Genomic DNA, 143,204 nt, shown 5'->3' with positions numbered 1-143,204 from the left:
AGCTGATACATTAGTTAGGGTAAGTAATGCTAGCTGCTGTAACAAAGAAACCCCAAATCACAATGACTTAGAGCAGTAAAATTCATATCTTGCTCATAAAATGTCTATTGTAGACATTCCCATTGGACTTCTTCGTGGCCATTCAAGCATGTAAGTCCCTTTTCTCTGGAGAGTTTGGAGACTCTACCAAGAGCTTTGGGCTTTGGAGTCTTTGATGGGCACTCAGCATCCGTGTGGAAGACAAGTGAAGAACAAATATGGTGGATCACATAGGGGCTTTTCATGAATTGGGCCTGGAAGTGGCACAATCATGGGCAGAACTCAGTCAGTACCTCACTTCCAGGGAGGCTGGGATATGTAGTCTAGCTATGTGCCCAGGAGCAAAAGGAAATGGGCTATCACGAAGACCCAGTATGCTCTACCTTGCTTGTCTTACACTGATCTAAACTCCCTCAGTGGAGCAAGATGCTCACACTTTGAGACACATGAGAGAGCCCAGACTAACCAAGGGAGCAGCAAATACTTGTGGCCTGCTGCTTGGTATATGCTCATCTGGTATAGTGTCAAGCCAAATCACCCAAATTATGTAACTTTCTTTTTTTTTCCTTATCTGAGCTTGCAGAGTGAATCCATGTAACATAAAGGTGCATCTGATGTGACTCAATTAGGTGCATCTTATCCGTTCTGCCTAGCACAGTGCCTGAGAGATAAAGGATGATGAAGAAGGTGTTTACTGAATAAAGGAATGGATGGAAGAGGAGGAGGAAGGCAGAAAGGCAGAAAGGAAGGCAGGAAGGCAGGAAGGCAGGAAGGCAGGAAGATCAGTGGTAATACACATCCGGTGAAGTTCCAGGTACCACACACCCATGTTAGAAAAGGATACCATTTGTCTGTGAACCAAGGTGACAAAGTAGAGGATAACACAGTCCCACCACCTGGAGAACGACTCAGGAAATAGAAACCACCCTCCTTCCCCAGCCCTGCATCCCAGTGCACACCCCACATCTTCCCGTTGGTTCCCGCCAGAGATCTATCAGGCCAACTTCTGTTTGAGTAAAGATAAAGCAACAATAAAAAAAAAAAGAGAAACATTCCTGTGAACTAATCAAAAGCTTTAATCACTTCTCCTTGTTTCCTTCTGTCCCCTGGAGAGAAAGAGGGAGGGCTCCCATTCAGAGAGCTCATTTTCCTGAGTGGGCTCTGGTAAAGGACAGAACATTAGGTTTTTTTCTTCAAAGGGAACATGGCGCTGCTTTTAGAATTCATTGGGACATTTTGGAACGCAAACAACAGCGGAAGGCACTCGTGTGGTGATAATTTAATGTAATTCCAATGTCGGTGACGCGCCATGATGGCCCAGTCAGCTTGCCTGGAGGCGGTTGCTTTTGTACCTTGCCCGGGAGAGTGGGTGCGTGTGCACGCATACTCCAGCCCAGCACCCTCACACGCACCCCCTCTCTTCCCACCCCTATCCCCACAGTGGTTTCCTGATTCCAATCCAAAGGACTCTTGAGGAAACAAAGGAAGTCTGATAGTTTTCTAAACTCCTAATCGGAAGAGAGAGTCCATAAGCCAAAACCAGCCCACGTGCATTTTGGGGCTTGGCCTGGATTATTTTACAACATTTTAAGTTGACTATTCCAACACCTAAACATGGATGATTTTTGCATGAAGATTCCCAAGTTCAGGCATCTCTAGAAAAATCCGAAGGGCTGACAACACAGAGCCCACATTCCCACACTCTTAGCATTTGGCTGGGGTGGAGTGACAGAGCGTGTCCTTTAGCCTGACCTGGATTTCCTGATAACGCCACGGCCCCGCCTGGTCTGCTTCATGCATTTCCATTTGCTGCCCGTTTCCATGGGCATCTGACCTTACCCATCCTGCCCTTAAGCCTTAGAATCCCCCAAGCCCTGGCCTCCCCCATAGACTTGCCTGGGTTTCTCCATTTCTTGCTGAAGACAACCACAGAAGCCAACCAGATCTGCACTCTTGTACTGGAAATTTCCATCCCATAAAAGGAGGGACTAGTTCAAGACTTTTTTTTTCATTCAAGAGGCTTTGCTCCCGTCAACTTGCAACCCTGCCAAGGCATTTAGTTGATGGAGTCTGTTGGAACGAGATTGGGCTCTTAGTGGCATTGGCCAAACTCTGCCATTTCACTGAAGAACAATGCCATCTGGAAACAAGGCTATGGACGAGAATGTCACCCAACCCCCTCCTGTCCTAGATCCTGGGCCCAGAGGATAAGGTCTAAAGGAAAGGAGACTGGCTCTGCCTACCTGGTGATACTGCTGGTAAGGGCCACATGGACTTCATTGTATATGTGCTGGAACCACAGCCCCACTTCTATAACACTTTAGATTCAGAAAAGTACCTTATGAGTGATTCGGTCCACAGGTTTTTCTCTCAGGATCTGATAGAAACTGGAAAAGTGGATGGTGAGGCCAGGGGGCGGTCTGAGCTTCCTGTTGTGTTCATCAAATATTTATCCAAAGCTATTTTGCGACAGGCAGAAAATGGTGAGCAGAAGCAGACACCATCCATGCCTTCACAAAGAAAGTCAGACCTAAGCGACGGAAGGGCATGGGGTCACGCCCTTGTGTAACAGAGATCCCAGCCTGGGCTTGATGGGCAGGAAGGCCTTCCCGGTGAAGTGATAAAATCTGAGGGGCAGACAAAACTGACGAGGTGAAAATCAGGTGGAACGTGTGTCAGAGGAAAACGACAGCAGATTTGAGAGCCCTGGGACAGGAGGGCACATGAGTAGCACATAGAATTAGAAGCAGGTCAGTGGGATGAGATAAAACAGGGGAATGGGGAGGTTTCCAGCCATGCAGGGCCCTTTGGATCATAGTATGGGGCCTGGTCTTCATCCTGAGAAAAATGTAAAGGTTTTATAGCCCCCGTGGAGTCAGACCAACATTGCGCAAGGCACAGAGGCAGCCGCAGGGGCTATGGAATGATGGTCTCTATCCACACTTTGCTTGGATCCAACTGTGCTCGCTGCAATATTACAGACCAAAAATGACCCTCTGAGAGAAAGTGATGTCTGTCAGGGTCAGTGACCAACGACAGCATTGAAGGCATGGTGGTTAAGAAAGAGGCTTTGGAGTAAGCTTTATTCAAAACCAAGCTGTGCATCCTTGGGCAGGTCACTTCACCTCTCTGAGCCTGCTTCCTTCATTTGCAAAATAAGAAACAGTGATAGTGACTGCCTCACAAAGATGTTCTGAGGATTATATGTGCTGATGTATGTGTGTGAAGTGCTTTAGTACAAGACCGCACAGGGACAAGCACCAATAAATGTGAGCTATTCTTAGCCATTCCCATCTAAACCCGTTTTCCCAGAAATGCTGCAGAACCCTGGATTCAAGGTTATGAACTCCCTGGTGGAAAGGAAGAGGGGGATTAAAACCTTACAGTCCTGGGAGGGCCAGAACTGTACAGAACAGGAATATCATGTGAAGTATTCTACGTGAGAATTCCCTGGCCGGGGCTCAGGAGGAATTTCAGGAAGGAAGCAGCTTGCCCAGAGGAAAGGCGTGACAGGGAGCAGTGCCTTATTTTCACAAGCCTGGGCCAAGAAACTCGGAACCAGTTGGCCCAGATTTGGAGGAGAAGGAGAGACACAGGTGGGCAGTATGTGGTTAGAAATTGACCCAAAAGAGAGAAAAAGTAGAACATAGAATCAGGTTTGGGGGACAGACAGGGTGTCCGGGAGGCGCATTAGAAGTGGAGCTTTTAACACTGATGAAAAAAATCATATGCCTGGAGGTCATGAGCCTGGGTCCTGGATCTGGTTCTTTTCTTCTCTTTTGCTGTGTGTCCTTTGGCCAGTATTTTCCTTTTCTGGGCCTCCGTTGGAAGAGGAAAGCTTTTAAGTAGGTCAGTTATAAGGCTATTTTGCTAGGTTTTCATGAATCTAGCCATCTAGACAGGACTAATTCTAACACTCTAGACAGGATCTAGACAGGTGTGCTGGCCTCAGTGTGCCAGGGATGGACACACAGTTGGGATATAATGCAGATAGAGGCTGAGGACCCAGGACTGTGCAGGAAAAGGACATGAGCTTGAATCCTGGCTCTGTCACCTGCTGGCTACGTGACTTTCCTATCTGAGCCTCAGTTTCCTCAACTGTAAAATATTTCATCAACTCTAAGATGGCCATTGACTATAAGATACCTAATATTTTATGGGCCAGAAAAAAAATGTCATCAGTAAGACTGACCTACTGTGCGTCCAGATTTCAGAAAAGGCAGCTCATTTCAGAGATTTAAAATGTATCTAGGGGTGCCTGGCTGGCTCAGTTGGTAGATGGTACCACTCTTGATCTCAGGGTTGTAAGTTCGAGCCCCACACTGGGGGTAGAGATTCCTTAACAATAAAATCTTCAGAATGTGTCTAAATGTAAATCAACTGGTACGTGAGAATCCCAGAAATGCCTGACGTGTAACTAGTGCTCAGTGTGAGTTCCTTGGTATTAATTAGGCAGGCATAAATAAGAGTTTATTGAACTGAAGACATGGTTAAAAGGTGATACATACTTTTTAAAGGAGGAGAGAGAAACACTCCAAGAAAAACGTTTCTCAGAACCCAACGTCCATCAATTTTTACATGGGGGGGGGGTACTTGGTTAGAAGGAAGAACTGAATTATGGATGTGTAAAGATCTGTCATAATTCTTTAACGTTTATTTTTAAAACTTATAATGTTGAATGAGATCTCTGTACGGTTCACTTTTGGCCTAAGATACAGTTTTGCATTCTCTTGGTGAGGCCCTGGTTTTCTTTCCCTTGTTGGGGAACTCCCTCGATGGACAACTCCCGCCATCTTGGAATGGCAGACCAGAACGGCAGAGGCCATCCTGCCTGTTCTCAAAAGAAAACTGGCCCCTAATGGACACGTAGGAAGAGGTGAAAGAAAGGAAGAGAAAAAGAGACTCGATCCAAAAGGAAATTGGTGAGCAAAGCTGTGAGAGAGGTGGGGAGGAAAAACGGGAGCCAAAAAGAAACCCTGTAAAGAAGTCAATGAGTGAATAAAAAGAATTCCTCAGGCCTTCATTTCTCAGCCTGAAGGTGATGCCCCAGCAGCTTGTATTGGGCTTTGGATCAAATTTTCAATTCCAGTGCCTTGTCAGGGATCATTTCAAATGTGTTCACCTCTGGGAAGAAGGGCCATTCGGTGAGCAGGGATCTGAGGAAAGGTGGAGGGCATCTTGTCTGATTAGCTGGGTCTTATCTGCAGAGCTGAGTGAACAGTCTAATGCGATAAGCGAGCTTTGCGAGGCGCTGAACCAGCCCGACTTCTCCCTGGTAGAAGCAAAGCTGAGGTCCAGGCTGCTCCTTATCAAGTGACAGGAGCACTTGGTGAAGCCACGGAAATTGGATTTGAGTGATTCCCATTCTCCTTTCTCCCCCGCCCCCCCAACCTAGAGCATCTGATCATCCAGTGAGTTAAAGGGACAGCTCTGGTAGGGGACAACACACAGAGAGGAGAAAACAACGACCTGGAGAGAGCAGGGGCATTGTCAAGGACACACGGTTGGTCAGTTGGTGCAGGGGCTGGAAGCAGACCCCGTTCTTTTGGCTGTGTCGGTCTTTCCACTGGAGAATTTTGCCTTGAATTTTTCCAGTGAAGTCACTCTACCGCCAAGGCTACAGCTGACCCATCCCCAAGGTGCTGGGTGTTTAGTTCATTGTCCTAACACATGATCAGGCAGGTGGTGGCATTGTCCTTCGGGCAAATAAAACCCAAGTTGACCAGAGTATTGAGAGCCTTAACTTACTGGGCCCTATGCTATTAATTTTCATTGAATTCATACAACCACCCCACAAGGTACTTCCCACTACAGTTTGCATTTGGGAAAACTGAGGCTCAGAGAGGGAAGGTCACTGGCTCAAGGCCACACAGCCAGCAGGTGCGTGGTCGTATTTGGCCTGCACCCCAGGTATCTGGTGTCAAAGCCAGAGCCCTTGACCACTGGGCTTTCCTGTCCGCCCAGAAGGCTGAATGGGCAGAACAGGGATTTGAATCCAGCACTCTTTTTTTTTTTTTAACATTTATTCACCTTTGAGAGACAGACAGAGACAGAGCACGAGCAGGGGAGGGGCAGAGAGAGAGAGAGACACAGAGTCTGAAGCAGGCTCCAGCCTCTCAGCTGTCAGCACAGAGCCTCAGGCGGGGCTCAAACCCACTTGGCTCATATGGCCCGTTACTCTTTTAACTAATGATGATAATATGGTGTTAGTAGCTCTGTAATTATGATCTCATTTACCCTGCTCATCAGCCCCTCAAACTGGTATGACAGCCACACTCACCCAGGGTCACCCTGCTAGTAAGGACCAGAGCTTGGACTCCAAACCTGCCCCTCCCCCGTTGTCAGCCTCCACAGTGCTATTTCGGACTCCAACCTTGATTATGCCAGCCCACTGCTCACAACCCTCTCACCCTTAAAACCAAACCCACACTCCCCCTCGGGACTCACAGGACGCTTGCCACACACAGCCCATTTGCATTGCCGACAGTCTCCCTTCCCTCTCTGCTTGGGCCACCCTGGCCTTCTTGCCACTCCTACAACAGGGCCTTTGCACATGCTCCTCCCCCTTCCTGAACATGCTCCTTCCTGCCTTTCCACTGCTTCTGCAGATACCAGTTTAAATGTCACTTCCACACGGAGCGCTCTCTCTCTTCCTCTGGGGTGAGCATCCACTTGTGATTCCACACAAAGGAGGTGATTATATAGCTAACTATGTCCCCGTGCCTCTGAGTCCTAAGTGTGTGGCCACGGGCCAGCTTTCTTCCCAGCCTGGGCCTCACTCTCCTAAACTGTAAAATGGATGACAAGACCGAGGCTCGTCCAAAATGGGGTCCTGGGGCGCAAAGTGGGCCCACAGTCTGTGGGCTTCTGCGGGAATTCTCCTCCCTAAGGGATATGCACTCAGGCCTGCCGTGGAAAAGCTTCTCAAATCCCCTTGCCTCCTCCTGTGATGGAAAGCAAGGCACCTGGCTCTTCTCACAAGAGGTGAACTGCATCTGAATTTGGAAGGCAAGTTCTAATGCCAATGCCAACGAGAAATGAACACAGTCATTCACTCCTTCTACAAACAGTTCCTGGAGACCATTCCCTGTCCAGCCAGTCTCCTGGGTGCTGGGGAGAAGAGGTAAATTAGACACGCTCCCCGCCTCTTGTGAATGCACCTTTGAGGCAGGAGGAAAAAGACGCATCCTGTCGACAGAGAGAGAAACCACGTCTCCTGTTTACCGACGGCATGTTATGTTTCGGGCCTGTGCAAAGCATTTTATAAGTGACATTTCATTATCCCTTTTCAGTCCCAACCAAAGCCCCCTGAAGTGCTGGTAACATCCCCATGTCACAGATGCAGCAGCTGTGGCTAGAGGGGGGAAGTGTCCCCACAAAGAGCAGTGGAGGTTCTTTGCAAAGACTCTCCCCTGGCCGCCGCAGGAACTCTCGCGGGCTTTGAGGGTGGCGACTGTAATATTAGAAAGTCCCAGGTCGAGTCCTCATTCTGGCACCGATTCACACATGACGTCTCTAAGCCTCTGTTCCCTGAGCTGGTGAATCAGGGATGGCATCACCTCCCTCACAGGGTGGTTTTCACATTTAAGTGAAACAAAGGGTGTGGCTAGTCCCAGTTCCTCTCCGTAGAAGATGCAGGGGGGGGAGAAAAGCACGTGTTCCTTGCTCCTCGCAAACATCAGTAGGGAAGCAGGTGGGCTGCAGATACGCCCACCGTGGGAACATAAACAAGATCGATGGAGCCCTGTGTGCCTTTTTGACAAAATCTGTTCTATATACGGACTGTTTGAAAGAATTAAGAAAATTAGAACTTGTCACTGAGCAGATGACTTGCTACTTCCTTTTCCATATGGACTGCTGTCTCAGACGCGGAGAACCTTCCTTCTGTGAACCCGTCATCTGAGCCCAGGGAACCTGCGTAAGCCAGTAAATTTGCTACTTTCTAAATACGTTTTTTCTTAATCTCATGCCATGAGAAAAAGCAATAAAAACAGCCACGCAGAAGCCCAAGGAGGACTCGTTGAAGCTGGTGGCTAGGTGAATAGGGCAGACTTGGCCTCAGCAACAAAGAAGGACTGCAGGATCCAGTGACAGCAATTATAACAGTAAAGAGAACAGTGTCTGTCAACCAGGGCACCAGGGAGGTGGTGAGGCAGCTGGGGGGAGGGGTTGGTGATAACCAGTGAGCTTTGATGATGGAAGTAAGCCCACCGGAAGTGGAAAGCTCACGGATGCTGGAGGCTGGCAGCTCAACTTAGAAACCCTGGGGGCGTGCGCCACCTTCTTGCTGTGGGACCAGGGGCAAGTGGCTCCCCCTGTCTGGGCCAGACATGCCATAGCTGCAAAATGGAAATCATGATCCATTTATTCCTTCATTCAACAAATAGTTTCTGAGCACCTGTTACAGGCCCTCTTTTAGGCACTGGGGCCACAGTGGTGAATAAGACTGGTAAACTCTTGCCAGTGGAGCTGAAATTTGCTTAGAATAGTAAGTGGGAAATAGTAATCATGATGAACCCATCAGTGACCCTATCTTCCTCGATCCCCCCCCCCCACATCTCTTTGAGGGATGAGGAAACTGAGGCCCAGGAGCCCACCCAGCAGCAGGTCACAGGCCTTCTGGCTCTTCCCACTCTACCACCTGCCTTAGGTGAGCCAGATCTTACTGCCAAGGGAGATCATGAGACAGGTACAGCACAGGCTTCTTCCTCAGTCTGGAATTCATCCTTATGATGCCACCATTTGCAGCATCTGGAGAAGTGCCATGGGAGTTGCCATGCAATCCCATAATCCTCTGCCTACCTCTCCCCCATCAGGTTGTGAGTTTTTCCAAGGCAGTGGCCATATATCCCCAGGACTTAGCATGGAGTCTAGCACTGGGTAAGTGCTCAGGGAATGCATGTTGAATGAAAGAATGGACGAGTGCATAAGGGAAGAGAGGGAGAGAGAAGGAGAGAAAGAGGAGAAAAGAAGAAGAGGAGTGGGGAAAGCGAATGTCTGGCTTGTACAATAGAAATAGGATGGGTGGGTAGGTGGATGGGTGCATCAATGGATGGTGAATGAATGGATGAGTGGATGGATGGATAGATGGATGGACAGACAGGTGGATTGATGGATGGATGGATGGATGGATGGATAGAGGAAGGAAGGATGAGACAGTAAATGAGTGGAAAGATGGATGGGTGAATAGGTGAGTAGATGAGTGAATGGGTGGCAGGTGGATGGAAGAATGGATGGATAAACAGGTGAATGGTTGAATAAAAAAGAAGAGGGAGAGAAAAATGAAAGGAGTAGAATGGAGGGAGGAACAGGCAGACTTCCTTTAGAAGTGTCGGTCAATGTTGAGCAAATAAAGAATGAAATGCCACTTAAATATCTTTTCCACTCCCACAGCTTACCCCTGCCTGCCCTTCCCCATCCAACTCTCCCCATGGCCTTCAAGGCCTGATTAAATCTTGCCTCTGCTGTCTGTTCCAACCCACAGGGACTGGTCTTTCCTTCTAACCTTGCAATGTTCCCATTATCTAATTGCCAATTAGCATCTTGGTTACAAACCCTCACTTCCCCTACTGAAAATAACCATAGCACTCACTAGCATGGGGCATGTGGTCAAATCACAGCTCTGTAGGAAGGCAAGCTGCGGGGATTCTGGCTCCGCCACTTTCTAATAAAGCGCAAATCCTCCAGGCTCCGCTGCCCCATGTGTGAAACAGAGACACTTTCATTGCCTCATAGAGGTGTTGTTAGTTAGACTCCCTTTGAGAAAGTGTGCAAGGAGCTTCGTGCAGGGACCCAATGCATACCAAGCATTCGCGTGGGGTGGTTGCTACCATTATTGTTGTTGTAGTTTGATCTGCAGATGTCTGTTTCACCCAGCAACACGCGGAGGCCGTAAGAGACACCTACCACCTCTCTTCCTCAGAACACACACACGCACGCACGCACGCGCACACACACACACCCACACGCACACACCCACACGCACGCCTAGCACTGGACTAAGTATCCAGAATGCTTCTTGGTTGGTGCCTGCTTGGACCCCAGTGCAGGGAGCTTCATTTCTACACCTCTGTGTTCAGTGAGATTTGATTTGCTAGCAACTTTTCCCAGGCCCGCTTTTCAGAAATCTGTTTTCAGTTTTCAATTTTCAGAGTGTATTGCAGAAACCTGAAAAGAATGAAAGATTAGCAAGATCAGCCCCTGCTCTTCTTAGGCTATTAATAGTGAAGACAGTGCTTCTCAGAACGGGGGTCCAGGACCCCTTCCAAAGGAACCATCTGGGGGTGGAACTGGGACTTGGTCAAAAATCAAGATCCTTATGGTCCAGCCCAGACTTATTAAATCAGAAACTCTTAGGCTTGGGGCCTGGGAATCTGTGTTAAATTTCCTTAGATGATTTTTTTCTTTTTTTTAATTTTTTTAATGTTTATTTATTTTAGAAAGAGAGAGAGAGAGAGACAGAGCATGAGTGGGGAGGGGCAGAGAGACAGGGAAACACAGAATCTGAAGCAGGCTTCAGGCTCTGAGCTGTCAGCACGGAGCCCGACGCAGGCTGAAACTCACAAACTGTGAGATCATGGCCTGAGCTGAAGTCGGACACCCAACTGACTGAGCCACCCAGGCGCCATCCCCCCAGATTATTCTAGTGCATGTTTACGAAACGACTACCACATGCAGCCTTGCAAGAAACCTACAGTGCAGTGCTTGGGGGCCCTTGAGAGCTTCTAGCCCAACTTCCTCACTTACTTCTTCCTCTGGAAGGAGTCTTTGCTGGCTCTAGAAGGGGAAGAAGGAAAGTAACATTTATGGAGTCCTTACTACATACCACACACTTCGCATTGGACCCCCCAGCAATTCTAAGGGCTAGGTATTAACATGCCCATCATTCTAGTGAAAGAAACTGAGAATTGGAGAGAGAAACCATATTTGCTGAGAATCAAAATCTTCTGTTGTATGAGACAAATCCCAATATCAGAGGGGAAGACTGGGGGGAGCCCTTTCATCACACATGTGATGAAAATTATTTTAAAATGGCTTAATATGAAAAGTGTATCTTCTTCCATTCATGTAAACAGAATATATGCGCTAGAACCTAGTAGAAAACCCTAACGACACTGGCCATGGCGTGTTGCTGCTGCGAGAATTTTATCCAGAGCAGTGATTCTCAACTGGGTGTGATTCTGACCCCCAGGTAACATCTGGCAATGTCTGGAGACATTTGGAGTTGTCACACCTGGGAGCTAGCACTGGTGTCCAGTGGGTAGAGGCTAAGCATGCTGCTAAAAGTCCTAAAATGCACCACAAAGAATTGTCAGTCCCAACGTGTCACTAGAGCCAAAGCTGAGAAATCCTGATCTGTGAGAGGTGAAGGGCTGACTTTTGGGATGTCTTTTGTGGCCATTTCCACCACTAGGAGGCAGTATGAGTGCTGGTTCTGGCCGCTCGCCCAGCCGTCACAGCCACATGACTCTCCCTTTGGATGTTCCATCACCCATCCGCAAAATGGGTACACTGGGGTGGTGTGACATGAGGTGGGTGGGGAAAAAGAGAACAGGTTACAGGTGAGTGAGGTCTCCTGTCTGAGATCAAGCGACTGCTAAGACGTTAGACTTCAACTTTAGCTTCCAAAGTTAATGGCATTTCAAGAGCTATGTCTTGCCCCAGAAATGAAAGCCCCCGTGAACCAAGATGTTGCACCATAAGCCATTCAGTTCCTCTGGCACCGAACACAATCTGTTTTGAATTACACTGTAGAGTAAGTCGGGTTTCCTGGGTTTATTTTCGAGTATAACCCATGACTTACAATACCTGCTCCTCCGCCACCATCTCCCCTTCAGAGGGATGACATAGTTGCTTAGGGATTAAACATGCTGATTTTATGGGCAACCTGAGTTTGATTCATGCCCCTGCTGGTTATTAGCTGTGCGACCTTGGAGGAAATGCCTTCTTTTCTCTGGGACTCTGTTTCCTCACCTGTGACATGGGGATAATAATAGATCCTACCTGAAAAGATTGACTTTTAACTCAAATCATGCACTTAAAGTGCTCAGTATAGTGTCTGGTACATGGAAAACACTCAATAAATGTTGACAGTAATAATTATTATTATTGTCATCATCGCCATCGTAATTAAGGCCCCAGGATAGGGAGAAGATAGGAAATTGAGAGTCTGGGGGATACTTGGCATTTCTAAAGCAGAACTGGTACGGTCTGAGTCTGATAATTCATAATTTACTAAATCTGACCTGTCATTTCTGCTTTTAATGAAAATATATTCAATATTGGAATTAATTACTATCCAAGTGGCCTTGTTATTAAGCATCGAGGGATCAGTGGTAGACCCAGTGGGTTATTAACATTGAGTAAAATGTCTCAAGGAAAAAAAAAGCTGAATTAATGCACCATCCTGAATCCAGTTGGAAAATCCCTAATAACACTGGCTGTCGTTGACAATTAATCTAAGGAGGCTGTAAATCGTGAGAGAGCTTTAGAGGCAGAAACTAAGGTAGGGGTGGAAACAAGGAAGAATTCAACTTTTCCTGGATCTTTTGTGTGTTTCTAAATCAGCGATTCTGTAACCAGGGAGGAGTCCGGGAGATTTGAGGACACTAGTTACCCCAATGGGGGCATCACTCTATGGAGCGGGAGAATTGGACTAGGAGTGAGGATGGCAAGTCCTGGCCCAGCATCTGTTCTCCATAACCAGATGTGGTGGCAGAGAGAGAGAGAAAAATAGGTGATATCAGAGAGACAGTTTGGGACAGATCATCTAGTGCCTTTAAAGCCACGACAAAGAGATTAGGTTATTTCTAAGTAATACGAGAGGTCTTTGTTGAGTTTAGAGCAGGGAGGAACTTAATTTGATGGTTTAAAACTCACTCTGGCCACTGGCTAGAGAGCAACCTGAGGAAGTTGCTGCAGTCATCTGGATAAAGTTTATAGAGGCTTCACATAGAGTTGTTGGCAGTGTGATGGAGAGATCACGTAGATACAAGGTATGTTTGGAAGGTCACGTTGGGAAGAGGTGCCCATGGATTGGACATTGAGAGTAAAGCGGAAAAGAGTCACCCAAAGATGCCTAGGGTTAGAGCTTAAGTAAGCTAACTGGCTGTCAATACCTGTATGAGTCAGCTCTTGCCGTGATAATGCTGCATAACAAATCACCCCCCAACTCAGTGAGTTAGAACTGCAAACGCATGGGTCTGTAGTCATCTGCAAATAAGCTGGGCTCAAATTAAGAAATCTGTTTTATATCTGCCATTAGTTATTATTACAAAAGTTCTACAACTATTTACCATTGAATCTAAAAAAAAAGTTTCAAAACAAAATCAAGTTACTCCGAGCAAATGGACAAATCCGTTGTGTAAAGCATTTGTGGTGGTATGAACCTAAAGCCACTTGAAAAATTTGTCCCAGCCATCCCACAACTCAGGGCATTGAGAGGGAGAGGGGTACACTCCAATTTATCCCCGGCTCAAGCAATTTTCGTTTTCCGATTAGCTTTGCGCAGGAACTTTGTCAAGCAGATAGCTTGTCACGCCAAACACAGGACGAGCCTGTCACTGCTCAGGAAGCTGACTCAGTCAGAGTGATTGGCTTGCCTCCCCCTAATCAATGCCATCCACATAACACTAAGAATCACAACCACTATGGGATCACTCAGCCTGTCAGAAGCCATTAGACTCTGGGGTTGGCTGATTTTGAGAAGGACGGGAGGGGGGTGGGGGGTCTCTTCAAGGACAAGATAAACATGCAGAAGGGAAAACAGACAGTCTCCCTGGGCCAGCATCCATGGCTGAAGAATTGGGTGGCTCCAAGAACCAACAAGACAATGGTTTTAGCCACGTTGGAGCAATGCATTGTGTCCTCAAGGAAAAAAGAGTGATTGGGGACGTGCCCAAAGTAAATCGTTGCCATCCCAAATGGCCATTTGCAACATGGACAGGAAATAAGCAAATGGGACTCAAGCAGAAGCCTGAAGCGGCTGCATTTAGGGACAGACACAGCTGACTGTAGCTGTCTAAGACGTGAAGGACAGACTTTGCGAAGAAAGGATGCCTTCTAACCCCACCCAGCGGCCAACCCTCCCTTGGCTAGCACTTCTCGCCTCCAGACTCCCACCATGCCGCAGACCTGGTCCTCTCTCTCTGCCGTCTCTTTTGGCTTGGTGAACTGTGAGGCCATATGCGTGCTTGAGCAAGACAAACCCTTGGAAATCGTCCATTCTTCCTCACTCTCCCTCATTCCTTTTATCCAGTTCTCTCCCAGTCCTGCTAATTTTTCCTCCTAAACATCTCTCCAAGCAGCTCGTCCCCGATCCCCGGTGCCATCAGCTTAGTCTCAGGCACCACCAGCCTTCACGTGGCCGACAGCAGCAGCCCCCCCACCAGCCTCCTGGCTTCCAGCTCTTCCTCCCTCGGTCCATCCTGTCAACACATGCATCTGCCAACGCCACCTCCCCGTTTGAAGACCCTTCTGGTGGCTCCCCATTGCTTTTGGAATAAAGACCAAAATGACGGGCGTGATATGGCTGGGTCCCTGCCCACCCCTCACCACTGTGCAAGCTGTCGACCCGCCCGAGAGACACTTCCCTCCAACTTCCACCAAGTTCACCCAGTCGTTCTTCCAGTTCCGGCTCCAGCATCAGCCCTGCAAAGCAGCTGTCCTTCGCCCACGGCCTCCTTTGCACCCGAGAGCAGCAACCTAAATATACCCAGAGACTGAGATTCCGTTCCCTCAGACTCCTCATCCCAGCTAGTGACTGTGCCTTCATCCCTGTGACCACTCGGCTAAAACCTGTCCCCCAGGGAGCTCTATGGCTGAACTGCAGGTGAGTTTACTGAACGCCCAACCCGCTCTCCTCCTCCTTAGGCTCCCTCTACTCAGGGTGAATTCCCAGCCTCCCCGGGAAGCAGCTGGGAGTGGCCATGTGACACTGTCCAGCCAATGAGATAAAGGCAGAAGGTGCTGATTGACACACGTGGGAAAGAGTCTCGCAAGAGGGCAGATGGGACTTGGGTGCCCCTTGTTATTTTCGTCTCTTTGCTCCTCTCTGGAAGACAAAGGTTGCGAAGAATAGTGCTGTGGGCATCTCTCAATGAGGGCAAGCCACACAGGGATGGGACAGCAGAAAGACAAGGAGCTGACCTCTTTGATGCCACCGTTGGGCGGCGGATGCGTCTGCGGTCTACCTGCCACTGGCATCTTACAGCCATTGGACTGGGGGTCCTGCTGCTGGCAGCCGCTGAGTTAACTGATACAGCTCCAACTGATACATTAATTGCATCTGATTCCATAAGAGTCTAACAAGGCAAGCTCCATAAGGACACAACCCGTGTTTATTTTTGCTCTACACACATCCCCTGCATGGTGCCTGGTACAGTGTATATGTTCAGTGAAAACCCTTTCAATGAGTGGATGGAAAGAGCACTGTCTTTGGAGTCCAAGGGGCCTGGGCTCTGACCCCTGCTCTGTTGGTGAGGGCTGCGTGTCCACTTAACCTCTCTGAGCCCAGGTTTCCTCAAATGTAAAACCAGGCCAATAACATCAACAGCAGCAGGTCATTCTGAGGGTGTCATGAGGTGACCAATAGAAAGTGCCCGATCTTGACTAGGAGCTTAATAAAAGGTAGCTGGCTGTCGGTATTATGATTATGAGTGATGGGCCCTGTCGCCTCCAGCTGCCGCTCTGAGCGCTGTGTACTCAGCTCTGTGATAGGCTCTCAGGGGTGAAGGTCTGCCTCTGCCCTCCAAGATTTAGCAGCACAGTTGGTGACTACAGATTTGCACAAACGCATGGAGAACCTGCAGTCCCCCTGCAAAAATGTGTTCATGACCACAGGGGGAGCACAGACCCCGGACTTAGCAGCAGCGGAGAACAGGGAGAAGTCATACGCACCCATAAAGTTGTCCGTGGGAACAGCGCAGGGACCGAAAGCCTGTTTCCTCTCCGCTTGCTTAGTTAACAAGCACTTATCAACGCCCTGCCACGGAGCTAAGCGCTGGGCTAAGACAGGCACGCCCCAACAGAGGTGCCAAAATGATTGCATGAAGACTCCTGCCTGCCTGAACAATGGACTAAATGAGCAAGCGCGCGAGCAAATAAACTTCTGGAGAGACACGAATGAGCGAGAAAATGAATGTAGGTGTTCCCGAGGAAATAGCTCTGCTCTGAAAAATGACAGTCTGCGAAGAAGGAGGGCCAGACTGCAGGCATGTGGCCCCAATCAGAGGCAGGAAATGTGGTCGGGAGAGAAGACGAAGGAAAGTGGGGGCGGAGTCAGCGGGAGGGGGCAGAGATGAGGCTCTGCAATACGCCACCCCCAGCCAATGTCCCGTATGTGTTGGCTGGACAGTCGCCATTTGTCACTACACCCATTCTTCTCGAAAGCCGAGTGCACGCCAGCATGGTATTAGGCAGTGGGTACCCAAAGATCAAGACCAAAGATCAAGAAGACAAGACCCTCCCCCTCCCCAAGCATCCCTCTCCTTCCCTGTCCACTGCCTTCCCCAGGCCTGCCTTGAGGATCGGGAAGATGATGGCAGATCTCATATTGACAGTCATTGCCTCTGATGGGGGGGGGGGGAGCCACTTTTAGCAAGGTGCTCTCCAGACACCTCCTTGGACACTCTATAATATTATGGGTTTGGGACCATCACAGGGAAGTAACTGAGGCTCAGAGAGGTGAAGCCACCGCCCTGGAGTCCCACAGCTAGCACAGAGAAGCACCAGAACGGGGATCCGACTCTGCCTGAAGCCAAACTCTGGCCTCTCAATTACTGTGCTCACCTGCTCCGGCTTGTATCGTAATCCAGTCAAGTTCACGTTGAAAGTGTTTAGGAGGAAGCCCTCAGGGGTGATGGGTAAATCCACTGTCTTGACTGCAGTGATGGTTTCGTTGGTGTGCATATGTCAAAACGTATCGGGCTGTACTCTTTAGATATGCAGCGTATCGAACATCGGTTATACCTCAAAAAAGCTCTTTTTCATACAGCAATCAAAATAATTATCGTGTGGAACAATCACCCAGGCTGTTGGTTAGAAGATGGAGACCGTTGGACTCCCCCGCCCCGCACTGCCCGCAGAGATTTTGATGCAGCTGGCCTGTGATTTACCAGTCATGTTCCTGGTGATCCTGACTCGGCTGCCCCAATTTATGTGACCAGAGTCCCTTGACCACAGCTGTACCTCTGTATCACTTGGGGGAGCTTTTAGAAAACCTCAAGACCTGGGTCTCACCCCTGATCGGTTGAGACAGAGTCTCTGGGCATGGAGAATGGGAGGTCCCACACATGACTCAAATGTACAGCCAGAGTTGGGAACCACTGTGCTGAGAAGCCCTTTCTTTCACAGGCACCAGCCTGGGGCTGCACAAAGCCAGGTGCAGGTGATAATGCCAGGAAAGGCAAGTCAGGCCCTGCAGATGTTCCGGAAGAAGGCCGGTCTCTGCCGTGGAATTGTTCTTAATGTACACAGCGCCGTGGGATGCAGTCCCTGACAAGCCGCGCACAAAGCCCTCGATGGCCGTGAAGACTTCAGCCGTGTTAAGATGAGGCTGAGCCGTGGCCCTGGCATTGGCGTCCCTGGAGCAGGCAGTCCTCCAGCTCCAGCTCACAGACTGCAGGCCATGGATGACTGAGACAAGAAGAACCCGGAATTTCATAGAATCCACAGTTGGAGCTGGTGCAGCCATGAGAATATTCTCATCAACCCCCTGCTTACAGCTGGGGAAACTGAGGGAAAGAAAGGTAGCCCCCTGAGGGTTATTCCTTGGTCCTAAAAGTAGAAGAATCAGAAATGGGTTTCTCCTCCATGCAGCCTGCCCTGATTGCACCCTCTTCCATGTGCTCTGGGACCTTAGGTCGTTCATTCATTCAACAAACGTTTTATTTTAATGTTTACTTATTTATTTTGAGAGAGAGAGAGAGCGAGAGAGCAAGAGAGGGGCAGAGAGAGAAAGAGAGAATTGCCAGCTGGCTCCACACTGTCAGTGCGCAGAGCCCGATGTGGGGCTCGAACTCACAAACTGTGAGGTCATGACACTTAACTGCCTGAGCCACCCAGGTGCCCCATTCAACAAACACTTAATGAGCACCAGCTCTGGGCCAGGCACAGGGCTGAGTGCTGGGATCATGTGGTGAGCAAGACAGGTTAAGATATCTTTGCATCGTACAAGAAACTTTTTCTCTTCTGAGGGGATAAACCAGATGTTAAAACATGAAACACGCAGCTAGGATACAAAATGCGGCAGGAACAAGGACTTGGAAGAAAGTCCTTCAGGGAAATGAAATGGAGACTGACTGCCAGTGACCAGTGTGACCCGAATGGGCAGATGAGGCTTCAGAGAGCAGAGGCCTGAGGAAAGGGAGGGAGGGAGCCCGGGAAGAACTGGGGAGAATGTTCCAGGGATGGGAGCCGGAAACGCAAAGGTCCTAAGGAGGGGAGCAGTTTGAGGTGTTCCAGGAAGCAAAAGAAGGCCGGTGCAGGGAAGGCGGAGTGAGCGATAGAGAGCAGGGCTGTGGACAAGGCCAGCGAGGTGACGTTAGAGGCCGATGGCCCACAGGCCAGCCTGGGAGCTATTTTGATCCCCAGCGCGCTGGGAGGACTGTGAGGGGTTTCTGCCGCAAGGGACCCCTCTGTCCGACCAGTAGGCATGGTCCAGCGGGAGCTTGCACAAGAAACGGCAGTTTCCTCTCTACTGAAGAAGGTCCTAGAAGTAAGGGCGTTGCCCAGTTGGTTCTGTTCACCCCTCGGTGCGGCCTTGAAGCTGGTGGCTCAGTGTCGAGGCTCATTACCCACCCTGACTTCATCTCGCTCAGTACCTTGGTGGTGACAGGGGCCATTCTGCGCCCGCTCCCCCGGCCCCACAGTGCACAAGCCCCTGGTCCTGTGGCTATGCAAGTGACCACCGGTCAAAATCCATTTCGACCCCGGCTTTGGGCCTTTGCGCTCACCTGAGCAGAGGCTGGGGAGACAGATGGCCCTGGTGAGCCAGTTTGATGTCCTGTGATGGGGGGGGGGGGCGGGGACATAGGTAGGTACAGAGCGGGGATCCCCAAACAACACTCCACAAGGCATTGAGAGAGACCTCGCTTGGAACACCCGCTTGCCCCATTACCCTGAGCAGTGACTTAGCCTCTCTGAGCCTCAGTTTCCTCAGCTGTAAAATGGGCTCACAGTGCCTTCCTCCTTGGGGGGTGGATGAAGAGACAATGTGAAGGCTTAGCATTGTGCCCGGCCCCTCATGAGTGCCCATTCAGTCAGAATTGCCGACGTCCTCATAGCTTCGGTTGGGCAGGTCCCCGGGAAAATGCCTTGCCCCAGCTGAGCCTCCGTTCCCCATCTGTGAAAGGAAGTCGTCATAGGAGCTGAGTTTTGAGCTCCCTCTTGCCCTAAAACTCATTAGGTCATGCACACGTGGTGCACTCATGCACGTATGCCAAGAGCTCAGACTCTGAACACAGGGAGATGGGAGTTCAACTCCCAGCCGTATCTTGCCCAGCTGTGTGTCTTGTACAAGCCGCTTACCCTCTCTGAACCTCATCCCCTCCTCTGTAAAATGGAGAGGACTGTGTCCGAGAGTGGCCTTGGACTCTGAGGGACTCTGAGAGTTAGCACTCCGCACGGGCTGGGTGGTGGGGGGAGGGTTTAAGGAGCGCTGTGCAGATGACAGCTAGGAGACTCTCTCTCCCGCCCCCTGCCCACAACCCTGCCTACCCGGCGGTGCCCTGCCATGGGTTAATCTGATCTGGGAGCAGGAACACAAATTTTCCATTCAAAACCCACAGACCATTTTTGTTCGGTAATAGATTTAAACAAGGTTTTCTCTCACAGCAATCTTCCCTAATCTCCGATTGTTCCCTTTTTAGAGATGCAGTGTCCTTTTGCATCGCTGGGAGAATACCAATTAGATATTGTCTGAAACCTCCCCTTGTCTCGCCAGGAAGAGCTCTGCTGGTTGTTCACAGGAGGCGGCTGCTTGGAGCGGCCTCCTCCTGTCCTGTGTCAGCTGATTTTCTTCCCGACACATCCCTGCCCACGGTCTGGGCTGGGGTGGTGGAGAAGGGCCCTGTAGCAGCTTCCCCAACTTCAAGTGGAATCCTTCTCACCCAAGGAGGAAAGAGTAATAATAGTAAAGAGGACTGTTAGGTGTTCCTGGCGCTCCTAATGCGGGGCCCCTTGCCTTCCAACACCACCGTGCATAAGGGAAGCTTCCAGTGCCCATTCTACAGATGGGGAAGCTGGGGCTCAGAGAAATTAAGCACTTGGACCAGAGCACGAGGCTCTGATCTAAACACGAGGTACACCCAATGATTATAGCAGCGCTTTCAACAATGGCCAAATTATGGAAAGAGCCTAAATGTCCATCAACTGACGAATGGATAAAGAAGCTGTGGTTTATATATACAATGGAACGCTACTTGGCAACGAGAAAGAATGAAATCCTGCCATTTGCAGCTACGTGGCTGGAACAGGAAGGTATCACGCTGAGTGAAATAAGTCAGTCAGAGAAGGACAGATACCATATGTTTTCACTCATATGTGGATTTTGAAAAACTTAACAGAAGACCATGGGGGAGGGGAAGGGGAAAAATAGTTACAAACAGAGAGGGAGGGAGGCAAACCATAAGAGACTCTTAAATACAGAGAACAATCTGAGGGTGGATGGGGGGGTGGGGGAGAGGGGAAAGTGGGTGATGGGCAGGGAGGAGGGCACCTGTTGGGATGAGCACTGGGTGTTGTATGGAAAGCATTTTGACGATAAATTATATTTTAAAAAAATAACTAAATGCGGGGTACAGATGGCAAGTAAACCCATAACTTAGCAAGGGGATTTCAGATTGTGTCCACTACCATACAAGGAGCGTAATTGTGAGTGTCAGGGGCTGGGGATAAATGTGCTTTCTCACAAGGGCGGCCAGGAGCCCCTCTTAGAAAGTGACATTTGAGTGGAGACCTAGGCGGGGAGGAGGAGCCGGCTGCTGCAGGATGTGGGAGAAGAGGGTTCCGGGAAGGAGGACGAGGCTTGAGGATGCAGACAGGTGTGCGGGAGGCGAGTCTGGGCAGTGAGGAGGAACCAGTCCCCACGGGGCTCTACAGCCAGGGTGGGAGTTTGATCGGATTCTCAGCGCGATGGGAGGAAATGTGGGCCCACCACTGGACACGTTAGGGCCCTCTCTGACCGCCGTGGAGGCTGGAGTGTCGGGACCCAAGAGCAGGAGCAGGGAAGCCCTTCCAGAAGCATCAGGCTGCTTCACCTCTGCAGCTTGGGAGGAAAGACAGTTTGGCCATAGTGGAGTCTGGGAGGGGAGGTGGAGAGATGTGAGACAGGACCAGAGGAGCAAGTCGCCCCAGTGAGGCACGGGATTCTCAGTGCCATGGGAACCTTGAAGGGGTCAGCTTTGACACTGGAGAGCAGAGCCCGTGGTCACTGTGGCTGTGAGTTCGAGCCCCACGTTGGGTGTAGAGATTACTTAATGAAATCCTCAGGGGCGCATGGGTGGCTCGGTCAGTTAAGCGTCCGACTTCGGCTCAGGTCATGATCTCACGGTCCGTGAGTTCGGTCCATGAGTTCGAGCCCCACATCGGGCTCTGCTGACAGCTCAGAGCCTGGAGCCTGCTTCGGATTCTGTGTCTCCCTCTCTCTCTGCCCCTCCCCCATTCGCTCTCTCTCTCTCTCTCTCTCTCAAAAATAAAATAAGCATTAAAAAAAATTTTAATAAAATCCTTAAAAAGAAATCTGAGTCCCAGATCCATCACTTACTGGCTGGGTGACCCTGGGCAAGTGACCTAACTTCTCTGAGCCTCAGTTTCTCCTTCTATAAAATAGCAGTAACACAACATCTATCTGTTTTCTCAGGTTTTACCATGAGGGTTTTTTTTTTTATCAGCTTCAGTAATTGGCATTCAGTAAACTGCACATGTTTAAGATGTACACGTTGAGAAATTTCGAGATGCCTATGCACCCATGAAACCCTCCCCACCATCAAGATAACAAACACATGCATTCCCCTAACGTGTTTTCACGCCTTTCGGTAAAAAGTCCTTCCCCTCACCCCTTCCCACTCCCACCACCTCCCCTAGGCTACCACTGTCACAATACATTAGCTTGAATTTTCTAGAACGTTCTATAACCATGTAGTACAAACTCTATTTTTTTTTAATCTGCCTTTTTCCACTCGGTGTAATGTTGCTTGAGACTCGTCCATGTTGATGTGGGCATCTGTGGCTCATCCCTCCTCCCGGCTGAGTGGCTGGTAGTCGTCCTCTGCATGTACCACAATTTGCTCATCTGTGCATCTGTAGACGGGCTGTCTCTAGTTGGGGGCTATTCTGAATAAATCCGCTGTGGACATGTGGACATGTCTTTATATGGACACATGTTCTCATTCCTCATAGGTAAACAGCCAGGAGGGAAATGGCTGGATCATATGGTAGTTCTTGGTTTAATTTTTTTTGAGAGACAGAGCGAGAGAGCGGTTCCCAAGCAGACTCCATGGTCAGCGTGGAGTTTGATGTGGGGCTCGATCCCACGACCCTGGAATCATGACCTGAGCGGAAATCAAGAGTCGGACGCTCAACCGACGGAGCCACCCAGGCGCCCCGCTGCTGGCTGTCATTTGAAATGTGGCCATTCTAATGGTTGTGTCAGGGAATCGCACTGTGATTTCGATTTGCATTTCCCTAATGACTAACGTGTTGAGCATCATGTCCTGGACTTATTTGACATCCATCGACCTTTTGGGCACTGCGATGCCTCTCCAAATATGTTGCCCACTTTGGGGGGTTGCTTATTTCATTACTATAGAGTTTCGAGAATTGTTTCTATATTCTGGGTACGATTCTTTATCTGATAAGAGATTTACAAATAGTTTCTCTCCATCTGTGGCTTGTCTTCCTTTTCTTAACATTGTCTTTCAACGAGCAGACATTCTTGATTTTAATGAGGTTCGATTTAGCGAATCTTCCTTTTATGGGTATTTTTTTTTTCCTCATAGGGTGTTAAGATAATTCAGCGCCTGGTACATTAGTAAGCGCTTAATAAATGGAAGATGTCACTGTTATTACTATGCAGGAGGAAATGTCCCAGTGAGTGAGGTCTGGAGGCCCAGGGTCTCTCTACACCCTACTCTGTGCAGCCCGGCTAAGCTGTCTTCTGCTCTCTGGGCCTCGGTTTCTCCATGTGTGCAATGGGGACTTGCATGGCTAAGTGATATTTGGGGGCCCTTTATCTTGGACGGGTCAGAGCTGGGATTGGGAAGGCTCCTTTCCAAGGACCAGAAACCCTGCCTCCCTTTTTGAAAAAAAAAAAATTAATGTTTACTTATTTTTTTTTTTTAGTGTTTATTTGTTATTGACAAAGACAGAAACAGAGCGTGAGTGGGGTAGGGACAGAGAGAGGGAGACACAGGATCTGAAGAAGTCTCCAGACTCTGAGCCATCAGCACAGAGCCCGATGTGGGGCTCGAACCCATGAACCATGAGATCAGGGCCTGAGCCAAAGTCGGACGCTTAACAACCGAGCCACCCAGGCACCCTGACCCTGCCTCCCTATTGAACTAAGCATCCTGCAGGGGGTTTCCAGTCTTCTGGGGGACACTGGAGAATCTCTCACCCCAGAGGCCTAGATGCTTCCCAGAATGCTCAGGAGCTGAGATTCTGCAGGTGAAGAAACCAGGGTTCAGAGAGAGACACGGATAAGAAGAGGCCAAGCCAGAATGTGCACCCAAGTCCATGTGACCCCAAGGCCCAGGCTCCCTGGGCTCTAACCAGGCAGGGACCCTGGAGGAGGGAAATGACAGGGCAGGCAGAGAGAGGGGAGCTTAGCCAAAGAAATGTTCCATCTGAAAGGCACAGTGCATTCCCTCCCAAGCAGCTGTGAGCAAAAAATAGAGTGGGTTGGAATTAGCAGACCTTTTTTTTTTTCCTCCCTTTTAATTTATAGCTTGTTAGTTGACATGCTCATTGGGAGAACGTCTTGCTCTCTGGTTTGGCAAAGTCATTGACAAAGTACTGACAGCCGGAACAGCCTTCTTCCTCCGGGTCAGCTTGTGACCAGGTTTGGGAACTCATCCGTATCCCCAGGCATCTCAGCAATAGCGGCCCTTACCCAGACGGCCCCCCGCGTTCCAGAACGTGGGGAAACCCCACTGTCGGCTTGATGTCTGCGACAGTCCTGTTTCTGGTGTTCATTTCCCCAAACATTTAGTAAACCACTCACACTGTTCCCCAAGCGCCGGAGAAATAATGGCAACTAGGACAGAGCTCTTGTCCTCAGGCTGGGGAGGCGACAGTCACATGCACAAATAATTATAGGACCATGTGATGGGAACTGCGGCAGCAGCTGAGAGGAGGGGCAGACTGTGTCTGGGTTGGGGCGCCAGGGTGGGCTATGTGGAGGGAGTGATATTTAAACTCGGTTTTGAAGGATGAGTAGGAGTTCACCTGAGTGAGGATACCCCCAGTGTCTGATACTTGGGGGTGCTCAGTAAGCGCTCCTGCCCTATTCAGTTTCCCAGTGGTCTCTCCGATGTTGCCCTTAAGTGCTTTGCCGGATTATAAACTTACCAGGGGCAGGGATTTAGGCCTTTGCTTTCTCCTTTGCTGCCTGTAGTGGTGGACGTGGGACCTGACACACAGAGCAAAATGTCTCGTCCTCGGCACTGTTGACATTTTGGGGGGGAGGGGGCGTTGGATAATTCTTTGTTTGGGGCAAGAGGGTGGGAGCGAGGGCATGTCCTGTGTATTGTGGGATATTCACCAGCAGCCATGACCCCTCTACCACTAGCTGCCGGGAGCACCTCTCCCCCTCCTCCCTGCAAATCCTGATAAACAGAAAAGAAGTCTCCAGACATTGCCAGATGTCCCCTGGAGGCAAAATCACACTTGGTTGAGAACCACTCTCATAGAATATCCTTGTATTCATTCCTTTATTCATTTGAGTGTTTCATTCATGCATTCAACAGACATTTACTGACTACTTACCGCGGGCCGGGCACTTTGGTAGGCATTGGGAGCACAAGGACACGTGTAAGACACAGCCATGGCCACTGGCCTCAGGAAGTTCCCGGTCAGAGAGGAAAAGAGGCAAACCAATGAGCTGTGATGGGGGAGTGCACAGGCTTGGGGAGCATGGGCCGGGGGCAGGGGGTGGATTCCAGGAAGGCTTCCAGAAGAGGTAACACCTATACTGAATATTCCAGATAAATAGAAATTAAGCAGGTGGAAGGAGGAGCCGGCATTCTAAACCAACAAAATGGGTTGGGCAAAGTCCTTGAGGATGAGCAAACACGGCCCTTTCGGGGAGGACCACAGTTCTGCGTACCTGGCGCACAGATCTCCAGGTGGCGTGGAACAGAAAGCCTTTATCCTGAGGGCCATGTGGGAGCCACTGGAAGCAGAAAAAGAAGGGACACGATCAGATGAAAAAAGAGGAAACCTCTCTGGCTGCAAGGCAGCAGAGGGGCCCCGTTAAACGGCCTGAGTTTTTGGCTCGGGTGATGTTCTCATAACTTCAGAGCCGCCTCCTGGCCCCGGCCCCTCTCTGGGCTGCTCCCTGGGTTCCCTTCGCAGAGGAGGCACCAGATGTCACGCTACCCCCCACCTGGGCCGCCTCCACAAAAGCCTCCTTCCCATCCAGCGATTTCTCAGGTCGACACACGGGAAAGCGTTTTATCGACCTGTCACGGAGCCCCTGATTGGGTTTGGAGTTTGAAGACGATGGGAGGGTGGGGGACAGCATACGGCTCATCTCCCCAGAGCTGCAGCTGCCGACCGAACGGAGAAGCCGAACCCCTCTAATTGCTGCAGAACTTTGGTGTTACCGAAACTTCCTCATGCCTGAATGATGTACGATCTTCCCAGTGTGGCTCAGGCCTTTCCTGCGGCTCTCCAAAAACAGATGAGATTTTATTTTTTTACGCCATTTATTGATGTATTTGGCTGATCTGTCTGGGGAAGGGAAGTTATTAAATACTGGGGACAGAAACGGGGGTGGGAGGTGGTCAAACCATCCGAGCCCATGGGCTTAATTAATTCCAGCCGTGACATTTATTTCAAAGGGGCGGCTCAGAAAGGTAGTTATGTGCTAAACTGCCCATTCCCAGTCCGGGGTTCCCAGACCCTGACGGTCTTTGAGCGGAGTGATCAGGGAGGGTCTGAGGGATAAAGTAAGGGTTTTGGAAACCCTAATAGGAATCCTATACCTAGCAAAACGGAGGCTGAATCTGCTAGTTAACAGGTCAGGTTTTTCCAGCTGACAATTCATCAGTACCGCCTGTAGGGTGACATTCTAACTTTTACTCAGTTGGCACAGCCACTGGCAGCCTTCTCAGACCTCACTGTTGCGACTTCCCTTCCCAATGCCACCTCCTCTCCCCTCTGAGCCCACAAAAGCCCATGCACACCAGTCCTCCATCACACCTGTCCCCACACACGCCAGCCTCTCTCACGTCCAGGACCCAGTCAGGACCCTTGTCTCCTCCCCTCATCTTCTAGCTCACCCAATTCTCAGCTCACCATCCCTCCTTCCGGAAGCTGCCATGGACGGTCTCCAGGCTACCCCGGGGCCCTCTAGATAGTGGGATCTTGAGTTACCACATCTGGGTTCAAGTCTTGGCTCAGTCACTTAAGATGTGACTTCACCTCCCGGAGCCTCAGTTTCCCCACATGTCAATCAAGGATAAACCAAGTTCCTATCTCAGATACTATGGCGAGGATCAGATGTAATCATTGGAAAGGCTCTCAGCTCTGACCCACCGCTGAGATCCTACAAGTAACGTTAGCTGTCACTGAATTTCTTCATCTATGTATCTGCCTCCCCCGCGGAGGCAGGGACCAGGTCTTTCGTCCCTTATCCCCAGATTCTGGTGACAATGCCTCACAAATAGGAGACTCCCAATAAATGTTTGCATGAAGGAGTCCAAAGACGTCAGACCGGGAACCGGAGCCACTTACCAGCTCGGTGAACCCAGGGAGGTCCATTCACTTCTCCGTGCCTCGGTGCCCTCATTTGTTTTGTTTTGTTTTATGCTTATTTATTTCTGAGAGACAGAGAGCAAGCAGGGGAGGGGCAGAGAGAGAGGGAGACACGGAATCCGAAGCAGGCTCCAGGCTCTGAGCTGTCGGCACAGAGCCCGACCCGGGGCTCGAACTCACGGATCGCGCGATCCTGACCTGAGCCGAAGTCGGACGCTCAACCGACTGAGCCACCCAGGCGCCCCGTCAGTGTCCTGTTTCACGATTGTGCCCATCTTGCAGGGTAGTTGATAATAGCTAATAATAGCGACCTGTGTCCGGCACGAAGTGAACACTACTTAAGTGATCCTCTTACTATTTGATTAATAAAACCAGGGAACCACAAGATTTATTAATGCTCCAAAGCAGCGTGGCAGACAAAACACATTTCAGAGCGTACAGTCGAGGGGGAGGGCTATTAATGATGAATCAGTTGTGGCTCCTGAGGCGGCCCCAGCTGCCCCCACCCCACCCCACCTGCTCCCGGGCCTCTAAGCTGGTAGCTGCGGGGAAATAACCGTTCGGACTTTTTTTTTTTAATCAGCAGAGTGCAGGCACGATATTTCACATGCTGGCTGTTTAAATGTACACCTAGTTACAGCTGACTGCCTTGGATGATTGGTTGAGGGGGCCGAGTTCCCGTTTGTCCCCAATCAATCTGGAAACTGAAAAGCGGCCAGAATATTCATATTCCACCATCAGGCCGACAGCCTGGGATTATTCTTGATGGAGGAGCTGTGGAGCCCATGTCTGGGAGGACGCAGGAGACCTGGGTATCCCCGGGGCGGTGGATTCACAGAGGCGGGGGCTCGAGCGGATGCTGTCCCCTTAATCAGTTGGGCAGAGGGCCCTGGTTAGAGAGGCAGGTGGGGCTCTGAGCCCCATGCTGTGGATGCAGAGGTTGTATATGTTTGACACAACATAGCCCAAAGTGACGAGCACGTGGGCTGGTATTTCATAAGCACCTACTATGAGCTTCCTTTGGGCACAGCACTCAAGGAGGAAACGCAGGAGGGAGTATAAGTGCTAAAAATACCAGTTCCATCTGGAAAGATCGAAAAGTCAAGTCAGGGAACTGCGTTTATAAAGATGGCCCCATGACGAGACGGCATGCGTTCAATGACTCCTGTGTTTACTTCATGGATTAGCACCTACGCTGAGCCAGGCACGATCCCAACGCCTCGCAGATGCCGAGGAGGAATAAAACGCGGGCCCTGCTTCCCGAGGCAGCAGCGTCTTAATAAGAATAACAAAAATAGTAATGCTGGCTGTTTATTGGGCACTGACATTGAGCCAGGGTTTCACACAGATTGTTTCATGTAACTCTCACAGTGGCTCAATGAGATAGGGTCCTATTTTTATCCTCGGTTTGCAGATGGCCAGCCTGAAACTCTGAGAGGGGTTAGTGGCTTGGCTGAGGCCCACGCGTTTAGGAAGGAATCAAGAAGCAAACCAGTCCCGTCTGACCCAGACCTCTGTTGCTCAGGACTAGTGCCCCGCCTCTCAAAATGACAAGACACAGTGTTTCAACTGCTAATGGGGAAACTACAGAAAGTCCAGAGGGATTTCTCAAACTGGAGTCCCCGCCCCCCTCCCGTGCCCAGAACACGCATAGTGTGCATCTTGCACATAGTAGGTGGCCAACCAGGACTGGCTGGGTGACTGACAACCCATTGGGGGGCTTTCGTTGCACCACCAGGCAGGCTTCTGCCCCTGTTTCTTCCATGTTTTTTTCAAATCATCCATCAAATCCCTGGAGGGGGATTGTAGTGATCCTCATGGTGTAGACAAGAAACTGAGGCTTGTGAGAAGTGGGGTTCAGACTTGAACCCAAGCCCCCCAGACTCTGAAGCTCAGGTTCCTTCCCTGGGCCTTAGAGCCCCTCCACCCTCAGGGGGGCAATTCAACATGATATCCAGACCCCAGAGCCCCAATCCTTCCAGCCCCATGCAATGCCTCTTCTTTAAACACAAAGGACAATTTTCCCACTCTGGTGCCTTATCCATATGGAACCATCGAGATGTTCGGACTCTCTGAGCCACTGGGCTCATAATGCCTCTCTCTTGTCACTTTCCACACTGGAAAAATGTATCCTCAAAGTCCTAGCCTGACCTTGGGTTGTTACATGTGGATCCAAGCAGGAAGCCATTCATTACAAGGTCATTGTCTTCCTTCCCTAACCTTTGCCAGCCCCAAGCTAGCCTCCTGGGGCTCCATCCAACGGACATGACCATAGTACCTGCCTTGCTTGGTTGTTGGGGAAAGTGAGAGGGTAATGCCTTTAAAAGCATCTGGTCCTCTGCCTGGCAGACAGCCGATACTTTACTCAATGTGAAAACACTTTGCTTGGAGCGATTTCAGCAATAATTTAGGGGCACCTGAATGGCTCAGTTCTTGATTTCGTTTCAGTCGTGATCTCACGGGTTTGTGAGTTCACGCTCCTCATCGGGCTCTGTGCCAGCATTGCAGAGCCTGCTTGGAATTTCTCTCTCCCTCTCTTCCTCAAAGTAAATAAATAAACTTAAAAAAAAGATAGTAATGCATATGCTGCCACTTACTGAGCTACTGCTGTGTCACGGGCACTAGGTTAGGTATTCCATACGCATCATTCATTCTCCATTAACTGAGGGCTTATTATGTGCCAGGCACTGTCTTAGGCACTTGGAATTCACCTGTGAGGGAAAAACACAGGCCACAAATTCTTGCCCTCACGGAAATCGGAGGTGCTCGAGGAAGGCCTCATGGAGATGGTGATGTCTGACGTCCTTGTCACTGATTCCCTGGCATAAATGGCCTTACTAGATTCAGAGAGAGGAGGGAGACCTGGGGCAGGTGTCCAGGCACCCCTGTAAGGGAACCAGCCGTGTGGACGCTTTAAAGGAAAGCATCCAGGCCTATTCGTTCATTCATTTCATCCCCCACGTGACGTGTGGGTATTATTATCCCCATTTGAGAGATGATGAGGCTGACATTCAGAGAGGCTGGGGTCATATTGTGAGCATCACAGAGCCAGCAGGGGACCTCTCTGGCTCACTGCAAGTCCCGGCAAAACGTTAAGACCTTGTTACGGAGAGATTTGCTCCTCGTATGGTAAAGAGAAGGGGACGCTCTGCCCTCCATTTGCTGCCCCAGCCAGTTTCCAGGCCCCCCATCCACTCTGCCTCCCAGAATCTAGCACAGACACAGGCACCTGTCTTTGCCTTCTGCCCTCCATGGGGCCCTGTCCTGGATGCAGGAGAAAGAAAGGGAAGCGTCACCTTCTTGTTCTGGGCTTGACTCCTCTGTCTTGGAAAGCGAGTCTCAGAACACCTGCTCCACCGAGCCCCGGCATATTAAACAGCCGCCGAAAATGTATTGTTGCCTCCTTCAATACATAGCAATTACATGGCGTGTTTTGCTCATTAGCAAGAAATTGACACAGAGGCAATCCTGCTTTTTAAATTACCACTAATCTCACTGCACCTGTTTGGAAAGAAGGCAGGAGGGAAAAAAAAAAAATGGTTGGTAATAACCATTTCACGATATTTTAAAAACAAACACTTCTAGAGCTCCCTTAAAAATAGCTTTTTGGGCTTTCGAGCTCCCATCTTATTTGAAGAGGAACCCCTCTGCCTCCCGCCACAGGCTGGCGTTACTCTCTGTCGACGTCACAGGCTCGAATGCCACGGTTCTCGGCGCAAGGGAGGCACGGGAGATAAGCCCGGCATCCTTGAGGTTATTAAGAATGAGATGCCGTGATTAATCGTGTGCTAAGGGATTTGGTGCACGCTGACTGCGGCCATCATGCATACCTAAGAGGGTCATGGAAAACTGACTTCTTTGCGGGGGTTGGGAGGGAAGAAGGGATACAGGTGCCTTCACGGCTGTCACCAGGACCCGGAGGGGTGGGGGCCGCTTGCCCAAATCAGCCACGTAAGGCAGCCCATCGTGTTAGAGACCAAGGTGGGGAATGAGAAGGAAGTCATTGGAGGATTTCGCACAATGGCTTGACCTTGTTATGGTTTGGGTTTTATATGGATTTGCTTGCTGATGCATGGAGAACAGATTATATGGGAACAGAGCAACTACGAGAAGAGGGGAGGGCACTGAAATTCATCAGAGGACTTGGCCCAGTCAACCCATTAACCGCCGCCCCCCAAGAAAAGAAAAATCATCAGAGCGGCCCATTAAAAGTGCACGCAGCTGTGAACCCAAATCACAATGGCCTTTGATGCAAATGAACTTGACTTCTGAGCACATTGTGATGTTAAGTTCTGGCCACAGGGCGGGCCAAGAGATGAAGAAGGCAGGCTCCCAAAATGCAAAGCCCTTAAACAGAGGAGAGGGAGATTCGTTCTGGGTGCACACGCCTTGCCACAGTGAGCTCTAGAATAGAGACGCATTCGTTCTAAATGGGGCATCTGGGAAGTCTCACTGGAGGAAGCGGCGGCTGTGAGCCTTCCCAGGATGCGTGCAATTTTGGCAGAAAGAGCTGTAGGGTGGACCTGCCTGGTTTTGGAGGAGGAGCCTTGAGGAAGGATGTCGAACTTCAGTCTGCCTCGTGGGCAGCGGAAGAAGAGGGTCTGCTGAGTGTAGAAGCTGGGGCTTCCCATTCTTTCTTCTCTGCTCTGTAGGTTTGCTTCCTGAGTGCCTGCTGGGGGCCAGGAGCTGCGCCAGGCACCAGAGAAGGATGGCCCCTGGCCATCCTGGCTCCTGGCCCCTCTTGGAACCCACAGACTGGTAGGATTTAACGCTCGTGTGCAGCTAGGATATGGAGAAGAAAAAAATCTTTTATACCACCATAGTCCGTGCTTGCTCTGTCCGGCACTGGGGAGCCACGGCGAGTTCTAAGCAATGGAGTAACATGCTGAACCAGACAAGGGATAATCATTTGAGCAGCATGCAGAGGGTGGATTTGAGGAGGCGGGTTTGCATCCACAGGAAGCCGTGCAGGGGCACCCTGCCTGGTCAGCCCGGCCCCAGTGTGGCGGGAGACGGGGGATGGAGTGCCAGGGGAGAATGGGCTGCAGGTCTGGGAAGGGATGAAGGGTTTCCATGGCAACCTTTGCTTGCCCGTAGATAAGGTAGCTCTGCGAATTCCCCAGGCACCATTCCCACGGACCTTGAAGCCTGAATCCCTGGCAGCTGAAAGCCTGACGTTAGAAAGGCTGAGATGCAGCAGGCTTGGAAGGAGAGAGAGAGAGAGAGAGAGAGAGAGAGAGAGAGAGAGGAGGCAAAGCCGTTTTTCTGGAACTGGGCTGCAGGCTCCCAGGCAGCCCTTGAAAAGCCCTGGTCCCTGCTTCCTGCAGGATAACTCCTGCCTCCTCCGGGAGGAGACTCACTCAAGCCCAACCTTCCCCTCTGGGTTACCTCCTCCCCCACAGGGGCTCAGGCCCCCTGGAAAATGGGCTGCCGGTGCCCCCTTTCAGGGGTCTTGCCGTGACTCACAACCCTGACGGCCAAGCTCCCTCCACCATGGCCAGCCCGGGGGAGGCAGGTAAATGCCAGCGGTCGGCTGTTCTTCTTTGGCATTTTTAAAGGTGCCGGCCTGTTGCCAGGACACCCGGTCCTCACCACTGGCTGGCGTGTCATCTTGAGAGAGTCACTTCCCTGCTCCCTGCTCCCGCCCTTTATGTGCCACACGGGGGTGCCGGCTCCCTCCCTGTGCACGCCACCCACTTCGCCCGGATCATTGTTGCTTTGCTGCTGCCGTTATTATTGCTGTTATTGCTGTTATTAGCACTCTTATCAGAAGCCCTGTACCGGTGATCCCTGCTGCAGAGGGCACAGATTACGAGTCCTGCACATGCCCCCTTTGCTGAGCGCGCACAGCCCTCTTACGGAAGCCGGCGACACGCTACCCTTTTATCTTCCCTGCTCGAGACACAGTTAGATGGAAATTGTTAATGGAAATCACATGCCGTATTAAACAGACGTCAGGACAGGATTGCTCGAGGGCGACGAGACCTCTTAGGGCAAGGTAATCCCTTAAGTGTTCATTTCCCTTAGTCTTAATAATTGACCCCAAACTCTCCTGTCTCAGTTCCCACACCAGGTCTGGGCTCTGCGCCCATCTCTGCCCAGAGGGCCCTAACGTCCTGTCGTGAATCAGACCCTTGTAAGCTACGTGCCCGCCTTCTGTTGAAAAGCACCCTCACCGGGGCCAGGTTTGGCTCCCGGCTGTATTCCAAACCCTAACCGGACAACTCAGCCTGGGTATTTGACACATGGCAAACACTCCTTTTTGTGGGAAGGAAGAAAGAGGGAGGGGAGACGGTCCCGTTGCCTTCGGAGCCCAACCCCCACCAGCAAAAAATCTGGAGAAGTACCAGAAAACCTGGGAAGACCCTCTCCCGTCTCTCTCGCGGGAAGACCACTTTCCACCCCCCTCAAGGCTCCAGTCCTCATCTTCCCTTGTACTCACCAAAGGGAGACAAAAACATTTGCAGGACACAAGAGCATCACACAAAGTTTCAAGCCTGCTAGCGCTGCTTCTCCCAACAGGGCCAGTTAATCCCACAACATTTCTCCTGGGCTGTTGCCGCTAATTGAATTAAATGAGATAATATTTGTTGAGTACTTAGCGCCACGCCTGGAAATGTTGGTGGCACAGAATTGGATCTGTAGTGGGTAGCGACTATTAGCATTATTGGTCCTACTCTTCATTAGGGTTACTACTAACCCCCTTCCTTAGCACAGCGCTTTGGAACCTCCGACCCATTTTCCCCTGCATTTCCCCAGGACACCATCTGGGTGTCGATTGTCCCGTCAGACAAATGGGGGCGGTAATGGAAGCCACGTTTCCAGATCTGTGTCCAGGTCAGAGCTTTGCAGCTTCCTCGAACGACTCACGGCTCCCCTCTCCTGGGTTGATACCCCTCCCTGCCCCACCGCCGCCTCACAAATTCACGTCTACCCGGAACCTCAGAAGGTGACTTCGTTTGCAAACAGGATCTTTGCAGCGGTGACTGGTTAAGAGGAGGTCATGGTGGATTAGGGTGGGCCCTACAGACCGGTGGCCTCATAAGAAGCATGTGTAGATGCAGGAGACGCACCCAGGGAAGATCACCGTGTGGCAGGGGACAGGGACCAGAGCCGGGCAGCTGCGAGAAGCCAAGGAATGCCAAGGTTTGCCAGGCAGTAGCAGAGACTGCAGAGACAAGGAGAGATCTCCCCTAGAGCCCATGCTTCAGGAGGAGCACGGCCCTGCTGACACCTTGATCTTGGGCCTCTGGCCTCTGGAACTACAGGAGAATGCACTTCTGTTCTTCTGAACGTCTCAGTTGGTGGTAATTTGTTACAGGAGCAACAGGAAACAAATGCACCCTCTCCAGGCCTCGGTTTCCCATAAAATGGGGGAAATGGAGTATAGAGCTCACATACGCCTGGGCGGGTTCTGTGAGCTGCTCCACACAGAGCTTCTAGAAGGGGACCAGGCAGACAAATGGCCTCCAGACCAGCACGCCTGGGCACGTGACTCTGGTCAAGAAGACCAGACCTCCAGCTTTGCACAGTGGCAGCGTCCTAGCCAATGAGGTTTATCCGAGGCACGATTATTGCCAGGAAGACCGGAGCTCGGTCTGTGCCTCCACCCCGGGGCGCCAGCCTGGACGGGGGGTTCCCTGCACGTTCGCAGGATTGCAGTGAATGGACAAGGTCAAACTGCAGTAGCTGGACAGAGGCCTTGACGACTTCACTGTATTACCTCCCTTAGCCACGTGTGTCCTCACGTCTAAAATGGGGACGGTGACATCCCTGCCTCCTAGAATCATAATGAGGGTAAACTGGGGAAGCACAGTGCCCTGCACACACGTCCTTAGTAGGTGGGAATGGCCCTTGGTATTTAGATTGCTGTAATTCCCTCTTTTTCACAGTTGAGAAAGTGAGGCTCAGAGAGGTAAAGTAACTCACCCAAGGTTGCACAGCTATCAGGCACTTGATCTGGGATCTGGATGTGGGACAGGTCTGACTCTGACCTCCTGGGTCTCAAGCCCCCTCTGGAGAAGGAGCTTGCCTCCTGGTGGGAACTGGGGGTGGGGTTTATGGAGTTGAAAAGCAAAGGTTCAGTTGATCTTGCGTGAAATGACAACATTTTACTCCATGTTGGCGAGCACATTGCAGAACAATCTGGTTTTGAGACAAGAGCCCCGCAGAATGGATCCTGATGCACGTTTGCAAATAGGCTGGAGGCAGCTTTCTCTGTAAGGTCGCCCCCCCCCACCCCTCCACCCCCACTAGGTGGCCCGTGAATCCTACCTATGCCATTGCGTTTCTTACTTAGCATCCCCAAAGGCCATCCCAGGGCTTGTGAAGATCTTAGGGCAGTCATTGGGAGCCAGGCACCGTCACTGGGTGTCAGGCATCACGGGTGTGGGCACTTGAGGTGGGAATGGGGAAAGGCTTGGAGTTGGCTCTGTAATCAAATCCTACGTCTGCCTTTTCTACCACTTAGACTTTGGGTCCACACCCTTCACCCTCCCAAGCCTCAATTTCTTCCACTATAAAATGGGAGGGGGGGGCAGGTGACAACTGTTGACTGATCTCAGGGCTGCTGGGTAGGTCCTTGTTAAGGCAGCAAAGCACCTGCAGGAAGTCAGTGCCCTCTGAAGAGGGGCTGTCATTACAGGGACTGCTCAGTGGTATTTGTGGAGTGGAAGGCTTCACCCCAGGGCCAGGGAGACTTGCAGCCCCAAGGCAAGGTGGGCTGGGCATCTGTCTCCAGTACACGTTCAGACCTTGCCTGTTTTAGTAAAGGGGTTTGCCTGTGTGCGGTCTCTTGTGCCCCCGGTGGCAACTCAGGATCTGCCGTCCATCTCCCTGTTCCTCTCCCTGGATGCCCGTAGCATCGCCCATTAAAACCCACTGGAGCAGCGTCGCTGCAAGGCTGGTCGGCAGGCCAACAGCCACAGCAACCCTTGGGAGCTAGTTAGAAACGCAGAATCTTGGACCCCATCCCAGACCTATTGATTCAGAATCAGCATTTTAGAAAAATCCTCCAGTGACTCACGTGCATGCTGATGTTTAGGAAGCATCGGGTAGAGGGGGTGCCTGGGGGGCTCAGTCGGTTAAGCGTCCGACTTCGGCTCAGGTAATGATCTCGCGGTGAGTTCGAGCCCCGCGTCAGGCTCTGCGATGACAGCTCGGAGCCTGGAGCCTGCTTGGGATTCCGTGTCTCCCTCTCTGTCCCTCCCCCGCTCATAATGTCTCGCTCGCTCTCTCTTTCTCTCTCAAAAATAAATGAATAAACAAATAAAAAAAAAAAAGAAACAGGGTAGAGGGGGAAAAAACCAAAACAAGAAAAAGACTGGAGAGAAAGGGACCCTGGAAAGGGGGTAATTGAGTGTTTTAGTGACATATGTGCTTATTTTTGGTTTTGCATCTGAAGGTCACATTGTCCCTTAGACCCTTGAAAAAAGCTCGTGGCAGGACCAGTCCTCACCCCAAACATCTGATGGCCTGCCGGCAACGTTCTCGGAATTAACAAAGAGTGATATTAGTAATATTAGCAAATGATTTCGGACCCCTAATTCTGGGTCAGACACCATGCTAAGAGTTTAGAGAGCAGTCTCTCATTTAACCTTCACACCTACCAGGAGAGTTGGGTCTGATTATCTGCCCCTATTTTCCAGATACGGAATCTTAAGTTCACGTGGCTGGCCTGGATCGTGTGGCTGGCCGGGATCGTGTGGCTGGCTGTAATGTACAGCAAGGAAATCATAAGCCGAGGTTTGAAGCAGGTCCTTCTGCAGTTCAGCCCCTCTTTGACCACCAGGCTGCCCAGCCTCCTATACCAGGAGGACGCCTGCTGTGTGATGCTTGGTCCAACTTCTGGGCAAAACACATCAGCCCACAGACCTGTCTCTTGCTTTGCTGTCGTGACTGAGGCTATTGGTGTTGTCCGTTTGGGTTTTTGTTTGTTTGCTTTTAAGGTCCCTAGACCTTTCTGGGCAGTCCCTCCCACCTCCCACTTGCAATGCCCTCTCTCAACAGTTCTCGTCAATTTGCATTAAAAATGGTAATAGAGGGACGCCTGGGTAGCTCCTTCGGTAAGCTTCCGACTCTGGATTTCAACTCAGGTCATGATCTCCCGGTCGTGGGGTCGAGCCCCACATCAGGCTCCATGCTGAGTGTGGAGCCTGCTTGGGATTCTTTCTCTGTCCCTCTCTCTCTGCCCCTCCCCTCTTTCTCTCTCTCAAAATAAGTGAACATTTTAAAAAAAGGCAGTAGAGCCCTTGATTTCTCCATTTCTGAGTCCACAGTGACTATCTCATTGCTTATACACAGTAGGTGCCCAGAAAATATTTGTTGAATTTCCTTTATTTATTTAGCTGGATTGTTGTTTAGTTCGTGATCATCAGTTCATGATGACTTAGTGGAACCGTGTAGTTGAATTTAGCTTATTGTACGCATTCTCGTGAGGGCCGTATTTTCCCCAAGGGGACAAAAATTGTCTCTTGAATTCCTGTGTGTGTATAAAGCACAGATCTACATACAGTACGTAAAGAGATATATATAATCTCTCTGCAAGGATTAAATTTTCATAGAAAAACTATATTAAGAGGCCGCGAGGGTAAGTAATAATGAAAACTTTAAAACATGATAAACAAGCGTATCAAGGAATGCCAAGTTGTAACTCTAAAGATCTGCACCACAAAATGCGAAGGGACAGAGCACGTAATGAAAACGTCCAGCAACGTGAACCACTGGGTGGAAAGTTTACAGGGAATGTGCATCCTTCACAGAGGTCAAGTAAAATGCACCTAAAAGTATCCTGGGGGGAAACCACATTACTCTGACTACATTAGCTTAAAACACTTAAACCAATAACACTGGATGCTGGCAAGGTTACTGTAACATTGGTTAGCTCGGATGTTTCGTAATTGGAAAGACCCCTTAGGAAAGCAGTATGGCGATTTTGTTCAGCAAGAGCTATAAAAATCTTCGTGCCCTTTGACCAGGGAATTTCATTCCAGGGAATTTGTGCTTAGGAGTGGATTCGATCACAGCAGAAGCTGTTGCATAAGGATGCTCCTTGAGTATAGCTAGGGCAAAAAAAAAAAAAAGGAAGGGGAGAAGGAAGGACAGAGAGAGGAAGGTCCAATAAAACCAACACATGGGATGAAGCTCCTCACAGTGCTGAACACGCGGTAACACTCCAAACACTGTGGCCTCCATTAATTCCCCCCCACCCCCAAATGGCAGCAGGTAGGAAGAGTTGAGCGTCTGTCCCATCTGGGGGCAGGAGTCATATTGCAGAAAGTCTGGAATGCTGGAAAAAGAGCCCAGCAAGCTAAGATAGTGGACAGCCAGCAGGTCAAGGGGACATTCTGCGAGGCTCTTTGTCAGTGGCTGGGTGTCTCCAGGCATGTATTTGTGGGCTGTTTTCCTGTCCTCAGAATTCTGTTACCTGCCTTCCAGCTCATTGCCGGTAAGAAAGCCAAGGCTTCCGCTTCCCGCAGTTAACTTGCAAGCTGGCTGAGAGCCCTCCTATGGAGCCAGCCTGGGGTGCACTGTGTAGACCGGTTTTAAAACACACTTTAGAATTCTCTTTCACTGCCTGTTTCCCCCTGGCCTAGGGATGCAAAAGCATGTAAGGCATCATTCCCCTAAGGCTCAAGCATCTGCATGTACACACTTGCCCTTTGCTCCCCCCGCTGAGCCTTATTAATGCTTCAGGAAGTCTGTGTTCGTCCCCGTCCCTGGGAGCTGTCTCCCATGCAGGGGCCCTGGTGGCCCCGAGAGAAACAAGAATCCCCTTCATGTGCACATGTCAGATAGCTGGGATCTCAAAGCCCGAGAGGTGTCCCAGATGAAGACAATGGCCAACATCAACCTCCTTGTCCCCCAGTACAAGGAAGAGAAGGACTTTCTGTGGGTTTTGTCAGCCTGAGTTGAGAGGTGGCAGCATTTGAGGCCAGCCTGAGAAATCACTGTTGGCGTCTGAGAGTAACTTTTGCCAAGATAGTGGGATTAGGGCTGTTTCCATCATTTCTAGGTAAACACAGCCCATCTGGGCCCACAGTTGCTGAGAAGAGAGTCCCGGCTGGTGTTACTTCCGTGTCCACACAAAGGACCTTGCTAGAGGCAGATAGGGGAGGGTGACCTGTGGCAGAGGCTGTATTCATTGACCAAAGGGTCAAGACCGTACTGGGCGCTGGGATCCAATGAGAGCAAAATAGACAGGGCCTCTGCCCTCATGGAGCACACAGTCCAGCGGACAAATAGTAACTGTGTAACTTAAAAATCATTGTAAAGTTACATCCGTGAGCATTGTAGTGTTGCAAAAGCACGTGAGGGGATTTTGAGCTCCTCTGGGAGATCCAGGAAGTGATCCAGGGGAAGCTGAGGTCTCAGGAAGGATTAGGATGGGATGGGAGGGAGCAGAGGAATCGGGAAGGGAGAGAACTCCTTGGGCAAAGGCGTATCGTCTTAGTCATTCTTCCCCACCCTTCCCTGCTCACAAAGCAAGACAGGAAGATAACTGAGCAAAGATAAGAATGGTGAGGAGAAAGGGCAAATAGGTAAAAAAAAAAAAAAAAAAAAGGAACCATTGGAGACAGTAGGTGAAGAGTGGGAAAGAGATAAGCAGGTGGCATCGAAGGGTAGAAGGGAGGTACGAATGGAAGAATAAACCAACAGAGGCATACGGGGCCAAGGACATAAGCCAACAAGTGAATAAAACAGGTGGATAAGAGGCCAGCCGAGGGAGGAGGAAGCCAACACATGAACAAAAAGCCGGTTTCCTCCATTCCAGCATTTCCGGTGGCCAAAATGGTCGAAGGACTCGTTTCGAATGAACAGAATGCAGGACACGTGGCAGAGGGGCTCAGGGCTTGCTCTGTGCCATAGAAAGGCTCGGGCTTGTCTGCACAGTGGAATCCCCGGGGTCTCCAGAAACACAAATACTCAGCGCCACCCCCAAAGATGCGGATCTGGCAGGGTGTGGCCTGGGCACAGGGACTCTCGGGCACTGCCAGGACTGGGAACCGCAGCCACAGAAGACCGCTTCTCGCAGTCTGGTCCCTGGACCAGCAGCATTGGCATCACCCGGACCTTGTTTAGAAATGCAGAATCTCGGGGCGCCTGGGGGGCTCAGTCGGTCCAGCGTCTGACTTCCACTCAGATCATGATCTCGCGGTTCGTGGGTTCGAGCCCCGCGTCGGGCTCTGGGCTGATGGCTCGGAGCCTGGAGACTGCTTCGGATTCTGTGTCTCTCTGTCTCTCTGCCCCTCCCCCACTCGTGCTCCGACTCTCTCAAGAATAAATAAACATCAAAAAAAAGAAAAGAAAAGAAAAACGCAGCATCTCGGCTCCTCAGACTGCTGAATCAGAAACTCTGGGGTGGGGCCCAGCAGGCTGCAACTTAAGAAATCCTCCCAGGCAATTCTGACACTGGATCCCTCTGAGACTCACTACGGCTGAGGGTCCTTCAAGGGGAACCGTGCTCCTATGCAGCAGAGAAGGTTCTGGTTGATGCAAAGAAGGACAAAGTCCAGACTCTTTAGCATGATTACCAAGGACCCCTCCATCCAGCCCAGGGGTTCCCCATGAGGATGGGGACCTGCTCCCCGAGGCACTATGCAATGTCCAGAGACACTTTTGGTTGTCCCAACCTGGGTTAGGGCTGCTGTCGGAATCTAGTGGAGAGAGAGGCCTGGGAACCTGTTCAGAATCCTACAATGGACTGGACCACTTCTACCAGGAAGAATTATCCAGCCTGGATGCTGACAGTGCCCGGGTCAAGAAACCCCGACCTGGACAGGTGCACCTAGCAGGGCTTAGAAGAGCAGCACCCAATATGAAATGCCTTCTCCCCAGTCTCATTCCTGTAAATTTATAGACCGTGGACCCAGAAGGATCCCTACAAAATCCCATTCGACTCTCTCACATTCCAGGAGAGGAAACAAGCCAGAAAAGAGAAATGATTTCCCAGGGTCCCACAGCATTCCTACTTCTTTCTTTTTTTTTCTTTTTTTAATTTTTTTTAATGATTATTTATTTTTGAGAGACAGAGACAGAGCATGAGAGGGGAGGGGCAGAGAGAAAAGGAGGCACAGAATCCGAGGCAGGTTCCAGGCTCTGAGCTGTCAGCACAGAACCCGACACGGGGCTCAAACTCAGGGACTGCGAGATCATGACCTGAGCCGAAGTTGGATGCTTAACCCACATCAGCACAGAGCCCAACACGGGGCTCGAACCCATGAACCACAGATCATGACCTGAGCAGAAATCGGACGCTCAACCGACAGAGCCCCCCAGGTGCCCCAGCACTCCTACTTCCTATCCAGTAATTTGTCCCCTAAATATGTACCGAGGATTTCTCATGTGCAAAGTAGGATGGTGGCAAGAAAGCATATAAAGGTGGACGGGACGCAGGTGGTTGGCGCCCTCATGGAGCTCACCGTGAACAAGGACGTCAGGAAATGGAGGAAGACTTTCTTAACTTAAGGTGGCTCAAGAAAGCCCTGTGAGGGGGCAATGTGGGTCCTCCAACTGAGGCCTGATGAGAGGCCGTCCCGGTGAGCGCAAGCAGGTGGTGCAGAAGATTCCCCGGGCGAGTGTCTGTAGCTCATGGATCTGGAGGCAGTTGCATGGAACTCGGAGGAGAACAGGCATTTGACTCCAGACCGCGTTCGGAGTCTTAGAGAAACCCCGGGGAGTTTATCACATCTAAGACCCTGATAGCATCTGTATTAGAAACGGGAATCCGACCAGACTGCTCGTGAAAGATTAGCTTCAGCTCTTTCAGGAGAATAAACGGCTTATACCAACTCTGGCTGCCTTTATCAGCGTGCTCCTGCCAGCCAGCCGCCCTCTCCCCCCGTCAAGATGGCCACGCGACGACTCCCCGAATGAGTCTGTCATTTTCAATTCAGTCGAGCTAAAAAGTCTTTTGTGAGTATCCACTCTACTCTGCCCAGGTCTGGGTGGAGAGCTGTAAGAGGGGGGCCAGGAAAGAAGTCATCGCCTTTACCTTGAAATACACACAGGCTCATGGGAGAGAAGATGCTCATATATCCACTCACTCAACAGATGCTACCTGAGGGTGTCCCCCAATGCCAGGCACCACGCCAGGCGCTGAGGCTGGAAAGAGGGAAGACGCATCCCCCAATTCACATGGCTTGTGTCAAGATGCACAGATGTTTACAGGACGGTGTGAAAAGTGAGCAGGGAGCAGGGAGTCATTAACCCAGCCCAAGAATCCAAGAAGCCTTCCTGGAAGAGGTGCCACCCAAACCAGCAGCTGACGAGGAGTTCGCGATTCACCAGATGAAGAATGGGCAAAGCACCAGTGTGAACCGAGGCAGGTAGCCCGGCACCTTTAATGGTAATGAAAGAGGCTCCGTGTTAAGACCTTTGTGCGAATTACCTTGTTTACCCTACGACAGCCTTCTGAAGTGGGCACAACTACATATTTTTGTTTTTCTATTTTTTGTAATGTTTTATTTATTTCTGAAAGAGAGACAGAGCGTGGGCAGGGGAGGGGCCGAGAGGGAGACAGAATCGGAAGCAGGCTCCAGGCTGGGAGCTGTCAGCACAGAGTGCAACGTGGGGCTCGAACTCACGAGCCGTGAGATCATGACCTGAGCCGCCCAGATGCCCCTGTTTTTCTCTTTTTAAATGAAGACACTCAGGCACAATAAGGACATGACAGACAGCTAGCAAATGGCAGAACTGGATCCAAACCCAGGCAGTCTGCCTGTTGGCCCTGGATCCCTAACCGCTAGGCCTGTACTCCACCTATCTCGAAAACTAGATGCGATTCTGTGTGATTGGATGATTCCATTCTAAAAGTTCTGGGGGAGGGAGGGGGGCAGGGGGTCGAGGCCATACCGGACTCATCTGAAGAGCCTCATCCACCATGTTTGAAGGAGTCAGACCAGATTCTGAGGGTAAGGTGTGAAGGATTTTAAGCAGAGGAATAACATGGTTATATTTGAATTGTAGGAGAGCCGCCATGGAAAGAGAATCTTACGGGGGGAAGACACTGGAAGGAGAGCAGCCAGGGAAGAGGCTATCGTAGTCATCCAGACAAGAAATGTGGGCAGCCTGGGCCGTTGGGCATGAGCCGATGGGGGTGGAGGAGGCGGTAAAGTCAAGGAAATGAACCCGTGATTGCATATGGAGGGGGCAGAAACGGAAGACTTCCAGATTCCTGACCTGAGATGGAACCACAGTGGCTGAAGCGAGAAGAAAATTGTATTTTTATCCTAAACGCGAGGGAAGAGAGCTTTGGGCTAAGGTTAGGTTAAGAACACAAGGATGAAATGGGATGGGACCAAGAGAGGGGGGGATAGTGATTGTTGGTGTCTCCCTCCAGCCTTGACAGTCTTGGATGGAATTGGGGGCGAATGTCCTATTCTACGGTAATGATCTTCGAGATAGAGTTTTGCCTTGAAAGGCAAGCTCCAGAGCAGGTAAAGGGGAGGCACCCACGGGGTCACAGCTGCAAGGCGACCTTGCTGTAACTTTCCTTCTTGGCTGGCTAAGCAAGGGATGGGGAAGCAGGGGGTCTGGAGATGAGTGAGGTCCCTGCCCTCATGAAATGTATGATCCAATGCAGAAAGCAGACATCAAGCAGCTGCAGACGATACATTTCGGAGACAAGTAGCGAGTGTATGCTGAGCATAGGGTACTAGACGTTGCAGGAAGGAATACCGTTGGCCACAATAAGACCTCTCCTTTCAAAGAATTCTCGTAGAGATGGTAGGGTCCACACAGATAAGACAAGGATAAAAATGTCCCCCCAAAACACAGCTTCAAACAAAAATGGCTCCAAACAAAAATGGCTCCAGGTGCTTCAGAGGAGTCAGCTAGGACAGGGGTGATTGGGGCTGGCTTTGAGGAGGACGTGGTGGGGTTGATCCAGGGGGAAACGACAGAGGACTTTAGTCATGTGAGCGTTCCGGGGTGGGCAAGAGTGAACCTAAATGATCTGGGGTCCAGAGGAGATAAGATTGGGGAACTTTGCTTGGCCCCACCCTGGAGGGTCTTGAGAACCTCATGAAGCCCTTTGGATTTTCTCTTGTCCCCAGGGGGAGGGAGCCGGGTTGAAGGAGCTAGGAGGAAATGGGAAGTCTGGAGATAGTAATCTGGTGGTCCAGGGCAGAATGGGGAACTTTAAAAATTTTTTTTAGAAAGGTGGGCCCCTGGGTGGCTCGGTTGGTTAAGCATCCGGCTCTTGACTTCAGCTCTGGTCGTGATCTCACGGTCGGGAAGTCCGAGCCCCACATCAGGCTCGCTGCTGTCAGCGCGGAGCTCACTTCGGATCCTCTGTCCCCGTCTCTCTTCACCCCTCCCCCACTTGCACTCTGTCTGTCTCAAAAATAGATACACATTCATTCTTTAAAGGGATCCACAACCCTTCTGGGAGAGAGGAGGAACATGTGTGGGAGATACAACAGTCTGCCACACACCTGCTCATGGCAAGCTGTAGACGCCGGGGGGGAGGCAGAAGGGAAAGATGTTAACCCAGGGGAGGCAAAGGAGCTGGGATGCGGTATGCAAATCCATTCATTCACTTATTCAAGTATTTATTTAGCCTTTAGGATGTGCCCGTCTCAGAGCTGCTGGTACCAGATGCATCAAACCAGATATCGTTTCCACTCTTGGGCTTCTTTCCTAAGGGGACGGACAGATGCTGAGCTAGTAATTAGAGCACGGGGAGCTCAGGGAGCACGTAATGGGGACTGACCTAGTCCAGGATGCTGCAGAGGTGATGTTTAAGCAAGGAGACCAAAGTCTGAGTGAGAAAGGGTAGCCAATGGAGACAAGCAAGACCACCATGTGCACAGTTTCATGGTGAAAAAGCCCAAGATGCGGAGCCCAAATTATTGATCATGGAAAGGCTGTCCCTAAAGACAGAGCAGTAGGAGGTCACTAGAACCCCAAACAATCAAAAGGAAGAGGGAGTGGTTTAAACACAAGACCCAGAACTTCGGTTCTTTTCCAATCCACGGAATGATGCATTTTGCATCTCAGAACCTCGATGCCCATCTGCCCTTCTGCCCACAGTCTTGCGCTGCTCGGATGACTACCTTCCAGTTTCAGATCTAATGCCGCCTCCTCCAGGAAGCCTCCTGGAGCACCCAGCCCCGGTTCCCTTTAAACTCCAACGGGAAGGAATCTCGATACCACTCAGTGCTTTGATGCTGCCCCGGGGTCTGCTGAGAGCCAGAAGCCACAGTAGCCCTTCCCTTGGTCTCATTCTCTCAGCCACCCAGGAAACTTGTCATTGCCGGGGCACCGTAACCGCTGCAGAGCTTACAGATTTGGGTTCCGAGTCCGGCTCCGTCCGCTTACTGTGTAACCAGGGCAGGTGCCTTCTCCTCTTTGCCCCCGCTCCCCACCTGGTTGCTCAGGCAGATACCTGGGCGTCATCTCTATACTTTCCTGTCTTTTAACCCCTCCCCTCTCCATATCCGGTCCAGTCCCAAGACCTCTGGGCTCTAAGCAGATCTATCCAAAATCTCACTCACTTTTCAGCCTCCACTGCTAACCATGCCTCACCATCTTTTGCCTGGACTGGTCTTTTTGTTTCCACCCCCAGCCCCTCTCCAAGCTCCAGCCACAAAGGAGAGCGCCCTCGGCACAATCTACTTGGGCCACCGCTGCCCCGTGTTTAAAACCCCCCACTGCTCTTGAGAGAACTCTTAACTCCTTCAACATGGTCAGCTCTGACGACCTTTGGCCACTTCTCACATCAAGGATTCCAGTCGCAAAATGTACTATTAGCAACATAAACTCAAGGTCATTCCAATTCTGGATTCTTGGCAAACTCTGAGGCTGCATTTGCTAAGGCGAGCACTGATGGGAGGTACAAATATTTGGTGACTTTGAGGGCACAGAGGTGGACAAACAGGGCACAGGCTTTGTCAGGGCTCCCCAGGGAGCAGGAAGAGCAAATATCTTGGAGTTGGGCTCCTGAGTTTGTGTGCTGATCTTGTCACTTTCCAGCTGTGTGACCCTGGGCAAGTCACTTAACCTCTCTGAGCTTTAGTTCCACATACTAAATGAATACAAAGGAAGAAGATGGACAAGATGAATTGTACAACCTCTGGGGCTTAACACCAAAGTGGGGCATTAGGTCAAACCATGTGAAATTGCCAATGTTTTAACCTTTTTTTCTTCTCACTGTTAAAATGATAATTTCATATATTCCTACTTCAAACCAGAGGTTGGCAAACTTTTTCTGTAAAGGGCCAGATGGTAAATTAGGCTTTGCTGGCCATCAGTCTCTGAGACAAGTATTCAATTCTGCCATTGCAGCATGAAAGCAGCCACAGACTACATGTAAAAGAGAAAATATGGCTGTGTTTCAATAAAACTTTATTTACAATAACAGGTTGTGGGCCAAACTTGACTCGTGGGCTCTAGTTTGCCAACCTTTGCTTTCAGCCCGTGGCTTTTCCTTGGTCAAGGGATTTTGAGGTAGGATTTTTATGGAATAGTTTAGCAGAGGGTCTAGTGAGTAGTAAATGCGGGCTCATTTCTTGCCTCATGTTCTCTCCCAAGAAAGGCAATTTAGAGAGAACGAACATGTGCATTTCCTCCAAGGCGTGGAACATTCGTATTGCACAAATGTGTTTTAGGGAGGGAGGAATCCTACAGGGCCACACATCACTGAGCCCTCCTCCACTTAGCCCCCACTGTGACTGACACCACGGACAGCCCTGTAGGGCCATGAGTCCCCTTCTATAGAAACACTCTGGGAGGAGCTGAGCATAGTGTCCCTGGGCAAGTTTTAAAAATAATTTTTTTAATGTTTTATTTATTTTTGAGACAGAGAGAGACAGAGCATGAGCAGGGGAGGGGCAGAGAGAGAGGGGGACACAGAATCGGAAGCAGGCTCCAGGCTCCGAGCTGTCAGCACAGAGCCCGACGCGGGGCTCGAACTCACAGACCGTGAGATCATGACCTGAGCCGAAGTCGGACGCTCAGCCGACTGAGCCACCCAGGCGCCCCTATGGGGCAAGTTTTAAACCTGCACCCTGTACACCTCTCTAGTGGACCTGTGTGGCTTTGTTGCCTGGACAAGTCCTCTGAGCCTGACACAAATCCAGATCTGCCTTGTGTGAACAGAACCCCATGCACACAAGTTCCGAGCTGGGAAGGAAATGAAGGTTTCCATCAAAATTAGGCCAAGTAATACCCGTTTTCTCCAGGGGGAAATTATTTAAATAGCATCAAAATCAATTTCCGTGCCATTAAGTATTCTGGTCTGTGTTTTAATTGAGACGATTACATATTCCCCCAAAAAAGAGAAGAGCTATTTGAAGAATCGTGTCTTGTCTCCCTCCCTCTCGCTGGAACTGGCGAGGAAAACACCTGAGAGAGCTGCACACCGCCGGTAGCCTGTCTCTGTTCCTATTCATCTTCTTTAGCAGTAACCTGGTTTAGTATTTTTCTTCAGGAAATAAAAATGGAGCTCTGAGAGGCACCCAGGGCGCTGGGAACTCGGAGTTCTTCAAATAGAATAAACCAGATCATTCTCTCTTCCCTTCCTTAAGGGATTTGGGTTATGGTTGGTTCCAAGTGGTAGACGTCCCAGAAGCTGGCAGGTGTGCTTGGTCAAGGGGGACGGGGGGATGAGGGTCATTCCCAACCTTTGGTGCTCCCCATGCCCTCCCTTCGTTCAGTAAACATTTCAGGTGCCTCTTCTGTGCTCGGGGCGCTCGCTTGGGGTCCCTGAAGAAGCTCCCTCTCCAGTGGGAGACATGTGGTTAAAAACAAGTCACTGAAATGCTGGGGAGCCTGGTGGCTCAGTTGGTTAATCGTCTGACTTCACCTCAGGTCATGATCTCGCGGTCTGTGAGTTCGAGCCCCGTGTGGGGCTCTGTGCTGACAGCTCAGAGCCTGAAGCCTGCTTCGGATGCTGTGTCTCCCTCTCTCTCTGCCCCTCCCCTGCTCGCGCTCTGTCTCTCTCTCTCTCAAAAATAAATAAACACTAAAAATTAAAAAAAAAAAAGAAGTGACTACAATGCATCCTGCTAAGAGCGAGAAACCAGGGCCCCAGTGAGTGCTCCTGTAGGAGCCTCCTGGTTGCAGGCAGCTAATTTTCTGCCTCATTCTTTAGTTCACCTCTTTCTTTCTTTCTAGACTTTCAGCTCCAAGAGATCAGAGACAAAGGCAGTCCCATTTCCAATGTGTCTCCAATGCCTTGAGTGGCAGGCACAGAGTAGGGGCTCAACTAAATGAAATGAATAAAGGAAGGAAGACAAGGTGTTGCAGGAGAACAGAGGAAAGAGTGTATTTCTCTTCCAAAAGGTTGTGTAGAAAGCTCTACAGAGGACCGATGTCAGGGCTAAGACACTTGGGATAACAAGAGGTTGACCAGATGGCCAAGAAGAAGGCAGGTATTTCCAACAAAGGGAACTGAAAGCTGACATGTATTGAGTGTCAGCTATGTTCTAGGCTCTTTACATATGTCTGCTCATTGGATTCTTACAACTACCCCCATGAGGTGGTGCTCTTATACCCATTTCACAGGTAAAGAGACTGAGGTCATGGTGGTTAACTCTTGAAACTCATAGCCCCCATCAAATGGTACAGATATGATTCAGTGATTCAGTGATTCTAGGCTTTGTTGTAACCACTGTGCTTGCCCTTCCAAAACATGGGATTTGGGAGATGTCAAGGAATTTGACATGCTGGAAGCTAGAACATGAGGCTGGCCCCGAAGTCCAGAACCTTGCTGTGGAGAGCCTTGAATGCCAGCCCAAAGACTTTGTACTTCCATGTGCAGATCACCGTGTCCCAGGCTGGAACTCTGTGGAAGCCTATTTTACAAGACGTAAATAAGTGAGATGTGTGTGAACAGGATCGTGAGAGGGGGACTCACTTGCAGATGATTTGGGAAATATGGTTTCAACCTGGCTGGACACATTTTCTTTTTGCTGCAGGACTTGTCAGAGCCTTTACCATGAAGGTGGGCATTGTAATTGTCCAGGAGGAGGCAGTATCTCCAAACTTCTTTTTTTTGTGGGCACATTTCTCAGTAACCTCCAAAGTAGTGAATTTGGGCATTGCCAACATAGATGATAGAGATCCATGGAGAGGTTTTAAGGCAGGAGGTGATATGGTCAGATTAAAGGGAGCATCACTAGGACTGCAAGGAGGGTGACCAGAAGGAATAAGAGGCTCAGTTAGATTTGGAGGCTCTGGTGAATTTGAGACCCTTCCAGCCAGGATGTGCGTGGAGGCCATCATGGGAGCTGGCATGCATCCGGCCCACTGGCAGCCAAGAGACGCTTCTACTCACAGTGGGTCCAGTGGGGAAGAAACCGAATTCACACACATGGCATTATCCAAACAAAGCCATGTTGCTTCTGTATAGAACAATGGGTTGGCTTTTCAGGGTAATTTAATAGCTGTGGCATATCGCCCGGGCCATCAATTAAATTCCAATCCAATTTCCTTCCAAAGCATTCTCTGCCTTGGGAGTTCCTTTCTAACGTGGAGCAAATCTGGCTGATGAGGCGGGAAGACGTATCAGCCAAAATGCACAATGACTTTCAGAGGGCCAGCCTCTCAGATCTTGTCTCGCCTTCCAAAGGAGGTCACCCAGCGTTAACAGAAAATTAGACAGAATTAGATCATCGAACAGCTTTAAAGCGATAGGAGGAATCCCAGTCAGTGGAATCTCTCCAGCCCTGTCCCGCCTAAGGGGAAACTGAGGCTCAGCGGGGGTGGGGGACAGCCTGGCCAAGGTCATGCCATGACTAAACTAGCTTCCTAGATGGGTCTCCACTATTTGCTTTGTCTTCTCGACAGTCCACATCTAGAGGGATCCAGAGCCTTAATCTGATCATATAACTCCTTGGGCTAAGATCTCTCCGGAAGCATCCCAGTCAGTGTAGAATAAAATTTGGGTGGGATGCAGTCTGACATTTAGGCTGGATGGGTCTTTGTGGTTGGGCCATCCTGTGCATTACTAAGCAGCGTCCCTGGCCTCCACCCACTAGAGACCAGAAGCACCCCTTCCCCAGCCCAGTCAGTCATGACAGCCCAAACATCTCCGGACATTGCTGAATGTCCCTGGTGGGGGGGGGGGGGCAAAATCACCCCCAGTTAAGAACCCCTCACCTGGGGGGAATTTGAGAGCACAGGATGTGTTTAAGGAAGGCTCGAGAATCAATGTTGGCTGCTGTGCTTGCTCGATAGGAGGTCTCCGGCATGATCCTTTACCACCCGCGCCCAGCCTCAGTTTCCTCATCTATACAATGGGAATTTTTATTTCTCTTCCACAAGTTTGTTTGATCTACGATCAAATAGGGCAACAGAAAGGACTGCTCAGTGTACGTGATAAAGTGCTGTAAAAATATCACATGATTAACTATAACGCAGTTCAGTGCAGCTTTATGAGTGTAATGGCACGGTGGCGGGGACATTACGCGATGTAATTCTCTCTGTGCTCAGAGCTCCCGAACGCAATGGTTCATAAACGTCAATGCACATGTGACTCATCCAGGGTGCTTGGTAAAAGTGCAGACTCCTTGGTCCCACCTCCCCAAATTCTAATTTACTGGGTCTGGGATGAAACCTAGGAATTCATTTAAAAAGTCAGTCCGGAAGATTCTGCTGTGCATGGGCTTTTGAGAAACACTGGTCTGGGGAAAGGCAGTACCCAAGGCTTTCTGGCAGGGGATCAGGAATTGAAATGTGTGCATAAATCTGGGCGGGGGGAGGGGTTGGGGAGGTGTTGCTGACATTGTCCCAAAGTCAACAATGGAACCCTGTCCTCATAGCTTGGAGGTCTGCGTGTTCATGGAATTTCCTCTGTCCCTTTGGAAAGCCGAGGTTAACCCCAACCTCTGAGCCGCCAGCCCCCACCATGGGCTGTATTTTTCATCTGCTACTTACTCTGCGTGACTGCTTCCCAAATGTATTTTGATGCTAACGTCGCCCAGTCTCTGATCAAAAATTATGGTAAAACATTGTCTTGTCATAAGGCTAATAAAGCATGTTATCCTGCCTGTCACAGAAGCTGCCTTACAGATGCTGTTTGCTACCCGCCAGGGCCCTGCATTAATCTCCCTTCCCCTCCCTGCAAGGAATAGAGTCTACCATGGGAAGATCAATATTGTATTATCTCGCCCACCAGTGTCATTCCAGCTGTGGCCAATGAGTTCTGTCATTTCTGAGTTGTTAGAAGCCTAGTGCATGAAGGGGGAGGCCCAGAAAAAGAGGGAAGAGAAGCCATCTGAGAAGGAAAAGAATGTTCTCAGGACAAAGAGCCCTGGGGAAGGTGTCAGAGGACCAAGCACAAGAGTCGGACAGACCGGGGCCTGCTTTCGGAAGCTCTGGGAGAATAATTTCGTGTTTCTGAACCTCAGTTTCCCTATCCGCCAAATGGACACAAACGCGGGACCTGTCGCAGAGGGGCAAAACCAGAATACGCGTGGTGCCGTGCAGCGGATCCCGGCGTGACCTGTGTGTGCGTCCGCGTGGCAGGGAGCGGAGTGCTGCTGGAAAACACGGCCCCAGCACAGACTCGGTAGCAAAAAAGCAAGAGGGCACGTTCGCAGAATAGAAGCTGTGGCTCTGTCTGCAGTGCCCTGCAGAGCGGAGGTGCGGAGTCAGACCTCTTGGAGGTACGAATTCTGGACCCTGGCAGAACGGCCCGGTTTCACCTTCGGTTTGCTCCGCCAGCTCGTCTTCACCCAAGAGGGGGTCGGAATGGCACACGGGGCGTGCATGGCCTCCAGCTTAAAGCCCGGGTGCCCGAGGCTGGTTCCCGCGGCAAAAGCCCTCGCTGGGGTCTCCTGGATGCCTGCCGCTCCCTCCGTGTCTGGACTCCCTGCCCCCTCCCTCCTTCCTGCCCTCTCTCTGGGGACAGGCCACCTGGAAACCCCATCCCGGGCCAGCCCAGCCCCCTGGACTCCTTTCATGCTTAGTTAAAGAGGGAGCTGCGAGAAGCAATCCCCATTCAAGGAGGCAACAGGTGTCCTCTAACCATCCAGATGCCGCCGTGAGGATGAAATGCGGCCCTCTGGCTGGCCTCTGTGGCTGTTCCCTTCGTTCAGATCTGTTTTCCTTTGGGTTTGTTGTGAGAGAGTGGGGGAAATGCAGAGAGAGAGGGGGGGGGGGGAGACGAAGATCTGAAGCGGGCTCTGTGCTGAGCCTGACGCGGCGCTCAAACTCACCGGCCGCGAGATCGTGACCTGAGCCCAGGTTGAACGCTCAGCCGACTGAGCCCCCCGGGCGCCCCTCGGCCCCCCGCCCCCGACCCCATTCAGGCTTTTATCCAAGCCGTTCATTTGCTGCTTACCACGTGCCTTCATTCCCAAATCCCTGCAGACTAGGAACAACAGAACGGCGGTAAAAATAGTAATTATTATTAGTATTTATATAAACAGCATTAGGTTTCTGTCAGTCTGCTAGTTACTGCTTTGTCGGAAAGCAGCTGGATAGACTTATCATCGGAATTGGGGGATTTGTACTAAACGTCTGGCGGCGCTGGCCGAAGACAGACATGCCATTCCGTGCAGCCGGCACCCTGTTGGGAATACGCCCAACGGAAGTAGGTATGTGTGTGCACCAGAAACAAACAAACAAAGATCGTGTAAGACAGAGTTCACAGTTGTCCTGTTCACAATAGCCCCAGACTGGAAGTGAGTCAAAAGCCCGTAGGCAATCGAATGGGTAACTTGTGGGATAATCCTAACACGGAATACTCCACGGCAATAAAAAAGGGGAATGAGCCAGCACCCACGTAACAGCACAGAAAAATGTCACAAAGAGAACGAGCGAAAGACGCCGGGTGCAAAGGAGCACGTGTTGCGTCATTGCCCAGGGAATTCATCAACAGCCGAAGTGAATCTCCAAACGATGCTAGAAGGCGAAATAAAGATCTCCTTGAGGCGCCAGAAGATAGAACGCACGCCGGCAGTGTTTGGCTAAGTGGTCCGGTTGGTTATTATGCAGTTTGCGTCCAGTTTGAGAACGTTCATCAAGCTGTGCACTGAACAACTGGGTGAAATTTCTATTCACATACTATACTTCAGTGAAAACTTCTGAAGTATTAAAAGGTATGTTTGGGACCAAGAGACTCTAGAGAGCGTCTACATGGCATTCCTCACTGTGGGGATTTCACACAAGAGGCCTGAGTTCTTATCCAAGAGTCTCATCACTTGAGATACCGAGTAGAAAACTCAAGACTCTCCAGGCAGGGGTAAAGACAAACCTTAGGGCACCCCCTTGTTCCTGGTCCAACAGCATCAGGCAAGGTGTGGGTGCCTTGGAGGTAAATGGGGGGACTCTGGAGTTCGCTGTCCTCACTCTCATTTCCACCGCCTCTGAGAACAGACACTGTTTACATCTCCTTCCATGTGGCTTAGAGTCCAGGGGATTCTCAGTGAGTGTTCATTGAGTGACTGCAGGAGGGCATGGGTGAATGAATGAGTTGCTATTGTAAAAATTAAATAAGATCATGTATTTAGAATGCGTGGAACAGGGACGCCTGTGCGGCTCAGTCGGTTGAGCGTCTGACTTCGGTTCAGGTCATGATCTCGCGGTCCGTGAGTTGGAGCCCCGCGTGGGGCTCTCTGCTGTCACCACAGAGTCCGCTTTGAATCCTCTGTCCCCCTCTCTCTGCCCCTCCTCCACTTGTGCACACGCGCTCTCTCCCTCTCTCTCTCAAAAATAAATAAACATTAAAAAAAAAAAAAGAATGGAAAAGAGGTTGAACGATACCGGAAATGCAGGAGAGCAAGACGCTACGGGGTTCATATGTCAGACAGACCGAGGTTTGAATCCCAGGTCCACCACCCTCTCCCGGTACGTTCTTGGGTGAATGGATTTCCCTCTCAGAGCCTCGGTCTTCCCATCCATGAAATGGGGAGATGAGCTGTCCCCGTATCACAGGGCATCTCTGAGAAAAATGAGACGGCGCGTGTAAAGAGCTCCCGATACGTTCTTGGGTGAATGGATTTCCCTCTCAGAGCCTCGGTCTTCCCATCCGTGAAATGGGGAGATGAGCTGTCCCCGTATCACAGGGCATCTCTGAGAAAATGAGACGGCGCGTGTAAAGAGCGTGGCACACGATATGCTTCAAAGTGGCCGCGGTCGTTGCCATTATCTGAAAATGATCTGCAGTATTGTGCGCCAAGCTGAGGCCATGCTCATAAGGGAGACTGCTGTCTTCCCTGCCTCATCTCTCTGCATCTGTCTCTTCCTCCGTGTATCAAGCCCCGCGTGTGCCGAGCCAACCTTGGCAGAGCCGGCTGCTGAGTGAATAAAAAGACATCTTTCCCCCCGCCCCGGGGAGATGGCCCAGTGCCAGTGTGCGCGGGCACAGTGCCTGTGAAGGGGGCCAGGTGGGCGCCCAGGACACTGAGGCGCTCTGTGTGGTCTCTGCTGGGTCAGGGGGCCGACAACGGCCGCTCTGAGGACCGTCCAATCCGCCCCCCCACAGCGCTTCCCCCACCCCCCACCCCCACCATCTGCCCACCGGGCAGGCCTGGGAGTGAAGGGATGTTCTGTGCAGCGCCTGGGCCCCAGGCCCACACACACCCGAGCCACTGTCCTCATTGGCTGCAAGAGCCCGTTAGGCTCTGGGCAGAGGCTGGCCGGGCTCCCAGAGGTGGGCATCAAGGACCAGGAGCTAAAGAATGGAGGAGCCTGAGGCTTGGCATTTCGTGGTGCCAGCCTGCTCCCCAGGGCACACTGAGCTCATCTGCCTGGGCCATGAGGATGGCCCAAGGGGAACCTTGGCCTGCGGAGGCGGAGGGGAGAGAGGATGTGTCGTACGTCCTCGCGTCTTCCCAGTACGGCGCATGATCCATACCTGATATGACAAGATGGGGTGGGATGAGACACGATGGGCGGGCGGGACGGGCTGGAATAGAATGGAATGGTTTCTTCCACTTGGCACCCAAGTCCCCCTTGAAGCTGGCGCGGACAGTAGGGGGTATGGACCTGGCGTGGACAAAATCGCCTGAGACAGCAGAGGAGGCAGAAACCATGTCTATCCCTGAGCCCCAGGATTCCCAGCCATGCCCCCCAAAGATCAGTTACCCCCTAGGATCACGTACCCATTGGACATCAGCTCTGGAAGGGACAGGAGAGACTGTCTTGTCCGGTGCGTTACAAATTATGTTCCATGGCCAGCCCCACCCACCAGCGACTAATTGCGTTGCTTTGGACAGGTGACCAAAGGTCTCTGAACTTAAGAGTCCACATCTGTAAGATGGGGATCATGATATTCCCCACCTCCCAGGGGTGCTGAGATGAGTAAATGAAATAACCCACGTGAAAGCATTCAGTACAGGAGCCGGCATATGGTAAAACCCTATCACCATTAGCCTTCACCACCACCATCCTCCTCAAAGGTGATTCAGGAAAGGGGGCGCCTCAGAGGGAGGCTCTCGGACCCCTGCCCCCAGTCCTGATTCAAACCATATGGCCCTGTTTGGGACTGCTTACGGGGGTCAGTGCTCCCTAAGGACCACCAGCACGTTCAAGAACTTGCTGGAAGGACTCACGGAACTCAGAAAAGCCGTCACACCCAGCGGTCCGGTCTAGTACAGTGAAAGGACCCAGACTAAAATCACCAAAGAGTAGAGGCACCGTAGAGCAGAGTCCGAGAGAGGCCAGGCATAAATGCCCCCCCGTCGTCCTCTCCCGATGGACTCAGGTCGACAGCGCAGACTTTGAGCATGAGGGGCTGTGGAACACCCACAGACTATGGTTGACCAGGAAAGCTCACCTAAGATTTGGGGTCAGGGTTTTCACTGGGACTTGATCACACAGGCACAGTTGAACGCCCACGTGGCTGACGTTAGTCTCCAGTTCCCCTGGAAGTCAAACTGAAGCCAAGTCCAAGGTCCCCACCCATAAATCACGCTGTTAGCATAGACTACCAGGCGGGGCATGACACCTCCATAAATTAAGACCCTCCCATCAGGCGGGATAGTTCCAAGGGTTTTGAAGGTCCCTCCCAGGAGTAGGGACAAGGGTCAAACTTTCTTTCAAACATGCAGGGTGTGGGCAATCCAGACCGGCTGAGTTCATCCTTTTCATTCCACTTAAAGTTTTATTTGAAGAAATTATTCTGTTATACAGAGGATAAAAGTGAGGCCCAGAGATGAGAAGACACTTTGAACCAAAGGGCATAGGGTGAGTCAGTGAGGAACCCTAACCTTCCTAACCCAGAGCTTTTCCCTTTGCACTTCAGGCCTCAGTTTGCCCATCACTAAAATGGGTATGCTAAGCCAGCTCCCTTACCTTTGGGTTCTGCCTTTGGATAAGTTTTTCTCTCACTGTTCCATACTGTCCAGTCCTCAGGAGGAGTACTAGGGCATGGTTAGTGTCCTCCTTTGTCCCTGAGGACCTCATAGGTGGAGCAGATACTGTGCTAGCTTGTTAGCAGGAGACATTTGACATTCACACTGGAGGCAGCCAGGCCAGGATTCGGGGTCCAGCTGGAATAAACATATCGCCACTTCTCGGCCTCACTGGGGTGTGGGTTTGGGGGTCAGACAGCCCGGGCTCAAATCCCAGCTTTGCCATTTACGATCAAAACACTAAATCATTAAAACAAAAAAATAGAGGGGTGCCTGAATGGCTCAGTCGGTTAAGCCTCCGACTTCAGCTCAAGTCACGATCTCGGGGTCTGTGAGTTCGAGCCCCGCGTCGGGCTCTGTGCTGACGGCTCGGAGCCTGGAGCCTGCTTCCGCTTCTGTGTCTCCCTCTCTCTCTGCCCCTCCCCCGCTCACACTCTGTCTCTTCCTCTCAAAAATAAAATAATAAAAAAAATAACAAAACAGAAATAGACCCTTCTCAGGAAAAGAAAATTTTTCAACGGCGCAGGTGAAGCCGTGAACATGTTTTATTTGTCCCCAGCAAATAATGCCACTGTTGTCCAGGTTCTGTCTGAAGAAAGGACTGCTCTCATCTCTTAAAAGAAACAAAATAAGCCTCAAAGTTGTAAAACTGCTTCAAGCATCTTAGAACTCAGTCCTACACACAACTGCCTCCCCCCACCCCAGTCTCCCCAGTTTTTATCGCTTTAAGGTGGACCAGGCAAAGATCACTGCCCTCACTTCCCGAAGCCGGAAACCAAGGCTCTGAGAGATGGGATTTGCTCAAGGCCATGAAGCCTGGCGGCAAAACCAGGGCCCGAGCTTGGGTGTGCAGGTTTTCCAATCTTCTCCGCCTCTGAGCACGGCTGGGATGTCGATCTGGTGTCTGTCCTTGTCTGTGAATCTGAGCAAACAGGCGAAGAGACGTGGCAGACTCACTCATGACGTCTTTTAAACTCACTTGTGGACCATCTGGATTCACTCCCAAGTATTATATTTGTCTGTCTGTGCAGCTATATAGGTAATTGACTCTAGGTAGATTTCCTGCCGTGGGGTTCCTCCCCGAGCTGTCCCGTCTCTCTGTCTCTGTCTCTGTCTCGTGCCTCTGCCTCCCAGCCCTCCTTCAGTGACTCACTGACTTTTTCCTGAACACAAATAAACCCGCCACCTTATTTCTCTCCCCATCTCGGCTACACTACCACCGGCAAGAAATCACAAAGTTGCACCAGGAGACATGAATGGAGTCCGGGGGTGGGGGGGTTTGGAGGTGGGAAGGGAAAGAAGCATTTGAATGCCAGTCAGCTGGCACGGGTGACAGCCACAGTTAATCAGGTTGTTAAAGACACAAAGGCAGGATGGCACCCCTCTTCCCGCAGCTTTCGGGCTCAATCACGGGGGAAATGCATGCCCCGCCTGCCCACCCACCAGCTTTGATGAGAGGTAACTGGACGGACCCCAACAGGCCTTGCAGAGGAGGCCCCTTCACGGGCGAGACACCAGCTCACGGAGGACGATTATCCGGTAATTACCCTAGAATCGGAGACACCGCCAGAGTCTTCTCTTGCCAGCACAAGCTCCCCGCTTTGACTGCCGCTGCGAGTCCCCTGGGGCCGGGTCCGAAGCGGACTCCGGTGTCAGCACTGCATACAGTCTGGGGGGGTTTCGTCGCAATCTCCATCCACGCGACCGTGGCCTGCTGGACCGCGCCAGAAGAATAACGGCCACCACGAGCAAACTCACCAGCCGGGCTTCTGCTCGCCCTCCGTTGCCGGAGCAGATCATGGGATTTACGGGGATGGGCCCTGGCGCTCTCTGCACCATGACGGGGCTGTGTTCTGTCATGAGAGCAGCTAGGTGTGTGTGTTCACCGAGAAGCATCTCTCCAGACACGAGGTCGTAAACCAGAGCACATTTATCTAGGATTCAACGTACCATGCATTCACTTTTATGATGGCCAGTAATACAGTCTCCCAGTCTGCAGTCTCTCTCTCTTTTTTATTTTTATTTTTATTTTTGTATGTTTATTTTTGAGAGAGAGAGAGAGGGAGACGCAGAATTCAAAGCAGGCTCCGGGCTCCGAGCCGTCAGCACAGAGCCCGACGCGGGGCTCAAACTCACGGACCTCGAGATCATGACCTGAGCCGAAGTTGGACGCTTAACCCACTGAGCCGCCCAGGCGCCCCTACGGCCCCTCTTAAGTGCACTTCTCTAACACACTGAGTCTGTTCTCAACCAGTCCTGCAGGTGTATTCGTGGTTCATGAAACAGGTATTCGGGAGGGGTCTACTGCGTGTTAGGTCCACGACCATGGGATACATCCTAAGAAGGCAGCGATGAATCGGGCAGACGTGATCGCTCTCCTCGGGAAGCTTACTCCTGGTGGGGAAGACAAGACAGAAGGCAGACAAGTATGACAGTGTGATTAACGCTGCAACTTACCTCTTCTGTGGTGCTATGAGTCCAGGGACGATGAATAAACGCGGGAGAGGGCCGCTGGAAGGGGGGTGGTTTGGAAAGATCCCTCTGGCCAGGACAGATGGAACTGGCTGCCGTTAAGAAGCGAAGTCTGAGAGAGAAGCAGGATTTTCATAACCACGGCTTTGGGAATAAAAGGATATCTAAAAATGTCTTTTCAAGATACAAGTTGCCGTCTTTGCTTCCCTCGTGGTGGGACTGGGGTTCTTTGATGCATTGTAAAAATGAAAAACTGAGCTCATCCAACTCCCCATTCAACCCTGGTGCCTCCATTGCCGGGGGCGTCTGGCCGGCCTTGGACGTTTCCCGAGCTCTGTCTGTGAGGACGCGACACCCCCGTATATAATCGCTTTTGATGATTTCTTTTCAGAGTGATGGATGTCTGAGCCTCATGGAGACGCTCCCTAGATGGTCTCCTGGTTTTGGCCGATCTCATATTGAGGGGATTCTCCCTCCTCCCTTCCCATGGGGGGTGAACCGCCAGGGGGAGAATGCAGTGAGGCTTTGCTTGGGGGCCTCAATTTCCCTTCCTGCCACGGTCTGCTGGGAGACCTGGGCTTCCCCTGTGCCCTTGTAATGGAAGGGGGATTCCTGTTCCATGGAAAAGGGTTGAATCACAGATGGTCAGTCAGTGATCTCACCCTCTTCCCTGCCACCCGTTTCACTGCCTGTTAACTCGTGTGCAGGAGGAGGACAGGAATAGAAATCTGTCCATATTTCCCCTGAGGAGGAAATTGGGTGGAAAAGGAGGAAGTTGAGACAACTGATCCATAAGAAGGTCTGAGGACCAGACCAGAGTCGCCTTCACTAAGATGAAACCTGGGTACTTGATCTTCTGTTAATAATGTCTACGCCCTGCTCCCTACCACCCATGCACAGAATTCTAGAATTCTAGAATTTATGGATTTGAAGGAAACTTCATCAGCTCATAAGCACTTGCTAAATCCCCCCAAGGCATCCTTTCTCTTGTTCTCCAGCCCCCAATATTCACTGGCCAGCTTGTGGGCGCTGCAGAAATCCAAAAATGAAGGAGGCACTGCCTGTCCCAACCTGGTTCATTCCTGCTGCCTGGGTGTGGATCTTGTAGAGACAATGAACAAGGAAACATCATCCGGAGTCATTCAGTTTGCAGGGAGCACACTCCGAAGGGAATGAGATAGAAAGCAATAATGGCAGGGTGGGGGGCAGGTCTTGGAGAAGATGAGCTGAAACCTGAATGACCAGAGGGAGCCAGCCAAGTAAAGATACCACACAAGAGAATTTGAAGCAGAGGGAATAAGCATGTGCAAAGGCCCTGAGGCACAGAATGAACTTGGGAGGTTTAAGGAACAGAAAGAAAAAAGTAGAGTGTGGTCATACTGTACTTTGCGGGGCAGCAGGGCGGGGCGGGGTGGGGGGATGGTAACAGGTGGTGTTGGAGAAGGAGGTCCAAGGCCAGAATCCAAAAGGCTTTGTAGCTCATTGAAAGGAGTTTTGATAGTATTCTCAGCATGCTGGGAAACTATTGGTGGGTTTTAGGCAGAGATTTTATGATCTGATTTCTACGTCTTAAAAATACGAGGGGCACCTGGGTGGCTCAGTCAATTGAGCGTCCGACTTCGGCTCAGGTCATGATCTCACAGCTCGTGGGTTCCAGCCCCTCGTTGGGCTCTGTGCTGACAGTGCAGAGCCTGGAGCCTGCTTCAGTTTCTGCCTCTCTCTCTCTCTCTCTCTCTCCCTCTCTCTCTCAAAAATAAATAAGCATGAAAAAAATTTTTAAAAATGTACTACCCATCCATCCCAAATGATTTTCTACCAACTTAAAACATAAACTCTGATTGGGGCGCCTGGGTGGCTCAGTCGGTTAAGCGTCCGACTTCAGCTCAGGTCATGATCTCACAGTCCGTGAGTTCGAGCCCCGCGTCGGGCTCTGTGCCGACAGCTCGGAGCCCGGAGCCTGCTTCGGATTCTGTGCCTCCCTCTCTCTCTGCCCCTCCTCCGCCTGTGCTGTGTGTGTGTGTGTGTGTGTGTGTGTCAAAAATAAATAAACGTTAAAACAATTTTTTTAAATAAATGGTAATTCTGAAGGCCAAGTTCACAACAGTAGCCACCCCCAGGGGGCGGAGAAGAAGAAAGAGAATGTGGTCAGAAGGCACACAGGGGCTTTGACATACTGGCCGAATACTGTTTCTTCAGCTGAAGGTGTATATACATGGGCACGTGTTGCCTTCGTCTTTAACTCTTCTTGCGTGACTGGAATATTTCAAAATGCATTTCCTAGTAAGTGACAGAGCAAATATATACAATGTAATAACTCGGAGGACGTTCAGATAGAAAGTGACAGCGGGAGGCTGTCGGGCTGCTCTGTGAGCTCTGGGCTTCATACCCTGGGATCTCATCTCGCGCTCTTAACACCGCTAAGAGAGAAGTCTGGTACAATCCCACTTTGCAGCCGAGAACAGTGAGGGCCAGAGAAGGGAAGTGACTGTCCGGGGTCTCATGGGCCAGCGAGCACTGGGCTGAACGTGGCAATTCGGACTCCGACCCCACATCCCCCAATGTGCTAACGCAGCATTCAGGGGAAAAAATACTGTCTGGTTTTAACATCAGTACATTTCGTTGGGAGACTAAACAAAATCCTACCAACGCTGGTTCTCCTTAGAAGGCAGGATTGGTGGCCAAGGTCGGGGAGGAGCAGTGCTTACACGTTTGATTTCATACCTTCCGGGTGTTCTTGCATTTTTAAAAATTATTTTATAGGGAAAAACTATTTGAGGGTATGGGGAAAAGGGACGAGCACAGGAAACAGTGCAAGAAAGTAGCTAACTTATCCCAGTTTGCTCCACGATGTTAGACAGGTCACTTCCTCTCTCTGAGCCTTGATTTAAAGAAAATTTTTTTTAACATTTATTCATTTTTGAGAGACAGAGCATGAGCAGGGGAGGGGCAGAGAGAGGGAGACACAGAATCCGAAGCAGGTTCCAGGCTCTGAGCCGTCAGCACAGAGCCCTACACAGGGCTCGAACTCACGGATCGCGAGATCCTGACCTGAGCCAAAGTCAGATGCTTAACTGACTGAGCCACCCAGGCGCCCTGACTTCCTTTCTTAATCTGTAAAATGGGACGAAGAGAATGCCAATCTGACCAAATTGTTTACAGGCGGAATGAGATCACAGCTTTGTAGAGTGTCAATCACCATTTGAATGTCAGAGTTGTCTCGTGGCCACACGGTTACAGGGTTGCCACCGAGGCGACAGATGGAACCCCAGTGCCCGCAAGCCCACCTCTGCCCTTTCCGTCCCGGAAAGTCTACTCAAATCCAGGCGGGATCGGCGCCGTGAATCTAGCTGAGGGTCCTCGTTCCTGCGGGACTCAGTGAGCCGGCTGAGCTGGTCCTCCCTGGCTGTAAGGAATGGGGTATGTTCGGCAGCTTAGCTATTTGCTATTCAAGGTGGACCTCTGGCCCAGTGCTGGCCCATACGAGGTGCCCACCGAATGTACGAATGTATGAATGAACGAATGAATGAATGAGCACATGTGAGTAGAGAAGGAAACTCAGCCCTCACTCAATTCAATTTCTTTACCTGTAAAATGGGGATTCAGCTAAGACTTTCTCTACCCTAAAAGTCAATGATACAAGTAAAACACAGCTGAGCAGCCCCAGGAATGGGAGGGGAGATCTTCTGAGTTGTGAGGCCGGTGTCAGTGGTCATGAATCACAGGCAATTTTGTCCCCACTGGTGGGACTTTTGGCAGTGTCTGAAATCATTTTTTTATTATTAATTTATTTTGCTTTATTTTTAGAGACAGAGCGTGTGAGTGGGGGAGAGGAGCAGAGAGGGGGAGAGAAAGAGAGAGAGAGAATCTGAAGCAGTCTCTATGCTCAGAGAGGAGCCCAGCTCGGGACTCAACCCCACGACCCTAGGATCATGACCTGATCCAAAGTCAAGAGTCAGACGCTCAACCGACGAAGCCCCCCAGAACCCCTAGAATCATTTTTGATCGTCACAACTCGGGGAGCTACTGGTTTATTGGGTGGGTGCAAGCCAGGGATGCTGTTCAATATCTTACCACGCGCAGGGCAACTCCTTGTCCCCCCAACAAAGAAAGACGCAGCAGGTAAAGGACTAGCCAGCATTCTTCCGGGCAGCCCAGATGTTCCTGGTTTTGTTTTCCATTTTGTTTGATGTGTTTGGGTGTGGTTTTTCAAGCCTCTAGTAGCCTTGTCTTCCTACTGCTATTGACATGCTGTGTGACCCTGGGCAGGGACCTCAGTCCCTTCTCTGGGCAGTTTGTAAGCATGAATTCTAGGAGCCTTTTGGGTGTCTAAGATGCGATATTTGGGTATTTAATTTTTTAATTTTGTCCCTTTTGGGCAATATCTTTTTCTTTTCTTTTCTGTGCTTTTCTTTTCTTTTCCTCCCTCCCTCCCTCCCTCCCTCCCTCCTTCCTTTCTTTTGAGAGAGAGAGAGGGGGAAACTGGGAGGGGCAGAAGGAGAAGGAAAGAGAGAATCCCAAGCAGGCTGCCAGCACAGAGCCTGACGCAGAACTTGAACTCACAAACCGTGAGATCATGACCTGAGCCGAAATTAAGAGTCAGACACTTAACCAAGTGAGCCACATAGGCGCCCCTGCTGGGCGATTTCTTATTGAGGAATGTGAAGGCACGAGAAACCACCACTGAATCGGGTCTTATTAATGATGCTTAGAATAGGGACCCGTGTTTTTGTAATACCCTTTACCAGAAACGTATCAACTGATGCACCGGCCAGCCCTGCCTCCTAAAAGTCCTCACTGTGAAACAGTCCAGCGAGAGAAGAATTACCATCATCCCCACCCCGGGGGACCCAAAGGGGATTGAATACTCAGGGAACGAGGCGCTTCTGTGATAACACATGTGTGCCTGCTCTCCCGCGGCCTCTCCACCACTGGGTGCTAAAACAATTAATTTAAAAACTAAAAACGGTGAAGTCTGGTAGGGTTTAAAGTAAAACAAAACAAAGCAAAAAAAAAAAAAAAAAAAAAAACCAAAAAACCAGCTCCGCATTGCAGTTTGTTGTCGCTGGTCGTTCCGGCTGTTTCCACACACGCCATTGAATTTTACGTCTTGCTCTTTTCCCCGCACATTAGAGCAGACGCGCTCCCCAGCTGTGGTTTCCTGTACCTCCCGCTCCATCACTTGGTGCCCACGCGTGGCCATAGGCTGTCGCTAGTCATTCCCGGGCGTCTAGCCTCCAAACCTCCAGCTGCAGAGCGCGCTGTGCGTTTTCGGCTTTAATGGGACGCTTCGTAGTCTAATCTTCCCTTCTCCCCATCAAAGTTGGAGAGAGAGAGAGGGAGGGGGGCGCTCCCTCCGCATCTTCGGCGGAGGAACAAATGCTTCCTCGTCTTCGGCGACCTTCGCTCTGTCTGGAGACAGGAGAGCGGCATCAGTATGCACTTAATTACAGCTCTGTCTCTTCTGTCGGACATCCGTCCTCGGTTGCCCGTGTGTGTCTGTCTTCCTTGAGTGCGGGGACCATACCCTAGAGCGTCGACTCTCTTGTCCGATCAGCCAGCAGAGAAAGTTGGCACCAGTGCTGTGGCTCATTAACAGATGGGCAGCATGGAATGCCCACGGTAGAGTAAGAATCCGCCCGATGTGACTCGGCTGATTGAAGATCGCAAGTGCTCAGAGAAAGAGGAGTCAGTTTAATCCGGGGGTCATGGGGCGCCCGGGGAAAGCCAGCCTAGTGGACCGCAAGTGAGGAAGTCTCTGGATCTCCAAGGCCCCGGAACCCCATTTTGACTCGCTCCTGCTGGGACCTGTTTTCACGTGTAACTCCCCTGGCCAGTGTCTCGGCCAAGAACAAGGCCTTCAGGCTGCATCCGTGGCAGACCACAGATACACAGTCGTCGGTCTTGAACGTGGCCTTGAGTTTAGAGCCGGCCAGCAAGATCCCACCGTGTGAACTCTGAGAAGGAGGCAACAGTGGGGAAGGGAGGTGAATTTACCTGGTGGAGACGCAGCTCCCCTTGGCAGTGAGATTTTCAGTGGGAAAGAGCTGACTCAGCCCGGCCAGACTTACTTCCTAAAATGCCTACTTATTGCCGTGGTTAGCTCTAGTTTTACCGCGGGCACTCCCAAGCTGGGTGCAGGGGCTGTGGGGAGGAAGCCAATTATGGACGTTCTCTTGTGTTCCCCTCTTCTCTTGTTGGCTCTGTTGGATCTAGACGGGCTGGGGTGGCCAGGGGAGGGCGCGGGCCTCCGAAAGAGTCACGACCTGCGGCCCAAACCCACACCCCGGGTTCCTGGCAACTGAAACTTCCAGCACCTCGAAGGCAGAACTAACAAGGAAGGTGTAGAAAGTCAGGCGAGATCACAGGTTCCAGAAGGAGCTTTTCTGATACCTCTGATAAGAGTCACGGGAGGGGCTTTTCGATCCTTCACTTTCAAGCCCCGCCCCTGGAGATTCAGATGTCATGGGTCTGGCAGGGGAGACTAACAAATGCATACATATATTTTTTTTAATGTTTATTTTTGACAGAGAGAGAGACAGAGCATGAGCAGAGGAGGGGCAGAGAGAGAGGGAGACACAGAATGGGAAGCAGGCTCCAGGCTCTGAGCTGTCGGCACAGAGCTGGACATGGGGCTTGAACTCACAAACTGTGAGATCATGACCTGAGCCGAAGTTAGATGCTTAACCCACTGAGCTACCCAGGCACCCCAACAAATGCATATTTTAACACGGAAAACATTGAGCAGTGAAGGCATCATTTGGGAGATTTGAAAAACACTCTAGCCCACCCAGCAGGGAGGCAAAACACTGAAAGTTGGGGGGTGGTCTTTGGAGGGGGAGGCCACTTCAAGCTGAGGAGAGGAGAATAACAATACCCCATAATTCTACTTTAAAAATTTTTTTAACTTTATTTACTTATTTTGAGAGAGAGAGAGAGCATAAGGGAGCAGGGGCAGAGAGAGGGAGAGACAGAATCCCAAGCAGGCCTTGAACTCACAAACCGTGAGATCGTGACCTGGACGCTTAACCAACTGACCCACCCAGGTGCCCCGTCCTACCCCATAATTCCTAAGACAGCTGCTAGCACGGTCTTCGGCATCAGGAAAACCGAGGTTTGAAACCCGGCTTTGCCGTATGACCTTCCAAAGTTAACTTAGTATCCCACAGCTCATCCGTACAAGAGGAATAATTTGTCCCCAATGAGGTCGAGAAAGAATAAAATGAGGTAATGGGTCAAAAGCATGTAGCACATGCCCGGCACGTTCAGCACTCAACAAAGCAATCAAAAATAAATGATATTGGGGCCTGGGGTGGCTCCGTCACCTAAGGGCCCGAGACTTCAGGGCCTAAGAGACTTCGGCTCAAGTCATGCTCTCATGGTTCATGAGTTTGAGCCCCACATGGGGCTCGCTGTGTCAGGACAGAGCCCGCTTCGGATCCTCTGTCTCCCTCTCTCTCCACCCCTCCCCCGTTTTCTCTCTCTCTCTTTCAAAATAAATAAATATTTAAAAATAAATAAATAATAAAATGTTAAAATTTCACTATCATTACGGCCAAGGCACACCGATGGGCTTTGTGTCTTCTGTCACCACCTCTCCTTCTCCTCTCTCACCTCCCTCACTTATAATCGAGGGGACATTTTTTTTGTGTGACGGGACTGGCAGAAACGAATACAGCCACGGGAGCCAAGAAAAGTCACAAGCCAGTGTCAGGATCGAAGCACTCACCCTGCCCTTTGTAGCAAGATTAGCAAAAGGCTCTAAGAATAATTGCCAATTACCTGATCATTCCCCAGATCAACGGAGTCAGGGCTGGACGCCCTGACAAGTCTGACCTGGTCTGGTTGCCCATTTGACACAGACAGAGAAAATGGAAGAGACCACGAAAGCCACACAATTATGCTAGGGAGCAGCGGCCAAGAGAGCAGCGCCCTCTGGACCCCCCGACCTCGGGATGCAGCCAAGCTCTGCACATGGAACCACAGTTGGTGCTTGGGAGCCAGGCGTCCTGACCCCCACCTTCCTCTCTTTTTGCCCCTTCACTTTTTTCCCATTGCGCGGTCTGCAGAGATGGCCGATACCAGTCCGGTGATAAAAGCGACCTCGAACATGGAAAAGCACAGCTCTTGAGCCGACCCACGTCTGATCTAATCCTATGAGGCAGGTGGGGAAGCTCTATCACCCAGAAGAGGCTTGAGTGGATTTGTCCAGGCTCGGGTAGCTAGGGACTGTTGAAGGCAGGATTCGGATCCAGGCCTAACTCGGAAGCCTTGATGCTTCCCACCTTGGACCAGGAAACCTGCCTGGCCCTGAACGACCTTGATCTGCCCTCAGGTCACCCGCGTACCCTGTCCTCCCGTCCCCAGGCCAGTTCCTGCCCTGCGACTGTGAGCCCGGGATGCACGCTGGCTGGTGATCAATGTTACACAACAGGGACATTTGTCGATGAGAGTTGCAAACTGGCAGTCTATACAGATTGAGCCACAGCCGCTGACACCGTGAAAGCAAATGAGCCTTTCCAAAGGCTGTGCGGAAATACATTTAAATGACAATGCTTAAGGGCCCAGAGACTGTGGCTGAGGGAGTGTCCGGACAGCTATCATCCTGGGGCTCCTCTCCCAGGGTGTAATCCCTCTCTATGTTGAGATCGTCATCGGTAATGTTCCGGCTGCTCTGGTTTCCTACCGAAGGGTGCCATCGGAGTGACAGCAGTAAGACAGTGACAGCAGCTGGCACGTGCTAGGAGCTCACCGTGGGCGAGGCACCCATCCGTCCATGCGTGCCTGTGTGCTTTACATGCTTCAACCTACTGAACAGTGACGGTCCTGGGGCACAGGAAGCCATCGCCCCATTTTACAGCTGGGGACACTGAGGCCCAGAGAGGTTAGAGCCAGGCGCCAGCTTGCAATGGACAGAAGTGGGTCTCGGGTAAATGCAGTGGATTTCAGACATGAATCTGCCAAACGGCTGCCAGGGCCAGCCCCTGTTTAAAATTACTAAGTGGGTTTGCATTCAAGGCAAAAATAAATCACAGAAAGTTATCAGCAGGGTATACACTGCCCACCACGGTCTGGCCCCAGCCACCCCATGTCTCCAGCTTCCTCTCTAGTCACCATCTGCTCCCCATCATAGTCCTCTTTTGTGCCAGGCCTCCACGGTCTTCCTGCTCCGAACCCATCTCATGATTCAAAATCTTCAACTCTTTCTGTGTCTCCCACAAGGTCAGTTTTTAATTATTTAGTGTAAAAAAAAAAAAAAAAAAAAAAAAGTCCCCCCTGCCTCCTCAATCCAGTACAATATAGCCTTGAACCAGGGCACAGGGCTTGGAGAAAAGAGTGTGGGTTTGTTACAACCCCCACTCATCCTTCATGGCACATCCTTGTGCAGTGAACAAGCTGCCCAACTGTACATAGTGGTCCTGCCCCACAGACTGAGTTAGAGGCCTGTTCTTTCTGCCCTATTAGCATGCAAAGCTTTATGTCTTTCTAAGCATCTATCGCACCAAATGTGACCATTTCTCCTTTCCTATTACCCCTCCCAGTACATTACACAACTAGTGTGTGAGACTCTTACGCCCCTGCTTTCTGTAACCCTAATGCTTAGCTCGGGCCTGGCAGGATCAACCCTAAGTCTCCATTGTCAGCCAAAGGAAGAAAAGAAGGGAGCAGGAGAGAGAGGAAAGGAGAGGAAGGGAGAGTCAGGAGACAGGGAAGAAGGCAGCCCCCATATCTGTGGGGGGACTTGGCAAGCTCTGGGCCACCACCTTAGGCCCCCAACTCAGGAGGCGGAGGAGCTAACCCCCATCCCCGGCCCCAAGCTAACAGGCGTCTTTTCTCCTCTTCCCCAGATGTGGCCCAGGAAGGAGACGCTGGCCCTTCGGGTGCTTCCCTTCTGCCCTCGGGAGCACTAGAGAGCAGCAGTCTGAGCAAAGGGAGCCGCGAAGAGAGAGCGACGACGGCCCCTCCGAATCCAGCGCAGTCAGGGGAAGATCTCAGCGAGCCGAGGCTGCAAGGGACAGCCCCCTCCGCCGCTCTGTCCACAGCGCTGCCCGAGGAGGCCGCCACCAAGCGCGCCCTCCCCTCCGGGAAGAGGCTGCCTTCTCTCAAGCAGGTGAACTCGGCCAGGAAGCAGCTGCGGCCCAAGGCCACCTCCGCCGCAGCCGTCCAGAAGGCTCTGTCCCAGCCGGCATCCTCCGGCCCGGGGCTCCTCTCCTCCGCCACGGAGAAGCCCCGCCCACCGGGGGACCCCGAGCCCGCAGCCTCCGAGGAGCCACTGTGGCTGGACCGGAAGGCAGGTGCGGACCCCACGACGCCCGCGCCCCTGCAGATCTCCCCCTTCACCTCGCGGCCCTACGTGGCCCACACGCTCCCCCAGAAGCCAGACCCTGGGGAGCCCTCCGTGCCTGATGACCCCCACGAGGCTCCCCCCGAGGACGCTAGTCCCATGACCTTGGTGGACAAAGGTGAGAGCGAACTGACCGGCTCAGCCTCCGAGGAGAGCCAGGAGACCACGACGTCCACCATCATCACCACCACGGTCATCACGACTGAGCAGGCTCCAGGTAAGCAGCCCCCAGACGCTCCAGCCCTCCTGTGGCAGCCGGGAGGCACCCACTGGGTGAGAGCAGGGGGTGGGGGGGGGTGGGAGGCGGGCCAGGGAAGTCCAGGCCCCACCATCAGTTGCCATCAATGGAGCCCTGACTGTGAGCTTGACCCTGTGGCTCGGAATTAATATCCCCATTTTAAAGACGAGACGACAGGGGCGCCTGGGTGGCTCAGTTGGTTGAGTGTCCAGCTCAGGTCACGATCTCGCGGTCCGTGGGTTCGAGCCCCGCGTCGGACTCTGTGCTGATGACTCAGAGCCTGGAGCCTGCTTCCGCTTCTGTGTCTCCCTCTCTCTCTCTGCCCCTCCCCCATTCATGCTCCGCCTCTCTCTGTCTCAAAAATAAACAAACATTGAAAGAAATTAAATTAACTAAAGATGAGACAACTGAGACGCAGAGACATCGAACAACCTGCCTGAGGACACACCGCCAAAGAGCAGGATTCAAACTGTCTTCAGCGGGAACCGAATCTCTCCGCCTGCCCAGAAGGCCCCGGCCTTTTCAAAGTGCCTTCACTGTTCCACGTACTTCCGGGACCTGGTAAAATGCATTTCCACCTTCCGGTCTCACTTCTGTCCTCTGTTCTGCCTTCAAGCAGAGAAGTGGCAGTCCACATGGATCTTGGACAAGTGCACTGTGGCCTCCCTTTAAAGAAGTGTGAGCTCTGGGTTCGAATCCCGCTCCCTGTGTGAGCCTGGTGCAGGCGCTGCCCCGCTCTGAGCTTTGGTGCAGGCGTCTCCAAAACGGGGATGAAGGGCGCCTGGGTAGCTCAGCGGGCTGGGCGGCCGACTCTGGATCTCACGGTTCCTGGGATCGAGCCCCACATCAGGCTCCGCACTGACAGCGCAGAACCTGCTTGGGATTCTCTCGCTCGCTCTCCCCCTGCCCTTCCCCCACTCGCATGCACGCACCCATGCACGCAGGGGCTCGCACTCTCCCTCTCTCTCCCTTTTAAAAATAAATAAAATGGGGGTGAAATATCTGACTCCACAAGGGTGAATGGGGTCGGCCCTGTCCGCTGCTTAGAGGGGCGCCCCGCGGCACGCAGCAAGCAATCATCCTGTGTCAGCCACTGCTGTTTTTTTTATCTTGTTGACTCTGGGACTGAAGGAGAATCACCAGCAGTGGGAGGAGTGGGGACGGGGGAATGTGGCTGTCCCAGAGCCCCGCTGTCACCCCGCGGCCACCTGAGCTGCCCTTGGTGTCCTGATTCAAGTCCTTCCTCCAGCTCCCTGCAGTGTGAGCTTCTCCGATCCTGAGGGGTACATCGACTCCAGTGACTACCCGCCACTGCCCCTCAGCAGCTTCCTGGAGTGTACATACAACGTGATGGTCTACACTGGCTATGGTGTGGAGCTCCAGGTAAGGGCGGAAGGGCGATCTGCCGTGCCTGCCCTTTCCAGCGGGCAAAGGCTCGGAGGGCCATCTGAGCCAGACTTGCCGGTATCCCCCTAGCCCCCTTGGCCCCCTCTTTGCCCTGACCAGGGCATATTGAGCTGGGTTTTGTTGAATGAATAGGAGTCCCCAACGCAGTGCTCAGCTGGAATAGCTTGGCATACACGGAGGAGGGGCACATGTTGACGAATTGTGAGGCATTATACCCAGGAGAGTCCTCCTCTGCCCCTCTCGAGCACCCACCCACACACACACACACACACTCACACTCACACACACAGGGGAGCCCCGCCTGGGTCATGCGATCGGTAAAACGTTTGCCTAGAAACTAACAATGGAAGGGCTCAAACATCTGGGTGTAAGTCCCAGCTCTGCCAATGAAAGCTGTGTGGCTTTGGGCAAGGGACTTTACATCTCTGAGCCTCAGTCTCCCCATCAGAAAAATAGAGATGATAACGCCACCGCTTCACAGATTTTCGGGGCGACAGAAGTAGGACGGTGCCCGGTGCCCAGTGGACAGTCAGCCAGAGCCTAGCACAGCGCACGTTACCTGTGATCCTCGCCCTAGTTCCTGGCCTTCCCCAAATGACGCCCCCCACCCCATCTTTAGAAGCCCCTTTTAAAAACTGGAACAAGGAGGGGTGCCTGGGAGCGGGAACTGTCCAGTTCACTGCCTCCCAGGAGAGGAGGGGGGTGTGGCTGGGAAAGAAAGCTGGTCCCACGTGGTGGCAGACCCATCCAGGCCAAAGTGGGAGGTCCCGACGTGTGCCTTTTTCTAACGGACAGTAGGGAGCCAGCGAAAGTTTCGGAACTGGGTTGGCTGTGATCTAACCAGAACTTTACTTGAGGGAGGTTTTTCTGACTTGCATGGGAAGGACAGAAAGTAAGCCCCTCAGCAGCAGGACCTGTGGTCTTGGCCCCCAGAGCTTAGCAGAGTGTGTGGCATGCAGTAGGTAATTAATAAATGTTCATGGACTTAAAATAAACCGGACGATGGTTGCCATCCATCTGAATCTGGTACTCGGCGGACCCTCTCCTTTTACTCTGTGTCTAACGCTGGATTACCAGGCACAGGATGCCTTCACGGAGCACCTACTGTATACCCATCACAGCTGTTTACCCCGAGGGATACGGTGGCATGCAAACAGGTGCAGTACCTGCCCTTAAGGAGTACGTTTTGTGGTTGAGACAGATGCACTTAGAAGACATTAGGATGCCACTTGAAGAGGTCTCTGGTGGGAATTTATAGGGCATGTTGTTGAATCACACTAGAGGGATGGGCCAGGCTCCTTGGCAATCAGGGAAGGTCTCACAGAGAAGGGCAATTTTAGTGGGGCTTTGGCGAATGAGTAGGAGTTCATCAAAGAGGGAACAAGAATAAGGTGTGTGATCTGAAAGGGACAGGGCTCGTGGGCGAGGCCTGCCCTGCTCAGATGAGGGGCAGAGGGGTTGGGATCCCAGCGTAAAGGAGAGGCACAAAAATCCAGAGCGGGCACTGGGAGCTGACCAAAGACCACACCTACCCCTACTCCCACTTATACAATGTCTTTGTGCACAATTAAATTATCCCCCTTCTTTCTCTTCCAAGCCTGGAGAGCGGACTTGGAAAATCAAGTGTGCAGTTCTTTGTGGAAGTTCTGGAGTTAGAGCCATCATTTTATAGCATAGGAGGGCGGCCCTGAGAATGCCCTAGAAATGAGCCCCTCCCTCCGTCACTTACCAGTTCGTGCAGAAAGGGGAAGAATGAATTCGATCTATATAAGTATTTATCGAACCCCTGCTCTGTGCTATGTTCCAGGCACTGGGGCCACTGAGCAAATGGAAAAAAATGCCTGCCTTTGTGGGGAGCTTACATTCTGGTGGAATGCCTTATTCTGTCTCCCTGGAGATGGGGCTTCAGGCACAAGCTGATCAAGCCCTTGCCCTCCCCCTCCCACCATCTCCAGGAGAACTTCCCTCAGCTGCCAGCCTGCAGCAACCTCTCTCTTGAGACTGATCCATGGACCTTCCAGATCTCTGCAGTGCCTCTGCCCTGCAGCTTGGGTTTACTCTGGTCCCTCAGCCTTTGGGGATATTCGGGGGGCCTAGATGTTTCCAGGGCCCCAAATGTTTCCAGGGCTGGGGCTTGGGGCCCGTCTGTCCCCTTGACTAGGGGCTGGCCGAGGGCTGCGGTGTTGGCATTGGCTGGGGTCTGTTCAGAGTGCTACATTGGTAGTGGGTTTCTCTCTGCCCCTGCCTGTGCCCAGGTGAAGAGTGTGAACCTGTCTGACGGGGAGCTGCTCTCCATCCGCGGGGTGGACGGTCCCACCCTGACTGTCCTAGCCAACCAGACTCTCCTGGTAGAGGGGCAGGTCATTCGAAGCCCCACCAACACCATCTCTGTCTACTTCCGGACCTTCCAGGACGACGTCTTCGGGAACTTTCAACTGCACTACCAGGGTAAGCTCACAGCAAGGCCGATGGGGTGTAGCTGTTTGGCTCAGTTTCCCTGTGGAACCAAGAATTCTCATGTGCCCGGGGTCCCTCTGGCAGTTACATAAAACCTCTGGACCCCCACTCAGAAGAAGCACAAAATAAAACAAATAAAAACACAAAATAAAAACAAGTAAAATAAAAAAACAAAAGCACAAAATAAAAGCTGTACAATTAAAAAAAAAAAAAGGACACCAGTCATCTTGAATTACAGTTGTCAAAATATTGTTTTAATCTGTGCTATCATAATCTGCGTGCTTCTTTATTACCACATTAAATAATAATCCCCCTTGGGAGTTCTGATAATTACTGTAATTTCAAAGTACTGAGGCACGTAAGAGATATGTCAAGATATCTATTATGATAAGAAAATACCTGCGATTTCTCTCGGTGACGAAGTCACAGGTTCCGCAAATACGTCAGTTTGTCGCCGCCATTCGCGGCTGAAGGAAACACCACGGTTCGGTTCAAGGTTAATGAAAACAAGCAAAGCCACTTTGTTTCCCATTTAGGTTCCTGGCTCCTGCATGTATCTGATAAATGAACCCCACGCAAGTCGGTGGGCTTCTGGTAACCAGCCTCAACCCCCGGGGTGGGGGGGGGGGTCCTGCTGTCTCTTTTCTGTGACAATGTTGCTTTCTTTCCTTTTTGCCTGTTTCTGAGACTCTGAGACTCCTCTCTTGCTTTCGGTTCACCTTGCTCTCCTCTACCCCTTCCTGCCTCCTTCCTTCTCTTTCCCTCCCTCTCTTTTGCCTCTTTTATTTGTCTCCCTCCATTCTCCCTTCCTTCTGGCTCTCTCTCTCTCCCTATCCCATTCCCCCACGTCCTGAGCCCTGCCCATGACCTCCGATTACTTCCCTTAGCCAGAAGCTCCCACTGGGTAACTTCCCAGATATCCGCTCGGGAAAGTAGAGTCTGGATACTGGGCACCATCCACGGTGACGTCAGATGAACCAGACAGACATCTGGAGAAACGGTTCACTTTGAACTTTTCCCCTGGATGTTTCTGAAACAGGTGGATGAGTGTGCATGACCATGTTCCGGTGTTGAGGCTACGCACTGTGGTCTTTGTTCATGGCAGAATATGGGGAGAAAAACAGCTGGTGGGGCCCTCGAGTTGGATGTGATCCCCCAGAGGAGTTCTGGGACTACGGATATCTTATGCAGCAGGGGTGGTCAGACCACAGTCCGGGGAGGGGCTGGGACGGGTTTCACACCCTCTTAGGAAATTCGAGGAGCTCAGCATGGCCACATAGAACCTTCTGCCACTCCCAGCAGACACTGGGTCAAGGAGGCTCTTCCTCAGAGTTTCCTGTTTAATCCGTACGACCGCCGTGAGGCAGGGACCGTTGTCAACTCCACTGGAAAGAGGAGGAGAGCCAAGTTCAGGTCACTGTGTCCCTTTCTCCAAGTCACGTAGTGCCTAAGTGATGGAGGAAGAACTTACACTCACACTGGTCTCCAAAGCCCAACCCTGTACGTGGCCAGGACAGTTATTTTCTAAATTTTTTTTAACGTTTATTTATTTTTGGGACAGAGAGAGACAGAGCATGAACCGGGGAGGGGCAGAGAGAGAGGGAGACACAGAATCGGAAGCAGGCTCCAGGCTCTGAGCCATCAGCCCAGAGCCCGACGCGGGGCTCGAACTCACGGACTGTGAGATCGTGACCTGGCTGAAGTCGGACGCTTAACCGACTGCGCCACCCAGGCGCCCCAAGGACAGTTATTTTCAAGCTGTCTTACCCTTTGGCATTTCCTGAGGGGGGGCTCGTTCTAGTTCCGGTCCAAGACTCTGCATGTTTAACAAACGCCGAAGGTGTTCGTGCTGGCAGGACTACCCTACCTGGCTCATTCTGCCCCTCCTCTGCCCAAGCAGGTGGCCATTCTGTGTCCACGTGGAGAGGGGCTCAGATGACGTGGGAACTCATTTTTCACCCCAAACCTGTGATCTCGGCGGGGGGGGGGGGGCCGGGGGCAGGGTGGGGACCTTGCAGCCTAGAAAAAGTGCCAGTCTGGCAGTCTCTGCATCCACGGGAGTCACAAAAACACCCCCCCAGGGGCCTCATCTTTTCTCCTCAGCTCAAACTGGCTCCCAGGAGGTGGGTCACATGCATCATCTCTCCCCCCTCTGAGAGTTGACTGTCTGCCTTTGCGTTTCTTCGCAGCCTTCATGCTGAGCTGCAGTTTTCCTCGCCGGCCCGACTATGGGGATGTCACAGTGATGGACCTGCATTCGGGTGGGGTGGCCCACTTCCACTGCCACCTGGGTTACGAGCTCCAGGGGGCCAAGACACTGACTTGCATTAACGCCTCCAAGCCCCACTGGAGCAGCCAGGAGCCCATCTGTTCAGGTACACTCCAGCCTCGGCAGCCCAGACACCAATAGTCCACTCAGAGGAGAGGCCAACCCCAGGGCATTAGACCGACCTCAGGGATAGGCGCTCAGCCCCGGGCAAAGAGGCTGCTCCCAGGACAGACGACCGATGCCATTCAAATCTTTAGTTCATAGGGGAGAAAAGACACAGAACCTAAAATTCACCATTAGTGACATTTAGGACATCTGCAGCATCACGCCACGGTTACCACTGTGTAGTTCCAGACTGCCTTCAATAGCCCCAAAGGAAACCTCATAGCCATTTGGACTCACTTTCCATTTTCCCCTCCCCCTTCCGCCCTTGGCATCCACCATCATGCTTTCTGTTATCTACGGATCTGCTTATTCTGGACATTCTGTGTAAATGGGATCACCCAGCATACGTGGTCTTTGGCAGCTGGCTTCGGGATCATGTTTTCAAGGTTCACCCACGCCATAGCCTGGGGAGCGCTTGATTCGTTTCTATGGCTGTGTAATATGCCATCGTGTGGCTGGGCCCCCATTTTATGTGTTTATTCCCTGGTGGACACCTGAGTCTTCCTCACTTTTTTGGCAATTATGAATAATGCTTCTGAGAGCATCTGTGTGCAAGTTTCTATGTACAAGTTTCTGTACAAGTTTATTTTCTTTCTTTATTTTAAAAGGTTTCTCTATTTTTTTCTGCCCGCATTTCCTTTTATTCTTTTTTTAACTCGTTTTATTTTTTATTTTTTTTAATTTGCATCCAAATTAGTTAGCATATAGTGCAACAATGATTTCAGGAGTAGATTCCTTAGTGCCCCTTACGCATTTACTTTTGAGAGCGAGAGAAAGAGAGAGAGAGCAGAGGAGGGGCAGAGAGAGAGGGAGAGAGAGAATCCCAAGCAGCCTCTGCACGGTCAGCACAGAGCCCGACACAGGGCTTGAACTCATGAACCGCGAGATCATGTCCTGAGTCAGACGCTTAACTGACTGAGCCACCCAGGTGCCCCGGAGGACGTATGTTTTCATTTCTCTTGGGTCGATACCCAGGAGTGGCATCACTGGGTCATATGGTAATTCTGTGCTTAACTTTTTAAAGAGTTGTCAAGCTATTTTCCACAGAGGCTGCAGCGTTTGACCTTCCCACCAGCTGTGTAAAGTACCAATTTCTCCACGTCCTCACCAACACTTATTATACACATTTTCTTTTTATGCCTTTAGCCATCCTGGTGCATGTGAAGCTCTCTCGTCATGGTGGTTTTGATCTGCATTTCCCTGATGGCTCATCATATTGAGCAGCTTTTCCAATGTGCTTCTTGGCCATTTGTAGATCTTCTCTTTTTTCAATGTTTATATACTTATTTATTTATTTATTTTGAGAGAAAAAAGAGAGAGAGAAAGAGAGAGAGAATGAGCAGGGCTCGATCCCACCACCCTGGGATCATGACCTGAGCCGAAATCAAGAGTCAGAGCTCAAACTACAGAGCCACCCAGGCGCCCCCCCCCCCGCCTTTGTAGATCGTCTAAGCGAAGTATCTATTCAGGTCCTTTGCCCGTTGTTTTTTAAAATTTTGTTACTTGTCTTTTTATTGTTGAGTCATAACAGTACTTTGTATATTCTGGATATTAGATCCTTATCGGGTATATGATGTGCAAACATCTTCTCCTGCTCTGTGGGTTGTTTGTCACGTCTTGATAGTGTCCTTTGATGCAGAAAACCTTTTCATTTTGACAAAGTGTCAAAAAAATGATCAATTTTTCTTTTGTCCCTGTGCTTTTGGTGTGCCTGCAGCCACATTTTGAACCCAGTCGATAGATACTGAGAAACTGCCAGGGATGCTGTAAATGTTCACAGCAATCTTGCATGATGAGAGCCATTACTTTCATTTTACAGATGTGGAAACAGAGGCTCACGGAGGTGAAGTCACTCACTCAAAGCCACCACAGAAATTGAAATGAGTCCAGAACCCTTCTCTCCTGAGCTGTGTTTCTCAAAGTGTGGTCTACAGACCAGCAAGATTATTGCAGATGCATAATCCTGGGCCCCCTATGAGACTACTGGATCATAATCTACATTTTAACATGCCCATAGACTGACAAGCACTGGGCTATGCCACACTGTCCCTGCACCCGTGGTCATAGGCTTGACCATCCTCAACTGTCAAGAGAGCAAAACTCTGTCAGATTCTCAAAAGTTACGACGGTGGTCAGGACAGTATAGGTTGCCCGTAAGAACTGAGCACCCAGAGCACGAACCATGTACAAAGAGAATCCTGGGAATAATAATAAATTATTCCCTCTCTCCGGGCATTCAGAGTCCGTGGAATCCAAAAAGCAAATGAAACCTGATGACAAATTCTGAGCTTTGATTGTCGCAATATTGTTCCCCCAAGGCCCTTCAGAATTTCTCTTCTCTTCTCTTCTTTTTAACAGAGGGGAAAAAATCCAAACCATAGGGCCATTGGCCTCAGTGCGTCTCTCGCGTTAATTTTTATCTATGTGTGAAATCAGAGAGGAATTAAGCCTCATTTTGTGGATGGGGAGCCACGGCTGGGAAATTGAAGGCAAACAGAGCCATCAGTTGGCTTAATAAGGCAAGGAACGGGAGCAGAGAGGCAGCAGATGAGCGGCAGCTTGGGGAGGACAGATGGCCGGTGCCCCCACCGGGGACAGTGTTCTCCATCTCGCCAGCCCCTGAGCCATAGGACAATAGAACTGGCTATATTTTGAGTACCTACTCTGTGCCAGGCATGGCGCCAAGACCCGTATTATGCATCGGTTCACCGATTTCTCACCCCAGTCCTGGAAGCAGGCTGGAATTCTTATCACCATTTTATAGTGAACTCAAGGTTCAGAACTCTCTAGATCCACAGCAGGTGAGTGGCACAGGCAGGGTTTCAACCTCCGCTTTAGGACAGGCGAAAGACAGACAGACAAACACACGCACCCACGCACGCACCTCTGTCCGTGGTGCTGAAACAAGGAGGGGGCGCTTCTTGGCAATGTCTTCGCTGTAAATCCGCAGAATCCAGAGCACAGCAGAAAGTGATCTACCTTTTTCTCCCGCTGCAAGCCCTTATTAGTCATGCAGTCACTCAACAAACCCTTAATGAGACCCAAGTATCTCCTAAAAATAAGACTCAGGCTATTTCCTCGCATTCGTGCATCTCCCTCTGGTGCACAAATCACTTTTTAAATATTTCTTTATTAGATTTTTATGATAAAAGTAATATATGTTGTGGTTTAAAAAAAAGTCAAGAAATCCAAGTGTCAAGATAGAAGCAAATCACTTTTATATTTATGGTCTCAATAGATTTTTGCAAATAGCTCATTGAAACAGGTATGGAAGACCATTTTGTAACTTGTTTTTTTCCCCACTGAAAATTTCGAGTGCATTTTTCCATATTCTCAAGCATTCTTTAAGGGTATGATTTTTAATAACGTGTGAATGGGACGCATTTATTTCCCCAAATGGCTGTGAGTGGACATGCGTGTTGTTTCCCATTTTTCGCTCTTAGAAACACTTCAGCAGTGAACACCTTTATTCATAAATCTTGGGGGAAATCTCTCAATCTCCTTTTTAGCACAAACTCCCAGAACTTTAATGAGTCGGTCAGTTTGGGAACATACTTTCTGAATTTTTCTCCAAATTGCTCTCCTGAAAGGTCAGAGTCATTTGCATCCTAACCAGTGATGAGGGAGAGGGCCCATTTCCCACCACCTGTCCCATCGGTGAGCGATGGCCACTTTTTATCTTGCCCAATCAGGCAGATGGAAACAGAATATAATCTAGAATTGCCTTTCTTTTATTGTGGGTGAGGCTGCATTTTTAGTGCCTACTAAATACTAAAAGTATATTTCTTCCTTTGTGAATGGCCTGTTTGTGTCCTTGTTACCATCTTCTCAGAAAGAATCAGGGCACAGCCAGTGCCGTGGAGGAACCCTTAAATCACAGTTGGTCCCTGTCATGGAACGCCAAGGGGGTGGTTCCAGTCGTGAAATGAGGTCTCCTATTGAACTGGATGAACCTTGTCCAAGGGGAGAGGACTTTTACAGTGTGTCCCTCTTCCCATCCCATTTCCTCCTGCTAAGGGCTAGGGGTGGGGAGATCTCTCTCTCTCTCTCTCTCTCTCTCTCTCTCTGCTTTCCTCTCATGACCACCCACCCCATTCTCTGCCCCCAGCCCCTTGCGGAGGGGCTGTGCACAACGCCACCATTGGCCGCGTCCTCTCCCCAAGTTACCCTGGAAACGCCAACGGGAGCCAGCTCTGCGTGTGGACAATCAAAGCTCCAGAGGGCCAGAAGCTGCATCTGCATTTTGAAAGACTGTCGTTGCATGAGAAGGACAGGTGAGCCTCTGAGGGTTCCCAGCCTCACTCCTTCCCAGAGTGTCAGAATGTGACTAAGGATCTGGAGTCTTGCAATGGCTTCTGGAGGTTGAGAAAGGAAAGCCTGGGGAGGCTGGCAAGGATGTTAGACACCATCGGCTTCAATCTCCTTTCACAGGTCGGGAAACTCGGGCATGGAGAGGGAAAGGGACTCGCCCCAGGTCATACAGCAGGGAAGGGGAAGAGGCAGGAACGGAATCCAGATCCCCCATGCTGCACTGACCCAGTCTGTCTCCTGCATGTCCTTTTTTGCAGTTAACAAAGAGGGAGTATTCACTGAGCACCTGCTCTGTGCCCAGTCACATACTAGGCTCTATGGAGAACAGGAGAGAAGTAGCAAAACTTGGTTTCCGATTGGATAGGAAACTGACGTGGAAAAACTGTGCTTGTACACGTGAAGGAACTTGGGAGAAGTTTCAGGGCAGTATCTAAGCAAGAGCATGTCTGTAGACTCTAAGTGATATGCATAGGATCCAGAATCTTAGAACTTTAATATTCTATGGTTTTATGTTAGAATATTCTTTTTTACTTTAACTTTTTTAACGTTTTTATTTATTATTGAGAGAGAGCATGAGCATGGGAGGGGCAGAAAGAGGGGGAGACACAGAATTCGAAGCAGGCTTCAGGCTCTGAGACATCAGCACAGAGCCTGACGCGGGGCTCAAACCCACAAACCGCGAGATCATGACCTGAGCCGAAGTCAGACGCTTTACCGGCTGAGCCACCCAGGCGCCCTTAGAGTATTCTTGAATGTTCCAGAAAACGAGGACCAAAGCTGCTTAGACTTGCTGTCTTAGGTCGTGTTCCCTTGGAAACAGTCATGGAGACAAGGATGTTAGGGAAAGTAGCTCATTTGGGAGCTAATCTTGGAAAGCACTGGTAAAGGCATAGGGCAGCAGGCAGGACAGGAAAAGAGTCAACACGGTGCGTGTTAATGAGCAGGTGCCTCTGCAGGGGCCATGGGGGTTCTATCTGCTGGGGGCCTCTGCAAAACCGTATGGAGCCTGGTCCTTTTGGAAAGGCGAGGGAGATGAGGTACTGACCCACCACCACCCCCCCACCTATCACTGCATGAGGGATGCTTCTGGACACTCTAACTCCCCAGCGTTGCCAGCCACCCTTTGAGCTGGTTGAGCTGACAGATTCTCAGAGATCTGGGGCAGGAAGCCAGCCCCCTCCTCGTCCCAAACACAGTGGACATGCGGCAAAGTGAGCAAATTGTCGCTTCGACATTCATGCATTTTGGTAACATTAGAAATTCATCTGGGCGACATAAAGTAAACCTTTTTTATGAGTCACAGTAAAAAAAAAAAAAAAACAACTCAAAAGATTTAAAATGCCTCTTTATGACTCTATAAAAGAAATTGATCTAATTTGTATACTATTTCCCTCCTTATTTTTGCATAATTTCTTTAAAAATACCAGGACTAGCAAGGAGCCGAGTGTCAAATGACTTTAATAACAGCAAAAATGAATGCCAGCATTTTGCCTAACACGTTTTATTTTTCAGGGCACTCGATCCTGTCATATTCTCAATGCCCACCTGTAAGATAGGTGGGAGAGACGTTACGATCCCTCCCTTCCCAGCTGTGGAAACTGAGGCCCAAGATGTGCTGAGACTTATGTCAACCCAATCGCTGGGGAGTTGGGAAGTGAGAATCAGGAATTATAAATCAGTTGATTTATAATAAAATGCTTATAAATTTGACCCGTGTGCCTGCTTTGTCCTCGGCATGTTATGCACAAGGCCTTTAATCTCCACACTCTGAGGTAGGCTCAGAATGTGAAGTAGGCACCCGTTTTACAGACGAAGAAACAGAGGCTCGGAGCTGTGAAGCGTCCCTGTCCAAAGTCACACGGCTCAGAAGTTACAGAGTTGAGACTCTGGTTGTCTGACTACCGCTCTTTCAGTGCATTAATCTCTACTCCTCAATTAGTCATAATAATTGGTATCAGTTAATTAGTCTGGTTCACAACATCACACACAGCACTTTTCCTATAACCTCAGGATCCACCCGTGAGTCTAGAATAAGCATCCTACAGAAAAGGAAGCAGGTTCCCTAAGGCAGAGCAGCTCGACCGGGCAAGTCAGGGGCAGAGTCGGGATCTGGGTCTGGGAGCGAGGCACACGCCTCCCACTGCTGCTGTGGGTCAGTGATCTTCCTGTCCTTCCCCCTGCTGTCAGGATGATGGTCTACAGTGGCTTGATCAACAAGTCAGCTCTTCTCTATGACTCCCTCCAAACCGAGAGCGTCCCCTTTGAGGGTCTGCTAAGTGAGGGCAACAGCATCCGCATTGAGTTCACGTCCGACCAGGCACGGGCAGCCTCAGCCTTCAACATCCGGTTCGAGGGTGAGAGTCCCCGGGGGGCCTCCCCCATCCCGGGTGATGGTGTGTGAGTGGAGGAAGTGTGGCAGAGCTGGGCTGGGTCCTGGGAGCTAGAAATCTGACCTGCTAAGGCCGAGGGTGACCCAGAGGCCAGACTGCCCTTTTGACTTTCAAAGGCAGAGCCTGCAGGGTTGAGAGGGCAGAAGTTTGTATTCCCATTTTAGAGATGAAAATAATGAGGTCGCCAAAAGAGAAGTGAATGCTCCAAGGCAGGTCAGCAGGTCAGCTGGAATCGGAAAGTGGGGTCCGGTGCCCATTTTCCTTGGAGCTTGTCTAAACAGCAGGAGGGGACCCATCTTCTGAGATCCAGCTCTCCGGGGAGCCCCTGCCTCATCTGAGCTGCTGCCCCTCTTTTGTATCCCCACCCCAGCCTTTGAGAAAGGCCACTGTTATGAGCCCTACATTCAGAATGGGAATTTCACCACATCCGACCCGACCTATAACATCGGCACCATAGTGGAGTTCACCTGCGATCCCGGCCACTCTCTGGAGCAGGGTCCGGCCATTATCGAGTGCATCAATGTGCGGGACCCGTACTGGAACGACACAGAGCCCCTATGCAGAGGTGAGTGGCCCCACCGTCCTCCTCCCAGGGTGCCTCAGGGACCTGGACCCCCTCAGATGAAAAGGTCAAGGCCCCGGTTTAGAAGTATGTCACCAATTTACATACCAATTTAGCATTAGAACCCTTTCCGGGGCTCACCGTCCTTTGGGTCAAATTTGCTGCTGGTCCCTGAGAAAATTCCAAGCTTGATAAATTTTTAAAGGTGCCCCTTCCTACAAGCACAGACCCCATAGTGCATACCTCAGTGAAAAGATCTCTGCATGGATTTCAGCTCCTCTGTACCCGCTTGCTATGTACTTTTGTGCAGTGCACAACCCACCCAACCACACACGGCAGCCCTGAGTTCAATTAATAATAATGATGCTATTGATAATAGTTGCCAAGGGCTGCATTTTCTCATTTAACCCTCACTACAATCCTGTGAGGCACATAATATTGACCCCATTTACAGCTGAGGAACCCAAAGCCATGAGGAACCAGACCGGTCCTAAGAACAGACTGAGGGTAACTGGTAGAGGTAGAAATGGCACTTGGGTCTCCTTTTTTCTCAGAGACCTGTGCTCTGAGCCCCTCTGGACGGTGTTGGCTGGGTCGAACCCTCCTTTCCACGAGCTCCCGGGGCTCTGCCCTGCCTCCTTCCCCACATGCCAGGCCGCGGAGCCAGCTCAAGCCTGGATGCATATGCAGCATGTGGTGGAAGGAAGAGAGCCCTTGCTCCTGGCAGCCGCCGCCTGGATGGCGGTTGGTGTGAAGTCACAGCTTCATCGTGGTGAGGGATTGATCCCTGTATTAAATGTGCTGGTTTAACAGAGCGGAATTTATTGGTGCTTTGGCCTCTGCCACGTTGAGAACTTTCCAAAGCGGTAAACAGAGTGGAATTTAAAGAGCCAGGCACCAGCATGGCCACACCTCTCCTTCCAGTTCAGAACCAGGCTCTTCGGCAGTAACACTAACTAAGAATTACTGAGCTCTCGCCTTGCGCCAGGGGCTGTGCTGCATTCGCCCCCATGAGCTCAATCAGTTAAGCTTCAGGATAAGCCGACGGAGTCAGCGCTGGCCTTACTGCAGCTGTGCGGAGGAAGGGGCCTGAGACTCCAAAACGGCGCATGCCTGGTCACGGAGTCTGTTGGGGGCAGAGATTCGAACCCAGGTCCACCTGAATGGAACGAGGCATCCCTTAGCCGCTACTCACTCTGCACAAGAATAGGGCTGTTGGGGATTCTCCAGAACGGGGAGCTCTGTCCTTGATCCTGAGAGAGCTATAGGGCCCGTAGCCCCTACCCCACCAACCCTCAGCGGAAGGAGGCAGACAGCCGGCCCCAACTTAATCATCCCGCACACGCGCACAGACCGCCTGAGGCTCAGGCACCTGTTCATGGTGCACAGCGAGCCGTGACTGTCGGGCTCCAGAGCCCATGCGCTTAACCGCTACGATCTTGGCTTCCTTGTGAATCAAGCGTGTCTGTCTCTTGTCTGTCCATCTCTGTCCCCTACAGCTACGTGTGGCGGGGAGCTCTCTGCCGTGGCCGGGGTGGTGCTGTCCCCAAACTGGCCAGAGCCGTACGTGGAAGGTGAAGATTGTATCTGGAAGATTCACGTGGGGGAAGAGAAACGGATCTTCTTAGATATCCAGTTGTGAGTGTTTATGATGGGGGACCAACTGCCCCTGCTTTGTTCTTTCAGCCATCGCTAGTGAAGCAGCTACTATGTGTCAGGGGCCGTGCGAAGAACTGGGGTCCCAGTGGCAGGAGAAACAACATCGTAAACACACAGAGTCCCTAGCCTCCAGACACCAGGTCTACTAAGGAAGCAGGCATGAAATGGGGCAATGCACCAATAATCACATCCCGTAACTTTGGTGAGCGATGTTCTAGGTGGGGATTTGACATGAAGGGGGAGGTCAGAAAAGCCTTCCCTGAGGATCTGATCTGATACTAAAGCTCAGAACTAACGGACGAGCTGGAATACATGTATCTGAAAGGAACAGAACATGCAAAGGCCCTGTGGCGAGAAAAAGCCTGTGAACTGCCTGCATAGTCAGGAGGAGGGGGGAGGTTTAACAGGTACTCTGCCTACGGTAGCAGTTCATTTTCTTCACCTGTCTCTCTCAACTAGAACGGAAGGTCCTCGTAGTGAGGGCTTGCTCTCATTTAGCTCTGTTCTGGGGTCTAGCACCGAGCCTGACACATAGTGAGGTGCTCAGGAGATCACTGCTGAGTGAAGAAACACTGTAATGAATGGAGAGTTACCTGGCTGTGCGGCTGTTGGCTGTATTCCGTGGGGGCGCCTAGTAGAGGCTCCATCTAGAACTTGCCCCCTCCTGAACTCCCCAGGGCTGGGGAGAAGCAGACAGAGACAGATGGTAGTGTTTGGAGAAGCAGAAGAAAGGGCTGCCCGGCAGGCCCAGACACCGTGGCTTGGACAGTGGAGAGCAGGGCGGGGTATGCCAAGCTCTGAAGAGCCTTTCTGGAGGCAGCCTGGGCCTCAGGGGGTCAGCGCTCCCCTCAAGCCTGAAGCCAGAACCCAGTCGGCTGGGAAGCATGACTCAGGGCCTGCCATGCCGTGCAGAGGAGGCTGGCAAGGGGGAAGTCGTTTGCAAAATTATGAGTGACCGTCTTTTGAAGCTGTCCCTCAGAGGCTGCCCCAGAACCTTCTATCCCAGTTGAATCAAAGAGGCACAGACCTCGCACAGGTGCCCCTTGTGGACTTCGGGCCAGGCCAACCTGGGTCAGAATCCCATCCCCTTCGCTCCCCCGCGGTTTGACTTCGGGCTTCTCCCTGGCTCTGGCGCTTCTCGTCTGTTACGAGGGCCTTGGAACATCCGTGTCCCGCGGCTGCCGGAGGCAGCGTGTGAACATCCCTCGCCCATCCTTGCGGTCTCTCACTCCTGTTCCCACCTCCCTGGCTTCCAGAGTCTGCTGTAAAGTGCTCATTCACGCAACACCTCGTTCTCGAGGGTCTGCCGTGAGCCAGGCCCCGTTGTAGGCTCCAGAAAGGGTCTGACCGTTGCCCCTTGGGCAGTCAAGTTTATATTGGAGAAGAGCAGGTTGGATTGTCTCTATTAACTCTGGGCGGGGGTGGGGACATACATGCACGCCTGCCATGTGCGAACCGTGGATATTGGGAAGGGGTTGGTTGTGGAGGGGCACCCGGGTGGCTCAGTCGGTTGAGCGTCTGTCTCTTGATTTCGGCTCAGGTCATGATCTCACGGTTTGTGAGTTCGAGCCCCACGTCGAGCTCTGCGCTGGGAGCCTGCTTGGGATTCTTTCTCTCCATCTTTCTCTGCCCTTCCCCCGTTTGAGGCCTCTGTCTCTCATAATTAAAAAAAAGTAAACATTGGGGCACCTGGGTGGCTCAGTCGGTTGAGCGTCCAACTTTGGCCCAGGTCACGATCTTGCAGTCTGTGAGTTCGAGCCCCGTGTCAGGCTCTGTGCTGACAAATAGCTCAGAGCCTGGAGCCTGCTTTGGATTCTGTATCTCTCTCTCTCTCTCTCTCTCTCCCCCCTCCCCTGCTCATGCTCTGCCTCTCTCTGTCTCTCAAAAATAAATGCTAAAAAAATTTTTTTAAAGTAAACATTAAACATAAAATAAAATGAAATAGGTAGGGCTTATGGAAAGAGTTCAAGGGAGGCCTGGAGTCTTCTTAGCTGACGCTTCACATAGAAAACGCCATTCTAAAGCTGTCTCCTGTGGGAAGCCTTCTGTGGCTCCCTACTGCCCTCATGATAAATATGAACGTGTAGTCCTGGCTTGGGAGCACCCCACCGCCAGAAGTTACTGGCAAAGCACCTCGGTCTTCAGCCAGGAGAAGGAGAATCCAACTCCTGATAGCCTGGCTTCTCTTGCAGAAGGTCCCCCCAGCCCCGTACCCCCAGAAATTGTCTGTGCTTCCCGCTTCTGCTGGGCTCAGCGGCCTTCTCCTCACAGTGTGTCCCCAAGACGGCCGGTGTTGCGTCACCAAGAGTGGCCCACATCTCCCCTTGGTGTCACAGGCCTGAATGAGGAAACAGGAAACCGGGAGCCCTTCCTTTCACTCCCTCTAGGCATCAAACATTCAATTAACCTTCAGCCTGACACTAAATGGGGTTTTGTTTCCACTGCAAAGCGCGCAATAGGGCAGCCGATCCAGGGACCTGAGCAGTTAAAGCAGAAATGGTTCCTCAAAGCCAGGCCACTGCTGGCATTAGCATCAGGAAGGGACCCCTCGCCGGGGGCAGACTTTCTGTCTTCCGGTCAGCCTGGTGGCCCCAGATATCACTGTTAGCCGGGAGAGAGGAGCCCCGTCTTCCTCCTCCGTGCCCTGACAGGGCATCCCGAGCAACCCTGGACCCATCACCAAGCCTCTCTGGGCCTCACATTCCTTCTCTGCAAGCCGATGGGTTGCCTCGAGTCAAGAGAATAACGATTCAAACTCCTGCAGGACAGGCGCGTAATTCCTGTTACTGGGGAGTGGGGTCAGTGCGGGACGATAAGGAGGGGAAGGGTCTGTGATGAAGGGGATATAGTACATCCCCACCTAAAATCATTTAAATTCTATTTTGTAGAATAATGGCCCTTCCCCACTCCCACCCCCCCCCCTTCAAAAAAACAGTATCTGCTGATCAGATCCAGATTTGAGGGGTTCTTTCTCATTGCCGTGATTCTCATCACGGAGCACTTCCTGTTTGTGAGTTTCTTTACAGACGTAAATTTGTGTCCTCCCCAGAGGAATCCTATGGGGGCAAGACAACTATTCTGTTTAATTCCTACTCCTTGCTTTCTGACCTGTTCAAGTTGGGTGTCTAAAAGGCCTCCTGAATGAAGGAGTTTAACCCCAAAGTTAAACTCCTGATCTGATTCCCCTTCCCCAAACCTGTTTCACCCCATCTTCCCATCTCGGGAAGGAATCATCCATTCTGCCATAAGCTGCTAAGGTCAAAAGGACTGGGAATTTTTCTAGACGAGTAGAATGGGTGCGTGTCCAACGTCTGGCTTTCTTGGCAGTGGGGTGGGGAGAAACACCCTGATTTATGGCATTTGCCAGTTTCCTGGGTGTAAGGACTCCCACCATGGCCAATTTCAAGCTGCTTACACATTTGCCAATTTCCTCCGTGTAACGACTCCCACCATGGCCGTTCCAAGCTACCAATACAATGCCAGCAGGCTCGCCAGATGCCCGGATGCTTAACGATTGACTCACGTGGGCCAGTACGAGCTGCCGCACTGTGAGCCAGATTCTTCTCTCCCTCTCACACCTTGTACCTGAGTCCCCAGTACATCCTGCTGATTCTACTCGAGAATCAGAATATGCCCAGAGTTCAAGCACCTGTGACACACACACCCCCCACCACCATGGTCCATGTTCTCATGCCAGGATTATTCCAGAGGCAACCTCACTGGTCTCCCTGCTCCCGCTTTTGTCCCCTTTGGAGCTATTTATAACCCACTACCTTGAGTGATCCTGTTCAAACCTAAGCCAGGTCCCATCACACTCTGCTCAAAAGTCTACAGTAGCTTTACATTTTATCTAGAATAAAAGCCAAGTCCTTACAAAACATCCCATGTGATCTAGCCCTGGCCACGTCTCCTGCTTCATTTCTTCATTTGGCCACACTGGCTTCCTTGTTCTGCGAACTTACCCCAGGGCCTTTGCACTATCTCTTCTCCCCCATACCCTCCCCAGGATGCTCTGCCCTGAATAGCCTGCATAGCTCACGCCCTAGCTTCTTATAGGCCTCTGTTCACAAATCACCTCCTCTGAGATGTCCCCGAACACCTTGATCATCTCTGTCATTATTGACACTCTTACCTTGCTTCACTTTTCTACGTGGGTGGCACTTAGAGCCACCAACGCACCACACATTGTCATATTTGTTGAAGTGTTTCATCCCCTCCATCTAGAATGTCACATCCGTGGGAATAGAGGGATTTTTTGTTTCTGTTTGATTCCCTGCTGTAACCCCAGTATGTAGATCAATGCCTGGCCCCATAGTAGGTGCTTAATAAATAAGAGTCAATGGAATAAAGACAACTTCCCATGGTCATCCAGCTATGAAGTTTCAGAGCCAGACTTTTAGCCCCAAATTCATGTCCAACTGCCTCTTATGTACAAGAAGGGAGGAAAGTTCAGAACAATATGGGAAGACCATAGAGATATGGCCTCCCTTTGTCAAGAAACCCATATTTATTACGTGACCAGCAATGCTAAGAAATAAAAGTTTGGCTAAAAATGATCACATAAGCATCCGACTCTTGGTTTCAGCTCAGGTCACGATCTCCGGTGTCATGAGTTGGAACCCCGCGTCGGGCTCTGTGCTGACAAGGCAGAGCCTGCTTGGGATTCTCTCCCTCTCCCTCTGTCTGCCCCTCCCCCACTGGGTGCTGTCACTGTCTCTCTCTCTCTCTCTCTCAAAAAAAAAAAAAAAGAATAAATAAACTTTGGAAAATTATCGTGTAAAATAACAGTAAGGGTAAGACCCCCAAAAGAAGGTTATATAGAGTTAGAGTGTCAAAGGATTTGCCATCAGAGACTTTGAAGCAGAATCTAGAGTGAGGACCCCAACCCAGTGATGGCCAGTTCCATCGGTAGAGTTTGAGGCCCGAGCCAGGTGGGGGTGGGGGGCGGGGAGGCCATACCGTCCTTCTGGGTAATCCGATGCGGAGGTGAGGGTGATGGTGAGACCACAGGGCGGCCTCCGTGCCCCTACAGAGCACACGGCCAACATGGTCCCAGAGCCTTAGGATTTGAGGTACCATCAAAATCAATCCGATCCGGTTTCATGGACGTGAAGGCCCGCTGTGAACGGGGCATTGAGGCTCGGCCCCGGCAGAGAGCGAGAACGGGGCAGCCCTGCCCCGGAGGAGCCCACACCATGAGCTGACACGGCACAGACAGGAGAAAACTCCAGGGGCCCCCGAGGCCCGGGGTCGGGAGGGTGAGCCTGGTCCACGGTGGGAGGAAAAGGCTGTCCAGAGAAAGCAGCATCTCTCTCTCGGGAAACAGCGAAGTCTGGAAGCGGTTCTGGCCGTGCCGTTCGCGTGGGGGGAGGGGTGCTGCTGGCGTCCGGTGGGGAGGGGTCACGGATACTGCCCGACACCCCGCGGTGCACGGGACAGACCCCACCACAAGGAAGTAGTGGACCCAAAGCGTCAGTAGGACCGACTCAGGGACACCCTCGCCAAGACGGGCAAAGATGGGGGTGGGGAACCGTGTCTGAGACCAAAGGAACAGCATGCGCTAAGGTCCAGAAGCAGGAGAGCACGCCTCTCTTCCTTTTCGGGGCTCGAATATCGAACAGACGCTGGACGCTGCGTGCATCCAGGGCTGTCGCATCGCAGGCACCTTCAAAGCAAGCACGTGCACCGGGTTCCATCATCGCCTCCATTTGACAGATGGGTACGCTGAGGTTCGGACAGGGGAAGGGCGACCGTGGCCACACAGCGGGGACCTGAGTGGAATGCACTCCGCTTGCCGTGTCTCCAGAGTCTGGGGGCCTCCCCCGCACCCGCACTTGACAGGAGCCGGAGGAAGCCCTGTGTATCTGGAGCTCAGTGACGCAGGAGGGGCGGCAGTGGAATCAGGCAGAGCCTTGAAGGCCGCTTTAGGGAGTCTGCGCTCGCCCCGACTGGGCAGCCGGGGAAGGGTTTCAGCCGGAGCCGGGATTAACCGTTGCAGAGGGGAGCCGAGTCCTCCGGTCAGCAGCCTCGGGCTCTCCCCGCGGACTCTGGCGCGCGTCTGGCAGTGTGGCATCTGGGCCTGGCGCCTCCTTCCTCCCACAGAGGGAGTGAAAATAGCATCTCACCCGCGAGGGTTACGCGAGGCCCGAGAGCTGCTGGGTTTAATTTATCTTGCTTGGTTTCCGCTGACAGTTTTAGTAAACCAATTTGGGTTTGATAGTAAAAATAATTCTGTCCTCAGGGCCCCTCACGCCGCCTAAGCGTTGGAAATTGTTATTTATCGCCTCGGTGAGGGGGAGGGCGTTTGCACTGTTGACTGAGCGGGGTAGGTGGCCCGTAGTAGGTGCTGGGCAACGTCTGCTGAGTCACGAGGACGTAAACCGCGCGAGGCAGGCGAGAGGGGGCGTTGTTCCCTGTCACCCACTGGGCGGGTCTGTGGATGCCGCGGGCGTTGGGAGATGACGAGTCACCGTCTCTGAAGGACCTACTATGTGCCCGAACCCGAACTGCATGCTTCACACCCCTGAGCGATAGAGAGCATGCGCGTTATTATGCAGAGATAATAATTGCATAAATTAGAGCCATGGTGGGGAGAGATAATTACAGAGGGGAAATTACCTACATTAGAGATAATGTATGCACAGCGTGTCGCGTGGGGTCTGGCACGTAGCTGGCACTTCATCAACAGACACTATGATTACCAGGACTCCTTAGAAGATATTATTGTCACCATGTCCCGGATTTGCAAATGACAGAGAGCCTGTTAAGTGGCTTTCTCAGGTCACACGGCCAACAAAGGACTGAGCCGACGTTCGCACACACACACACACCGTAGCCTCCGCGTTTATGGGCTTGAACAAGGTTTGGGGGGACCAACCTTATGTCTCTGCGATGCTCCGGGGAGGCTCCCAGGCCTCCAGAATCTCCAAAGCTCAGGAAGGGAAGGAGTGCCATAAATAGACAACCTGGTGACACGCAGGCTAAGGGCCGTGGCCGGAGGGGTGAGGGCGGGGAGGTTAGCAGGACGCTGTGTGAGCTCTGTGCAGAAAGAGTGAGATGCAAGCAGGATCCTGAAGAGTGTCAATTGGCCAAGCTGGAATGGGGGACGGGCACCCCAGGAGGGGTCCTTGTGAGCATGGGGGGCTCAGGCAGTGAAAGCAGGGACCGTTAGACAGCAAACGGACGCCCCGAATTGCAGCGTTAATTAGAACCATCCGTCTTGCATTATTGGTGTTAGAGACGGGAAGGAGGGTGTGTTATTATCTTAAAACGAGTCAGGAACCCCCAGGCTAAACCCCCTTCATACCCCAAATGCCTATTCCCAAACCCATCATGTACCTCTCAGCTCCGTCAGCTTACCTAAAACACAACGGAACACGAGCCCTTTAAAACATTAAGGATTTCTGAAATCAGTCTCTCTCTCTCTGTGTCTCTCTCTCTCTCTCCCTCTCCCTCCCCCTCTCCGTAAAGCATAGAAAGGAGAACTAAAAAACTAAGGAATTATTGGTGAAGGCATCATAGAATAGAAGAGCTGGGAGGGGCCCAGAGACAGGAAGTAATTTGCCTAGCATCACACAGCAAGTCAGAGTTAGGACCAGAAAAACAGCCTAAGCTGTAGATGCTGAGCACAGAGGTCACAATCTTGAAAACGCCACATGATAGGGAGACGCAAAAGCTTCTAGAGTCAAAAAGAGCTACGTTTAGGGGCGCCTGGGTGGCTCAGTGGGTTGAATGGCCGACTCTTGATTTCGGTTCAGGTTCATGAACCCAGGGTCATGGGATCAAGCCCTGAGTCAGGCTCCGTGCTGAACGTGGAGACAGCTTAAGATTCTCTCTTTCTCCCTCTGCCCCTCTCCCCCATTTGCACGTCTCTCTCTCTCTCACTCTCTAAAAAAAATAAATAAAAATAAAAAGAGCTACATTTAAATCCTGGCCCTGCCACCCCAGTAGCTCAGTGGCCTCGGGCAGGCCTCACAATGGGATACTTTGTTCACTTTATCCCCAGTGCCTGGCACAAAGCAAACGCTCAATAAATATCTGTTGAATAAAAGAGAGAAGTGGTAAGTGTGTGAGTTAATTAAATAACATGTGTATTCTTAGTAAAGTTTCTCACATAGAGTAAGCAAATAACCACAGCTGACATCATTTTCACCCCTTACTATGTGCCAGATTTTATGCTAAATACTTGACATGCCTTATTTCATTGATGACGACACCATCATAAAGGATGTCTTACATTCATTGAGCACTTGCTGTCTGCCAGTCGCTGAGTGCTTTCCCCAAACTACATCATGTAAGCCTTACCAGGACACCTATGTGATGTCACAGTGGCACTCCCCTTTTACAGATAGGGAAACTGAGGCTGAGAGAGATGAAGTCACTTGAGGACACAGCTGGGGAGGGGCCGAGTTAGGACTCGAACTCAGGCCTCCTGGGCCAAGGCCAATGTTATAACCACACCATAAGTAGTCGTGAGGTGCTCCGCAAGGGAGAATTCCCTGACCCCATCTTACAGAGGAAGAAATTCAGGCTCAGAGAGATGTCTCCCCTCCCCGCCCCCCTCTGTTTCGTGGCATCTTTTGCAAATGTACACATACATATGGAAGGAAACAATTTCAGCCAGGCTCCGGCTTGCCTTCTCTGACTCTGCTCTGGAGCCCAACCCCAAATCCCTCCCTGTTTATGGGGCCTCAACACAGCTCTCTAACCAGGAAATAAAAGGACCTAATAACAAAGCCCAGTAACCATATGATTGATAGCCGTGGAATATTTCTCTTCAGCTACTGCCAACCTGTTCTGTGCTAAGTTAATTCCAGACCCTAAAAATTAAGTACCTTGTCCAGAGGCACTACAGTTCTTTAAACAGGGATATAGCTGCTTTGGGCTGTAAGAATTCAGTTTGAGGTCCAGGCAACAAGGAAGAGCCAACAGTCAAGGGCAGCATTGATGCCAGGAGCACAGATTTCCAGCGGAAATCATGGAAGAAATGGCCACAGTAGAAATAAAAACCTTCCAATCCATTAGTGGAGGGAGATGGGATTTCCCCAGAGCCGAAAGTTGTAAGGAATCCAAGAAATCACGGCAAAATTCAGGGAGCCCAAATCCCATCCTGTTGTGGATGAGGAAACTGGGGGCCCAGAGACAGGAAGAGACTGTCTCAAGATGACTCTGTCAGTCAGCTCCTGCTGCATAACAAATGAGCCCAAACTCAGCAGCATAAAACAGAAAGCTTGTATCATTTCTTTCGAGTCTGCCAGTCAGCAAGGCAGTTCTTCTGGTCTCCGCCAGCTCACATGTGCCCCTCTGGGCAGCTATGTGTTGGGTAGGTAGCTCTGCAGATTGTGACTGGTCTTTTTTTTTGGGGGGGGGGGGAGTGGCCATCAGACAGTCTGGGCTGGCCCGGCCCAGGATGGCTCTTCTGCCCCGCCTGTCTCTCTTCCTCCAACAGCTAGCTCGAGCTTCTTCCCATCGTGACTCGCCAGGGTTCCAGGACGATGAGAAGAAGCATCCAAGGCCTCTTGAGCCTACACTAGAAATTGGCACAGCGGCATCATCTTCCGTGTCCCGTAACAAGCCACAGAGCAGGGCCGGCCCGCATTCAAAGGGTGGAGACCCAGACTCCTCCTGATGGCAGGTGCTTCAAAGCCTCCCTGCAAGGATCACGGACGCAGAGAGGGGCAGAGCTTTGAAATCATGTTTGCGCTCAAGCTACCTCAGCCAGGGAAGAGTGAGGGTCAGAAGCCGGGTCTCCCGGTTCCCCACTTTACCAAAGGAATCCGAGGCTCAGAGAGGTGAAGAACTTGCCTACCATCCCACAGCTAGGAAGTGAAGGAGACGAGATTTGTGCTTAGCACTTGGTCCCTGGAATTTCGAAGGCCTGGGGAACGTTTCCCTCTCCATACAATGCCTCCAACACGCGGGAGAGAGCAAAAGGCCTTGGCTTGTGCTGGCAAGTCTCGGGTTCAGCTCCCAGCTCGTCCACCTATGGGCTGTGCGACCTTGGATGAGTCACTTCACTTTCCGGAATGTCAATTGCCTCTCTTTAAAATGAGGAGAATAATGGTGCCCGCTTCGTAGAGTCTGAGAGAATGAAGCATTAGGCAAGGACCTGGTACGTTACCTACACTCAGTAATTTAATTGGCAGCTGTGAGCTGTGATGATGATGCTGTTGTTAATTCCTCCTCTGGCATGTGCACACACTGAGTTCCATTTTACACATGCACACGCACGCACGCACGCACGCACTCACAAGGGTTGATTGCCCCCGAGCTTGGCATTTGGCATGACAGCTAGGAATCAGGAGGGTTCTTGCAGAAGTGCTACCCAGGCATCCACCTGACGGATTACTCCCCCCTCCTGCAATGTGCAAGGGGCTGTCGTGGCCAGTGGTAACAGGCCAGCACGAGCTCCAGGGTAAATCTTCTGCCGGCACTTGCCCCTTTCCTGCTCCTCAGCCCCTCCACGCTCTTCCCAGCCTTGGTGAAGACCCGCCGCCTGCCTTGAGCTGGGACGTCACCTGGCTAGTGCACACCTTGGAGCTCGAGCCCTTCGGATGCGATTAGATTTGACATCCTAGGGAGACGCGGCTGCTTGTTTCATGAATCCCTGACATGCAGTGGCCTCACTCACTTATTATTCAGGGGTGTTTCCTGAGGGCCCGCCATGTGGCTGGCATCGCATCAGACTCCCCCGGATCAAGCCCTGACCGCGAGCCAGACTCTCTGCGTGCCCAGTACCTCTGTCAATTTACCTAATCCTCAGAGCAACCAAGGAGTCCACACGATGACGTCCCCCATGTCACAGATGGAGACACAGATGCTCAGAGGGGCCCGGTGGCTCACCAGCTGGACGTAGGGGTGCCGGGGTTCGGACCTGGCCGTGTGACACTGAGCTCATGGCCCGCACCGCCTCCCAGCCCTGCTCTGCGCAGTGGCACCGACGTGATCCTGACGGCAGCCAGACTCCCTTGAGAGTTCTGGGCAGGCCAGCGGCTGGGCAGGGCTGCGGTCCAGGCAGTGCGTGCTGGCCAGAGGCCCTGTCTGTGCTCCTCTGACGGCCATGACCTGGGGAAGCCCTGGGGCGCCCGCCTGGTGCCTCCCGGGAGAGCTCAGGGTGAGCCCTCGAGGTTCTGAACGGGTCATTTCTTCCTAGGGGACACTTCCCGGGGCAGAGCCCACGCTGCCAACCCGGCACTGGGCTTACAGGCAGTGTTTCGGCAGCTCAGATGAACCACACCAAGGCTTTACAAGTGATGCCTTCAATGTGTGTGTCAGGATGGGGTCAGCTCCTGCTGGGGACAGCTCTGAAACATCTTCCTCCAGCCATGCAGAGCCCAGGGCCCCCTCCTGCGCGTGTGTGTGCGCACGTGTGTGCAGATGGCCACCCTACACGTATACACATCTCTCTCTCTCTCTCTCTCTCACACACACACACACACACACACATATACCCCATATACACACACCCTGTACACACACACACACACACACACACACACATATACACATTGCCACCCCCCACACACAAATCCCAATCTGCCCTCAATTATGCTCTCTCAAGGTCAGCTTTTGCACCCTGACTTAGAGGTCCTAATGAAAGAGGCCTGAGAGCCCCCGAATTTTATGAATTTGGAGAAGCTCCTCCCCAGAAAGAGGAAGAGGTGTGGGCATCTCCACACAGGGAAGTGATGGAAAGGCCACAGGTCTGTGCGTGGTCACTCTTGGGTCCCAGAAACCCAGGCTTCACCAACCTATGTCTGAATCCTGGTATTCCCACGGTGATGCCTTCACTGCCGCTGAGTCAGGAAGTGGGGAAAATGTGGGGTCCGACCCTCTGAATAGGAGGAAAGCCTGAAGCCCGAGGAAATCATGGCCATTGCTAATTCATTGTTTTATGGTTCATGGATTTGGGGATTGTCATCTGGGGAAACTGAGGCCTGGGCTGGGCAAGAGACTTGTCCATAGCCCCAGAGCAGAGAAGTGGCCAAGGGGGTGGCCCCCTGTGCAATCTCATGACACCGGGTTTTGTTGCCACACCCCCTTACCACACTCCCCTCCTGCCTTTACAGGCTATGTCACTCATCATAAATATTTTTTAAGACAAAAGATGCCCTTTTAATTGAATTCCTGGCCCTAACTACCTTCTTTACAGCCACCCACAATATTATTCCTATTTTACAGGTGAGGACACTGAGGCTCAGAGAGGTTATGCCACTCTCTCAGGGTCACCCAGCTAGAAATCAGCACCTCTAGGATTCTCTTACCACTGCCTCTCAAGACAGAGCAAACTCACAGGATGGTTGAGGACTGACTTTTTCATAGACAAACCAAGCCAGGAGCTGCTGGGTTTTTCCCCGGTTCACAATGCTGGCTGTGAAATGTCTTGACATTGACCTTGACCAAGCTCTGCCCGCGGCATTCTGAGGTGGCTCAGTCCAGGGATGTGGAAATCAGAAGCAGCTCGGCCCATGGGTGGTCCCAGAGGACAGGCATGTGTAACCCAGGAGTCTCTTTCTTCCCGTTCTCTTTGGGTATGAGAGGGGAATTGGTGGAGAGGGGGACGGGGGCAGAAACCAGAGAAAGGAGGAAAGGCAGTGGAGAACAGAGACTGGGTGTCATCCCCTCTGAAACCACACGCAGAGTAGCGCCTTTGGGTCCTGGTACAGCCTCTTGGGGAGTTTGGAAGGGACACTGATCCGGGGGCCCACCCCTTGACATGTTGAGGGTCTCATTGGTCTGGGGTGCAGCCTAAGCATCATCGAGAGTGTTTAAATCTCCGCAGAGCTTTTCACGTGCAGCCGGGACTGAGACCCAGCAGCAGAGGGCTGGTTCCTGAGCCTGACATTGACAAGCACCTGGTGAATGTCTCGGGGAGAGAGGGAATAAGGAAAGGAAGCACAAACAAGGAAATTAGAAAACCACTCATTTTCATGCACTCCGGTGTCCTTTTAGGGGGCCAGAAAGATTGGTTTTCCGTGTCCTCCCTGGAGCTGACATGGTTTCTTGTGCCGTCTGCCATTTTATCAAATTTAATTGAAACCGAATGAGCACTGGGCCAAAGGGGCCTTCAGCAATTCCACGGTGCTGAGGGGTGTTTAACGGTGGCCGTGTGGCACACGGAGGCCTTGGGACCTGGGCCTTCCTGGACTCGGTTTCCTCCTCTATAAAATGGGATTCATGACATCGCTCTGTGGTGGAGGGGATCCCATGAGAAACAGACACAAGAGAACTCTGGAGAGGTCTTTTAAGAGAAATTCGAACACGCCTAAAACTGCATTTATGGGCGTTGGGTCCCTCTTTTTTCTCCCTTATTTAAATCCTATACTTTATTTCCTCACCATCTCTACTGGTCCACAGAGGTCCTGCCTCAATTGCAGCATAGTGTTTTCCTAAAGTCATGCAAACCCTCTAAGCCTCAGTTTGCCCATCTGGAAAATGGAGGAAAATTCACCATAATTCATGTAAACGACATTTGTCTCACCTGTGCCAAGCCCTGTGCTGGGCCCCAGGGACACTGGGGAGAGGTGGGTACTGTTCAGGGAAGCTTAGCCAGCCCGGTGTGGGAGATGAGAGAGGTTCTGCCTTCCAACCACACGGATTTGGAGGCTGGCTGCCCTATACGACCAGCTCTTTGAGCCTCCTTGCGCTTCTTCACCACCGGGTGCCTCAGTTTGCCCCCTCTGTGATATGGGTGAGGATAGTAGGTCTTCCAGGGTTCGTCCGAGGATAACATGTATGAAGTGCTCGGAAGAGCTCTGGGCATCAGGAGCCTTATGGAAACCTTGACTGGTTATCATATCGCTGTCAGTGCAGGATGGGGTCGGGAGCACAGAGGGATGTTGAGGAATTAGATGTTGTCGAGCAGAGAGGTGAGGGGAGGCCTTCCAAATAAAGGGACCAGCATGGGCTAAGGCAGGTCTAGGACCATCAAAGGGTCTGGTGTACAAAGATGTTTGAGACAGCAGAAGTGAGCTGTGGGCCCGACCGTGGACCCCCTGGGAGTCCAGGAAGGCTGAAAAACTGGACATTCTTGTGTGCGTTTAATGTCGCTTCTTCCACAGACCCGTTCTATTAACCAGCTACCTCTTATCTCCCCCCGCCCCACCTTAAACTGCATATAAATTGGCTTGCTTTTTCACTTGGCTTACCCTAAGCAAAATAATGTCCATGAAATTAGAAGTTTGATGCACAGACCGTATATTTATATATATTTTTTTCAAATCCACATTTAAATAAATACATAACCATTAGACATTTTCAACTACATTTGTCTAGCTCAAATCATCCTGCGAACGCCACCGGGGAAAGCCTTTTAAAATCTTTAAAAAAAAAAAAAAAAAAAGATTTCTAAGCGAGGGTCAGCCGTTTGTTTAAAAAGGAATAAAGGAAAGCAAGGTGGCTTGCTCATCATTGCTTTCTACAACCTCTGTGGAATATTAATGGCGGCAGCTCAACAGTTATAAAGCTCACCTACCACCTTCCCCCCACATCCGGGCCCCTGATTGGCTGAGGCAAGAATGGGCACCTGCTGCAGGGGAATGGGAATCTCCACCATGCTTAGGCGCACACCGCCCTCTGCTGGCCGAGAGAATTACCGCTCCAGAGAAAGGTATGCCAATCTGTGTCAGAACCAAACTCGTATTCCTCGCCGAAACCTCTCTGGCTCTCTAGACCCTAATGAAAGCAATAATGGGGGTCCCTTGAGCTGTTTTTATCCTTTCTGAAGAGGTAATACAGCCACATGATTCAACATCCAGAAGTACAAGAGTCTACTGTGGAAACAGCAAACAACCCCCTCCTCTGAGCCTGTCCCCAGAGGCAATCACGGTAATTGATTTCTTATGCGTCCTCCCCAGACTCTTTCTTAAAGATTCCTTTTTTTCATTTTTTTGACATTTATTCTTTTTTTTTTTTTTTTGAGAGACAGAGAGACAGAGTGTGAGCGGGGGAGGGGCAGAGAGAGAGGGAGACACAGAATCCGAAGCGGGCTCCAGGCTCTGAGCTGTTAGCACAGAGCCTGACACGAGACTTGAACCCACGAACTGAGATCATGACCTGAACCGAAGTCAGACACTTAACCAACTGAGCCTACCGAGGTGCCCCAAGATTTTATTTTTAAGTAATCTGTACACCCAACGTGGGGCTTGAACTCACGACCCAAGATCAAGAGACACATGCTCCACCGACTGAGCCAGCCAGGTGCCCAGTGTCTTTTTAAATATGCCCCCCCAAAAAAAACCTTAACAGAAATCTCCTATCTACCAAAATGAAGCCCCCCAGACTAAGTAGTCAGTTTAATGCTGGTTTATTACATACCCGATTATACACCATCAATAATGGCAACAAAATGAAGCAGATTTCATTGTTATCAAGAAATGTAAAATGCTTAGGAGATGGTCTTTTAAAACAAGGAGTTAGAGAGAAGAAATATTACCTTGGTAGGAAAAAAAAAGTTGAAATGATGGGTCTAATCAAATGACCTTTAGCAATGATGTCATAAGGACATAGGGCTCAGCAGGATGCCAGGGGCAGTGCGACGGGGCTTTTCCTCACCCTGCAGATTTTGTTTGTAATGTTCTATTCACAAATTTCCTGATGCCAGACTGAAGCTAGTCACACTTTTTGGAGACACGTATATGTGGCTTTCATGGGACATCGTATAACATATGGTTCACGTCTCGGGCTTTGGCATCCAACAGACCCAGGTTAGGGCCCCGGGTCTGACTCTTATGTGAGCCTCAGTTTCCTCATCTGTTAAAACAGGGATGGTCCTAGGTGTTAGCGTGTGGAGTTCTTGTTTGAGTGCTTGAGCGTTGTTTGAAAGCTAAATGAGGGTCTTGGGAGACCTTTACTCAGATATCTGGCCCATGAGGTAGCCCAAAAGGTAGTTTTGTTGGCTGAGTAGAGACTGGAACTGGACGACAAAAGTGGGGGCACTGGATAGCGTGCCCACAGATGACTGCTCCGACCCCGGAAGGGGCTACAGGATGTGCCTGGAGCAGGGTCAAGGTGGAGAGGAGAGGAAGCTACAACCCAGCAGGTCACGGCCACGGGCTGGCTTTGGAGTGTCTCATCAGGCAGTGCAGGGGTGGTGCAGGGTTTGATTCTGGCAACCAGCATATCAAAGAAGAATGGGGGGTGTTGGCAACTTCTACAGCTCAGTGGCATTGGGTACCTTCACACTGTCGTGCAACCAACCCCTGCGTCTAATTTTAAAGCACTTTTCATCCTCCCCAAACGGACTGTGTACCTGTTCACCCAGCCGTCTCCATTTGTCCCCAACCCTTCCTCCCAGCCTCCCTTCCTCCCTTCCTCCCAGCAGCCTGACCCCCAAGCTGCTTTCTGTGTCTACAGCTTTACCTATTCTGGGTATTTCTTATCAAAGGCATCATACGCTGTGTGGCCTCTCGAGACTGGATTCTTTGACTCTGCAGAAAGTCTTTAAGGTTCATCCATGATGGAGCATGCATCCATGCTTTATTCCTCCTTATGGCTGGATGGCATTCCATTGTAGGGATACACTGCGTTTTGCTTCTCCATTCATCCGTTCAGTGAAGGAGCCAGATTTATGTTTCAGAAGGATTCATCTGGCTGCCGAGGAGAGAGACTGGGGCCAGGCAAGGAGGTGCTTCCCTACAGTCCAACTGAAGGGGGATGGAGAAAAATTAAAGACAGGGGCAGAAGGAGACACAGGAGCGGGGGTCTCCTGGTTGGAACTCCACGAGAGCCTGGCCCTTTGGCCCCAGAGAGGGACTGGAGGAGACGGGGACTGTCCCTGTGGCATCCTCCCTGCAGAGGACCTGCCTACACCCAATTCCAGTCCCCTCAAACCCACCTGCCTGCCAGCATCTATCCATCCCATGTCTGTTCTGGAGTCAAACCGACATCCTGATTTCTCAGCACCTCCCTGGATTGTTATCTGGCCGATGTCTCACTGGAGTCCTCGGTGGAAGGCCCCTGCTGTGCCCCATGGCCAGTCTCTTGGCTGTTAATTCTGCATTTTTGTCTCGGTTGCTGAGGACAGTCCAGTGGTGGGGACCTTGGATGCCCTCCGTGTATTAAATATAGCCGGACGGGCAAGCGAAACGCAGGCTTGTCTTCTGAGGTGGGCGGAGGAGAAATTCCTGGCATTTGCATATCCGTGGAACCAGCCTATGAAGAAGGTGGATCCAGAAGGATAAGGCAGAGAGTAACCTTACTCTTTCACTGCCCCATCATTCATGGTCTGTTTTCTTTTTTTTTTTTTTTTTTTTTCTTTTTTTGTACTTCTTAGGGGGAAAGCTTAGTTTTTACAGGTCTTCTGGTCATAACAAGTGTGGCTCAGTCTACTAACCATAAAGCCCTAAACATCATTCATTTTCAAACTCCCTGCGCCCTCCACAGGGCTCCTTAGGCTGGGAATTCTGCAGTAGGGAGGGCCTGGGGGAACTGCTTCCTACTCCCAAAAAAGCCTGATCGGACAGCACGGTCACATCACGGAAGATACAGAATGCTGGGCTTTTTCTCTGTCATGGGGAACTTGATGGGGGCAACGTCTCTTGAGTCTGGCTGCTCTTGGCTTTCCCTTTGGATGGATCCCATCCCCTTTCAGGATGGGGGACACTTTTAAGGAGACCCACAGTGGCTCCTATCTTCAGGGTCCACATCTGGACCCAGGAAATATGATTCCTCTCCCTACTTCATTAGTGATGGGGAGCTCACTCCCAACACCTCCTTTCCCCTCTTGTCTCTCTCTGCCCCCAAGGCAGGCAGGCAGCTCCAGTCTGACTGAGAGTCCTTACTCTCCTCTTGATGAACATCAAATGCAGTCACTGGTCCCCAAGCCCCAAAGGCACCTGCCAAGCCACCAAGTGTCCTTGAAGCCCTCCTCACCAGGCTTAAGGTGAAGATGAAACACTTTCTCCCCTCCCCTAGTCCCCCCTCCCGAGTGACACTCGCTGAGTAGGTCCTTCTTGCAAGCCTCTTTAGCAGCCCAATAAATGCTTCGCCTTCTATAAGCTAGAGAGGGGGAAGGGCGCAGATCGGAAGGGATGCATTGATGGCAGTAGCAGGTGCCATGGATACCCTGTCTGAGTCCTACAGCACTTGACACGGTGTACCTACCGTAGCTTCCTACTGCAAGCCCCTCATGGGCAGGCCAGAAGTGCTGGGGGTTGGTACACTTAAGAGCAACCCTCAGCCAATGAGGGATCAGGGTTGGAGGATGAATTCCCAGTTCCCTCTCCCCCGAGGTATGTTCTACACCATTGTTGACTGTTCCTGCGGGACTGAGCCCAGGGCCCACAGTGGAACTCCCCCGTCGATGACTATATATTAGCTCCTCCGCTTCCTCCCGCCTCACCACCTCACCAGTGCTGCCTGGGGTGGCCTCCCAGACCAGCCTGACTCCAGGAGACATTCGTCTTTGCTCAGCTCTGCTTCCGGAGGACCCAGTTTCAGTCAATAGTGCTTTCAAAAGTAGGAATACTCGGAACCTATTTGCTTATTCTTAGCTCAGGGGACTTCTGCTGGAATCCCAGGACAATAGAAGTTGCAGTCAATAGTCTGTTGCCCACTGTTTACAGCATGCGTTCACATAAGTCAGTGTTTCTCTGCCTTAGCGCTGTTGACATTTTGAACCAAATGGTTCTGTGTTGTGGAAGGCTGTCTTGTGCAGTGTAGGATGTTTAGCGGTATCCCTGTCATTGACTCCCCAGTGACAGCCCCTAGTTGGGACAACCAGGTCTCTAAACATTGCTAACTGCCTCCTGGGGAACAAAACTACCCATAGTTGAGAACCACTGATGGAAGTCATCTGCTGTAAACAGCAATCTAAAGAGAGCATGATCATGATTATGGTGACAATGATGGTGGTGATGATAATGGCAATGGCGGTGATGATGATGGTGGTAATGATGGTGATGATGATGATGGTGGTGATGGTGATGATGGTGGTGATGATGATGATTATGGTGGTGATGCTGGTGGTGATGATGATGGTGGTGATGATAATGGCAATGGTAATGGTGATGGTGGTGATGGTGGTGATGGTGGTGATGGTGGTGATGGTGGTGGTGATGATGGTGGTGAGGTTGATGGTGGTGATGATGGTGGTGATGATGATGGTGGTGATGATGGTGATGATGGTGATGGTGATGATGATGATGATGGTGGTGATGATGATGGTGGTAATAATGGTGATGATGGTGATGGTGATGATGGTGATGATGATGATGGTGGTGATGCTGGTGGTGATGATGATGGTGGTGATGATAATGGCAATGGTAATGGTGATGGTGGTGATGGTGGTGCTGGTGGTGATGGTGCTGGTGATGATGGTGGTGAGGTTGATGGTGGTGATGGTGGTGATGATGATGGTGATGATGATGGTGGTGATGGTGGTGGTGATGATGATGATGATGGTGGGTGATGGTGGTGGTGATTATGGTGATGATGGTGGTGATGATGGTGATGATGATGATGGTGGTGATGCTGGTGGTGGTGATGATGGTGGTGATGATAATGGCAATGGTAATGGTGATGGTGGTGATGGTGGTGGTGATGATGGTGGTGATGGTGGTGGTGATGATGATGGTGGTGGTGATGATGGTGATGATGATGGTGGTGGTGATGGTGGTGGTAATGATGATGATGGTGGTGATGCTGGTGGTGATGATGATGGTGGTGATGATAATGGCAATGGTAATGGTGATGGTGGTGATGGTGGTGGTGATGATGGTGGTGATGATGATGATGGTGATGATGATGGTGGTGGTGATGATGTTGGTGATGATGATGATGATGGTGATGATGATGGTGGTGGTGATGATGTTGGTGATGATGATGATGATGGTGATGATGATGGTGGTGGTGATGATGGTGGTGATGATAATGGCAATGGTAATGGTGATGGTGGTGATGGTGGTGATGGTGGTGGTGATGATGGTGGTGAGGTTGATGGCGGTGATGTTCATAATGACAGAACATTCCAATGACTTGACCAGACTTGCTCAGGTGCTGTCAGTGGATTTAGAATTTGATCCCAGATTTTCAGCATGCCTTATCTCACTCCAAAAGCCCATGACATAGACCAGAAATATTAAGCCCAGTTCACAGACAAGGAACATCAGAAAAACCACATGCCCTCCGTGCAAGTATCAGAGCCAGGAATCAAACCAAAGCCTTCTGATTTCCAAGGCAGCGTGCTCTTTCCAGCGCACCACCGCTTCCTGCTTTACAAAGGACAAAGAGCGATGCTAGGATTTTCAAATGAAAGCTATTTGCATCCTTGGAGATGCTTCCACTGCATTTAGATCATTGAAATGAATGATAGAGTAAAGGCAAGTTGCAGACTCTCTGGAACCCACTGTTACCAGCAGACCGGCTGCGAAGTCAGCTTTCGGAATAAATATTGGCGATCCACCATGTTTCCCACCAGCCTAATCCAGCCCCTTTCATGAATGATTGATGTTTTCATGGTTCTTAGAGTTAAGAGGCTCTTCCCTATCACAGGTCAAGAGCTGACATCAACCTCACTATTTCTGCTGTAAGATAGACTTTCTGGCAGGCTCTTTCATACCATAGCATATATTGAGCACCTACGATATGTGCAAGAGAAGGCGGCAACTCCGGAATTTCAGTACAATAGGGGTTGGAGGCTGGATAGCCTTAGCTGGAAACTGGCAGAGGGTATGATGAGTCTATGGCTCTGTCTTGAAGCCACACATGCAAAGCAAGTGGACAGCTTTTATTAGGAAAGTGGTGCCACGGAAGCCGATGGAGGTTATGGGGACAGTTAAAAACGTCCCTAAATCAGCCCTTGGGCAAGTTTGCCTGAGAAATGTGAGAGATGCCGGGGAATAAAATACACCCCCTGCCCTCTGTGAACACCACTTCCACAGTGTTCCTTGTGCTTCTGTCGTTTTTGTTCCTTCTCCTGGAAGCACCACCATGGGTGGTTTCCACCCTCCTCCACCCTCCCTGACCACCCCTGCCCATGGGCACTGGATGAAGCTGTCACAAGGGATGGCTATTGTCACTCCTGCATGAGTTCCAGGAACTTTGCTCAGGGCCACTTCCTGGAATGCATCTCCTCAGGCAGTGTGTAGCTGCTTTTATCCCAAGCAAGATGACATCCAGACACATAAACTTGGCTCCTTAAGCCCTTCAGGGTCTGGATCCTACAGCCCTCCAGCCTTCTGTGTCCTTATAGCCCTCCAGTCTTTCTTGAGCATCCACAGGAAGCATCACCTCTTCCAGGGAGGCCGCCATGATGCCCCCAGTTTCCTCTCTCTGCACGTGCGTTGATTGTAACTGCTACCACAAAGCCTGGTTTCCTTCCTAGTCTGAATATACCACCCCTCTGTGGTTCTTGTGAGCACAGCTTGGCATCTAGTAGGTGTTCAAAAATATTAGAGAGAGAGACACAAGAAGAGGGTAAAGATGTAAAAGGGAAGGGAAGAAGGAGAATAGAAGGGAAGAGGCATAAGTTAATAGCTGTCTCCAGCCAACACTGAATTATCTGGCATTCTTTCAATCAGAGATCAATTTTATCTGGCACACCTAACATAACACATGTTTCTCTGGCACATTGAAGTGCTTTCTGGATTATTAACTGTCCATTGCAGTCCTGATATTTAGTGTCAAGGTGCTTTCTTTCATTCACGTCTTTGACAATGTGTCATCCTTTCCTGTTATGAATATTGACAGCAGGTTTGAGTACATTTCATGAGTAAGGTGCCCCCATCCCACCCTCTGCCCCATCCCCTACACATAATAGATACCTGGCTTTGATTTTGAGGACTTTGCCACATGATGAATGGAAGGATCATTTCACCTGACATGAAAATGCAGGTTCTAATTAGCAAGCAGGCAGCTTGCTCTGCATCAAAGGATGAAAGGCCCGTATCGCACCCCCAGCATGTAGCCCAGTGCCCGGCCCTTAGCGTCACCAGCATTGGAGGCAATTTTACCGACAATGCAGTGTGCGACTGTGCAAAGACCTCCTTGCAGGAAAGACCATCTCCTGCGTGAGTCTTCAAAATCCCAGTCCCTCCCCAAACCCAGGCACCGTGTGTGCTCGTGGGAAGGATCAGCGTGCCCCGGTCACATCTGTGATCCATGCCTCCCTCCCCCCAGGTTCCTAGCCTAGCACCTGCTACCTAGGATGCCTCGGGAACATGTGTGTTGCCTGAAAAACTAAATCAAAGGCTTGTCATACTCCCGTGATTGTGTTTCACGAGACCTCTCCTCTTCTCTCTGTCCCGCCCCAAGCCTGAACCTGAGCAACAGCGACATCCTGACTATCTATGACGGCGATGAGGTCATGCCTCACATCTTGGGGCAGTACCTTGGGAACAGCGGCCCCCAGAAGCTGTACTCGTCCACGCCAGACCTAACCATCCAGTTCCACTCAGACCCTGCCGGCCTCATCTTTGGGAAGGGCCAGGGATTCATCATGAACTACATAGGTAAGTGTCTCCTCCCGTCAATTTGTGTATGTGCGTGCGTGTGTGTGTGTGTGTGTGTGTGTTTAGATGATTTCTTCTAGATGAGTCTTTGTGGGGGTTTTGTGCTATATTGGCACAGTAAATGTATGTAGTTTTTAAGCATTTGGACTCTCTGGTTGGAAGGACCAGGTTTTGAGTTTTAGTGCTGCTATCAGTGGCTGTGGGATCTTGGGCAAGTCGCTTGGCCTCTCTGAGCCTTTTTGTCATCTGTAAAATGGAAAAACTGATAGCTGCTCCAGAGGCTCCATACCAGGACTCAGTAGATAATGCCTCATGACTTTCAGAGTCACAGTGTTCCCCTGGCAGTCAGCTGGGATTTTATATCATCAGCAAACTCTCCTGTGTTTGTGACTTCTCAAAGCCCTGTCTCCATCAGCTTGCCTGACCTGAAGCTTGGCTCTTCCTAAGGTCTCTTCTTCCCCTGCAGCCCCACTGAATGCAGAAGGCACTTGCCCTCCACCTCCAGTCCCGCGGGACATAAGAGAGGCAAGAGGAGTCTTCCTTGATCTTCAATGCGGCTTCCAAACCATTTCTGTCCCCTTCGTGTCCAAAACAAACAAACAAAATCCAAAAAACACCTGCTGTGAAGTTCAGGATAAGTTCACGCTTGACCATCCGACACTCTCTTCTTACTGTTTCTTCCATCCACAGCCTTCCCTCCGCATCCCCCACTTATGAACCCCCCTTCTTCATTGCTGGCAGTCACCCTTCTCTGCTCAACCTCTGAATGCTGGAGGGTCCCAACTCCGTCCTGAGTCCTGTCCTCTGTCTAGACTCACCCATGTGCCCTGTCGTCCAGTCCCATGGTTGCAAGCAATACTTCTCTGTGTTCCATTGGCCCCTAATTCATACCGTCAACCTTGACCTCTCCCGTGAACTATCTACTCAACTCCCTGCTAACTACCCTTCTGCATGTGTAACCGGCATCTCAGATTTAACATGACCCATACAGAACTCTTTCCATCCATACCTCCACCCCTACCACCACCCAGGAGTTTCCGCTGCTGCTCCTGTCCCTCTGCCCATCCCAGGAGATGGAACCACAGCTGTCCCAGTGTCTCGCACACCTGAGGCTCACCCACAGGCTTCCTGAATCCCCACTCTTAGTGTTTCTCTGCACCTGATCTTCTTGGCAATAGCAGAGAACTTGGGAGACACCAGGGGGTACTCAAGACCTAACCTCTTTTGGCATCCAAGATGGTGGGTGGTTGTGCCCTGAGGATTTCAATGAGCAAGATGCAGCCAGCAATCGGAAAACTCACTTGTGTCACCTAGGAGCTAGGTGGACACCTCGATTTCCCATATGGAAAAGGGGGATAAAGGAGCTCTCATTCTTCCAGTCTCCGCACTACCATGCCCACCACCAAAGACCCTCTAGCTTGATCCAGATTCCGTGTCTTTGGTTCCCTCTTCCCTTTGGCTCGAAGATTTGCCCGTCCATCCTAATATAAAGCGTCTGCTGTGTACCACCTCTTGCCTCTAAAATACAAGCCCCTCCCTTGACCATTGGCTGCCTCAAAGAGCCGCATGCATGTGAAAACAAGTCCCTGGCTTTTTTGGTTTCTTCGTTTCTGGCTGGTAGACATTTCTCATCCCTTCCCGCTCTGCTACTCTCAGAGAGGCAGACACAAGTGTTGATCTTCTCTTTTATCTTTCTCTGGGGCCTTTTCTTCCCTTGATTGTACTGCTAAGTATTTTCAGAGTGTTACTGCTGCCACTTTCCATGGGCTCTCCATTTTTTACTGGGGCGAGGGGGAAGCTGGGCATAGCAGAACAGCTCTTGCTGGCTATCTAGGCGAGGTGCCCTCCAGAGTCAGCTGCCTTTGGAAGGAGAGTTTCTGGTGGCTTGGCTTCAGTCTCTCTCCTTAGCCCTCTCTTCTCCTCCTGCCCACCCCTCCGCCTCCCAGTTGGAAGATGAGGTCATGGTTTTGCTCATTTGTCCCCTCTGGTGCCTGAGTCAGCCTTCCAAAACTGCATTCAGCCTGGTGGCGGAAATCTGACCCTGTGCAAGGCTGCTCAAGGTTAACCCGGAAGTCTGGCCAATGTTCACTTTGGCACTATCTTGAAGAGGAGGTGTTCCTATTTATTGAAGCTGAAACTTTAGATTTGCGTGACGACTTGCACTTGGCAGGCACTCTTACATACATTATTTTATTTCATTATCTCCATTTTCCAGAGAGTTTGGTTCCCAAGAGTCTCTCCATATGTGCCAGGCCCTGCACTAGGCTCCAGGACCCAAGGATGCATAGACAGCTCTCCCTGCCTTTCTTTCTCTGGCTGGCGAAAGTGGGGGAGGCGGTCCCGTTAACAATGTCAGGATCACATGCTGCCTCCGTGGGAGAGGCCAGTGGGGTTTTAGGGACACAGAGCCTGGCTAATGTGGGTAACACAAAAAGAGAACAGTTGTGCTCTTCTTTCTGTTAAAGAAACACACGCTCGATTTCACAGGGAAGGCAGGTGGGCTTCTGCATTTAATCCTGATGCTGTCAATTGCTTGTGACTATCTGTGTTGAAGATCATGTTGAAAAGAACTCCAAGGAGGCCACGCCTGAAGTCAGTGGGAGAAGAATGACATGATCGCCCAATGCCGTCTGCTATGGCATGGGGGAGGTCGTTGCTATCCTGGGTTTAACTAGGCATAGATGCAATTCTCATTGCACTGAAAGGTCACATGGAAGGGTCAGGGGTTTCCACGGTCATCTAGAGATTTCTGAAGCCCCTAGACTGATCTCTAGGCCAATACCCACCTCTGCAATGCGGCCAAGGCTAATCTGCTAAGACTGCTGCAGAACCTTCTACAGAAACACACGGGGCTTACATGATTCTGATCTCCCATAATTCAGCTTTGCCCAGACAGGAGCAAAGAACCGTTCTCCTCACTGTTTCTTGTGCTTTGCTGGTGTCTGTGGCCAAAGTGCCTGGAGGCAAGGGAATAAAAAAGCAGAGATGGGTGAGTTTTTCAAAAAGATATTAGTCACTTGTGTGTTTATTCCTCCAATCCTAGGGCAATAAATACGCTCCATATTGTAGGTCAACTCCAATCAAATGACAGTAATTCCTGGGAGTCTGTGTTGAGGATTGGAGGTTTTGGTCTGACTCAAAGAAAGAGATTGTGATGATCGATTAGTGATGTCTGCCATGAGCATAAGACTGGTTAATGGAGGCATGTACTCAGTGCATTTGAGTATTTTCTTTTGCCCAAAACTTGGACCATGATGCTGCTCTTGACCATGAGCCTAGGACCATGACTTCAGATCCTCATATTCCTAGTGCCTGGCATATAGTAAGTGCTCACAAAATCTTAGTCAAACAAATCAATAAAACCATACAAAATTCATCTTAGTGAGGTGCTGGGGTGGCTCAGTCAGTTAAGCATCTGACTCTTGATTTCCACTCAGGTCATGACCCCTTGGTTGTGGAATTGAACCCCACATTGGGCTCCATGCTGAGCATGGAACCTGCTTAAGATTCTCTCTCTTACTCTCTCTCCCTCTGCCCTTCTCTCCCACTCGTGCGCTCTCTAAAATTAAAAAAAAAATTTAAACTCATCTTAGTGTCATATCCTGCACATTATTTAGTTTTCACATTGCCTTAAATGATAGACAAGGTCATAATTCTTTTTTCAAGTTCATTTATTTTGAGTATGAGAGAAAGAGAGAGAGAGAGCGTGTATGCAAATGTGAGCAGGAGAGGGAGAGAGAAACAGGGAAAGAGAATCCCAAGCAGGATCCACTTAACCAACTGAGCCACCCAGGCACCCCCAGGGTCATAATTCTTGATCTCAACTCTATGATTGAGGACAGTGAGGTTCAGAGATGTTTATCAACATAACTGGAATCACACAGCTTCTAAAAGAAGGACAGACCCGAAGGGAGGTCCTCCAACTCCTAGGCCAGCTTTCTCATTCTTAACAAAGTTAAGGGCCCATAAGGCTGGAACCTCCATCTGGGGTGCTGGGTAAATGTGCAAATTCTTGAATCAGGGTCTCCGGGGGTGGAGTCTAGTAACCAAAGAACAGGAAGGCTATGTGACTTAGCCAAGGCCAGCTAATTAGTGAACGTTGGGGCCAAGATCTGAGTCATGGCGGCTCCAACTTGATAATCAAGAATGTGAGCACTGCAAAGGAGACGGTGGGTCTCACAGGAGCGTGTAGCCATGCTGGCTCGGACTGAAAAGTCAGACAAGCAAACCTTTCTCCGCCTCCGAGCACTTGGCACAGGCAAACCATATATCCAGTATCTGCCCCCGTTTCTCCCCTTTCATCCATAGCTTGAACATTTGCAGCTGTGTCCTAAATCCCGGGCTTGGCTGATTTTTCAAAGGCCTAAATATAGAGGCTCCTGTTCCCCACGAAGCAACTCCAGGAGCCATTTCCCTCTCCCCTTCTTCTGGCAGACACCCGTGAGATCTCTGTTCCCCAAATAAAGTCATGATGAAATCCCAGGAAAAGCCATCGCTTTTTTCTCAGAATGACTTTCCTACGGACAGCGAAGGTACACTCTGCTTTCCGCAAAAGCACATGAGAGCTGCGGATTCATTGCACAGCATCATTAGCTCACTTCTCAAAAATCTGTGCAGTGGGCACTTGGAAGCAAGGTCAGGCTTTGGGTTGCTGGCTCAGTAACGAGGATTTGCCGAAGGAAAGCGGGATTATTCCAAGGGAAGACTCTATGGTAATGAGCTGGGGGTAGCATATTTTGGGAGTGCACTTAACGTTCGCTGATGGTTTGCAACATGATTGGAAGAATGCACCAATAATTATTTTTATTTCCACAGCTGAGTGTTTCTCTTAATCCATATTGCAAAACTATATATCACAAATCCATCAGACCCATGTACTTACAGACCGTCTTAGGATGAGGCTGGGAGTGTTAGCTACCATTGCTGTGTTAACAAATTATCCCCACCCCCTAAAATTAGCAGTGCACATTTATGATCTCACAGTTTCTGTGGGCCCGGAATTCAGCAGTTCGTGCTGGGTGGTCCTGACTTGGGATTTCTCATGGGTTTGTACTCACGGTGTCAGCTGGGGTTGCACTCATTTGACCACTGGATTGGGGCTGGGAGCGCCATTTCCAATATGGCTGACTCATGCGGTTAGCAAGTCAATGCCCATTGTTGGTGGGAAGCCTTAGATTCTCTCCACATGGATCTCTAGAGAGGGCTGCCCCAGCATCCTCACAACGTGGCAGTTGCTTTCTCCAAAGAGCAAGGGGAGAGCCTCTCAACATCTTTGATGATCTAGGTGCCGGAATCACACATTATCACTTCTACAATAGTCCATTGGCTGTGCACATCAGCCCTGTTTGGTGTTGCAGGGAGTACAGGAGAGTGTGAATTCCTGGAGGTGAGAATAATGGGGTGAGGGCGGGCATCATGGAAGGGAAGGACCCGAGACCCAGAGAGAAGTGGCTGTCCCCCAAATCACGTTGCTAGTCAGTGTCAGAGCTAGGATTCTGTCTCGTTCTAAATCCTACACTGACTTTGTCAAACCAAAAGAATGCTTGATAGGCTCAGTGGCCCATGGGGAAAAGCTCATCGTAAAGATCCCGCTGGAGCAGAGTTCTTGCAATTTAAGGGATTTTTTTGAAGTGGGTTACTTCTTTCTGGAGACCTTTTCTTCTGTTTGCGCCTTTCCTCTGACCTTGTAAAGGGAACCCCACATAGAAAGGCTCACCTCCTCACCCAAGGACGATGTTTTTATTTTAAAGAGGTGTCAAGGAATGACTCCTGCTCAGACTTGCCCGAGATCCAGAACGGCTGGAAAACCACCTCTCACACGGAGCTTGTGAGAGGAGCCCGAATCACCTACCAGTGTGACCCCGGCTATGACATCGTGGGGAGTGACACCCTCACCTGCCAGTGGGACCTCAGCTGGAGCAGCGACCCCCCATTTTGTGAGAAAAGTAAGAGCCCTCCGGTTTTCTTCTTCTAGGTCGGGGGGTGGTGAATCCCTCCCATGGAGTATTTTTCATGTAGATGCCGCAGAATCACTTACTGTCAGATCTGGCCTCCCTGTTACCCCACCAACTCACTGGTACTGCTCCCAGCTGTCATCTTGTGGCTCTGAGGGCAGGGCTGTCAGACCCAGGTGCCTCCGGAAGCCTGGCAGATGATGGAAATGAGTGAAATAGACTGAGTGCGAGACAGTAAGGAGTGGTGTAGAGTGCGGTACGTGGGAATGTAAGCCCGCATTAAAACGTCATTCAGATTGGTGGCTAAAATGCCTGCTGCAGCAAAGCAAGACCAATGCACCCAGGAGGCTGGAATGGTGGCTATCTGGATGAAGCCAGCTACCTGCGCTAGGAGTTTCGAACTGGGGCTCCCAGGTCCCATTTGGATTGGTCTTGCTTGGCTGCAAGATGACATCAGGCGTGAGGGCCAGGCGTGGCCGGTGACAGCTGCGTCTGGTGTCTCGAGAAGCCAGCCAAGAAGAAAGTGCTTCTGGTTTCTACACCGAAGCCTTAGTTGGTGGAGGTGGGGGAGGTAAATTTGCGGGTGGTCTCTTCCCACTAACCATTGGCTTCCTACCTCCTCCTACACAAGCCTCCAATCTGCAGCCATTTGCTGGGAACCCTTGGGGAGACTTCGGGAGACCCGCTCAGCCTGCCTGGAGTGACCAGGTGCACGATACGAAATATTAAGTGTCAGCAGAGAAAGAGGGTATTGGGGAAGGGTTGGGGGGAGGGGAGGGCTACAGGCAATCCCTGTCAGAAATACTCCAGCGGCAAGGAAAGTTAATTATAATGGGAGAAACAGGAGAGAGCTTGCTAGAAATCCACAGAATGGGCTGCATAAACACCTGTTCCACGACACTACGTAGTGTCTGTGTTCACGTGTGTGAATCGTGATAGAAAATGAAAAGCCCACAGGGAGGACAGCACGTGTGGTGAGACATATCACAGGCACATTAACATGATCTATGTTGTCGTGATTTTTAAAATGTTTTCGGGGTCTCCTGGGTGGCTCAGTCCGTTGAGCGTCCGACCTCAGCTCCAGTCATGATCTCATGGGTTTGTGAGTTCGAGCCCCGCACCAGGCTCTCTGCTGTCAGTGCAGAGCCAGCCTCGCATCCTCTGTCTCCCTCTCTCTCTGCCCCTCCCTGGCTCATGCTCTCTCTCTCAAAAATAAACATGAAAAAAATAAATCAATAGGAAGCCTGGGTGGCACAGTCAGTTAAGTGTTCGACTTCGGCTCAGGTCAGGATCTCACAATTCATGGGTTCGAGCCCTGCGTCAGGCTCTGTGAGAACAGCTCGGAGCCCGGAGCCGGCTGCGGATTCTGTGTCTCCCTCTCTCTCTGCCCCTCCCCCACTTGCAAGTGCTGTCTTTCTCTTTCTCTCAAAACTCTACATTTTTAAAAATTAAATAAAAAGGTAAATAAACATTAAAAATTTTTAACTAAAAAATAAATAAATAGTGTTTTAAATATACATGTCCTAATGATTTTTAATTTTCTTGGTAACAATGATTCGTCAAATTCTTGAACAATAATGACTTTTAACTTTTTGAAACATAATGATTTTTAAGTATTTTGAATAATGATTTTTACAGTTTTTGAATAATCATGATTTTTAAATTTTTTGAGGAATGATTTTTAAATTTTTTGAATAATAATAATTTAAAATTTTTAATAATAATGATTTTTAGATGTTTTAAATAATAATGATGATACACATTGTGTTAATGAGGGGTTTTTTTTAACGTTTATTTATTTTTGAGAGACAGAGAAAGACAGAGTATGAGTAGGAGAGGGGCAGAGAGAGAGAGAGAGAGAGAGGGAGACACAGAATCTGAAACAGGCTCCAGGCTCTGAGCTGTCAGCACAGAGCCCGACATGGGGCTCGAATCCACGGACCACGAGATTATGACCTGAGCCAGAGTCGGATGCTCAACCGACTGAGCCACCCAGGCGCCCCACGTTAATGAGTTTTAAAGGCTTGGAGGAGACTAAGCTAGCTATCTGTGGGAAACTCTCAACTGTCTCAATTTTTACCAGAAAAAGGCACAAATTAAAGCCAGTGAATCTGCACTGGGCCCCTTCTGGGTATCAGCGTTTATGTTCCCACGCTGGTTGCCTGTCAGGGCTCCATATCTAAGACCGAGCGAGATCCACCAACCCACCTCGGCGGCTTCTCTTTTGTGAAATGAGAACAGAGAACGTCCTCAGAACAGTGAGGTCTCCCCTGAGAAGTCCTGAGTGTGGTTTGGTGCCTGCCTTTCATTCGTTCATCGCTTAAACTACACTCTTGATATTAAAAGATGTACGTAACCGAATCTTAACATCACGCAAGCAGCAAGTGCTTCCTTACAGTACTCAACCAGTAGCAACATTTTGGGGTACAAAGTGAAAATCCCTCATGATCTCACTCTCAAGAAATGATGCCGCTCTTAAAAGTTTATTCTGTGTTGTTCCAGTCACAGTGTGTGTTACACAGATACACGTATGTGCATGTGTCCCGTGCAAACATAGACAGAGAGATAGCCCTACAGAAACAGCTGGAGAGACCGATATTTTGCCACAACAGGGATCACTGTATACAAAGTGCCTTGTGCCTGCCGTTTTGCAGCTCAGAAATCCAGACCCTTTTTCATGTCACACGTTGTCCTCCTTCATTCTTTTTTAATTGGTTTACTGTCTTCCTTTTATGTCTATTGATTTTTTAATTGAAGAGTAATGGGTGCTTGTTTTGCTAGATTCAAGCACCACAAAGAAAGCAGTGAAGGGCTCCTCACTCTGTTCTCTTCGGTGGTTGCTCAGGATTCTATAGAAAGGCTGTTCCGTATTTAACTCTTCCCCTGTCAAAGGATCTACACTGTTTCTCTCTCTCTCTCTCTCTCTCTCTCTCTTTCTCTCTCTCTCTCTTTTGTACCATTACAAATCACGGTGCAATGATGTACAACCCCGTACGTAGGTCTTTGGGCCCTGATGCAAATATTTCTTTGGGCTGCTTCCTGTAAGTGGAATTAAATGCAAATCTGTTTCATCCTGGCCTGTTCTCCAGCCACCTTTGATGGGCTCAGGTGCATGATCTTCCAAACAGGAAAAGAACCGAGTTAGGAAACTGTCCACGTCATCCCGCAGCCCTCAGCAAACCTGTGATCATCCAGAGCCCTAACGCCCTCCCGGTCTGATTTCACCCTAGTCATGTATTGCACCGACCCCGGGGAAGTGGACCACTCAACCCGCTTAATCTCGGATCCCGTACTCCTGGTGGGCACCACCATCCAATACACCTGCAACCCGGGCTTTGTGCTGGAAGGGAGCTCTCTTCTGACCTGCTACAGCCGCGAGACCGGCACGCCCATCTGGACCTCGCGCCTGCCCCACTGCGTTTGTGAGTCCTGTGTGTTGACTTGATGCCTGAGTGGGTCCGCTTCCTCGTATTCGTGGTGGAGGGCTGGGCTGCTAGGAGCACGCATTCCAGCCTTCGGGAGGGTTTATTATTATTACTATCCCACGCCGCAGCTGGCAGATTGAAGGCATTGGATATCATGTCGTTTACAGTAAAATTTGTGGATTCACCTCCCTTCGCCTCAGGGAGCCTCGTGAGCATTGTACTGTTGTCTCCATTTCAAAAGAGGAATACTAAGGTTCAGAGAAGTCAAGTCATTGCCCCGTGAAACACAGCCAGTTAATTAGTGGAGGCCAGGGTCAAACCCAGACCTGCCTGCCTCTGCTGAAAATCAGGCCGTCCACAGGACACGAAACAGGCCGACTTAAACTCTCTTTGGCCTTATCTGTGTGAAACCCCTAACACAAATGTTGGGTTAGGAAAAGACTTTTGGGCTTTCTTAATCATAAAAAAATAAAAAACAAAAAGGCTTCCGAAGTCACTCTGACAAGGGAGGAATTCTTTTCTTGCCAAGCTGGGGAGGCGGAGGGCAGTGGTCCAGGGGTCTCAGGCTGACCGCACGAGGAATCACCCGAGAAGTTTTAAAACTCACTGGAGAGTCTGATGCTCCCGGCCTGGGGCATAGTGCGAGCACTGGGGTTTTTCAAAGCTCCCCCGGGGTTTCGATGTGTAGCCAGGGGTCAGAACCATCGCTTAGAGAAATCAAGAGGCTACACAGAAGGAGGAAAGCCTCACACAATAAATATGAGGACCTGAGAACCCGTCAGCCACGCTGATATTTTTTTTAATGTTTATTTATTTATTTTTTAGAGAGGGAGAGTGAGAGTGAGCACGTGTGCACGTGTGCGAGCAGGGGAGGGGCAAAGAGTGAGAGAGGGAGCGAGAGAGACTCCCAGGCAGGCTCCAAGCTGCCAGTACGGCTACATCAACATTAAAGGCTTCTGCACAGAAAAGGGAGACTTTATTGTTCGGTGTTCCCGCGGAACAAAGAATCTTGGGCCGCACACCTTGGGTCCCCATCTGCCTCTTTAGTCCAAGTCCTAGAATTTCAGAGCTAAGGGCATCTTGGAGGTAAAATGCTATATACAGCTGATGGGTAATTCAGACACAAGACACGTTGGCTCCCTTTTACAGACAATAATGGTCATTATTTATCGATGGTGTAAGACATTGTGCTAACCACATGATATGCATTTGTGAACGTGCATATATATGTATGTGTGTGTGTGTGTGTGTGCAAATATACTAAAGAAACCAGGCCTCAGATGGGAAAATAAGTAACAACAATTTTTGTTGACTGAATGTACGAAACACATTGCTAAACAGATTATATACGCGTGTGAACGTATAGGTGTGTAAATTCACATACTGTGTACATATCTGTAAATGTGTGGACGCATGTATGTGTGCCTAGAAGGGAAACTGAGACCCACAGGGACATGTGATCAAGGTCACAGCTCTGTTCCATGAGCAGAGCTGGGACCGGCCTTGGAGTCCAGGGTGCCTACCAGCAGCTTTACCCTCGCCCTTATTTCGCTGCAGGTGGCAGGGCACAAACCCGTGCAGGGATGTCCCAGCGGAGTTATAGCCCATGGCCCTAAGCCCTCACCCGCAAGCACATCCCCTTCCAGTCCCCAGACCTTTGGGCCAGATGGACACCACGTTATGGGGAGAATTGTGTCTCCTGGAAGGAAGTGTTGGCTAGCCCCGATGCCGTAACTTGGACCTTTTTTGGAACTAGGGTCTTTGCAGAGGTAGTCAAGTGAAGATGAGGTCCCACAGGATTGGGATGGGCACCAGTCCAGTGCCTGGTGTCCTCAGAAGAAGAGGGAAATTGAACATGGAGACACAGGGAGAGCGTGATTCCAGGCTTACCAGTCGAGGAACACCAAGAATTGCCCAAGCTACCATTGGAAGCCAGGTGGGGATACGGGAGGATCCTTCCCCCAGGTTTCAGAGGGAGCGTGACTCCATGGCCACCTTGACCTCAGACTTTTACCCTCCAGAGCTGTGAGACAATACATTTCTGTTGTTCAAAGCCCCCCCCCCCGCCCCCCGCCCCCGACCCCTGGTCAAGTGCACTTTGCTACAGCAGCCCAGGAAACCAAATGTGTTTCCCATTTCCTCCTGGTGACTGTAAGGGTGATCAGAACGCTTTGAACCAGTCAAGCTGCAGAGACCCAGAGATGAGAAGCAAAAAATAAAAGCTTATTTAAAAGTACTGAAAGGTGGAGATAGCATTGAAAGAAAGAAAGAAAGAGAGAAAGAAAGAAAGAAAGAAAGAGGAAAGGAAGAAAGAAGGAAAGAGAGAGAAGAAAGAAAAGGAAGGAAGAAAGAAAGAAAGAAAGAAAGAAAGAAAGAAAGAGGAAAGGAAGGAAGGAAGGAAGGAAGGAAGGAAGGAAGAAAAAAAAGAAAGAAAAGGAAGGAAGGAAGAGAAAGAAAGAAAGAAAGAGAAAGAAAAAAAGAAAGGAAAGGAAGGGAGGAAGGAAGGAAGAAAAAAAGAAAGAAAAAGAAAAGGAAGGAAGGAAGGAAGAAAAGGAAGGAAGAAAGAAAGAGAAAGGAAAGGAAGGGAGGAAGGAAGGTAGAAAGAAAGAGAAAGAAAGAAAGAAAGAAAGAAAGAGAAAGAAAGGGAAGGGAGGAAGAAAGAAAGAGAAAAAAGGAAAGGAAGGGAGGAAGGAAGAAAAAAGAAAGAAAAAGAAAAGGAAGAAAGAAAGAAAGAAAGAAGGAGAAAGAAAGAAAAAAAGGGAAGGAAGGAAGGAAGGTAGGAAGGAAGCAAGGAAGGAAGAAAAGGCACTTCACTAATGAGGCACAGCCTCCAAAGACCCTCTGAGCTACACCGGCTGCTGGGTTTCTGAGAGGCGCACACCTCCCTCCCTTCGGGACTGTCTCACCCCAGAATCTCCATTGTGACGGCTTCCCTGACACCCGTGCTGAGTCACAAGCCAAGCTGGGTGTTGGGAGACATGCAAGGCTCCCGGAAGCCCAGAGAGGAACCCGTTACAGGCAAGCGAGCCCGGCAGGAGATTCGAGGCAGATGATGGTCAGGTTCTGGCATCAGGGGCCCAGGGTGAGAGAGGGAGGTTGTATTAGGTTCTGAGGGTGTTTGTAAGGATGTGTGTGTTAGGCGTGCACAGTTTGGGAGTGTTTCCTCTACGGAACAGGGGGGACCAGCCCCACTGGATGGGCTCCTTTGCCCTGCAAGCCCTTCTCCGGCATTCAGACGGTTGGAACACACGTATGGGTGGTAGGTGGGTTCACTTAAAAGCAGGCAAAGGAGGCCCAGAGAGAATGAGCAGCTCTCCCGAAGTCACACTGCAGGGGAGGGGGGAGCCCAGGATTCCAACCCAAGCCTAAGCCCAGAAGCATCGTTTCCCACCCTGATCGTTCTGCAGAGTCCCAGCTTCCGAGCAAAGTTGTAGCGCTCTGCTTTTGACAAAGGTCCTCCACCAACAAGCTCACGAAGCAGACAGAGCCCTGGCTGTCTCCGGTTCCTGTTCAGGGTGGCTTGCTCAAGGCCATAGCTGGGTCCAGCGGGGACTCAAAACCATGTCTTTTCGTGCCTTTAAGGACAGACAGGTCAAGCAAAAGTAGAAGTATGTGGAATTCACAGCCAGGCCCGTACCCCCAGCTCTGCTGGGTGACCTCGGGCGAGTAGCTTGCCCTCTCTGGGCCTCCAAGCCCTCAGCTGCAAAAAAAAAGGGGGCGGGTATGATACTCCCTCCCAGGCGGGGCGGTTGGAAGCAGTCCATTTGGTTATTCAAATGCGGGCACAGGCACGTCCAAACCCTCGCAATTCACAGTACCCTTTGCCATCTCAGGAATTTTTGGGGGTAAATACCCTGGGCCAGAATACCTCACGGTTCCATTCGTTAAGTCGTCTGGTCCAAACAGCTTCGTCAGTAGCCTATATACTCACAACTCCGTAGTCATTTGAAAAAGTGACGCACATATGAAAAGATTGGATCTTAATTGCATTCTTATATAACTAGAGTCACAGCTACAGGGATGTGGGTGCCTCTTGGGCTCCAGCAAATTTCTCATATTTTGGTGACAGGCTGCACTCTGCCCCTTTCGTTCCATTCCATACTGATTTTATCATAGTTTTTGCTTTTCCGCGTAGTCACTGCATAAAACCCAGCTTTGCAAAGACGGGGCATCGTCAGAAAGAATGTAGCTCTATCTAATGTTGGAACAGCTCCCATGGGTCTGTTTTCAAAAATTTTTTAAACAATCTCAGACGGTGGCACCCCCAGGGGTGCTTCCGTGCACCGTGTGGGGACATATAAACAGACATGATCCACATTCTCGTGGAGCCTGAGGTCTGTTGTAAAGGGAAGGAGGAAGGATAGGTCTGTGGAGGAAATAATAGACCCCAGCATCACCGCCTCCAGGAAGGCCTCCTTGACTGCCTAGGCTAGGTCATGTTTCTCTTCCTGTGATCTCCCATGGCTCCTACAGTTTTGCCGATCACAGCACTGGTGGCAGCGTATTGAAATGATCTCTTTATGTGTTCGTAGAATCGAATACGTGACTCAGTAGGATCGTATCCTGTGGGATTTTGCATCCCTCAGGCCCAGCCCACTCAACCAACGACAGCACTTGCTACTATTACGGTCGTCGTTGTTGTTGGCAGTACTAATGTGGTCTTTATTGCACCTGGAGGCTTTTGTTGCGACTTCCCTCCTTTGCCGGTGACATGGTGCATGGCTTCTGAGGCTCCTGTCCGGAAGACACGAACCACACCACCCAACGTAGTGGGTCTGACACATTCGGCCAGGGTTGTATGGGTGGCACCCCAGGGAGGCATTTAGGGATTCCCCGCGAGGCCCTGGCTCTTCACAGCCCTGCCCTCGGAACACTGCGGGTGGAAGGCAGGGAGACTGCCTGCCCGGGGCAGAGCCCCCCATGGCCACACTGTGGCCGTAGTAAAAGTTTCCACCGCCGGGCCATCCCCAGCGGCCTCACCTTGGCTCCCATATGCCGGGCTCCAGCTGGGTGGCCCATGTTCATTTAGAAATTCCTGTCTCTGAGAAGGCAGTAGCTCAGAGGAATTCATGATAGCCCACAAGAAGAGCCCCCCACTGCAGCAGAACCACTAAATGCACAGGACTTGAAACCCCGCGGGTCCGTGTTTGCGTCCCAGCCCTGCCACTTGCCAGCTGTGTGACTCTGAACAAACTGGCGTCCTCATCAGTAAGAATGATCATGCCAACCATAATACGGAAGCTCGTGGCAATGAGTCTGCCGAACAGCAGGCGCCCAAGTAACATTGGTTGCTAATTACCACACGGTTTCAGTGCTTTCTTGCTTGGTATATTACAAACCATTCCATAGCAATAACTTACGGAATCTGAGGGGCGCCTGGGTGGCCCCGTTGTTCAAGCATCTAACTCTTGGTTTCGGCTCAGGTCACGAACTCACGGTTTGTGAGTTCGAGCCCCACGTCAGGCTATGCGCGGACAGTGTGGAGCCCGCTTGGGATTCTCTCCCTCCCTCTCTCTCTGCTCCTCCCCTCCCTCTCTCTCTCAAAATAAATAAATAAACTTAAAAAAAAAACAACTGTGGGTGGGGGGCGCCTGGGTGGCTCGGGTTGAGCGTCCGACTTCAGCTCAGGTCATGATCTCGTGGTTCACGAGTTCGAGCCCCACATCGGGCTCTGTGCTGACAGCTCGGAGCCGGGAGCCGGCTTCGGATTCTGTGTCTCCCTCTGTCTGTCTGCCCGCCCCTCCCCCACGTGCGCTCTGGCTCTCTCTCAAAAATAAATAAATACTAAAAACAATTCTACGGTTAAGGAGAGGGGAGAAATGCAGAGAAAAATAGAAATGAGGGTAGGTTTGCGATTATGTTTAATACCGTCAGTCCAACTCAGCTGTATCCCTGAGAAAGAACAGGGGAAGTTCACACGGATTGCAACCGGAATTGTTTAAAAGCTTAGATCAGTGATTCTCAACCAGAGATGAGTTGGCTCCTCCCCCGGAGACATTTGTCAGTGGCAGTTCCTGGAGACAATTTTGGTCGTTACAACAAGGGTGCTCCCCGTAGCTAATGAGTAGAGGTCAGGGACGTTGCTCAACAGCCGAAAAGGCCAGGATGGCTCCACCACAAAGAATTACCCAGCCCCAAACGTCAGTAGCATCTACGTTGAGAAAACCTGCCTTAGATGATCTTATTCCAAAGTGTGGGTATATCCTCGGAGTGGGAATGTCATTGCCCAGCTAAGGGTGGGGTGTTGTCCAAGTCCATTTATGTCACGGGCAGGAAAAATGGAGTCCAGAGCCTGGGATCGGTTAAACTAGGAATGGGTTCAACTCTCCCCAAGAAGTCATAAGCTGCCAGGCGTCATTTATGATGCTCCTACTGTATACTTTAGGCTCACATGGGATCGTCCTACTGTAGAGCAGACCCTGAGCTTCAAGCGTGCCTTGACAAGCTCCTCCCCAGGGAGGGAAACAGATACTAAATAATTAAATACACTCAGCGTGCTCACTGCTGGGTGGAGGAAGAACTGAAAGATCAGTGACTCTATTTGGAGTAGAGGGCACCAGGGAAGGCTTCTTGGAGGAGGAGAAATGGGGACTGAGTATTGAAAGGCAAGACTTACCCGGGCGGGGTGGGCAGGTAGGGCGTAAGGCACGAGAAGAGTATTTCATAATGTAACAACACTGCCATCCGTCCATCATTTACCAAGCACCCGTGACCTGCCAAGAACATGCTGTAAACACTTCATACTCATTGTCTTATTTAATCTTCCACATCCCTATGAGATAGATACTACCATTCTTTCCATTTGACTGATGAGGAAAACTGAGGCTCAGAGAGGGTGTGGCCCTTGCTGGTGGTCACACAGCTCGTGCATAGTAGAACCCAGATTTTAACCCAGATTCCGCAGCCCAGGCCATCTGCCCGTGCCCGTGTGCCACATGTGCCCGGAGGTGGGAGGCGGGGCGATGGATCTGAGGAATGGGAACCAGTTGGATGTGAGGGGAATGCAGGGAGATGGTAACGGAGAGGCCGGCCAAAGCCAGATCAGACAAGCTGCGAGTGGGCGTCCCCACAGATTTGCATCGTCTCATCAGAGCTGCTTTGGGCTTGCATTTCAGCGGAGGAGTCGCTGGCATGTGATAACCCTGGCTTGCCTGAAAACGGGTACCAAATCCTGTACAAGAGGCTCTACCTGCCGGGAGAGTCCCTCACCTTCATGTGCTACGAAGGCTTTGAGCTCATGGGCGAAGTGACCATTCGATGCCTCCTGGGACAGCCATCCCACTGGAACGGGCCACTGCCCGTGTGTAAAGGTAAAGAAACCTACTCTCGACCCTGGGATGGAGGGCCCCGCAGATGTCAGGTCCGGCTTCTTAGGATTCTCAGCCTGGCCTGAAGAAAAGCTGAGTCACTGTATTTCATTAAATCTAAGATACCGCCATTATTTTCCGCACCACTGAGAAAGGGGGAAAAAAAATTGCTGTCAATTAAACTGTGGCGCACTCTGCCTTCTCCTGGCTTAGCATTTTTATTTTTACTTACTGAAGGTGCTATTTATTTATTTATTTTTATAACTTTTTTTTTAAATATGAAATTTATTGTCAAATTGGTTTCCATACAACGCCCAGTGCTCATCCCAAAAGGCGCCCTCCTCAATACCCATCCCCCACCCTCCCCTCCCTCCCACCACCCATCAACCCTCAGTTTGTTCTGGGTTTTTAAGAGTCTCTTATGCTTTGGCTCCCTCCCTGTCTAACTTTTTTTTTTTTTTTATCCTGAAGGCGCTCTTTAAAACTTAGATTTTCATCATAAAGCAAAGCCATTCTGCTTTTGACTCCTCTTTGGTCACGTGGCTTAAATATTTCCCACCTCCTGCACCCCGTTTTCCCAACCATTTGGTTGCCAAGGGTTACAACTGCTGCGCTGTTGCCTCTGGGGTGGTCTCCCAAGCTGCTCGCACCCAATCTCCAAAGGCTGTGGTGGGTGCACGGTGGGGGCGGGGGCACGGGCATCGTGGGCGCCACCTGCTGGCCGTGGAGTGAATAACATGCCATTGGTTGTAAGACACGCCCCATCCCAGAGATGGTCAAGAGCGAAATGTATTTTAGAATCCGTGAAACCCTCATCATTGAAATTAAGAATTGGAATACCCAGTGAGACTTGGATCCATTTATCTGAGTCTTTAAGATGTGCGATTAATAACAATATCTTAAAGCCGTTCAATGCTTTAGGCCAGTAGATCTTAACCTTTTATGGAGTCAAAACCCCCTTGAGAATCAGGCAGAATACTCTGAATTCTCTCCCCAGCAAGAAGGGAAGCATGGAGTTTTACATTTCTATTTGGGAACCCATCGCCTCAGTGGATGCCCACATGCCTTATTCATGAACTTCAGCACTGAGTCTTAAAAATGTTTTCCAACCAGCATTTCTGCTCCTAGGTATATGCACAAAATAATTGCCAATAGGTATTCAAACCAGCACTTGTAAACGAATATTCATAGAGGCATCGTTCACAAAATATGGAAACAACCCCAATGTCCATCAACTGATGAGTGGATAAGCAAAATGTGGCGTATCCCTATGGTGGAATATTATTCAACCATGAAAAGGAGCAAAGTGCTGCTGTGTCCATAGCCCGGATGGACATTGAAAACCTTATGCTAAGCGAAAGAAGCCAGACACAAAAGATCACATATCCTATGATTACGTTTATATGAAATATCCAAAATCGGTAAATTGGTAGAGACAGGAAGCAGACTGGTGGCTGCCGGGGGCTGGGTGGAGAGAAAGGAGTAACTGCTTCTTTGGTACAAAGTTTCCTTTTAGGGGTGATGAGAATGTTCTGGAAAGAGAGAGAGGCGGTGGCTACCCAACATTGCGAGTGTGCTAAATGCCATAAAATTGCACACTTTACAATGGTTAATTTTATGTTATGTGAAATTTACCTCAAATTTTTTAAATGTTTTTTTTTTCCCTGAATTACCTCATTTAAAGCCTTAGGACCACTCTCTAAGATAAATGAAGGATTGTACCCATTTTACAAAAAGAGAGGCTCAGAGAAGTTAAGTGACTGTCTCAAAGCCACACAGCTGTTACGAGACAAATCTGGGACTTGAACCCACATCTCCTGATTGTCAATATCCTGCCTCTTCTCCAGTGGGCTGGGTCAGGGTGGGCTTCACTGCTGTTAGGCTGATAGCCTCCAACCAGCCAGTGACTTCAGCATTAGAATCACCCAGACTGTTTATTAGGAACACATTCTGGAGCGCCTGGGTGGCTCAGTCGGTTAAGCGTCCGACTTTGGCTCAGGTCGTGATCTCACAGTTCGTGAGTTCGAGCCCCGCGTCGGGCTCTGTGCTGACAGCTCGGAGCCTGGAGCCTGCTTTGTATTCTGTGTCTCCCTCTCTCTCTCTCTGCATTTCTCTCTCTCTCTCTCTCAATAAATAAACATTAAAAAACAAGAAATAAATTCTGGAATCTACCCCAGATCTACAAAATTAGAACCAGAGGGGTAGGACCCTAAAATAAGCATTGTAACAAGCTCTGCGTTGCTCAAATACACTTCGAATTTGAGCACCATTTAAGGCAGTGATTTCCAAACACAGAGTGCAAGTATAAACAGATTTCTGGGTCCCTGCAGGGGAGATGCTAATTTCACCGGGTCTAGAGCAGGACCCAGGGAGCCAGGGTAACTAGCATCTGCGGTGAGTCTTAGCATCTGGCAAATGTGGGAAACACGGGCCTAGAGCAGGATGTTCTCACCTGGAGTCGAGCAGGGGTTTATCCTGCAAAAGCAAAGTCTTTATACAAGCAGTTCTTAATAAGAGGGCAAGAGATCGTGTTGAAATGCAAAGAAAAATAAGGAATCAGCAACCGGGATTTATGACAACTATCTTCCTGGGGTGCTTGGGTGGCTCAGTCAGTTAAGCGTCTAGTCTCTTTGTTTCGGCTCAGGTCCCGATCTCACAGCTTCGCGAGTTCAAGCCCTGCGCTGGGCTCTGTGCTGACAGTGCAGAGCCTGCTTGGGATTCTCTCTACCCCTCCCCTACTTGCGCTGTCTCTGTCTCTGTCTCTGTCTCAAAATAAATAAACTTAAAAAAAAAAGATGACTATCTTCCTCCTCTTAAATTCCTTAAACTGCCTTCCTCCTCCCAAATTCCTGCCCTAGTCTTGACTAAATCCAGCCCTGTGTGCGAATTTATTTTCGATAGCACAGGAGATCTGCTTTGTAGAGTTAAAACACGGGGATGTTTTCCCCCGGTTAAGATTTCCTGTAAACCTTCTAAGTGCTACATGGACGGTAACAGAAATTAATCTGGTGTTGCTAGTAAGAGTTCTGCATGGAGGAAAATTAATAGGTTTTTTTAATAAGAAATCTAAGTTTAAAATAGATTAAAAGGCCATTTTTGATCTGCCCCAGGACTGTTTATATTCTTTTTGGATTAGCTACAAAAGTATCTCGTGCAAGAGGTAGAAGAAATCAGAGCCGCAAGGAAAGCGTTAGCAGCTCTTCTCTTCTGTTCTCCAGCCCTTCCTTTCCTCCCCAGAAGCCAGTACTAATCACCCCCCAGTGTCCCATCTCCCAGTTCCTTGGACTCACACAAATAGATACACTGCACGGGGAAGGGGGTGGGGCAGGGGATGTTGGGTTTCCAAGTAAAAACACTTCGAAGGATACTTACCTTGTGTTTTGCTTTTCCCCACTGATCACACATCTCCGTCAAGTTGGAAAAAAAGGAAAAATGTGGCTTCTGCCCTATCTTTTTCATTGCCGCCCATCATTCCACGCTGGGATGTATCATGATGCGTCCAGTCCTTCCTCTGTGGACGGATCTCCCGGTTCTTTTCCGGGTTCTTGTTTGTTTGGTCTCGTGTTGCCCAGAAACACCCTTGCCCATGAATCTTCGGGTGCTGACTTTTCTCGTCAAATAGGACACATTCCTCAAATTGGGATCAGTGGTGTGGGCAAAGATCCGTGGATGCTGAGTTTTTGTGGATTTTGCCAGATCCTTTTCCATAACCATAGTGATTCGTGCCCCCCCTCTAATAATGGGTGATAATGTCCCTTTCCGCACGTCCTTGCCAGCATTGGATGCTATCATTTTTTTTTTGATGTTGCCAATCTTAAGGGAAAATGAAACTGCCATCCAAAAATACACACGTGATGAAAAACATACGAAAAGATAAAAGTTGCTCAATCCCTGAACCCTCTATGTTCTAAGATAGGTGAGCCCTTGAAGCCCCAGCAGGTGAGTGGCCCCCTTCCCCCCCACTTTCTTTCTCAGGCACAGCAGAGTTTCTGGCAGGAAAGGATCTTGGGGGATCCTTACATCCTTCTCTCCCCTCCATTTCTACCCCTGAGACCCCATGACTCTGTAAGGCAATGAGAAGTCACTTCCCCTTCCAAAAAAATGTGGGCTGCACGGACTTTTTGTGATCTGGAGTTAGCAAGGTGACTGAGCGCCAATGTAAAGCCACCTGACTGGGACTCAGATGCGGGGCTTCTGCCTGACTCTGCTGTGGACCAGCTGCATGCCCTTGAGCCAGCCACCCTCCCTCTCCGACCTTGGTTCCTCTTTGTGTGAAATAAAAGGAAAAGGCAGGGCCCAGGAGGCTGCATTTTAGCATGTGCCCCAGGAGCCACTGACCACACTCCAAGGGACACAAGTTCAAGGCTTCCTTCTGGCTCTGAGGTTCAGTAAGAGTCCCTGCACTCCCACACAAGCACCCAATGTCCAGCTCGTATCTTGGTCAGGAAGCATCTGTCCCCATCCCTCCATTTTCCTGTTGCCCTAATTCCAGAGACACCTGCAGTCAGTTAGTTAGTAAGCTGGCTGATTCAGTTGGCATCACATGGTAATGACTAAAGTCAAAGAGTGACTTTGACCAAGGCACAGATTAGGAAGTCTGAGTATTAGGACATGAGTACAGCTGGGCCTCTGGTGACCATCCCCTGTCACTCCTTTATAATGCAATCTTTTTATCTAAGCCCTTCGCCCTGGGGTTTTGCATCTTTGAAACACATCCGTGTGGGTATATTTCTGTGCTCGGCTACCATGAGGTCTTTGGGGCCAAAACCTGGGAATGTCAGTCTTTATCGTCTTGAACTTCCAGAGAACTTGTATAAGGAATACAGGGAAATGAGTGAATTCCAGAGAGTTCTAGTCTGTGACAGTGAATGAAAATCGCTTTACATAGAATATAAATAATAGCCAAATAAATATGGAATAGAAGGGAAACCAGAAAGCTTCGTATAAACATGTATTTCAAAGCAGGAAAACAGTTTCGCCTCTGGCTGGATTCTGGATTTGGGGCTCTGTCTCGAGCCTCACCGTTGGTCAATCTTTGTCTTACATAAGGAACAATAAAAGGGCAGAACTATGTGATTAAAAGCAGAGGGTGGGGAAGGTCGAGCGGTCTTGAGCGTAAAGCCTGCCTCCATCCGCACAGAAGCTGTGTGAGGTCAGAAAAGTTGCTTTACTTCTCTGAGCCTCGGTTTGTTCATCTGCAAAATGGGGATGATGATGGCATCTGCCTAACGAGATTGTTGTAAGGGTTAAATGAGCACATACATGTATAAAGCTCTTAGCACAATGTCTGACATGCAGTGAGTGTTCAGTAATTGTTCACTATTACCACCGTCATCCTTGTCTTTTTCGTATCTATCTCACGATCTCTCAGGACCCTGGGAAGGGAATGTGTCCAGGCATTTCCACTAATTCCAGCAGCCCAAGATAAAGAAAAGCCTAGTACTAACTTCAGCAAAGCATGGCGTGGGCTTTTGCCCCTAATGTTTTGCCGTCACTCCATGCAGAGTGAATTCACTTGACATTAACCAATGCTTCCAATTTCCCTTTCAGTTAATCAAGACAGCTTTGAACACGCATTAGAAGGTGAGTTCCATAATGAAAAAAAAAATCCAATAAATCAAGCTAATAGCAGAAAACAAGGGCAGGTCCTTGCATATTCTTCTCCAAGTGCTTAAAAAAAAAAAAAAAAAGCAGAAATCCCATCTTCACACTGCTGAAAATAATTTCAAAATAAAACATATTGTAAAAGAACCAGGCCATCATATTTGCAACCTAGGGTCCTAACTATGACCTGAAAGGGATTTACTACCACTTATGAACATGGGGTCAGAATATCAGAGGGTCCTGAGAAAGGCACAACCCTGTTGTACAACTTTTCACCCACGTGGTGTTGTTTGGGGGAATTAAATCCAGTGATGCCCCACCTCCCCTGCTGAGAACCCCCCTGGCTTTGGGAGGGAAAGGTCTGCCTGGCGGATGCCCTGTGGTCTGTGTTCCCTTTGGTCTTTGTCTTCCCCAAATTACCTGTCCCTGTGTCCTCCTGGTTTTAGATTCTCCTCCTGTTAGGAATTCCCAAGTGAGATTTATTCATGGGGAACGGACGGTAAAAGCTAGCCAGGATTTTGTTTTGGCTTTTATTCTATGTTTCCTTCCCTTGCAACCCCTCCCATATGTAAAACATTCTGCATGCTGTATCATTTCCATTCACTTTGGTACAAAGCCACTCACCAGGGATGTGGCGTCAGAAAAAAAACCATATATATATTCATGTTTTAAGTTGTAACCAGTTAAGCAGTCTTTATTATTATTTTCGGAGCCGCTTAGCTTTCTGACAATAAGTAATTCACTCAGAGTGTGGGGCTGTGTGAATTACGTGTCATTAGCTGCTCTCCCTTGCAACAGATGACATTGTAATCCACACAGGCAGGGCCGGGGCTCAGGTGTAAGTGCAGAAGAGGACCATATATTAGTCACCCTGCAGGGAAAAGAGAGGGCACTTTGTGGTGTTAGTGTCTTCTCAGGCCATCTCTTTGCTGCCTTTCAGCAACCAATGAACCATGGGAATGTCTCAAAGGCCTGGGTGGCTCAGACATGATGAGTGCCATCGTAATGTTTTGGGCTCATGCAGTTGTCATGGGTGTTAGGATCGATTTTTCAGACTCCGGAGAGTGGCAGTTAATGGATTATAGATTGGTGTGCACAGCTGAGCTCTATTGGCCGTGGCCGTGGAGAAATGGCAGACAGAACCTGGAGCACGAGCACCTAGAAGAGACGTAGGGTGTCCCATCAAGCTATCCTGGGAAAATGCCCCTGGCCCCCTACATCAGCTACAACAGTTTCCACAACCCAGGGGGAGGTGGTGAGAGGCTCCCGGAGAGGCAGAGAGGGTGCGGCCACGGCCTCTGAGTGTCCCCAGTTGGGGTGTCATCGCAAGGTGCATACTGAGAATGGACCCGGCTGCCCAGCGCCCTCTCCTGGAGGGTCTGGGGGACACCTGTCAGTCTGGGTGCAGCAAAGCACCCCGTTTTCCATGGGATGCTGAGCAAATCTGCCTTCCCAGTTAGCACACGTGAGATGTTCTCCAAGTCTCTCCTTGAGGGATTTTAGCCGGATTTCAACTGCACCCAGCCACCCGCCCCCCCCCCAAAATGGGCATGGTATGACCGAGGTTTGAAAGAGTGTAATTCTCCGTAGCCCCATGGGCTCCATTGCAAAGAACCAGCCCCATTCCCTCTAGCGTCCACCTCTTCTCCCCTCTGGGGATGGTTCTCCGGTGGCCAAGGCTCTGCGATGCCCTGGGAGGGCAGGTGCTCCCCTGGGAGCCGGGTACCCACATGGGCCGAGGGCGTGAGACACGAGGGCTTCACCGGCTTGTGTGTTTAGTAGCAGAAGCGGCAGCAGAGACATCGCTGGAAGGGGGAAACATGGCGCTGGCAATCTTCATCCCTGTTCTCATCATCTCCTTACTGCTGGGAGGAGCCTACATTTACATCACCAGGTAGGGGGCTTCGGGGCAGGGGGTGGGGGGCTGCGGTCCACTCAATGACCAGAGCACTGGGGGGCTGCGTCACCACCTGTAGCTTGGGGGCAGGGGTACTTGTGTGCTTGTAGATGACGCGACCTCCCAGCCCCACCCCCCACGGTAGGAGGCATGATCCCTGACCTCAGGGAGCTGTGGTTTAATGAGAGAGACACATCTTTCACACTACCAGGCACACTGACATCTACCCCATCATTCACTCATTCATTCATTCGCTTTTTCGACACACGTGACAAATCCAACATGCGCCAGACGTTGTCCCGGGTGTTGGGGTTGTGGAGCTTGCCTGCAGTGAGGAAGGAAGATACTCAGCCATCGCCAGGATATTCACTCAGTCATTCAAATTCACAATTATTGGGCACCTATTGTGTGCCGGGCAGTTTTGGGGGGCGGGGGGATTCTAGGAACATCCTTGTGAACAAAACAGAAGGAGATCTTTGATATGTGGGGCTCAGGTTCTAATGGGAGAGAGACAGACAAGCAGAGTGTAAAAGAGAATACAGGTGACTCTTGAAACAAATGAGGGTTAGGGGCGCCGACACCCAGTGATCAAAACTTTGCACATAACTTTTGACTCCCTGAACGCTAAACTGCCGTTGACCGGAAACCTTACAGATAACATAAACAGTCAAGTAACACATATTTTGTATGTTATATGTATTATATACTGTATGCTTACAATAGAGGCAGCTAGAGAAAAGAAAGTGTTATTAAGGAAATCATAAGGGAAGATACTTAAAGGTACCATACTGTATTTATCCAAAAAGAAAAATCCACATATAAGTGGACCTGCGCAGTTCAAACCTGTGTTGTTCAAAAGCCGACTGTGTACATTAGGAGGTGATGAATGCAGGGAGAAAAGAAAGCTGAGAAGGGAGCAAAAGGGACCTGAGCTAGAGGAGGTGGTTGAACTTTAAAAGAAGAGTCCCCACTGAGAAATGACATTTGAGAAAGGACTTGAAAGCAATAATGAGTCGCCTGTGCAAATATCTGGAAGAGGAGGATTCCAGGCAGATAAACAGTATGTGCAAAGGCCCTGAGGCAGGCCTCTGCCCAATATAAATTTTTTCTGCCCTTGTGGAGCCCACAGTGTAGTAGGGGGAGAGGAGAAACACACAAATTATAACACACCGTGAGGAACACAATGAAGGAAAGAGATAAGGTGTGGTAATGGAAGGACCACCTTTTTTTCAGTTTATTTATTTTGACAGTGGGGAGAGGTGCAAGGGAGGGGCAGAGAGAGGGAGAGAGAGAATCCCAAGCACGTTCCACTCTGTCAGCACATATCCCAATGCGGGGCTCGATCTCATACACCACGAGCTCATGGCCTGAGCCGAAAGCTAGAGTGGGACACTTAACCGACTGAGCCACTCAGGTACCCCAAAGAACCACCTTTTAAATAGGTAGTCAGAGAAGGGTGCTCTGAGGCAACACAGTACATAGTAGGTGCTCAAAAAATGCTCATTATTACTTTTTTCTCTCTGCATTAAACAGGCGCTTGAACCACCTTACGGGTAAAAACCAGTTGAGCTTTACCCCTCCCCAGTAAGAGGAGGTACTAAGGCTTTAGTTATCAGTGACTGGGTTGAAGTTGAGAACAATTTGGATTGTCATCTGCTCCAGGACAAGTAATTTCTCTCTCTTCCATTGTCTCTTCTCCAGATGCCGCTATTACTCCAGCCTCCGCCTGCCCCTGATGTACTCCCACCCCTACAGCCAGATCACCGTGGAAACCGAGTTTGACAACCCCATTTATGAGACAGGGGTAAGTTGGTCTGTCTTCTCCACCCCCCACGCCCGTGCCTCCCTCCTTGTCTGCTTCAAATGCACCGACATCAAAACAGAAGGTTTCATTTCCTTTGGCTCACGATGCTACTGCCAGAAAAGCATGGCCGGTGGTCCTGCCCCAGCCCCACCGTGACCACTATGGGGATAACCGCTGGGAGAACCCAGCTCTTTTTGCGTGCCGATGACAAGCCTGGAAGGCTTGCTCTGGGCAGTAACAGCCACAGAAAGAAATCACAGGCTTTTGGCTGCACCAAAGAAAGACCCGTGGAGACACAGCTGAGATGGGTCAGAACCCACCAGAGGCAATGGGCTGCACCCCACATCTGGCTGAACTCCACTCCGTATTGAGTGACAATGTGCAACGTTCCAACCCGTTTGGGTGCCAGACATTTGTGTGGGGTACTAGGGACACAGTCGTGAACCAAATAGACACGGTCCAGCCATTAATGAGCTTATGGTCTTGCAAAGGAGACAGAGATCAACAGTAAGATCAATAATAATAATAATAATAATAGGTACCAGGAGCCAGGCACCTTAAATACACAATCCCTGAAACTCTTTGTAATATATTCTGCAGTTATCTCTGAGTGACTGATGAGAATACTGAGAGGTCAGAGAGACGAGAAAATGATAAGCACAGCCTAGAGCCAGGATACAAATTCAAAGTGATGCCGTTAACCACTATATTATCTCGCTTCCCGTTGAACCTCAAACAATCAAATACGACAGTGGATATCTTGATTACAACAAATCATCATTTTTAGGGACCATGAAAAAAATTGGTCGAGGTGCTATGAGACCTGGCCAAGACATGCCAGCACCTTTGCTGTGTTCTGTTCATGGGAAGCCAGTCACAGGTCCTGCCCACACTTAAGGAAAGGGCATCATGCAAGAATGTCACCTCCAAGAGGTGGGGAGCATGGGAGCCACCTTAGTGTCTTCCCACCCCACTGCCATCTACCATGAAGCACAGACATGATTGCTTATCTGTGTCGACCCAGCAGGAACCATAGACCTCCGTTAAAGCACGGGACAATGACCTCTTCTGGGGCCATGTCTATGACTTCCTATATCTCCCTGTTCCTCTGTCCTGGAGGCCTGGAATATATTACACATGCTCTATGAATATTGGAGAAATTGAATTGGTTGCTATCCACATGTTTTAGACATTTTAGATATGGCGCCAGTAAGAAGAGGTCATATGTTATTTCACATTCCATGTACTTTGTTTCCAAATCCTAAAAGAAGGTCAGGTTGATTTTTAAAAATTAGCATTTTAGAAACTAGATCTTATTAATGCTTATTAGTGTAGTGTATCAGTCACCCAGCACTATAATAATGCTGAGTAACAAATAATCCCAAAACTCAGTCACTCAAAGCAACAAATGCCAATTTGCTCACCAGTCTGCAGGATGGTGCTTTCAGCTCGCTGTGGCTGAGTGATAGTCCTGGTTCAACCCTGCTCACTGTCACATCCGGGACCGGCAGGTTGTTGGCCGGGGTGACTCAACTTTGCTACCCACATTATTCACCTCCTTGCTGGGTCGAAAGGCTATCGAGGCACGCTCTGCCCGCGGCTCTACCACACAGGGGTTTACTCGATCTGTTGCTTCTGTCTCTTGCAGGAAACCAGGGAGTATGAGGTGTCCATTTAAGGAAAGCTACGTGTGAGAAGGGAACTCACAGATAGGAACTCAACTACACCTCCTCGAGAGATTCATCCAGAGACCACGCGGCATTTGATTGAAACCCCCAGAATGTTTTGTCCGTCTTTTCTTTAGAGTCTTTATGGAAGATTTCCTGGTTTTTTTTTTCTTCGCTGTATTTATTATATTTAAAATTGAAATAGGGGTGGTTGGAGGTGTTGGAACTGCAGCCAGATTCATGAGACAGCCTCGACTCTGAGGGCAGACAGAGGACCAGCAAAATGACCCACGTGGCGGCAGAGGGGAAAAAAGACACAAGCAGACGCTGGGTTTCTCCATCAGCAACGCCAGGCAATGGCGGCATCACATCAACCTCACGCATCTTTGGGGTCCACGCCCACGGTGCTTTTAGGACGAATCCAAGCCCAAGATTAGGTTGGAAAGGGTGTGTGTTGGTGGATTAACTCGGGTCGGACTGGAGCTTGAACAGGTCTGCTCCCAAACAAATCCTGGAGTCGCTCTTCTGATACTCTCCTCTTCTCCAAGGTCTTGCCACGGCCCCTCCCCCTCCCCCGGTCCTCCCAAAGACCGCAGAGGGGTTAACGTGACCATTCTCACTTGCCCCCCTGGCCTCGCCAGGGGCTGGCAGAATCAGAAAATGTTTCAGAGTAAATGAGAGACCTGAAAAAGCTGGTGAAGCGTGGGGTGACGGGGAACGTTGAGGAGACCCAGTTGATACAATGTTCTTTCCTGTGACGACTCCTTCAGTGGCGAAAGGGAAGGTTATTTATGCTGCAAGTGCCAGAGTCCATCACCTTGTTCTGCAAAGGCCACCCTCAAGCTGGGACAGTAGATCTGCGGGCTTTGGAGGCACGGGGAGCTTCACCCGCATGGTTACAAGGGTTTGTGCTGCAGGGGGAGGGACCACGTCCCGAAATCCTTAGGGAGGAGCTCTGTCTGTTTTCCTGGAATACTGCAACGCCGGAGCCTGCAAAATAAGGGAGGCTCGGGAGCCTGCAAAATAAGGGAGGCTCGCGTGCCCTGTTCCTCTAAAAAGTGTCAGAAGAAACACCTGCAATCAAGGATTTCGGAAGGGAGGGTCCTATGAGAAGAAACTGCTTTTCTGTTCTCCGAGGCTCTGCCCAGATGTTGGACCGTGGCGTGAATGCTGACTGCGGAGGGGCAGGAAAACGGGAGCAGGGGATTTAAACCCACAACGGGATCCTGGTCATACAATTCGATCCCCACGGAGGACACAAGGAGGAGTTTCAGGCGGGAAGGGAAACCCGAACGCCTCATTAATCACCTGCACATCTTCAGATTTTATCTGCGTCCTTTTGCTCCAACCCAGTGGGACTGGTGAGCGTGTGGCTGTCAGGAGGCTTCTTCTCCAAATACGGAATAAAGAAAAGGCAAGGGGTGAGGCTACGTGGAAGGAATAGTACGGGCAAGGTCGATTTGCCTCCCTGGACCGTCTCCTCCCTAGTGACGGCCGGTGGCTCAGAGAAAGACAGCCCCCGTGCTTTCGGAGCCCACGTTGGCACCCTCCCACACTCTCCAGAATCGTTTTATGTCAGCCGGTTTTCAAACAAGAAGAGAGCTCTCGGCTGCCATGCCATTGAGAGAATGGTGGAGTCCATATTTTGGTTAGCTTGTCTAGACAGCTCTGGACCAGGCTAGGGCAGCTGACTTTGACATAGCCTTCTCCCAGCGAGACACCTGGGGTTCCATCTTGGGGGAATCAGAGGCCCAATACTTTCTCCTTCTGCCAGAAAAGAATCCTGCTTATATGCTCCTTAAGGCATGCATCCTGATGCACAACAAGAGATCATTAAAGGCTGCCTTCCAGCCACCCAAAACCCACCCCACTTTATGCAAAACAAAAACCCAGAGGAGAGTCATTCCAGATCATCAGTAGGCAACCGTCATGTTTGGAGATGGCCCAACAATGCAAACAAGGCGACCTTTTTTTTTTTTAAAGGGCAGAATCCAATCTTATGCTTTTGTTTCTGTTTGATGCTTATTCTAACCCTAACTCTGGGTCCTCTGGAAGGAAGAACTCGATTAATGATATTTAATTTTAGAGCATACTATGGTTACATGGAAACTAAACATTTGCCTTTCATCAAGACTGACAAAATATGAAATCCTTCTTGGCTGTTGAGGGATAGAAAGGTGTTGGTTTTTGTTGTTGTTGTTGTTTTTCAGGATACCGGTGTCTTAGTTCTGTCTTAGTGGTACAGCACATAGAACCATGTTTTAAACATTTATTTTCATCTAAAGATGGATCGTGTGAGCTTGGCAATGTACAGTGTGACTGAAAAGGAAGGTTGGTGTCTGTTTTTCTTTTTAGAATACCTGAATGTGTGTTTGTAAAGGTAAAAAGATAAAAATAGTGCCAAAAATGTACCATGCGTCTCATTTAGGCTCATACACGTCTGTTTTTATAAGGTCGATGTTAAAACCCATCGGGATTCAATATTTTTGAACGGGATACAATCTTGAGCAACTCGAGAACCAACCCACAGGACCTTTCCTACAAGCCCCTCTTTGTTTTCAAAACAGTGGGGAAATCGTTTACAGAGATTTCAAGGTTCAAAGAATGCATGTGATGGTGTGTATTACATGCTAATTCATATAAGCTGTATCTGTCAGCTACCGCCCTGTGCTTTACAAACACACACACTCGATCCTCTTTGGCTTGGAGCTCATCTTTTTGCTTTTTTGGGGGGGGGGATGGGGAGGAGTAGAATTATTTAGCCAACAGAAGTACTCTGGTTGCTACGTGAGGGCCGTCCTTACTTGGTTCCACAGACATGCTTTAAATAAGATCTTTTGCAGCCAGCTCCTTGGAAAGCCTACGGAGCCTCAGGCTGATAGCTTTGGCAACTGCCAAACTGCCCAGCAGGAAGCAAGTGGCCGCATCATCAGGATGGTTGTATAAGCAGAAGTGACTTGGTAAATGTATGGGTAGATTTAGGCTGAATGTGAGCCTCGGGCAAAAAATGACCTTTCTTTGGAGTAAATCCAAAGGGTATGACTTTCCTATGCCCTTGAGTCGTCGGGGGTGGGGGGGGGGGGCTTCGAGGTCAGAGATTACGGAATGTTGTCCAGCACCCTCAATGGTAGGCTTTCACCTGGGACGTTTTCATTTTCATTTTATCCCCAAACAGAAGAAAAAGCAAAACAAACTTTCTAAGCTAGAATAATGAAGTCAAGTCATTTTCCACTTTGTATATATTGATGCTAATAAAACAAATGAAAAAGAGGCAAATCTATAGGGTTTTTGTTACGAAAACACTCCAGGATGGCCTCAAGGGGGTCGGGGGTCGGGGAGGGTTCTGGTGTCTGGGGATTGGGTTGGGGTCACACCTGCTGCCACTTTGATTGACAGGACAGGCTGCCGACTTGGGAATGCTTCCAGAATATTGGGGGAATGTTCGGAACAAGACAGGACAGCAGCTGTCATCAGACATACTCAACGTGGGCTGCCATGACAAAGAGACAGGAGGCTTAGACAACACGGGGTTACATCTTACAGTTCTGGGGGCTGGAAGTCCAAGATCATGGTGCTGACAGATTCAGTTCCTGGTGAGAGCTCTCCTCCTTGCCTGCAGATAACCTTCTCTCTCTGTCCTCTTCTTATACAGCAACACTCCTCTGGGATTAGGGCTCCACTCTTATGACTTCATTTACCCTTCATAACCACCTAAAAGGCCCTGTCTCCAAATACAGTCACATTGGGGATTAGGACTTAAACATATTTATTGAGGGTGGGACACCATTCAGCCCATCGTTTCACCCCTGGCCCCCCAAAATTCACATCCTTCTCTTAGGCAAAATATATCCATTCCATCCCAACACCCCCAAAGTCTTAACCCGTTCCAGCATCCGCTGTAAAATCTTAAAGCCCAAAGTCTCATCTAAATATCGAAATCAGGTATGGGTCACCCTGGGGCAAATTCCCCTCAAGCTGTGAAGCTATGGAACTCAACAAATTATGTCTTTCCATACAATGGTGGGACAGGCATAAGATAGACATTGCCATTCTAGAAAGGGGAATTCACTTCCTCTCTCTGCCCCTTTCCTGCTCATGCTGTCTCTCTCTCTCTCAAAAATGAACTTTAAAACAATTTTTTAAACAAAAAAAGAATTCAGAAGGAAGAAAGGGATGACTGATGGATCCCAAGTAAATCCAAAACTTAGCAAGACAAATGCCATTAGATTTTAAGGCTCAAGAATAATCTTCTTTGGTCCAGTGTTCTGCCTAACAGGCCCACTGGGGTGGTAGCATCATCCCCAAGGCTCTGCGGGGTAGGGGACAGCCCCATCCACTCAGCTCTCTACAGGGGTGGTCTCACTCCTGAGGCCCTGAGTGGAGTCATTCTGGCAGAAAGCAGAGACACGGCCCCGCCCTATGAAACCAACGGGGAAACAGATTTGCCTCCTGGACCAGTGGTGAGAGTGAGAGTGTGTGGACCCCTGAATCATCTCCAGGGTCCTTCTTTGCTTCCCTTGAGGAACAGCACACTCTAACAGCTGGGTAGCTGTACGGTCAGACCCTGTGGAACCCAAGAAATATCACAGCCCTTCCTTCATCCCGTCCGATTGGCTCTCACCCCTTTGTGGTTCAAACGGGCAGTGTCTACACATATCATGCCATCATCTGCATTCCTGGCTTCTGCAGAGATGACTGGTTAAACTGAGCCTCGCCCACGATCTCTTCAACTAATGGTTGTTCAGCCACACCTATACCGTTCTCTTCCGGCCAAGCGTTCTCATTTTTCTGCAACATGGACAGGCTGAGAATCCTGCACCCTTTATCCGCCGTTCACGCCTTCCCTCTCCTTTTGCGTTTTACTGTAAGACGTCAGGAGGAATCCGGCTGTTCCTCCAACACTTTGCCCTGAAATCTTTGCAGCTGAATCTCAACCTCATTGCTTCCAAGTTCTACCTTCCTAGGAAACGCTAGAACACAGTCCAGCCGAGTTCCATGCCACTTTATCCCAAGGATTACCTTTCTTCCAGTTTCCGAGAACACGGTCCTCATTTCTGCCTGAGACCTCAGGAGAATGGCGTTGGCTGTCCATTTTTTTTTACTAACATTTATTCATGGCGGTGTAGGCTTTCTCTAGCTTGCATCTCAAAACCCCTCCAGCCTCTACCCATGACTGAGTTCCAAAGCTGCTTGCACATTCGTTTTCCATTGTTACTCATGAACTAGAAAGATCCTGGCAGGAAATAAACTAACGGAGCCCAAAGAAGACAATTTGACCCAAATGTGACTCCAAAATTGCTTTCCCTGAATCCTTCAAGTTCAATTTGCTCTCCAGCGACTGAGCAGAGGATCAAGGGGTGAGGAATAAGGGAAGGATGGAAGATGATTCTATCCACCAACAGTCTTTCCTCTGACCCAAAATGCCACAAAATACTGAGCACCAAAAAAAAAAAGAGAGTGGAAAAGTCAACTGTTTTGTAACTGTATTGGTTGTGAAACAGAGATCAGGAAAAACACATTCAAATGTCCCTCGAGAGCCTGGTGATGGCAAACTCCCATGAGTGGGTCAGAATCCTGCTTATTTATTTAAAAACTCGGCTCTTGGGGTGCCTGGGTGGCTCAGTTAAGCGTTTGACTTCAGCTCAGGTCATGATCTCACAGCTCGTGGGTTCAAGCCCCACGTCGGGCTCTGTGCTGACAGCTCAGCATCTGGAGCCTGCTTCAGATTCTGTCTCTGTCTTTCTGCCCCTCTCCTGCTCATGCGCTCTCTCTCTCTCTCTGTCTCAAATATAAAATAAAACATTAAAAAAAAATCAGCTCTTGGAGAGGTGCCATAGTGGCTCACTGAGCTCATTGAGTTCTTTGAGCTCATTGAGCGTCCAACTCTTGATTTCAGCTCAGGTCATGATCCCAGGATCATGGGATCGAGCCCCGTGTCAGGCTCTGCACTGAGCACACAGCCTGCTTAAGATTTTCTCTCTCTCTCTCTCTCTCTCTCTCTGTCACTCTGCTCCTCTCCCCTACTTGCACTCTCTCTCTCTAAAATAAAAAAACAATCAGCTATTAGAATGTTCACCTCGAGTTAGAAGGTGAAGGGGTAAGAGATCATTGCTACCAGCCTAACGGGGAGGACAAGCCTGGCTGAGCTGAAATAAACATAGCTTTAAAAAAATCATCAGAGGGGCACCTGGGTGGCTCAGTCGGTGGAGCGTCCGACTTCGGCTCAGGTCATGATCTCACTGTCCGTGAGTTCGAGCCCCGCGTCGGGCTCTGTGCTGACAGCTCGGAGCCTGGAGCCTGTTTCAGATTCTGTGTCTCCCTCTCTCTGACCCTCCCCCGTTCATGCTCTGTCTCTCTCTCTCTGTCAATAATAAATAAACATTAAAAATTTTAAAAAAAATCATCAGAAATATGAGATACAAAAGTACCCAAATGAATGAAATTTTGGAAGGAGGCAAGCCCTTCCTAGAACAGAGGAGTTTCATGTCTATTCATGTCTCTGAGAGCACAGTGAAAATGGGAGCAAAGCCACCATGGCAAGAGTGAGGAGACAAAGAGCTGCTTTGAAAAAAAAATTCAGGGGCACCTGGGTGGTTGAACGTCTACCTGACTCTTGATTTTGGCTCAGGTCTTGATGCCAGGGTCATGGGATAGAGCCCCGCATCGGGCTCTGCGCTGAGTGTGGAGTTGGCTCGGGATGCTTTCTCTCTCTCTCTTCCTCTGTCCCTCGCCCCTGCTCGGTCTCAATCTCTCTCTCTCTCTCTCAATAAAGAATAAAAAAATAAAAATAAATAAAAACAAAATTTACTGGCTGCATGTGGCATGGGTGACACATAAGAACCCCAAAAACATCGGGGCACCTGGTGTCTCAGTCGGCTGAGCGTCCAACTTCGGCTCAGGTCATGATCTCTTGGTTCGTGGGTTTAAAGTGCGAGTCGGGCTCTGTGCCGACAGCTCGGAGCCTAGAACCTGCTTCGGATTCTGTGTCTCCCTCTCTCTCTCTGCCCCTCCCCTGCTCAAGCTCTGTCTCTGTCTCTCAACAATAAGTAAATGTTTAAAACAAAAGATTTAAAAAAATAAATAAAAATAAAGCATAAAACAGGGGTGCCTGGGTGGCTCAGTCGGTTGAGTCCGACTTCGGCCCAGGTCACGATCTCACGGTTCGTGGGTTTGAGCCCTGCGTCGGGCTCTGTGCTGACCGGTTGCTCAGAGCCTGGAGCCTGCTTCGGATTCTGTGTCTCCTTCTCTCTCTGCCCCTCCCCCACTCACGCTTTGTCTCACTCTGTTTCTCAAAAATAAATAAATGTAAAAAAATAATAATAAAATAAAATTTAAAAACATAAAAAGAATCCCAAGAAACGCCAGCCACAAAGCCAGTCGGTGCCCAGCCCCCAGCTCTATCCCCTAGGACCTTCCTGGTGGAACTCATGGCTCGTGGCAAAGGCTGGGGGCAGGGCAGGAGAGCGGGGGTGGGGGGATATCCCTCTGTGCCCACGAAGGCAGTCACTGCAGGACGAATTGAAATCCGTGCCATCCCACGTGGCCTTCAGAAGAACTTCCTCCTAAAGATCCCAACCAGTCAGAGATGCTCCCGTCACTCTTCTCAAGTCGCCTCGTCTGTCGTGCGTTCATTCGGACTGCTGATGCCTCCCAGGCGGTGGGTTTGTTCAAAGGGAAACTCAAGAGGAGCATAATGCACTGGGGTCGTATTTAACAAGTAGGGAAGACTCATACGTCCGAATCCGATGAAAACACTGCTCCCACCTTACCGCATCCTCACGGTACAAGTGTCACATTTTGATTTGCTTCACCAGCCAACCATGTTGCATGCACCAGGGACGTCTTTGAAACGTATAGGGTCGTTGACAAAGTAGCCAGAAGTTTACCACGTACGCACCGTGGATGATGAGGGAGGGAGGGAGAGCGCCCCGTCCACGAGAGGCGGTGCGGTCTGACGGTCAAGTACCCCTGTTCCGGAGCCGGCGAGGCTGGGCTCCTAGCCCAGCTCTGGGCTTGCCAGCTGTGCGACCTTGAGCAAGGGACTTAGCCCCCGACTGCGTCTGTCCCCCCATCCATGAAACGAGAACAACGGGTTGCTGTGTTGGGAGCCCAACGAGTTAATACAGACGAAGGGCTCGGGTCAGTGCCCTCACAGGTCGGTGCCTGTCCCGGCCGATGAGCTCATGCTTCGTCTTTGCTGTGGCCAGTCCTGGGCCAGGGGCTGGGGCTACGGTGGAGGCTATGACACAGTCCTCGCCCGCTTGGACCTTCGCATCTCGATGGAAGACAGGCCCGAATCAACGAACTGCACAAAGTAATACGTGAACACGAGCCAAGAAGGAAAAGGGCAGGGATGCGCCAGGCGGCATCATGACTGGGGCCGAGCCGGCAAGCGGGGGATTTTTTAACGGGGGTCCAGGGGGTGAATAGAGTGGTGGGGGGATGTTGGGGAAAGCATCGGGGCAAGAGGGAGCACGTGGAGGGAGGACGACGGGAGACTGGCACCTC

The 143,204-nt window shown here is 50.5% G+C and overlaps 1 protein-coding gene across 1 annotated transcript; it reads left to right on the top strand.

Moving 5' to 3' along the window:
* Positions 1-64,495: 64,495 nt before the first annotated feature.
* On the top strand, positions 64,496-135,706 carry SEZ6L (seizure related 6 homolog like). Its single transcript, XM_042961552.1, has 19 exons — positions 64,496-64,533; positions 64,625-64,735; positions 67,123-67,175; positions 68,636-69,349; positions 70,620-70,753; positions 73,033-73,225; positions 75,424-75,609; positions 79,777-79,942; positions 82,167-82,333; positions 82,740-82,934; positions 84,431-84,569; positions 106,842-107,038; positions 112,789-112,983; positions 116,223-116,414; positions 123,533-123,727; positions 129,275-129,307; positions 131,108-131,222; positions 132,927-133,029; positions 134,678-135,706. Exons 1-19 carry the CDS (start codon positions 64,496-64,498, stop codon positions 134,705-134,707), a joined length of 3,156 nt encoding a protein of 1,051 aa, XP_042817486.1. The 3' UTR covers positions 134,708-135,706.
* The last annotated feature ends 7,498 nt before the right edge of the window (positions 135,707-143,204 follow it).

The sequence above is a fragment of the Panthera tigris genome, chromosome D3, assembly GCF_018350195.1.
Source record: "Panthera tigris isolate Pti1 chromosome D3, P.tigris_Pti1_mat1.1, whole genome shotgun sequence".
NCBI lineage: Eukaryota > Metazoa > Chordata > Mammalia > Carnivora > Felidae > Panthera > Panthera tigris.
The sequence above is the reverse complement of the archived record's forward strand: the minus strand, read 5'-3'. Positions and strand labels throughout refer to the sequence as shown.

Coding starts and splice junctions, on each gene's coding strand:
- SEZ6L (XM_042961552.1), top strand. CDS start 64,496: ATGGGGCGCCCGGGGAAAGCCAGCCTAGTGGACCGCAA. Junction 123,728..129,274: donor GCCACTGCCCGTGTGTAAAG/GTAAAGAAACCT, acceptor TTTCCCTTTCAG/TTAATCAAGACAGCTTTGAA. Junction 133,030..134,677: donor ACCCCATTTATGAGACAGGG/GTAAGTTGGTCT, acceptor TGTCTCTTGCAG/GAAACCAGGGAGTATGAGGT.